We start from the raw sequence: 144,179 nt of genomic DNA, 5'->3' as shown, positions 1-144,179 counted from the left end.
TTTTATTCATGGCAGCACCATAAAATAACACACTGTTTTCTCCTCATGGAAATATTCGAATAATCAAAATTTTTCTGTAGGAAGTAGGAGTGTCTCAAATTTGCTGTTGTTTTTAAGTGAACCAGAACTTTTATCCAACTGTATTTTTGTGATTCTGTGCTAGGAAAATTTCCATTGACACAACTGATAAGCAAGTGTAAACAAGATGGGCAAGCAAGTAGTGTACAGTGGAAGGTTATGCTGATAGGAAATGCAGTGAGCAGAAACTTGAAAGAGTATTGTCTGTGCCAAACTTGTTAACACCTTGTTACTTTAAATTTGAGAGATATTAAAATATTTAAATGACTTGCTGTTAATACAATATATATAATAGATTTTTATGTGTAATGTAATTATTGTGATTCTTTCCTGTGAGCGTGATGACAGTATTGGCCTTCTAAAGGATTTTAACACCTAAATGGACTGGCACATTGGATTGTGTCGTGTTAGTGGTGGTGTGTTTATGAATCAACTTTGTTTAATGACTGTTGAATAATCTGCTAAAACTAATTGTTGAATTTTTGGTATCATCCTGAATAGTGTTGAAATTGTTGATTTGTCAGAAAAGGAAGCTGTGAAACTTTCAATTATTGTTTGTTGTTACTTTAAAATTAAATTTTAAAAGTACTGCTTTGTGTCAGTGGGTGGCATTATGCTTGTGACTTTGAAACATTGCCAAATATCATTCTTTATTGTTGACACAGTGCTTCATTCAGTTTTAAAGAAAACTACTTTGTGCTACTGAAGGTGAAGCAGTGCTGTTGAGATAACATATGTAACATCAAATTCTTATTTATTCCATGTGATAATATTTATAAGAGTGCGGGTACAGTGGATGTTTATATGTATAGAAAAGGCTGACATAACTTCAACGTTTTAAGACTTAAACACCTTTTAATTTGCTGGTATTAGTTTTATAATGCATTGGCAAAGCAATTTATTGCACAGAATCATGTTTTTTTGGGTTGGTTAAAAAGTGTACATATTGTTTTTTCCTATTCTTTCATGAGTTAATTTATTCACTTAAAGTGGAAACAATGAGAATAAAGGCCTGAAGACTGATACTCTTTGTCTTCCACACTTCCATCACAATTTCTTGTTGAATTTAATTCAATGCCTCTCTCCCTAAGCCCACTTAAGTAATCTGCAACTAATGTTTAGATGGTTATTAACACCGTTTTTCAATCATAAAATTTCATGACTGTTTACTTTAGGCAATTGAAGGAAAAAAAACAGAAGATGGCATTTTATTTGTTTTCTGCATTTGTTTCAGATGTTGTGCCCAAAAATGTTGCATAATGTCAGAGTAAATAATTATGCAACTAGTTGGTTGTGTTAAGTAAGCTGATTTGAGCACTGCTTGTGCATTTTCATTGTTTTTTTTTTTTTTCATCTAAGTTGAATATAAGATGTTATGGCAAACAGAGAAAGAGTTTTTCTTCAAACACCATTATGGCTTGCTAAACTACACTTTTCTCTTTAATGTGTAATGTAAGAAGTGGGCACATCAGTGTACAAATATTGCTTTCCACAAAACTTTGTCGCAAACATCTTGTATGATTTTCTGCTTTAAATTGCATGGGCAGTAGATCATTTGTGGGCATTGAAATATGTTATTCTTTTCTTCTGTATTCATTCATACACACACACATATATATATATGCATCCAATTTTCTATTCAGTAATTGCAGTCGGTTATATCATTTTAATAATATAAACATACATACATACATACATACATACATATATATATATATTTGTATAATTGAATAGTAACTGTGCTCTGAAATTCTAAATTTATGGCAGAAAAATCTGATTTGTATACTCTTTGTAGAGATCAGTGTTCAGTTTCTTTCTTGATGTATTTCTTGGGATGAGTAATAATGAAGAAGATCGATATGGGTAATTTTTTCCCATCTGTTGTTAAAGAACAGCAAATTTATAGCAATAATAAACTTTTTAAATGACGTTTCATGTAACAACTATTGCAGTTTCATAGAGATAATTTTTAAATACTGTTAGTTGCTAGAAATATATTGATAAACACTCATTCTAAAGTAATGTTTTCTTTTGTCTCGTATTCATCACATTTGTTTCTGAGACAAAGTAGAGAGAAATTTCCAAGCTGTTATTTTTCATCTGTGCTTAGTATAATAAATTATTTTTTAGAGCCATATATACATATAAATATATATATACAGATATATATTGATTTCTGTTTTTTCTTGTTGGCTTTGTACAGATGTACATATCAGGCTGATAGTTATTGAGTGGAAAAAATAATAAAAAAAGGTTACAACTAGTCACATTGTTGCTTGCTTATTTTTGAATAATCTTGCTTTAAAAAGTATAAAAAGATTGCTAATGATAAAGAATGACTATGTTAAATGTGTAAACCCCAGCAAAAAAATGTGGAGGGAAGGGAGTATTCCTCTCATGACTCAGCACCACCCAGGACTGGAGCAAATGAATCACATTCTCCACCAAGGTTTTGCCTACCTCTCATCGTGGCCTAAAATGAGGAATGTCTTACCCACTATCCTTCACACCCTTCCCACAGGGTATTCTGCCACCACTAAACATATGCAATAACCTTGCCCACCCCTGCTCCCAACCCCTTGCCTCGTGGCTCATATCCCTGTAGCAGACCTAGATGCAACTTCCTATGCCACAGTGCCATAGAACACTGCTTGAGGAGCCAAAACAGAATAGAGCACTCCACAGTTGAAGTGTGATATTCAGCAGTAATTAATTTTTGGCAGTACAGGAGTGTTGCAGGTGCGTAGGGTAGATCTAGGACTAAATAAATCTTGCAGATTGGTCCAACAGGATTTCAGTTAGATTACATCATGGTCAGATAGAAATTCGAGAAACAGATATTAGATTGTAATGCACACCCAGTAGCAGACATAGACTCGGAACACAATTTAGTGATGATGAAGAGTAGATTGTAATTTCAGTGAATCATATGAAAGAAGCAGTATGGAAGCAGATGGGATGCTGAAGTACTGAGGAATGATGAGAGACATTTGAAGTTCACAAAGCATGTGGATACTATGATAAGGAATACCACAGTAGACAGTTCAGTTGAAGACTAATGGGTATCTCTCAAAACAGCTCTGACAGATGTTGGAAAGACAAGCATAAGTGCTAGGAACATAACTGCAAAGAAACCTCGGGTAATGGAGGAAATACTTAAATCGATCAATGAAAGGAGGAACAACAATAGTGTTTGGGAAAGAACAGGAATGCAGCAATATAAATTACTTAGGAATGAAATAAATAGGAAGTGCAGGTAAGCCAAGGTGAAGTGGCCACAAGAAAAATGTGAAGAAATTGGAAAGGAAATGATTTTTGGAAGGACTGTCTAGGCATATAGAAAAGTCAAAACAACATACGGTGAAACTATCCCTTAAGTGGGTATGCTTATGTACAAAATGCACCAATCACAGATGACATTGTCTTGTACCAATCCATTATTATTTTACAGCTACAAGTTTGTACCTATCTCTTCATTATCACTTCAGCTAACGCAAAGATAAGTTGTGTTGTCATACATCCAAGTATATAGCAGTAACATAAAATAAACAATGAGATAACTGAGAAAAAATTTATGATCCATGCAAGAAAATGCCCTAGATTCCGAGCTAGCAGTACAGTCCCACAATGAGGCTGTTGTCTACAATATAATTAGTAATTGAATAAGCATTTGGCTGGGATCTGGTCCAACTGCACTGTTTAATGCTCCAAGTGGGTCGTGACTGTTGGACAGTACTTGTACGTGGCAGAAAAGTGATACAATGTTAGTTTATTTTATTATTGTTTAACTAAACAGTGATTTAACTCGTATAATGTAAATTTATTTCATCAGTGTTTAATTTAGAGTAAACGGTGATTTTGCTCGTACATGTTTACCTTGGTAACATAAAGACAGCTATTTACATGTGTGCTAAGAACACCACCTGACTGCCTGTATTATGAGAATTGGCGTGCCTGCTCAGGGGTTAAGAGTGCAGCAGAAATTCCATTGTAAAATGCAGAGGAGAGAGCAGATTGGTGGAATGAGTATGATAAAGGCCTCATATGAGGGGGAGGACTTGTCCGATTACATGGTAGAAGAAGAAATCAGAGTTGATGTGGAAGATATGAAGGGATCCAGTATTAGAGTTGAAATTGAAAAGAGCTTTCAAAGACTTAAGATAAAATAAGGCAGAAGGGATATATGAAGTCCATTCAGAAAATTCCAGAATTTCGTCCACAAATTTTTTACTACACTTACCTTTGTGAATAGTCTCGTTTGAAATACTCTCCTGCACAATTGATACACTGCTCCCAATGCTGTTTCTGCCTCCAGAAGCAGTCTCGGTATGCCTCTCACTGGATTGCACGAAGCGCTATCTGTGAATTTTCTTTTATCTCATCTATTGTTACAAATCTTCGTCATTTCAATGGGGTTTTCAACTTTGGAAATAAAAATAAGTCTACAGGGGCCAGGTCTGGAGAGTACGGAGAATAAGCCAGCACAGTGATTTTGTTTTTTGTGTGTTAATAACACATCAGCGGGGATGAATTTGCAGGTGTGTTACCGTGATGTGAGTGTTATGAACTGTCTCACTTAATTTCACACCGTTTTCTTCTCACATTTTCTCACAGGCATCCAACCGTGTCCTGACAATACCACTGATTAACAGTTTGTCCTTGTGGCACAAATTCATGATGAACTACTCCTTCAGAGTCAAAGATTACTATCAGCATGGCTTTGACATTTGACCTGAACTGATTAACTTTTTTCTGACCTTCTAGTACCTTTCCCGAACCATTGTGAAGATTGAACCTTGGTCTCAATATCGTAACCATAGACCCATATCTCATTACCAGTTATGATTCTCTCAGGGAACTTCTCATTGTCATTTGTGCAATCCAGGTTGCGAGGCTGGTATCTTTCTGGTCTCAACTGGTGAGCTGTGGGACAAACTTGTTGGCAACATGATGCATTCCAAGAAGCTGTATCAGGATTTCATGATATGATCCAACTGAAATGTTACATTCTTCTGCAATCTCTCTGGCAGTCTGTCTTCAATTGGCGCACACACAATTTTGTTGATGTTCCTGGACATGAGCACTGTCGGTAGATGTTGAAGAGCATCCTGAACGAGGGTCATCTTTAACTTCTGTCCAGCCAGTTTTTAACTGTGTGAAGCACAGGTAACACCGATTATGGCTTAAGCACTCATCACTGTAGGTTTCCTGCGTCATTTGGTGTGTCTGTGTAAAGGTTTTCATGAGTTTCAAGCACAATTTAATGCAGACATGTTGCTGCTCTAACTTTACCATCTCGAAATTTGCAAACTGTTCTACTCAGTACAGCACTGAACAATAACAGATACGCAACAATGGAACTTCCTGTTGTTACACATAAAACACAGGTTGGTGCAGGGATGCTAATTGCATTTCACTCCAACACACCATTGGCATGAAATTGTGAATGTTCCAGAATTTTTTGAACAGCCTCGTATAATGTTCCATCATAATTTCTAAGATCACTGGGGAAGTGGTACCCAAACTACTATTCAAGTTGATGTGTAGAATCTACACATTGATGACATACCACCAGACTTTCAGAAAAACATTGATACAATTCTGAAGGTAGCAAGAGCTGCTAAGTGCGAGAACTGTCACACAGTCAGTTTAACAGCTCATGCATACAACTTGCTGACAAGAATAGATGGCAATGTTTGGCTTTAGGAAAGGTAAACCCACTAGAGAGGCAGTCGTGACATTGTTTGCTATGGAAGCAAGACTGAAGAAAATTCACGACACAGTCATAGGATCTGTTGATCTAGAAAAATGGAAATGGAAAATGGTGCAAGATGTTCAAAATTTGGAGAAAAACAGGAGTAAGCACAAGGAAAGGTGGGTATTTTACAATATGTACAAGAACTAACAGGGAACAATAATATTGGATCACCAAGAACAAAATACTCAGATTAAAAATTATGTAAGACAGGGATGCAGTCTTTCACCCCTGCTGTTCAAACTCTACAGTGAAGATGCAATGCCGAGAATAAAAGAAATATTTAATAATGGGATTAAAATTTAGGGTGAAAGGATATCGATGATGAGATTTGCTGATGACACTGCTATCTTTAGTGGAAGTGATGAATTACAGGATCTGTTGAATGGGGTGAATGGTCTAGTGAGTAAAGAATATGGATTGTGAAACCAGAAAAAAAGTAATGAGAAGTAGTAGAAATGAGATATGCAAAAAACTTAACATTAAGCTTGTTTATCATGAAGTAGATGGAGTTAAGGAATTCTACCACCTTGGAGGCAAAATCACCTATTATGGACAGAACAAGGAGGGCGTAAAAGCAGACTATTGCAGGCAAAGAGGGCATTCCTGGCCAGGAGAAGTCTGCGAGTATCAAACATAGGTCTTAATTTCAGGAAGAAATTTCTGAGAATGTACGTTTGGAGCACAGTATTGTATGGTAGTGAATCATAGAAATTGAGGTAATTTGAACAGAAGAAAATTGAAGCATTGCAGATGTGCTGCAGAAGACTGTTGAATGTTAGTTGGATGATAAGGTAGGGAATTAGGAGGTTGTCTACAGAATTGGCAATGGAAGGAACATTTGGAAAACTTGATTGAGGAAGGACAGGGTAACAGGACATGTGTTTAGATATCAGAGAATAACTTCCAAGCTACTAGAGGGAGTTGTAGATAGCAAAAATTGTAAGGAGATGGAGATTGGTATAAATCCATCAAATGATTGACCGTATCAGTCAGAAGACTGATGACAGTATGTAGACATACAAGGGTAGGCTGAAAAGTAATGCACATTTGCTTTAGATTAAATTAGATTAGATTCAGTTTAAATTCCATAGACCCAATAAATGAGATGATTCTCATGGGTGTGGAACATGTCAGAAAGTGTAACAAAAAGCATAAAACATTTGAACATAATACTTCTACCCTGGTCATTTGTCTGGAGATAGTCAAAATAGGTTAGTACAATGCAGTAAACTGGAACAGCTAATATTTACAGAATTAACACACTGTCAGAATTAAACACAGTTATGCGCTATTAATAAATTTATCATATACAAAATACCTAATCTTGACTGCTGTGACCAAGTGCTGTCAAAACTTAAATCTAACAGATATTTTTACTTAAGCTGGCTTAACAGTCTCTGTTATGATATTCATCTATAGATTAGGAGGAGTTGCCTATCAAAAAGTCTTTCAAACTCTGTTTAAACCATACTTTATCTGAAACCAAGTTTTTAATGGTGCTGGCAATTTATTAAAATGTGTGTTCCTCAATATTGGACCCATTTTTGGGCCAAGGTAAGTGATTTTAGGTTTTTATATAGATTGTTCTTATTCCTAGTATTGATACTATGCATTGAGCTATTGGTTGGAAATAGAGATGTACAACTTGCAACAGATTTCATTAAGGAATAAATATAGTGAGAAGCAGTAGTTAGAATACAAATTTCCTTGAATAGGTTTCTACAAGATGTTCTTGAATTTACACCAAAAATGATATCACATGCTTTTGCACTCTAAAAACTGTTGCTCAGTTTGATGAGTTGCCCCAGAGTATTATCCCATATGACATAATAGAATAAAAGCAAGCAAAGTATGTAAGTTTTTTTATATTTATATCTCCTACATCTGACATTATTCTAACGGCAAATACAGATTTGTTTAGGCGCTTAAAAAATTCTGTGGTATTCTCTTCCCAACTGGATTTATTATTGAGTAGTAATCCCAGAAATTTAACATTGCCAACTTCTTTGATCTGCATGTCTTCACATGTTATACACATGCTGGAAGGAAATCTCTCACAGGTTCTGAACTGCATGTAGTGAGTCTACTCAAAGTTTAATGGCAGTGAATTAGTTTTAAACCACTTGCTGATTAATGTCAGTGAAAATTTGATTAGCAGCTATTTTTAAATCTGTACTTGACTTGCTACTTACTGCAATGTTTGTATTATCTGCTAACAAAAGAAACTTAGCATTGGCAATGTAACAGATGAGAGCTCAGTAATGTACACAAGAAAAATCAATGGAACCTTGAGGTTGTAGTACATGAACAAAAATTATTAGAAAGATAGCGTAAAAAGTACATCCAAGTAGAAACTCTTAAATTTCAAAATCATGTATTCATTTTTCAACATAGCCACCATTAAGACTAATACATTTCTCCCAATGTGTCACAAGTTTTTTTCATTCCGTGACATGACATTACCTTCATCACATCATCTCAGGCATAATGATTATCCTTGAGGTCTCTCATGGGTAGATGAAAAAAATAAAAATAACAAGGTGCAAGACTGGGGGAGCAGCTCAGACTTCAGATTCTGCTGAGCCTCTTCCATTGCATGCGAGGTGTGAGGATGAGCATTATCATGTTGCAATATTACGGTTCAATTAAAATGCTGATACATTCATCAGATATTCCAGTGTGGTTGGCGATACAGTATCAATGATTCACCGGTGATTTTGAATAAAATTGTTGATGAGCTTTTTATGTTTATCAGCTGTGGCAGGGCCTGGACATCCGTTGCAAGTTTCATCAACAATTATGGCTTTTCTAGGCTGAGATTCACCAAATTTTGCTACCTATTGATTTACACTAGACCTATAAATAGTATCTTCACCATAAAAAGCCTTTAAACAATTGGGAACCTCACTAGGAGTCACATTTCCAGTAGTTAAAAATTCAATAAAAGCGCATTGTTAACTCATGTTGACATAGCACTATAACATGTCTCCATATTTCCTCTATTCAAAATACAGTGACGAACACAATGTATTCAAACTGTGTACTCTTGACAACCATCACATTTCTCAAGGTCATTTCATTCATGCTTGCCGGCCGGTGTGCCGTGCGGTTTTAGGCGCTTCAGTCTGGAACAGCGTGACTGCTATGGTCGCAGGTTTGAATCCTGCTGGGGTATGGATGTGTATTATGTCCTTAGGTTAGTTAGGTTTAAGTAGTTCTAGGTCCTAGGGGACTGATGACCTCAGATGTTAAGTCCCATAGTGCTCAGAGCCATTTGACCCATTTTGAATCATTCGTGCTTAACAGGCATTGTACATTACTTTTCAACCTACCTTCATAGATTTGATGAGGCAGGAAACAGTCAGGTCGTCTTATATATTACTTCCAAGCAATGTGATACACCAGAAGAAACCTCTCCCCCATGCCTCATGCTCACACACAAAAATGAAGGAAGAAAGATCAGTCTCATTCCTCTAACTGGCTTGATGTGGCCCACCAGATTTTCCTCTCCTTTTGCTGATCTCTTCACTCACACTAGTTCTTACACTGACTCTTTATTTTAAGCATCCTCTCACATTACCGCATGTCTAATGCGTAGATTCTCTTCTTTAATTCATTCTGTGTCATTCTGAACAGTATTGATCCGTATTGTGCTCTGTGTATGGTGCTTTAGAATTATTCAGCCACAGCAGTTATCTGACACAATTGTGCCATATTATTGGAACCACCGGCTGGAGCTGAGAACACACACACACACACACACACACACACACACACACACACACACACACACACTTACACGATGGTTGACATCTACATCTACATCTACATCCATACTCCGCAAGCCACCTGGCGGTGTGTGGCTGAGGGTACCTTGAGTACCTCTATTGGTTTTCCCTTCTATTCCAGTCTCGTATTGTTCATGGAAAGAAGGATTGTCGGTACCCTCTGTGTGGGCTCTGATCTCTCTGAGTTTATCCTCATGGTCTCTTCGCGAGACATATGTAGGAGGGAGCAATATACTGCTTGACTCTTCGGTGAAGGTATGTTCTCGAAACTTCAACAAAAGCCCGTACCGAGCTACTGAGCGTCTCTCCTGCAGAGTCTTCCACTGGAGTTTATCTATCATCTCCGTAACGCTTTCACAATTACTAAATGATCCCGTAACGAAGCGTGCCGCTCTCCGTTGGATCTTCTCTATCTCTTCTATCAACCCTATCTGGTACGGATCCCACACTGCTGAGCAGTATTCAAGCAGTGGACAAACAAGTGTACTGTAACCTACATCCTTTGTTTTCGGATTGCATTTCTTTAGGATTCTTCCAATGAATCTCAGTCTGGCATCTGCTTGACCAACGATCAACTTTATATGATCACTCCATTTTAAATCACTCCTAATGAGTACTCCCAGATAATTTATGGAATTAACTGCTTCCAGTTGCTGACCTGCTATATTGTAGCTAAATGATAAGGGATCTATATTTCTATGGAGCTAACGGATCCACATAGAAGGTAGGAAAGAAAAAGAACTCACTGAAGATATGTAAAATGACCGGCAAAACATGTTTGATTTAAAAAGAAAAGAAAATTCTGTTGCAAAAGAAGGATAACAGTTAAGAATGAAGATGAACAAGTACCTTTAAGGTCAACGTCATTCCACCAAGGAGTAGGACTTCTTTTCCTTCAGAGATGAGCTTATACACTCCAGTGACAACTCTCTGAGCTAGATTCCACTAACTAATCAAACAATGCCTCAAAGAAAGCTGGTGAAACAGTGGCTTTGCAAGGCTAACCGGATGCTGTATGGTCAACTGATCATTTTTGAACATTATGATGGCCATCAGGAATGGACTAATGACATTATGACCTCAATCCACCATCCAGCTAGTTCATCCATTTGAAAGTTTTCAGGCAGCTTAGCGAGACCGTTACTCTGCAATCAGCACAGGTATGTGACTCTGCACAAATTCCATTGCTTTCAAACTTCTGAAAAATTCCTAACCTTTTTACTAATGAGGAACAAGTTGATGGATGAACGGATTTAAAAATGTTCAGCACTAAACATGAGGTATCAGTGCCCTTTCTCCAGATTGAGGTACTGGTGTTTGGACAGTCATTCTTATTAAAACAAAAAGCAAAGGCCATATAACTACAGCCACAATAGTAAAAAAATCCACATATATTTTCCAGTGTATCTGTTCATATCTTTGTCATATGTTAATAGTGTTAATAAAACAGTCACTGGTGTAAATATGTCTTGCTGATTGTGTAAATAATAGGACGAGCTAGCCACCCAAAAGCCCATTAAAATCTCTGTCCAGTAATATTGGACAATGTCCAGCACAAGGTGAGTGAGGACCACTTCATCCCTTCTTTGAGTTCGAAAGGAAGTGCACCACAGTCAAATACGTTGATGGAAAAAAAATCACAGCACCAAAAAATAAATGATGTAGAGTAATGAAGTTTCAAGTGGTTAACATTGCAAGACCAGAGATTAATGTAAGCATGAGATATGCTATTGCAAATGTGAAATGCAGGCACATTAATAACTGGTGTTGAGCTGTGCATGGCTTGTGTTCGTGCCATATCTCATTTTACATTTTGTTTTTACTGTACTACCACCTCGTTATGTTAATTTAAGTTACTGGTGTCACTGAGTTGCTGCCTCGCCTGCCTGTGAGCAGCACCAGCGGCGCTTATTGATATAAGCCCTGGCATATTATCTTTGCTGACTGCTATTACTTCCCAGTTGTCACATGTTAGGAGTTACTTCGGATCTGCCAGTGAGTTGGGAGGCACTAGCAGTGCAGTTCAAACCTGGCAGTGTTTGACTTAGGATGCGGCAGAAGCTCAGTCGGAGCGCAGCTGCATTGAGGTCCGGACAGCCATGACTCGCCTGATGGTTGCCGGTACATATCACTTGAGTACGAACCACCTCGGTTGGTCATTGGTCGGTTGTCTTGTCGGATGACGTCTATGTTTGCCGCTGATCCCTTGTTGGTTGCCTGCGTGTGCCGACTTGTGATTCGTCCTTGTTATTGCCCAGTTGCTGCCTTTAGTATTGTCTAGTCCTTCATGCAAGTGTTCATGAAACTGTGTGTAGCTTGTGATGTCAACTGTTCAGTTATTTTAGTGCTGTCTCTGTGCTGATGTGTGGGAGTCGGTCTGTTGGTGTGGATCAGCCAGGAAGTCTCCACGCAGCGCTGTGGGATGGGCCCATTGGCGGTCTCTATGCACAGATGGAGTGTGTGGGAGCTGTTCCGATTGCTACGAGGTTCGTGGCTCACCGACCCAAGATATCAAAATTGACTGGTGATTTAATTACCGAAGCCAGTCCGTTCACATCGTGCCGTTGGTTTTCATGGTTGGCTGTTGGGGGTATCCTCATGAGCAACAGTGAGTGTTCAACGTGGTGAAAGTTTGGCTACCATCCGGTGGAGTGTAACTGTATTTTGGTTATTTGAAGTCCAAGTCCACCAGCAGAATCTTCTGCCTTTTGGCCGTTAGCTTTCCAGTTACCTGCACTGGCCTCTGACGTAAAATTGAGGCAGTGTCCTTTCCTCACCGTGTTGTCGCTGTCCAACACGTGTGTGTAGTTTTGACAGCTTATGCATACTTGATTGTGGGCGGCTACGCCTTTTACATTTTGGCTTTGTAGTTCCTTGTGTACTGGTCTGGTGGGAAGCAAGTCGTCTTGTCGGTGGGTCCATTGACTGTCTCTTGGTTGGGTTGCCGGCAGATCAGATATAGTTGAACTGACTACCTGTCTCCCCTAAGCGAATGTTAATATTTCAAGTGCAGACCAAACCATGGAAGCTTCTGAGTGCTGTTGGCTGTACTGCCTTTTCTTATTGGTGTTTGATTGCGTATTTTAATGGCTCATAGCCAATGATTTGAATTTGAATGCTTTTAGTTTGGTTTTAAATAATGGGCCTTCAGCCATTTTAAAATTGAAAGTTCCTTACTTGTCAAGTCTTGCATTGTTTGAGCCTTCACTCTCATTTAAAATATTTTTTTCTGGATAAAGCTTTGGGCCTTCTGCCTTTTGAAAATTTATTGTAGTTTTAAATCATGGGCCCTCAGCCATTTTAAAAATTAAAGAGGTTGTGCCCTTAAGCCATAAGATTGTGTGACATATTCAGTCGATAGTTTAGCTTGGAAATTTGTACTGTAGTGTTTGGGCAACGTAATAAAGCTATATGTGTTCGAGTTTAACTGGCAGTCGCTCGTTTTTAATCCCCTTTCCACAATTCCATCTACCTGTCCTGTCCTGAGGGTTTAGCAGAGCATTTAAGGTGTAACTACCAGAATGTTGAATGCAGTATGTTGTACAGATGCTGGTTATCAGCTTGTGGGACGGAGTTCCAAGCCTGTTGCACTTGGTTGGTCAATACAGGGACAGTTATTGCCATTTGTGTACGATGCTGAAGTTTACATCCAGTGATGTCCCATATGTGCTCGACTGAAGACAGGTCTTGTAACTGAACAGGCCAAGGCAATATGTCTACACTCTGATAGAGCGTGTTGGATTATAACAGTGGTATGTAGGTGGGCGTTATCCTGTTGGAAAACACCCCCTCGAATGCTGTACATGAATGGCAACACAACAGGTTGAAACACCAGACTGATGCACAAATTTGCAGTCAGGGTACATGGGATAATCATGAGAGTGCTCCTGCAGTCATAGCTCCAATTGTAGGTTCAGGGTATCTAGCACACAAACAAGTCGGTTGCAGGCCCTCAGATGACCACCTCCTATCCAACGCATGGCTATCACTGGCACTGAGACAGGACCAGCTTTCTTCAGAAAATTCAGCAGACCTCCACTCTATCCTACAATGAGCTCTTGCTTGACACCACTGAAGCTGCAAATGATGGTGGTTAGGATTAGTGGAATGTGCACTACAGGGCAACTAGCTTGGAGCTGTCCTTGAAGTAACGGATTTGTAACAGTTCTGTGTGTCACTGAGGTGCCAACTGCTGCGCAAATTGCTGCTGCTGCAGGTGGTTAGAACCATATGCCGAACACTATGGTCTTCGTCTTGGTAGTGCCAGGTGACCATCTGGAGCCTGGTCTTCTCCCAACCGTACATTCTCATGACCACCACTGCCAGCAATCGTGTACAGTGGCTACATTCCTGCTAACTCTTTCTGCAGTATCACACAAGGAACATCCAGCTTCCTGTAGCCCTGTTACACAACTTCGTTCAAACTCAGTGAGGTGCTGATAAACGGCATCTTTGTCACCTTAAAGGTATTCTTGACTAACATCAACTGATCAGGTGCAATCTTGACCAACTAATGCTCACGACCATTGCAGCATGTAGTTAAAGCAAACCTGATTTTCATCCCAATAGTAGTGCTACTAGTGCCACCTTTGTGCAACTGGCATGAAATGTGAATAGACATTATCTTTCAGATGTAGAAACATGCCTACCAACTTTTGTTTATGTTACACAACTCCTTCTTTGTGCTGAATTTTTTTTTTTCATCAGCCACTGCTTGTTGTGGGCCATGTCGAACAACTTCCTTGCCCACCCCACCATCACGCTGTTGCCCATGATATGATAGCCTGTATGGACATTATGGAGGAATGTGGTGTTTTCCTGGCAGGCAGCTTCCTCATTCCTGTTGATTCCAAAGTTTCCATGTACCTAGCAGAAGGCCACCTCTTCCCTCTGGCTGTGCAAGAGGTGGATAGTGTCCTGGACCATCTAACTACCCTCTCTGCTGGGTACATATGCTGAACAGCCTGTAGAGTACTAAGAGAGACCGAGCAAACAAAAAACTTCCCTCCACCAATGAATCTTGTATGCTCCAGTGCCTTCTTGACTGTTCAAAGCTCTGCATAGTACATTGAGAACTAGCTTGGTACATGAGTTTCAACGATACAATGAGGTAAGATAACAGAGTACCTGACGTTGTTCCTGTGCCTAGATCCATCAGTAAAAGCCGGCTGGGATGGCCGAGTGGTTCTAGGCGCTACAGTCTGGAACCGCTTGACTGCTATGGTCGCAGGTTCGAATCCTGCCTCGGGCACGGATGTGTGTGTCGTCCTTAAGTTAGTTAGGTTTAAGTAGTTCTAAGTCTAGAGGACTTATGACCTCAGCAGTTAAGTCCCATAGTGCTCAGAGCCATTTGAACCACCAGTAAAAATTGCCACATGCTCACAATACTCTGATAAGAGGAAGTTATTAAGGAGAGGAAGAAGATATTGGTTGACATCAACCATTCTACAAAAGCCACATACACTACTTGACAATTGTTAAGGGGCAACTGAAACTTGCTAACAGCCAGTTGTTACGGAACAACTGACAATTGCTACAGAACACCCAACTGATGTTAGTAAAAGCAAACGCAGAGGACAGGACACACTAACTGCAACAAAACCTGCGCACAAACACTCTGTGTTCGACAGTTCATGCAGTATGTTTTTTGATGAGGGTATTTTGTGGAACCAATTAGTGTGGCATTCTTTGAGTAACGGCAACATGTCTGCAAGACAACATTGGAGTGCTTACAATTATGGAGGCTCAAAGCAGGCCAAAGAGTCACACAGTATCCACAGTAATGTGTGTGTCCAAAAGTGTCATTCCATGAATAAAATTGGATGCTGAAGGTGGAAATGTTATATGGAAGCCTGATGGTGGTCGTAAACAGACCACCACACAATAAGAGGATAGATATGTGGTCTTGCTGTTGAGAAGGATAGGAACAGAAATCTTTCTCCAAGATGAATTGCTGCAGACCATGCAACTACTACTGTTACACTTGTCTCCACTAGAACCATTTCACAACAATTACACCTGTTGAATGTATCCCACTTCAAACATGCCAACATCAAGAAATAGAATGTTGGTGTATAGAATGTGTTGCTTGGGGTCACCAACCGTGGTCCACTGTGATGTTCTCTGACAAATCCTGCTTCACTGTGGCAAGGGATTCTGGGCACCAGTTAGCATGGAAAGAGAGGGTAACATGTTACACACCACAGAATGTTAATGAATGGCACCAGTATGGCACAGCAATTATAGTTTAGGGAGACATTACACAGAATGGCCAAACACCACTGTGTATCTTTGCACTGATTACTGTTACAGCACAGAAAACATGATACACCACAAAGGAATTATACGAATAGGGGAGAAATCAGTAGATGTGATGTACATGTACAGGCAAGTAAATAATTAAAATTTCTGAAAAACTGGATGATTTATTCAAGAAAAAGAGCTCTACAAATTGAGCAGGTCAATAATGTGTTGATCCAACTTTAGCCCTTAACAAGCAGTTATTTTGCTTGGAATTAATTGATGGAGTTGCTGGATGCCCTCCTGGGACATATTGTGCCACATTCTGTCCATTTGGTGAACTGGTGACCTTTCTGGCCAAGGTAGGGTTTGGCAGACCTGAAGATGGGCAATAGAAACTCCCACTGTGTGTGGGCAGGCTTTATCTTGCTGAAGTATAAGCCCTGGATGGTTTGCCATAAAGGGCAACACAATGGGCATAGAATATCCTTGATGCACTGCCGTGCTGTAAGGATGCTGCAGATGACAACTAAAGGGCTCCTGCTATGACATAAAGTGACTCCCTAGACCGCCACTACTGGTCGTTGGGACGTATGGAAGGCAGCAGTAAGGTTAGAATCCCACCACTGTCTGTGTCATCTCCAGACGTGTCTTCACCCTGGAATCTCACTTACTGGGACAGAATAGTTTTTGGTTATGAATCCTGCTTTGAACTGAGCCCCAATGACCACAGAAGACATGTCTTAAGAGGCCCAAGACAGCAGTGGGATACCAACTGACTGTTGCCTGCCATACAGCCCAACAGCGGAGTGATGGTCCGTCATGTCAATTTCGAAGCAGGACCTGTTCGGTTGTCATCCACAGCACCCTTACAGCGTAGCATATGTTGACAATATTCTATGGCCCATTTTGTTGCCCTTCATGGCAAGCCATCCTGGGCTTACATTTCAGCAAGATAATGCATGCCTGCACACCGTGAGAATGTCTGTGGCTTGTTTATGTGCTTGTCAAACCATTTTTTGGCCAGCATGGTCACCACATATCTCCCAAATTGAAAACATTTGGAATGTTATGGGCAGGGCTCTCCAACTGGTTCAGGATTTTGATGATTTAACACACCAATTGGACAGAATTTGGCACAATATCCCTCAGGAGGGATTTGTCAGTCAATGCCAAACTGAATAACTGCTTGTATAAGGGCCAGAAGTGGACCAATGTGTTATTACCTTGCTCAATATGTGAAGCTCTTTCTCAGGAATAAATCGTCCGATTTTTCTGAAATTGTAATCATTTGTTTGTCTGTACATGTACATCACATCTAACAATATCCATCCCATCCAGATAAATCCTTTGTGTTTTGTAATTTTCTTTTTTTGTCTTAGAGTGTATCATTGAGACCTTGATACGTAAAGAAAATTGACACAACCCATGACAGGACAAGCATCTGTATCGAGGATTGCGAGATGTCACTATCCTTCTCATGACCATTTCTTGTGATGCCAAAAGCATGTTACTTCTCGTCTGATCATCAACTTGGTGGCACAGTTTGGCAGAAAGTAGATTTCATAAACCAACTGCATGCTGCAAAGTTACTGAGATCCGCACTAAGTAAAACTCTGTGGCATTTGGTGTGGACTTAATTTCAGTCCTTGCCCAGCAATTTAGCCAACTGCCATGCTGGAATCTCAAGAGGCCTGACTAGTAATTCAGCTAATAAAATCAAAATGTCTCATAAACCACTCATCATCACTCTCAGTGAGTTGACGTGCATAGCGAGCGCACGAGAGAGAGAGAGAGAGAGAGAGAGAGAGAGTGAGAGAGAGAGAGGGGGGGGGGGGGGGCTACTGTACATAAACAGTAAAGAGTATTGGGATTAACTGACATGGCTGTAGGTCAATGGGGGGACACCCTTCTAATTGCGTGTCCACATCTCGCTACGTAAAGTTTGCCTTATGAAGAAATTCAGATATTCAGATATAGGCTTTATTATTAACCAGAAAACTGTAAACATCATTACACATATTGAGGAGATTGTGTAATGTCCCACCGGTTAGTGAGTAGTTGAAAATGGTTTAAATGCCTGTGAATATCTTGCCTTCGGTGTCCCTCAACGACTGCATACATGAGCTAAATATGCTTGTTCAATAAATACAGGATACCATAATGGATTTCACTACAATGATGTAGGCCACAACTGAAGCAAAGTAAGTACTTAGATTTATTCACTTCAAAATCTGTATCTTATGAGCTCATGATCAATTTTCAGTGTAATAAGCCTTGTTGTTACTACTACAGCTAACTAATGGTAGCACATACTACACTGGCGATATTAAATAGCCCAGATGCAGTAATTTGATAGAAATGCATGTGTGAGGTCCATTGCATTGTTCAACACTAATACTCAACAAAGTACGAACATAAAGTAACATATCATTCTGGGTTTTGTGATATTAAATCAAACTGTTTAACACTCAGAAATAATCTATCACTGCACTGTTCTAATATGCTGTTTTAGACAATGTCCAATACATGAGTTACTCTATTGTAAATCCAAACCTGAATCATGCACCAAGAACTTATCTCAACTGTATGCACAGATCTGTCCTCTAGTGTGTTCAACACTCATCTGCCCTAACAATACTCGAGGCCGAGTATTTATACTCATCCTACAATGTACTACTGGTTATAATAATGCAAAACATAATTTATAATATGAAATAGTTTAACAACATTATCAAACACTCTTATAATATTCTTTACTTTGCTAGAACAAGTTTAAAACATTTTCTAAACACATAAAAATCACATTAAAATTGAAATTGTAGAAATAAGCATTCTAACAATGCTAAACAATCAATTATCTATATTTTGTTATTAGGATCACGTTTAATTCCTACCATTTACAGATGATAAGAACAAAATATATTATTCTTTTATCTAAACATTTTCCATACATTAATTTCCTGAATCTGATTTTGATTGTTTATGGTACAAAGTGTATTGTAACTACTATTGTTTGGTATTGCTATTATTTTTCTAAAAACTTGCTTCCTATTATCAAAAAGTAATTGAATTTAATTATAGCTGGAGATATAAGAGTATTGATCTAGTAATACATAATGCAGGGGTGGTAACCATAAGCCTGGACTGTTACAATTGGTTGCAAATATTTGTGTGACCCATCATAGAATATTACTTATCAAATTAGTGGGAGCCATATAAGGCAGGAGTAACAGGAAATATTGAATGTATACAAAGAAGGATGGTCATAGGGTTGTTTGAGTCATGGGAGAGCAACGAAGAAGTACTGGAAACATGAACAGGCAGACACTTGAAGACAGATGTCAACTAGCTTATGAATACCTTCATACAAAGCTCCAGGACCAGTATTAAGTAAGCAGGGATGGGGAAGACAAAGTTTCACTAATTACAGCATTTACACAGGCCTTTAAGCAATCATACTTCACACACTCCTTACAAAAATCCATACATATTATAAAAATGGATGTACATAATTATTTATATATGTATGAATATAATAGAGGGAAACATTCCACGTGGGAAAAATATATATAAAAACAAAGATGATGTGACTTACCAAACGAAAGAGCTGGCAGGTCGATAGACACACAAACAGACACAAACATACACACAAAATTCAAGCTTTCGCAACCAACCGTTGCTTCGTCAGGAAAGAGGGAAGGAGAGGGAAAGATGGAAGGATGTGGGTTTTAAGGGAGAGGGTAAGGAGTCATTCCAATCCCGGGAGTGGAAAGACTTACCTTAGGGGGAAAAAAGGACAGGTATACACACACACACACACACACACACACACACACACACACATATCCATCCGCACATACACAGACACAAGCAGACATTTGTAAAGGCAAAGAGTTTGGGCAGAGATGTCAGTCGAGGCGGAAATACAGAGGCAAAGATGATTTTGAAAGACAGGTGAAGTATGAGCGGCGGCAAATTGAAATTAGAAATTAGCGGAGATTGAGGCCTGGCGGATAACGAGAAGAGAGGATATACTGAAGGGCAAGTTCCAATCTCCGGAGTTCTGACAGGTTGGTGTTAGTGGGAAGTATCCAGATAACCAGGACGGTGTAACACTGTGCCAAGATGTGCTGGCCGTGCACCAAGGCATGTTTAGCCACAGGGTGATCCTCATTACCAACAAACACTGTCTGCCTGTGTCCATTCATGCGAATGGACAGTTTGTTGCTGGTCATTCCCACATAGAAAGCTTTCAAGTGTTTGTTGGTAATGAGGATCACCCTGTGGCTAAACATGCCTTGGTGCACGGCCAGCACATCTTGGCACAGTGTTACACCGTCTGGGTTATCTTGATACTTCCCACTAACACCAACCTGTCAGAACTCCAGAGATGGGAACTTGCCCTTCAGTATATCCTCTCTTCTCGTTATCCGCCAGGCCTCAATCTCCGCTAATTTCTGATTTCAATTTGCCGCCGCTCATACCTCACCTGTCTTTCAACATCATCTTTGCCTCTGTACTTCTGCCTCGACTGACATCTCTGTCCAAACTCTTTGCCTTTACAAATGTCTGCTTGTGTCTGTGTATGTGCAGATGGATATGTATGTGTGTGTGTGTGTGTGTGCGCGAGTGTATACCTGTCCTTTTTTCCCCCTAAGGTAAGTCTTTCCGCTCCCGGGATTGGAATGACTCCTTACCCTCTCCCCTAAAACCCACATCCTTCCGTCTTTCCCTCTCCTTCCCTCTTTCCTGATGAAGCAACGGTTGGTTGCGAAAGCTTGAATTTTGTGTGTATGTTTGTGTCTGTTTGTGTGTCTATCGACCTGCCAGCACTTTCGTTTGGTAAGTCACATCATCTTTGTTTTTAGATATATTTATATATGTGTGTTCTATGTCTCCTCCTAAACCACTGGACTGATTTCAGTCAAACTTGGTACATGTATCACTGTGAGGGTAAGAACCACCTACCCATTAAAAGTATGTAGTCGGGTAAAAAAGTAGCGTAGCCCGTGATGCACAAAAAGCCATGCTTTAGTCATCCAGTATTTGACAATGACAGCACTTAGTGACTTGGAACAAACTTTACACATAATTTCAGACCTTTACAAAATGTTCTTTTGCTGGTAACTCCCACAAAATGATGAAAGGAAAAACGTTTCTTGCTTACTACAGCTTTGCTGTTCATGCAGTAAACCCACTGCAAGAACATAACATTTAATTTATTACTTCTTTACTACTAATGGTATGAGTGACACATCTTGCAGACAGTATTCAACTACACCACTGAATGCACCAGTAAAATTGTGTAATTGTGCAACACATAGTTCAGGAGATACAATATAATAAACATTAAGCTGCATGAAAATGAAATTTCAGGGTGAAATTCACTAGAGATACAGTGAAATAAGTGCACAAATGTGTGTGAAATGCGTTAAATATGTGTGAAGTATGTTTGACATGTGCATATGTACACAAAGCTACGGGAAGAGTTTCAACTACCCCTGGAACAATTTCAACCAAATTTGTTACATATATAGGTTAAAACCTGAAAGTAAGCATGGTAACATGGACAGAGCAGGAGATGGGCATACAAAATAATCAGATTTGATTGAAAAGTGTACCACAACACAAAGTAATTGCAGGAATGGATATAGGCAGACTACATTGGACAACCGGATGGTGAAAAAACAAGAAAAAAGTGTGTCTTCCCAATTTGCAAGTGTGTGGAAACAGGCTAATTTGGAGAGATGGGTAGTAAAAAATACATTGTCAAACCTTCAATCAAAACTTCTTTTTTAGAGAAAAGAATGTAACTGTTTCTGCTAAACAAAAACTTGCAATTTATCACCAGAACATCAGTGGCCTAAGTAGTAAGATCAATGAGCTTTTAATTAATATACACGTGCCACAAGGTATAGATTATGCCCATGTTTTATGTTTTAGTGAGCACCATATTAATTCTGGTATAGAAAAACTTATAATGAACAATTATTACTTAGCAACATCATTTTGTAGAAAATGTAAAGAAAAACGAGGTGTTGCCATTTATGTTAAAAACGATATCACATGTAGAGTAATTAGTGTACAGAATTATTGTTTAGAATAACATTTGGAAGTGTGTGCCACAGAACTGTCCTTGAATAATTCCATATATCAACAGTCACAGTATACAGAGCACCTTCAGGGAAACTTAGTCTCTTTTTGAATAAGCTAGATGCTCTCCTAGTATACACATTCAAACACATAACAGATATGATAGTGCTTGGGGGCTTCAATGTTAACTTTCTAACAAATTATAGAGGCAGATCAGACCTAGAAAATCTGATGTACACATATAATCTGGTTTCTGTGGTTAGTTTACCTACTAGAATAACTTCGTGTACAAACACACTGATCGATAATACAGGGTGATTCAAAAAGAATACCACAACTTTAAAAATGTGTATTTAATGAAAGAAACATAATATAACCTTCTGTTATACATCATTACAAAGAGTATTTAAAAAGTTTTTTTTTCACTCAAAAACAAGTTCAGAGATGTTCAATATGGCCCCCTCCAGACACACGAGCAATATCAACCCGATACTCCAACTCGTTTCACACTCTCTGTAGCATATCAGGCGTAACAGTTTGGATAGCTGCTGTTATTTCTCGTTTCAAATCATCAATGGTGGCTGGGAGAGGTGGCCAAAACACCATATCCTTAACATACCCCCATAAGAAAAAATCGCAGGGGGTAAGATCAGGGCTTCTCGGAGGCCAGTGATGAAATGCTCTGTCACGGGCTGCCTGGCGGCCGATCCATCGCCTCGGGTAGTTGACGTTCAGGTAGTTACGGACAGATAAGTGCCAATGTGGTGGCACTCCATCCTGCTGAAATATGAATTGTTGTGCTTCTTGTTCGAGCTGAGGGAACAGCCAATTCTCTAACATCTCCAGATACTGTAGTCCATTTACAGTAGCACCTTCAAAGAAAAAGGGACCAAAAACTTTATTGGCTGAAATGGCGAACAAATGTACAACTAAATGAAACTTTATAGCTCCCTTAATTCGCCGACAGATAGTGCTTAGCTCTGCCTTTTGTCATTGCAGAGTTTTAAATTCCTAAAGTTGTGGTATTCTTTTTGAATCACCCTGTATATTTATAGAGCAGACCAAAATAGGTGATATGACTACCAGGCAAGTCATGAATGGTCTATCTGACCATGATGGAGAAAAACTCACTATAAACCACACAAGTATCTGTATGAATGATAGTGGCCACAGTTGGAAAACAATTATGACAGTTAATGAAGAAACTATCCAGATAATTAAATCATGCCTCAAAGCCACAGACTGGGCACCTATGTATGATTTATTTAGAAAATGCCAATTCCAAGTAAAATTTTTTCAGTAATGAAGAGGCACTGAGATTTGAAAGCACCTTCTCAAAAAGGACATACAAGATCCAAACCACAAAACATACTGAAAAGCTCTGGATAACCACTGGTATTAAGATTTCATGCGAAAGGAAATGAGAACTGTACACTGCCACAAAAAATTCAGACAACCACATTTAGCTAAATCACCGTAAAAAATACTGCAAAGTACTAAGCAAAATTATTCAGAAGTCAAAAAGTTTGTACCTGTGCTCCAAAATTAATGAATCTAGTAACAAAATCAAAACCATATGGGAATTAATCAAGAGCAAGATTGGTGCAAATTTCCCCAGTAGATCCCAAAACATCGTTCTCAATAATGAAGATAGACAGGTATAAAATCAAAATACTGAGGAAAAAATTTTCAATGAGCATTTTATAAGTGTTGCTGAGAGAGCAGGACACAATGGCTCCTTAGAAGAAGCATTAAAAATACTGAAAGGTCATTTCTCACACTCCATAGAGCAGACAGGTATAGCACCTGTAACAGTACAGGAAATAAGAAAAACCATGATTTCTTTAAAATCAAAAAATTCAACTGGTGTTGACAACATCTCTAGCAAATTGCTAAAAGCCTGCAGCAATGAGTTCAGTGAAGTCTTAGCTGATATATTCAATGCTTCTCTCAAATAATAAATCTTCCCTGAAAGGATGAAATATGCTATTGTAAAGCCCCTCTACAAAAGCGGCAATGCCTCAGATGTTACAAACTATTGGCCTATTTTCTCTTGACTACATTTTCTAAAAGATCTCGAAAAGCTAATATATGCCAGAATAGTCAGTCACCTACAAAAACATGCAATAATTAATAAAAACCAGTTTGGATTCAGAGAAGGTATCTCCACAACCGAAGCAATATTTTCATGTATGAGTAATGTTTTGGAATGCCTCAATAAAAAGACATTGCCACAAAATTCAAGCTTTCGCAACAAACTGTTGCCTCATCAGGAAAATGTCTGCTTGTGTCTGTGTATGTGCGGATGGATATGAGTGTGTGTGCGAGTGTATACCTGTCCTTTTTCCCCCCTAAGGTAAGTCTTTCCGCTCCCGGGATTGGAATGACTCCTTAGCCTCTCCCTTAAAACCCACATCCTTTCATCTTTCCCTCTCCTTCCCTCTTTACTGATGAGGCAACAGTTTGTTGCGAAAGCTTGAATTTTGTGTGTATGTTTGTGTTTATTTGTGTGTCTATCGACGTGCCAGCGCTTTCGTTTGGTAAGTCACATCATCTTTGTTTTTAGGTATATTTTTCCCATGTGGAACGTTTCCCTCTATTAATATATATATATACACACACACACACACAGAATTTCAAGCTTTCGCAACCAACGGTTGCTTTGTCAGGAAAGAGGGAAGGAGAGGGAAAGACGAAAGGATGTGGGTTTTAAGGGAGAGGGTAAGGAGTCATTCCAATCCCGGGAGCGGAAAGACTTACCTTAGGGGGAAAAAAGGACAGGTATTCACTCGCGCACACACACACATATATAGACACTTGGTGTAAAGTTTGGAAGGTAGGAGACGAGATACTGGCAGAAGTAAAGCTGTGAGTACTGGGCGTGAGTCGTGCTTCGGTAGCTCAAATGGTAGAGCAATTGCCCGCGAAAGGCAAAGGTCCCGAGTTCGAGTCTCGGTTGGGCACACAGTTTTAATCTGCCAGGAAGTTTCATATCAGTGCACACTCCGCTGCAGAGTGAAAATCTCATTCTGGAAACATCCCCCAGGCTGTGGCTAAGCCATGTCTCCGCAATATCCTTTCTTTCAGGAGTGCTAGTTCTGCAAGGTCCGCGGGAGAGCTTCTGTAAAGTTTGGAAGGTAGGAGACGAGATACTGGCAGAAGTAAAGCTGTGAGTACCGGGCGTGAGTCGTGCTTCGGTAGCTCAGATGGTAGAGCACTTGCCCGCGAAAGGCAAAGGTCCCGAGTTCGAGTCTCAGTCGGGCACACAGTTTTAATCTGCCAGGAAGTTTCATATCAGCGCACACTCTGCTGCAGAGTGAAAATCTCATTCTGGAAACATCCCCCAGGCTGTGGCTAAGCCATGTCTCTGCAATATCCTTTCTTTCAGGAGTGCTAGTTCTGCAAGGTCTGCAGGAGAGCTTCTGTAAAGTTTGGAAGGTAGGAGACGAGATACTGGCAGAAGTAAAGCTGTGAGTACCGGGCATGAGTCGTGCTTCGGTAGCTCAGATGGTAGAGCACTTGCCCGCGAAAGGCAAAGGTCCCGAGTTCGAGTCTCAGTCGGGCACACAGTTTTAATCTGCCAGGAAGTTTCATATCAGTGCACACTCCGCTGCAGAGTGAAAATCTCATTCCAGAAAATGGATTGATAGAAGTCTGGAATAAATACATACCCAGGCAACACTGGGTATTCAGATAGTAGGAAATAAAGAAACCCTAATATATGGTACAATGGGAAATACTCTTTGTTTTGCACTTCGCAGTGATTTACAGAGAGCAGATGTAGGCATAGCTTCTCAGGCACAAGAGAAAGTCTTGTTTTTAAAAAGAGATAAAAGATATTTCATGGAAATTAGTCATGTCTATGCATCAACCAGGTGACGTTTTAAAGTGGAGGTGGAGTCACAAGAACTGATAAGTGGCAGCAAATCACATTACAGTTGTACTGATGGGAAATTTTAAACCAAAAGTAGGATGGAAATTAAAGAACAGCTCTTATGTTGGTGAACTGAGGTTTGATAACAGAATTTATTTAGTTCTTATTGCTATGGAATTCTTGGCGGAATGTAAATAATGGAAGTACTAAAGGTAACAACTTACGATATAGCTGTGGTGTCGAGTTGCCAGTAAGCTCATAAACAAAATTTGGAACATTGTTGGGTTTTTTATTAATCTTTTCCCTTTGAGTACAACAGATTTGGAGCTTCTATTAGGGTTCATCTCAATATCCCATAAAACCCAGTCCCCCAAATCTGGTGTAAGCGCATTCTGCCACCTCCCTGTATGTTCGTCTGTCTGAGAGGGCGTGTGATCACAAAAAAAATCTTAAAAGGGCTTCAAATGTTATGTGATGTGGTTGGTGTCTGTGAGGGTACTGTCTTTCTATTGTTTCCATCTGCTTAACCACAGACAGACCCCATCTCGGCTCATTACTGACATGAATACCACACAGTTCTGCTGGTTACAATATGCTGCATCAATCTTACAGCGTGCAGCACACGAGAAACACGTTGCACACCATCAGAGGAACTGTCATTCAGTAATGGCAATGATGCGTGTCTAGACACATGTTCATAGGACCTTTTTTCCTCCATTTCCAGTTAGGAATTCATGCCTGCAGTTCGTCAGTTTTATTAAGGTTCACCCTGTATAAATATTATTACACAGACTGATTGTCTTGTGCTCACAACATAATTACTTTTGTTACACACATTAGTTAGACTACAAATTAGGTTGTATGCTATAAGAAATACAGAGTTTTTCGTTAACATGCTTAAATTATGTTTCAACCACAGCTCCACCACTACTTTAAATTTACTTTTGTGCAGTGCCCTTGTGTCGTATTGTATACTCTTGAAAAATATTTTATCAGCCCGTAAAAAATTATTTTTGACTTTAGTTAATTGAGGCAAGGAATGTCTATTCAGTCCCTGTTTCTATTTCTGGTTTCAGATGAGTGCACATCTGATCTACTTCCATACATATGAACATTCTGTTTAGTAAGTATTTTAGTGAGTATGTAGACACTAGGAACTGTACACATTTTACACTCAATAAAGTATTGCCTGCAAAAAGTTAATTACTGAAACTAAAATTGCACCTAATGGCTTTCTTTTGCCAGAGGAAAACTTCTTTTGTCTCAACAGAGTCTCACCAAAGAAATATACCATAATGTATGTATGTGGGAGTGGAAAAAGGTATAGTATGCATAAACATATGCTGTTTGCTCACGCATTATTTCTATTTGCTTAGGAGATATAAAACTCTTGCAAACTTAACTGCAGAGATCTTCTTTGTGGGTATTCCAGCATAATTTACTAGCCAGGTATGTACCCAATAATGTTACAGAATGTTTGAGTTCATTTTGTCCGTTATTAATATTTCTAAGGGGCAAGAGGATGTGTTTAGCTTTCTTGTTGCTTAATGTCAACATATTTCCATTGAAAAACCAGGCTGCCTTTTTTCTTTGTGGAGTTGTTAACTTGTTCAATATAGCATTCACATCATTATGTGATGTGATAAAAGTTGTGTCATCAGTGCACATCACAGTTTTATTATGTAATGAATTGGCACAGGCAAAAAAATTAGAAAGGTCCCAGCATAAATCATTGTGGGACTCCATATTTTTCTCTGAGAACAGTTATCCGTTTCATCAACAGCGCTCCCTAATTTGTCCTTCCAACGATTGCTGTTTTGATAACAATATGTCTCCCAGCAACATTTCACAGTACCCATATATTCCACTTCAGTATAATTATCACTCTGTATTTGTTTGTTTTCGTAAGAGATGCACCATTTCACAATGTTCGTTGTGAGATTGATTCCTTTTGCCTTTGTAACTCGTACTGCCTTACGCAGCACCTGTGGCGGCGAGGGAGGATTTGGTTATGCTTTGTAACATAGGTTTCTCATGCATAATAAAAATGGTTAATCTTTGGGACTTATTTGCATATTTCAGCTGCTACAATGGAACGATGTCGATTTTGAAGATTGAGTTTATCTATTATTTCCCGTTCATTTACAAGAAATGGCTCTACCAGTCCCACCTCTTAGAAGAGTTTCCTTCTTGTGTATCGTACAAATAAGTAGACACTTGTCGATGTCCTGAATTTACTGCAGATTTCCCTGTGAACGGTAGCTGGCTTATTGCAGTTTCTGACTCTTTGGGTACAATAGACGTAATAGAAATAAAAGCAGTGCACTCCAACATCTATGGAAAACTGTAACAATGCGCTCACGGGTCGATAAATTTTAGACTCAAGCGCACTTTATTTAGAAGTTCCCGATTGTATAAGAGAGGATATGTGAACGCGAGGCCTTGGGAAATCTGCTTTCTGTCGAATTAAAGAGATTCACCGCTCTCGTACTTTCATACAGAGAGCTTAACGACTCGGTGTAGGGAATTAGTAACTAGGGAATTACATATGCTTATCTGTATTCGCTTATCACACGAAAATGCGTTTCGGAACTGCTGAGAAGTTATAGGGAGAAATCTGCTATTAGGAACTCTATTATTAGATCTCTTGTTATTAGCAAAAACGAATACCAGTTGAGGATGCTATGCAGATTTACTCTTCCTGTAACTATCGCAGCTAGCGACCGAGTTTCAGCCGAAATAACGAGATGCGCAATAATGAAGAGGGCAATCACTAGCACTACAAGCTGATACACGGACTTTACCGAAACACTATATTACCCATGAAATTAAAAAAAAGTGATACAAATAATGTAACGTAATGATTAGGGGAGTTGTTGTTTTCAGTAAAATAATATTTCGGGACTAAAATCAACATTGTTGTGTGGCACAAGTTTATGAAGATCACGCGTTCCGTTTTTAATCCCCCGGCCTGCGCGACTACGCCTATTTGTGACGTCACCTGCATTCCATCGACGACCTAACTGGCCGCTAGAGGCTCTGCGCGTGTTAAATACTCAACATGGTGTTTGAATGTTGTATGGTGTGAATGTATACTGTCTCGTTTGTGAAGTACTAACATAAACTTGCAAATTTGGATGTGTCTAGACGAGGCAAGTTATTGTTGAATAGTGAGTTCCATAAAGGCGAGTACTTATTAAATTAGACTTGTCTGTGGTGGCGAAGTAGTAAACTGTCATTTCGAAGCAAAGTGTCGGTCTTAACAGCGATGTGAGAGCTAGAGTGAATGCCCTTTGACGCCCAGTGCACCAAGGTACCACCCCCGTTTCAATCTGTGGGGGTTATAATATTTGTTCGCTTAAACTTTTGAAATGAATGTGACATGGTGCTGTGAAATTCCAAAAATTCATCGACAGGCAATAGGCATTTCCTGATACACTCTTTTGAATCAACAGTGGTACGTTGTGAGAAAGCTTTTCCGAGTAGTGATTGAAGAATGTTTGCTAAGAAGAAAAAGAAACCGCAGATTTCCTCTCCAACAAACTTTGAACACCGTGTGCACACGGGATTCGACAAGAGGGAGGGGCGGTATGTGGGGCTTCCACTACAGTGGGCGAGCATCGTTGGAAACAATCAAATCCTGAAGAGTACAAACAGACCACTACCTCTGGTCGACCCTTCTGAAATAACACCAACGGAGATTTTGGACTTAAAAGTAAGTGAAATCTATTGTTTTGCAAAAATGAAGTGGATGCCTTTGCATTTTTAAAAATTGTAATGTTTTCTGTGGTGCTTAGGAATGGCTGTTTTGCACACCATCGTTTCTGTGTGGATATATTAGTCGTGATTTCTGAGTTGCAGTGACAAAGGAAAGTAGAAAGTATGATGTTGTTGCAGAAAATAAGAGGTTTCGTCTGTGTAAAACTTAAGCCCTTTATTTTTGTCAATTTTGCTTCAGCGTATTGCTGTATTTCATGTTTGCCTCTAAGAGACAAACCAGAAAATGAATAGTGCATACATGCTGCTTATATGAAACTTATATCCACAATAGAGTATGGTAGATGTAGGTGTATTGCCACCTTTCCTCCTGCTGTAACCTTGGTTGTAGTCATAGAGTGTTCTGTAGCTCAAAATTTCTCATTCTTTTCCAACTTCATGACGTTTGTGTAAGATATTGGTGATGTAAATCTCTGTGTTCAATGTCTTTGGCTGTGTATTACTTGTACTCATTGCAATTGGAAACCCTACAGTTGTTTACATCGTAGTGTGTACTACCCAAGGTTATGAAGAAGCACTTGCATATCAGTAGGGAAGGTACAAAAAGTACGCATAAATTTGAGAATTGTAGGTTTCATTGTGTTTTTAGGAAGAGTGTAATCATCATTTAAATAACTCTTCTATGTTGTCTGAAAATGCTACTCTGGGATTCAGAGATCTACACAGAAGCAGCACACGTGGTGCATCTCATTAAACCAGTTTCTGCTTGACCTCCTCCCCCCTTTCACCCCCCCCCCCCCCACACACACACACACACATACACATACACAAAAAGTATTTTCAACCACCATTACTTTTACTCCAAATACCATGTCATAAGCCACATGAGCAGTCAATAGACAATGTAGGGCCCATTTGTGTTCCATTATGGCAACTTTTGTGGCGTATACTTTTGAAATAATTTTCGGACCAGAACAGGCTTGTTTACATTTTTCTGAAAGTTTTGATACTTTGTTGTTAAAGCTTGTGTTGCCCAACAAGCATTCCCAACAATTTTGTCACTTGTACTATTTTTAGGCCTTAGGTGCATACCAAAGAATTAAATGTTTATGTTGATTGCTTCCAGATTGTCTGTCATGTATTTTATTTACATCTACATCCATACACTGCAAACCACTGTGAAGTGCATGACGGAGAGTATTTCCCATTGTACCATGTATTAGGGTTCTTCTCTTCACCCTTTATATATAGGACACACAAAGAATGACTGCTTAACTCCTTCATGAATTCTGTAATTAGTTTAATGTTGTCTTCGGAATATCTACTTACATATCTCTACCTCTACATAAAGGATTGTAGTATATTCTTAGATTCTTCACTTAATGTTGGTTCTCAAAACTTCATAAGTAGACTTCTGTGGAATAGTTGACATCTATCTTTAAGTGTCTGCCAGTTCACGTTTATCAGCATTTCTGTGATGCTCTCCTTTTGGTCAGATAAATGTGTTGATCACTTGTTTACACTTTTTTTTGTATTGTCCTACATTCGGTACCCCTTGGTAGTCCTATCTGATATTCATTCCACACTTTTAAACACTCTTTTTTCCGTAGTGTATTGCAAGCACATTTTCCATTATCGTACCAATGAACTGCCACCTGCTTAACATACACCTGAGCTTATGTGATCATTTTTCATGTTCCAACAAAATGGTACCTGTGTGTATTTGTATGAGTTCACTGAGTCCAGCTGTGACTCACAGATAGTGTATTTGTAGAATTGTTTGTTTATTTATGTTTTTGTGTGTATTTTACAGTTCTGAATATTGAAAGTGAGTTGCCAGTCTTTGCATAGCTTTGAAACCATACCACAGTGTGTCGGAATGTGTGTGTGTAACTTTTATAGGCAGTATGCCTACTTCATTATAGATAAGTTCATTAGTTGCATAAGTTATGAAGTTATTAATAATATTATCTGCCAGACCATTGTCAACAGCAAGGGTCCGAAAACTCTTCCCTAGTGCACACCTGAAGTTACTCCCACATCTGTCCATGAATCTCCATTTCTAGAAAGAATGAAATGAAACCAGATCTGACACTTGGATATGTACTCAATGTGACCAAAGTATCTCGACAACTATTGGTTTACATTAATATGGGGTGTGTCCACACATCACCTTTATGACAGATTCAACTCTTGTGAGGACATTTTCAGTGAAGTATCTAACGTCCGCAGAGAAATGGCAATCCATTCTTCCTCAAGAGCCAAAACTGTAGAAGGTAGTGATGTTGGATGCTGGGGTCTGGAGTGAAATAGACGTTCCAACTGGTCTCAAAGTTCAGTTTTGTATTGGGTTCAGATCAGGACCCGGGGCAGACCAGTGTATTTCTAGAATGTTATTGCCCATAAACCATTGCCTTACAGATGCTGTTTTATGACAGGGTGCATCGTCGTGCTGATGCCGTCAATCATCATCTCTGAGCTGTTCCTCCACTGTATGCAGTACACAATACTGTAAAATGTGAAACTTCCTGGCAGATTAAAACTGTGTGCTGGACTGAGACTCGGAACTCGGGACCTTTGCCTTGTTCGGGCAAGTGCTCTACCAACTGAGCTACCCAAACACGACTCACGCCCCGTCCTCAAAGCTTTACTTCTGCCAGTACCTCGTCCCCTACCTTGCAAGGTTCACAGGAGAGCTTCTGTAAAGTTTGGAAGGTAGGAGACAAGGTACTGGCAGAAGTAAAGCTGTGAGGACGGGGCGTGAGTCGTGCTTGGGTAGCGCAGTTTGTAGAGCACTTGGCCGCAAAAGGCAAAGGTCCCGAGTTCGAGTCTCGGTCTGGCACACAGTTTTAAACTGCCAGGAAGTTTCATATCAGCACACACCCTGCTGCAAAGTGAAAATCTCATATTGTAAAATTTGTTCATACAGTTCCACATTTAGCATTTCCTTAAGCGAAATAAGGCAATCACGCCCTAATTGCAAAATATGCCGCCATACTATAGCGCCAAAGGTAATGATCTTCATGCGTTCAACAAACCCAAACCCTTCCATTGAATTGCCACAGCATATAGCATGATTTACCTTTCCAAAACACTTATTTCAAGTCATCCACTGTCTGGCTGTCTGATGGCATCACTCTTTGCACCACTTAAAGCCTTGCTCAGATTTTTTTTTATATATATATATATATATATATATATATATATATATATATATATATATATATATATATATATATATATAATTTTTTTTTTTTTTTTTTTTTTTTTTTAAAAAGCAAGAACTCTGCAAACAGCTGCTTTTTGAACCAGTTTTATTAAGATGACTGTTTGTGCAGCTCTTGCTACAAAATGTATTAGCGCAGCTGTGGATGCCCCAACCACAGAGTTGTTTGTAGCTGCTTAGAAAAATGTGTGGCTTATGAGGAGCTACACGGCCATTGTACCTCATTCCTTTTTAACTCCTTACACACAGTCACTGTGTTTTTCAGATGGCTGGTAGCATTTTGAAGCTCACAAGTGATTTTTTCCATTATTTCATTGTATTTTTTTTAGAACCATCATCTTCAATGCTTGGTGGTCCCTGTTCATCAGTACGTGAGGTTTGCTTGCTCTTGGTTCAGCTGTGGTTGTTCCTCCACTTTCCACTTCAGTCACATCACTAACAGATGAATGGGCAGCGTTAGAAGGGTGGAAACGTCCCTGATGTATTTGTTACTCAGGTGACATCCAATGACTAGTTCACTTCCGAAATGACTAAGTTCTCCTGAATGACCCATTCTGCTGTTACCACTTGTCTACTAACAAGCCTCCTTGTACACTGGAGTGTCGTCATCTTGTGACCTGTAGTGAACAGTTCCACGTACATAGGTGTGTCCAGATATTTTCAAGCAGGTAGCGTATGTGTAATCTATAGGTATGAAGAAGGATTCATCCAAAAGTAACACACTCATTCTTTTATGTGTGTGCATGAAGGACTCGGCATGTCAACAGTTTGCTGACTTGTTACTTTTATTCCTATAATTCTATATGCGTGTTGTGTGCTGCATTAAATTTTGAATTCAACAGTCATATATTAAATAAACACTTTCTACACTGCTTGTTAACAGAAACTGTCTGAAGTGAAGTGTAAGCAAATTACAGTGTAAACTTCTTGTAATTTTTTATCAGTTGTTTAAATCTGCACATAATGTGTAAATGAGGCCAGAACATGACTATGTAAGCTTGTATGGGAAACTGTACTACCAGTAAAAAGTTTTGCAACTAAATACCTTAAAAAGCCAAATATCATATGTAATATTTTAGTGATTATACCTTACAGTAAACTAGAGTCTAGTGGGGTAGTTTGATACACAAGTCTTTGTTCTATCCAGAATAAATAACTGTTGTACCTACAGCTCTACAAGTGATTTGTGCCTATGCAAAGTATACTTATCAAGAGGAATGTTTGAAACAAGTCATTGGCTTTGACTGGTTCTGTAAAGTTAATGGATGCTTTCATGCCACCTTTTGGTGCATATATATACATTTCTGTTGTTTGTTGGTGAAGCCAAGAGAGGAGAGGGCGACAGATTGAACTTATCTTAATCCGAGGTATAGAAATCACATTGAACTTTCATCTGCATGCAAGTATCCATTCTATTTTTGGAGAAAAAAGAAATTGCACAACATGTACAAATAGACAACACTTATAATAACTTTGATGCTCAACAAACATCAAAACTGGGAAAACACTAAGATCCATAATTGCATCATTTGTTTCGTATGTCATTACATTACTTATTACATAGCTGTGAGAATGTATGTTATTATAAAAAATTCATGCACTCTGGAGTTTAGGAGTTTAGGAAACAGTGTGGTACTACACCGACAGACTGATGACATCATCAATGTGGCATAGATTAAATTCTCAAGAAATGATCACAGGGTGGCACCACTAACAATCCAAACCCATCAGTAAAACAAAAACCGAAAAACTAACAGGGCCTCAATGGTAATTGTGGGTTTGGGATGGGGATGTTCTTGTTAGCAGCACCTTCAAACATACTAAAAACTTAAAAACATCAGACTACAGTGACTGCTATGATTTTCATCAGGAATATATGGTAATAAAACTAAGGAATGCATTATGTACATTTAAAAGTTGGCTGTCATTAGCTTCAACAAATTACAACCAAGCCGGTAGCTTACAGGATAACCTATGATTTGGGCTACACTACAGTTCAGTCTGCCACGGCAACCTCATTTAAAAACAAGGGGCCAGTGGCACCATCACTGATAAAACAGAATGACATTTCAGCAATCTTCAATATACTCGCTGTCTCCACAACACTTAAACAGATGTAGTAAAAACTACAAAGTGAGCTGGAACACTGGTAAGACACTAGACTCATATTAAGGTGGATGGCAGTTCAAATCCCCGCCCAGCCATCCATATTTAAGGTTTGTTTAATTTCCTTAAATCACGTAATGTCAGTGCTGGAATGGTTCCTTTCTACATCTACATACATATATACATACTCCGCAAGCCACCGCACAGTACGTGGTGGAGGGTATTCTGTACCATTACTTATCAGATCCCTCGCTGTTCCACTCTCAGATAGACTATGGGAAAAATCAGTTTATATGCCTACATACAAGCTCTCATTTCTTGTATCTTACTTTCATGGGCCTTACATGAAATGAAAGTTAATGGGAGTAGAGTCGTTCTGCAGTCAGATTCAAATGCCAGCACTCTAAATAGTGTCCCTTGAAAAGAACGTCACCTTCCCTCCAGAAAGCATCCCCATAATATATTTTTGTTGTTTGACCTACTGATAGCAAATCTAGTAGCCCGCCTCCGAATTTCTTTGATGTCCTCCTTTAATGTGACCAGCTGCGGATCCCAAAAATTCAACCAGTACTCAAGAATAGGCCACGCTAATCTCCTATATGTGCTCCCCTTTATAGATGAACCCCATTTTCCTAAAGTCAACCATTCATCTTTCCTACTACACTCCTTACATGCTTGTTCCATTTGATAACACTTTGCAGCATTATGTCCAGATATTTAAACAGTGCGATTGTATCAAGCAGTACACTGATAATGTTTTGTTCAAACATTATGGTTTTTTTTTCCTTCTCGTCTGCATATAATTAGACTTTTCTACATTTAGAGCTAACTGCCATTCATCTCATCAACTATAAATTTTGCTAATTCATCTTACATCCTCCTATAGTCACTCAATGATGACACCTTCCTGTACACCACAGTATCTTCAACTAACTGCCACAGATTTCTTGCTACCCTTTCTGCCAGATCATCAATAATAGTATCACTATCAAGCTTCCATGAGACAGTCCTGATGATACCCTTGTCTCTGATGAACACTCGTCATTCAGGACAACATCCTGGGTCTTATTATGTAAGAAGTAACACTCACATGTCTAGGAACCTATTCCATATGCTCATACTTTTGTTAGCAGTTCGCAATGGGGTACTGTATCAAATGATTTTCGGAAATGTAGAAATGGAATCTGCCTCATCCATTGTCGTTGTTGTTGTTGTGGTCTTCAGTCCTGAGACTGGTTTGATGCAGCTCTCCATGCTATTCTATCCTGTGCAAGCTTGTTCATCTCCCAGTACCTACTGCAACCTGCATCCTTCTGAATCTGCTTAGTGTATTCATCTCTTGGTCTCCCTCTATGATTTTTACCCTTCACGTAGCCCTCCAATGCTAAATTTGTGATCACTTGATGCCTCAGAACATGTCAGACCAACTGATCCCTTCTTCTAGTCAAGTTGTGCCACAAACTCCTCTACTCTCCAATTCTGTTCAATACCTCCTCATTAGTTATGGGATCTACCCATCTAATCTTGAGCATTCTTCTGTAGCACCACATTTTGAAAGCTTCTATTCTCTTCTTGTCCAAACTATTTATCGTCCATGCTTCACTTTTATACATGGCTACACTCCATACAAACACTTTCAGAAACGACTTCCTGACGCATAATCTATACTCGATGTTAACAAATTTCTCTTCTTCAGAAACGCCTTCCTTGTCATCACCAGTCTACATTCTGTATCCTCTCTACTTCGACCATCATCAGTTATTTTACTCCCTAAATAGCAAAACTCCTTTACTACTTTAATTGTCTCATTTCCTAATCTAATTCCCCCAGCATCACCCGACTTAATTCGACTACATTTCATTATCCTTGTTTTTCTTTTATTGATGTTCATCTTATATCATCCTTTCAAGACACTGTCCATTCCGTTCAACTGCTCTTCCAAGTCCTTTGCTGTCTCTGACAGAATTACAATGTCGGCGGCGAACCTCAAAGATTTAATTTCTTCTCCATGGATTTTAATACTTACTCCAAATTTTTTTTCTTGTTTCCTTTATTGTTTGCTCAATATACAGATTGAATAACATCAGGGAGAGGCTACAACCCCGTCTCACTGCCTTCCCAACCACTGGTTTCTGCAAAAATTGTAAATAGCCTTTCGCTCCCTGTATTTTACCCATGCCACCTTCAGAATTTGAAAGGGAGTATTCCAGTCAACACTGTCAAAAGCTTTCTCTAAGTCTACAAATGCTAGAACTTAGGTTTGCCTTTCGTTAATCTATCTTCTAAGATAAGTCGTAGGGTCAGTATTGTCTCACGTGTTCAAATATTTCTATGGAATACAAACTGACCTTCCCTGAGGTCAGCTTCTACCAGTTTTTCCATTCGTCTGTAAAGAATTTGCATTAGTATTTTGCAGCCATAATGTATTAAACTGATAGTTCGGTAATTTTCATATCTGTCAACATCTGCTTTCTTTGGGATTGGAATTATTATGTTCTTCTTGAAGTCTGAGGATATTTCACCTGTCTCATACATCTTGCTCACCAGAAGGTAGAGTTTTGTCAGGGCTGGCTCTCTCAAGGCTGTCAGTAGTTCTAATGGAGTGTTGTCTACTCCCAGGGCCTTGTTTCGACTTAGGTCTTTCAGTGCTCTGTCAAACTCTTCACGCAGTATCATATCTCTCATTTCATCTTCATCTACATCCTCTTCCATTTCCATAATATTGTCCTCAAGTACATCGCCCTTGTATAGACCCTCTATATACTCTTTCCACCTTTCTGCTTTCCCTTCTTTGCTTACATCTGGGTTTCCATCTGAGCTCTTGATATTCATGCAAGTGGTTCTCTTTTCTCCAAAGGTCTCTTTAATTTTCCTGGAGGCAGTATCTGTCTTACCCCTAGTGAGATAAGCCTCTACATCCTTACATTTGTCCTCTAGTCATCCCTGCTTAGCCATTTTGCACTTCCTGTCGATCTTATTTTTGAGACATTTCTATTCCTTTTTGCCTGCTTCATTTACTGCATTTTTATATTTCCTCCTTTCATCAATTAAATTCAATATTTCTTCTGTTACCCAAGGATTTCTACTAGCCCTCATCTTTTTACCTACTTCATCCTCTGCTACCTTCATTACTTGATCCCTCAAAACTACCCATTCTTCTTCTACTGTATTTCTTTCCCACATCCCTTATGTTCTCCCTCAAACTCTGTTTAACCTCTGATTTTGTCAGTTTATCTCCTTAAATTCCCACCTTTTTGCAGTTTCTTCAGTTTTAATTTACAGTTCATAACCAATAGATTGTGGTCAGAGTCCACACCTGCCCCTGGAAATGTCTTACAATTTAAAACCTGGTTCCTAAATCTCTGTCTTACCATTATATAATCTATCTGAAACCTTCCCGTATCTTCAGGGTTCTTCCATGTATACAACCTTCTTTCACGATTCTTGAACCAAGTGTTAGCTATGATGAAGTTATGCTCTGTGCAAAATTCTACCAGGCATCTTCCTCTTCCATTTCTTATCCACAATCCATATTCACGTACTACATTTCCTTCTCTTCCTTTCCCCACTATCGAATTTCAGTCACCCACGACTATTAAATTTTCATCTCCCTTCACTATCTGAATAATTTCTTTTATCTCATCATACATTTCATCAATTTCTTCGTCATCTACAGAGCTAGTTGGCATATAAACTTGTACTACTGTTGTTGTAGACGTGGGCTTCGTGTCTATCTTTGTCACAATAGTGCGTTCACTATGCTGTTTGTGGTAGCTTACCCGCACTCGTATTTTTTTATTCATTATTAAACCTACTCCTGCATTACCCCTATTTGATTTTGTATTTGTAACCCTGTATTCACCTGAGAAAAAGTCTTATTCCTCCTGCCACTGAACTTCACTAAATCCCACTATATCTAACTTTAACCTATGCATTTCTCTTTTTAAATTTTCTAACCTACCTGCCCAATTAAGGGTTCTGACATTCCACACTTCGCTCTGTAGAATGCCAGTTTCCTTTCTCCTGATAACGACGTCCTCTTGAGTAGTCCCCACCCAGAGATCCGAATAGGGGACTATTGTACCTCTGGAATATTTTACCCAAGAGGACACCGTCATCATTTAACCATACAGTAAAGCTACATGCCCTCGGGAAAAATTACGGGCTTTCAGCCGTTCGCAGTACCATCACAGCGAGGCCGTTTTGGTTAGTGTTACAAGGCCAGATCAGTCAATCATTCAGATTGTTGCCCCTGCAACTACTGAAAACGCTGCTGCCCCTCTTCAGGAACCACACGTTTGTCTGGCCCCTCAACAGATACCCTTCGTTGTGGTTGCACCTACGGTACGGCTATCTGTATTGCTGAGGCATGCAAGCCTCCCCACCAACGGCAAGGTCCATGGTTCATGGGGGGGGGGGTTCTCATCCGTAGTTCACAGTAAATCATCTGAGGAAAAGGCGAGTTGAGTTTGTTAGGGTACAGCAAATTTCCTTCCTTATATCTCCCCAACCCGAGCTTGAGTTCCCCAGAGGACTTGTCACTCTTTGGCGGGTTCATGCTTGGCTACCACGGGACCCCAGCCTTTGCAGCATTTTTTTCCCTTCCATACTGCGTGTCTGTCCTCTTGCTATTCTTTCTCCCTTCCCTTGGGGAACATGTCTGTGGTGTTATTGAGAATGTTCTACATTGTTGGTCGCTGACGTAAGAACAGTCTCACCATTGTTTTTTGCTCCCTTTTCCTTTCTTTGTTTCCCTTCTCCTCTTGTTCCTCCGCTTCGACATTTGGGATTCCTCTTTTTTTCTTCTTCCCCCTGAGCACCCCTGAAGACTGATCCATGTGTCTAACACGTAACAGGTGTGAACAATCACCTAAGGCCAGTGCACATCCTTGTGCAGGGGGCTCCCAGTTGGAAGGAGCATGCCATCGGAGATGCTGGCAATCGCTGCGGATTTTCTCTCAACGAGTCAATCATCTTCGCAATCAATTTCTACAAAACGTAAACATAATTTGAAGATCCTTCCCACTGCACCACGGTTCCTCACGGTCTCGCATACTGAAGACGGTCAGTCCTTGCCCACGGTAAATCTGTTTATTGTTCGGAAAGGTGTTGATGCAATTGCCGGTCCTGTGAAATCCTGCTCTCATTCATGGAATGCCACTTTGCTTTTGGAGACTACTTCCGATTCTCGAGACCAACAACTGCTCAGTGCCTTGCTTCTCCATGGCTACCCTGTTCGTGTCGAGGCCAGTAGAACTTTTAATTCTTCCCGTGGTGTAATTTACGCTACGCTGCTCGACGGTCTAAGCGAGGCTGAAATCCAGTGTTACCTCTCTGATCAGGCTGTCATAGCCATCCATTGTGTAATGAAAAAGGTAGATTCCTCCTTAGTGCCCACCCGCACTCTTTTACTCACCTTTGATAGAGTGATGCTTCTGTTCAAGATAAGAGTGGGCTATGAAATTAATACAGTCCGGCTGTACATTCCGAAGTGGATACGCTGGTAGCAGTGTCGTCGTTTCGACCACACTAGAATGTCTTGTTGACATCCATCCAAGTGTGTAACCTGTGGTAGGGGTGCACACCTATAGTTCTGTTCTTGTTACCCCTCACTCCGTGAAGGACATGGCCACACAGAAACGGGACCTCCAATTCAGCTCTGAGGTTGTGAAACTGCCCAGTCTCAAGATAGCATCACCATCCCCCCACCAAGCCATCAAACTCTCGCGTCAAGGGGCGAAGCCACCAGCTACGCAACCAATAGGCCGGAAAGGACAGAAGGAGTACTCCTTTGAAGACATCCTCCATCCCTCCAGCCAAACACCACCCGAGTCTTCTTGTAACAAGAAGGTCTTAATGAAGCCCACCAAAGTCTTCTCCTTTGTCGACTCGAAGATTCTCTTCGTCGGTGTTGCCACATGATACCTTAGCCTGGCCTGCCTCTGTGTCACCAGTGCGCACCACCAACCGTTTTTCAGCATTGGACTTCACAGACCGACTGCACAAGCAGGCCAATGCTTCTGTGGACGCCACGGAGCAGGGTCCTCCTGCTTCTGTGCCCTGTAGTAGTGACTCTTCACAGGCTTCTCATTCGAAGGCCACTGAGGTGACACCCGTACATATCTCCAATGGAACGTTCATGGTTTTGGTCCCACAATGCGGATTTTTGGCTGCTTTTAGCATCACTGTGTCCCCTTGTACTCTTGACTTCAGGAAATGAAATTGTGCCCTCACGACCACTTTGAGCTTTCGCATTTCTTACCAGTTCGCTTTGATTTCCTCCCTGAGGTCGGCATTCCATCTCGTGTGGGCATCATGCTGTCCATAAGGGATGACATTCGTAGTCAACCCATTTCCCTGAATACCCATGTTCAAGCTATTGCAGTTTACCTTTTCCTTCCCCACCCGACTTTTACCCTCTGTACCATTTGTGTACCTCCATCATTCGATGTCACCAGGGCAGACTTCCTTCAGCTTATTGGGCAGCTACCTCCCCCATTTTTATTACTCGCATCATCCGCTTTGGGGTTTTTCCAGGACGTGTCAGAGAGGTGCCCTCTTGGCTGACTATTGGGGAAAATAGGACGATTGTTGAGGAAACACCAAGTATGAACTTTTGTCCACCAAATAAAACACGAGCATTATTGGGAAGTGTCAAAGACAATCTTGGTTTGAGGAAGGCTGGCATATACCAGATTCCGTGTCAGTGTGGGAAGACTTATGTTGGAGAGACAGTGCGTACCATCGAAGATCATTGCAGAGAACATCAGAGGCACACTCGACTTAGGTACCCCGACAAGTCGGTGGTCGCAGACCACTGTTTGTCCGAAAATCTCGAAATGGACTACCGACATACCAGGGTCCTGGCACAGACATCTAAATACTGGGACAGTGTCGTTAGAGAGGCTATCGAAACTTGTACCAGGGACGGACTCATCAACCGAGATTGCGGCTACGACCTCAGCAGGGCATGGGAACCAGCATTGAGTCTAATTAAAAAGATGCTCAGCAAAGGAAACGAACGGGCGACTAGGGCGTACAAGGCAGTTACACTGACGCCACAACAGACGCCGACACCAGCGTCTCACCGACCGCTGACGCGCGGGCGTGGACAGCAGAGAGAACGCCTTGCAAGGGAAGGGGATTTAAGATGGCCTCCCACCCTCAGGAGCTCAGTTCATCAGTGCACCTGACAATGGCAACATGTCTGATCACCGAAATATTTACTGTACGAGCAAGCACTTTCTGCTTAACACATACAACCGCAACTGGGCAGAGGACACATTTCCCGCATGCTGGCGTGAAACCACCGTCATACCCAAACCTAAGTTTTATAAGGACAAAAACCTTCCTTCTAGCTTCTGCCCATCTCTCTTACCAGCTGCATTTGCAAGGTGATGGAACATATGATTCATGCCCAGCTAGTATGGTGACTCGAGTCTCACAATTTACTGACAAATGCACAGTGTGGATTTCAAACGCGGCATTCTGCAGTTGACCATCTCGTTACTTTTTCCACCCGTGTCATGAATCTCAGACTGTGTTCGTGTTTTTCGATTTGGAGAAGGCCTAAGACACTTACTGCAGAACTGGTATCCTCTATACTCTTAAGACATGGGGCTTTCGTTGCTGCCTGCCCTGTTGCCTTCAGGAATTTTTCAAAGACAGAGTTTTCAAGGTGCGTGTGGGTTGTGACTTGTTGGACACCATTGTCCAGGGAAACGGTGTGCCTCAGGGTTCCGTCATTAGCATCATCCTCTTTGCTGTTGCCATTAACTCTATAATGGCCTGTCTCCCACCTGGCATCTCCGGCTCCCTTTTTGTTGATAATTTTGCCATCTATTGCAGTTCTTCACGGACCTTTCTCACTCAGCGGCGTCTTCAGTGATGTGTTGATTGTCTTTTTCTCTTGGAGCGTTGACAGTGGCTTTTGTTTTTCCATTTACAAAACTGTCTGTATGAATTTCTGGTGGCGCAAATGGTTTCTCCCACCATCTATAAATCTTGGGTGTGTTGCCCTTCCATTCGTTGAAACTATGAAATTCCTGGGGCTCATGCTCGATAGGAAACTCTCTTGGTCCTCCCATGTGTCTTACCTGGCAGACCACTGTACATCTGTACATGATTCTTCAATGTCTTACGTGTCCTCAATGGTACTTGCTGGGATGTTGATCTAACCACCCTTGCCGCGTTGGATTAGCTGAGCAGTCTAAGGCGCTGCAGTCATGGACTGTGCGGCTGGTCCCGGCAGAGGTTCGAGTCCTCCCTCGGGCATGGGTGTGTTTGTTTGTCCTTAGGATAATTTAGGTTTAATAGTGTGTAAGCTTAGGGACTGATGACCTTAGCAGTTAAGTCCCATAAGGTATCACACACATTTGACCATAACCACCCTCCTCTGTTTGTACCGGTCACTTGTCTGTTTGAAACTTGACTATGGGTACTTTTGTTTATGCATCTGCACATCCATCCCTCTTATGCCATCTCGACATTATCCACCATTGTGGCATCCGATTGGTCACTGGTGCCTTTTACACTAGCCCGGTTGAGAGTCTGTATATTTAACTGCTGGACTACCAGTGTTCTACCACCGTGACTTTCTCCTCAGCAGGTATGTATGCCGTTTGTCAGCCATGCATAGCCTCTCATCCTATGCCTCCTTCTTCGATGATTCCTTTGATCACCAGTATGGGGCATGTTCCTCTTCTCTGTTACCTCCTGGAGTCCACTTTCGGCACTTGCTACAGCGGCTGAACTTCACACTACCTGCAACTTTCTCGGTGGGTGTGAACCCTTCTCCACTGTGGCTTCGTGAAGCAGCCTGTGTTAACCTTGGCCTTCATTTGCTTCCTAAGGACACTACTCTAGCCTCGCTCAGTTGCCTTCAGTTTTACGACCTTTGCATGGAACTTTGCCATAGTGTCTTTGTATACACTGATGGCTCTCGGACTGACTGTGAGGTTGGATGTGCCTTCGTCATTGGCACATGTGTCTTTCGATATCAGCTTCCGGCACACTGCTCAGTATTTACAGCCAAGCTCTTCGACCTGTATCAGAATACGGAGTACATCCGGTGACACAGGCCTTTCAATGTGTCCTCTGCTCAGACTCCCATAGTGCAGTGGGTCCAGGAAAACCGTTACTTGCTCACTATTGGTGTAGCCAGTGTGATGTTTCTGTCGGTTCCTGGTCATGTTGGTCTGCCAGGAAATGAGGCTGCTGCCAAGCACCTCAGCCCTCTAGTTCCTATATTCCCTCCGATGATCTATGTGTTGCCGTTTGTCAGGAGGTGGTGTCCCTTTGGCATCACCTATGGTCCGCCCTTCATGGGTATGAGCTCTGGCTTATTAAGCCTCTTCCAGTGGCTTGAATGATCTTTTCTCGGCCTTCCCACTGGAAGGAGGTCATTTTAACTAGGCTGCATATTGGGCACTGCCTTTTTAGCCATTTTCATTTGATAAGTGGCACTATCTCACCACTTTGTACACATTGTGTCCAAGTTTTAACTGTCTGCTACTTTCTGACAGAATACCCATTTTTGAACCGTATATGTTCCTGCTTGGGTTTGCCATCTGAGTTATCGGCCATTTTAGCAAATGACGTGCAGGCTGTCGAACGCATTTTACGTTTTATCCGCTAAAGCAGTATGGTGAAGGCCATTTAAGTTTTAGTTTTGGACCTCCGTTTTTGTATGTTGTCATTTTTAGCCCTTTCTCCACATGCCTATTTGTAGCTGTCTTCTCTTATGTCAGCTGAGACCGACATATACTTGTTTTTTAAATCCTCTCTGCCTTCCTGTTCTATAGTTTTGATTGGGGCGCGTATGACTCCACTTGTTTTTTGCGCCCTAAAGCAAAACAAAACCAAACTGAGGTTGAGTTTCTTCTCTAATGACCTCATCATCAATGGGACAATTAACCTTTATTTTTCTTTTGTATATGTAAACATCTAATCACAAAATCTATATGACATAGTCTAAAACAAAATACATGAACAGGCAGCCATCTACAATTCAAATGCAGTGTTGAGCCGCAGAAACATGCTGAAATCGGATCACAGTTGTTCAAACAACTTATGGGTATGCAGCCGGGTCACATTTTCAACAACCATCAATATTTAAACAGGTGTACACCCTGTATTTTTTAAGGCACAAATGCAATGAGAGCACACTGTGCAAGGAAATCTTAAACCTAAGTATGCAGGGCATATGCTGAAAAAGAACATGCATACAGTGTAAACACTAATGCTACCACATAACCAAAGATTCACTTTGTAGGAAGTACCAGAAACTATTTATATGTGGTGACTTCAGTGTAAATTTTGTATATGATGGTGCAAGAAAAAGGATGTTGGTAGATCTCCTAAATTCATATGATCTGATTCATACGGTGTTTTTTCCAACTAGGGTGCAGGGGAGTGGTAGCACAGCCATAGACAATATTTTTATTCATTCTTTATTACTAGATGGGCATTCTGTTAGTAAAAGTGTGAATGGCCTTTCAGACCATGATGCACAAATTTTAACACTAAAAGGCTTTTGTACTCAAACCAAGGTCATATTTAATTACAGACCATGTAGGAAAGTTAATCCAACAGCAATACAGAGTTTTTTAAACCTTGTCAAGGAACAAGAGTGGCAGGATGTTTATAGTGCCAATAACATCGATGATAAATACAATTCTTTCCTTAACGCATTTCTCATGCTCTTTGAGAGTTGCTTTCCATTAGAACATTCTAAACGGGGTACTAGCAGTAATGGGCAGCCCGGGTGGCTGACTAGTGGGATAAGGATATCATGTAGAACAAAGTGGGAATTATATCAAAATGTTAGAAGTAGTCACAATCAAGCTACAGTAGCCCATTACAATCAGTATTGTAAGGTTCTTAAAAATGTTATCAGGAAGGCAAAGAGTATGTGGTATGCAAATAGAATAGCCAATTCACAGGATAAAATTAAAACCATATGGTCAGCAGCGCAAGGTCGACGATGTAAAGTCAGTTCGCAGTAAAAATATTTCTGTTACTTATAAATCAGATATATGTACAGTATTTAACAATCATTTTCTGAGCATTGCTGGTGAATTAAATAAAAATTTAGTTTCCACAGGAAATCACATAACTTTCTTGGCAAATGCCTTTTCGATATTGATGTCCGAAATACTCGTCTGTAATACATACAAGATGGAGATCGAGTCCATAATTAAATCACTGAAGACCAAGGACTCTCATGGTTATGATGGAGTGTCTAGCAGAATATTAAAGTATTGTACTGCACATGTTAGCCCTGTATTTAGCCATATTTGTAATTTTTCCAATTTTTCCTTTAGGAATGGTCAGTTTCCTGAGTGATTAGTACTCAGTAGTAAAGCCGTTTTATAAAAAGGGAGAAAGGGACAATGTAGATAATTTTAGACCTATTTCTGTGCCATTAGTGTTTGCAAAAGTTATTGAAAAGGCTATGTATGTAAGGATAGTTGATCATTTTGTATCACACGATTTGCTATCAGATGTACAGTTCGGCTTTAGAAGTCAGTTTAACATCTTTCCTCTGTGAGGTACTGGATGGGTTAAACAAAAGGTTTCAAATGCTTGGCATATTTTTTGATTTAACTAAGGCATTTGATTGTATTGATCACAAAATATTGCTCCAGAAGTTAGACCATTATGGAATATGGGGAGTAGCTCACAATTGGTTCACCTCTTACTTTAACAACAGGCAGCAAAAGGTCATTATTCACAGTGTTGATAATAGCTGTGATGTGAGGTCTGAGTGGGGTACTGTCAAGTGGGTGGGTGCCCCAGGGATCAGTGTTGGGGCCACTCCTGTTCCTTATTTATATAAATGATATGCCCTCTAGTATTACGGGTAACTTTAAAATATTTCTGTTTGCTGATGACCTTAGCTTGGTAGTAAAGGATGTTGGGTGCAACATTGGTTCGGTTTCAAATAGTGCAATACATGACCTCAGTTCATGGCTTGTAGAAAATAAACTAACGCTACATTACAGTAAGAGTCAGTTTTTACAGTTTCTAACACACAATTCAACAAAACCTGACATTTTAATTTCACAGAATGGGCATATGATTAGTGAAACTGAACAGTTCAAATTTCTAGGTGTTCAAATAGATAGTAAGCTGTCGTGGAAAGCCCATGTTCAGGATCTTGTTCAAAGACTTAATACTGCCATTTTTGCTATTTGAACGGTATCTGATGTGAGTGATCGTTCGACATGAAAATTAGTCTACTTTGCTTATTTTCATTTGCTATTGTCGTATGGTATTATATTTTGGGGTAACTCTTCCTATTCTAAAAGGATAGTTTTGGCTCATAAATGGGCGGTTCGGGCAATAAGCGTTGTTACTTCACAAACCTCTTGTCGACCTCTGTTCACGAGTCTGGGTATTTTGACATCCTTACTGTCATTTCTTGTTACCAATATTACTTTATTCCCAACAATAAGCAACTTTCACTTGGTTAATACTTGGCAGAAATCAAACCTGCATTTGGATTGGACTTTCTTAACTCTTGTGCAAAAAGGTGTGCAGTTTACGGCTGCATCCATTTTCAATAAGCTGCTACTCGAATTCAAAAATTTTAGCAGTAATCCACTCGCTTTCCAATCGAAACTGAAGAGTTTCTTCATGGACCACTCCTTTTATTCTGTCGAGGAGTTCCTTGAAAAATTAAGCTGATTTTTATTGTATTGCTGATAGCGTTTACTTAAACTTATGGACTGTCTTTTTTAAGTTCATGAACATTTATTTTTAACTGTTATTACGTTTATGTTGTTATTTCACACACTGACACGTTCCATGACCTTGGAGATTTGCTCCTCAATTTGGTCCTACAGAACTTGACAAGTAAATAAAATAAATAAAATGACCGTCAGAAGTTACCGACAGTGAATATTAATTACCAGTGAGTGAAGAAACGTTAACTCTGTTCTTCTATTGCTTGACAAGGGAGAGAGCAGGAGTCCATGCAGAATTTAAGCAAAAACCTCCATCCCTATTATAAGGTCATTTGCTAATTTAATATCCACTGTCTCTGTAATAACACAATCCCAATAACTGAAAGTGCATGCCAGAATATCCCTGTTATTAAATTCCGTATGATGACTGATGCCAGGGCAAAGTTCTGTAGTAGCAGATATGTTTGGCTGTTGTGTGTGACACATGTGGTCAATACACTGGTACCCCATAGTCCTCATGGTCCGACAGATGTGTGTCATTATATTGGGTGACTGTTCTTGGAATGTGCACTCTCAAATTGTTATTGGTAAACCACACTGTAATGTAAACACCTCTCCTGTAGGGTCTGCCACTTGAGTTGACTCAGTACATCTGTGACGCTTTCACACTCCCTGAATGAAACTATAATGAAACATGCTGCTATTCCTTGTGTATTCTGTATTTTCTCATCAGTCCTATCTGGTACAGATCCCAAACTGATGAGCAATATGAAGTATTCGTTGGACAAGGATTTTGTAAGCTTCCTCCATGTGGATGAATGATACATTCTGAGGAATCTTCTATGAGTGTCAATCTGGCATCCGACTTACTTGTGATTAGTGTTATGTTGTCATGCCACTCTAAATTGGTCTGTACCTATATTCCTTGTTATTTAATGAATGAAACTCCTTGCAGTGATTGTTCCGTGATCTTGCAACCTTACGGTAATGGGTCTTTCTACATGTTTATGTGCAATATGTTGCATTTGTTTATGTAGAGGGTCAACTTCCATTGAACCAGTTGAAGGGTATTTGTATTTAGGGCAGTCGAAGATGCTGACGGGATAGGCAATAAGATATTACAAAAAGAGTTAAAAATAGTGTAGTTTATTTTTGATACAGTAAATAAGATTTGCAGAAGTACAGGGAAGTGTACATTCAGTGTGTGTTAACAGGTTTTGCTTTTGACAGTGACATGAGGACTTTCAATGCAAAAATAATTCAAAAATTAAATGCTGCTCAATGAGCAGTGATATATATGTTTAGGAAATTAATAGAAGATACTGCAAAATGGGTCATGGAACAGACTGGAGTGGAAGGTGCACGTATGACTGTAATGAAAATGAAATTTAGATAGGCTGGACATGTAACAAGGCAAGTGGAAGGTGAATGGACCAAGGAAGTAGACTATCTGGTTAAAAGTGTCCAGACACCCCTCCGTATTACGTCAGTGCATAAGATCGTAGCATTTTTGTTTTGCATGTTGGTATTCCAATCGCTTTGAGTTTATTTATCAATTGTCATTTTTTATTTGTAGTTCACTTTTGCTGTTTGAGTTTAGATATTGTAATTTTTGCCATTTGGAGATAGGGAGTGGAGGTGTGAATGCTAGAAAATGGAATGCCAAATGTATTTCTGATGTATTCTCGCATTTGAGTTCAGCAAAGGAGTGACAGTAGCAGAGGTAACCAGAAATATTTGCACTGTTTATGAGGATAATGTCATTGGACAGAGCATGGCAAGAAAATGGTTTTCTTGTTTAAAGGAGGATTGTTTTAATGTTAGATACTCGACATTCAGGAAGACCTTTGGAGTTTGATGAAGATTGTTTAAATGCATGAATCCACAATGATTCACGTCAGTGTACTTGATAACAGGCAGATGTTATGAACTGTGATCATTCCACCACTGTCTGACATTTACAAACAGTGGCAAAGGTTCAGAAATCAGAAGTGATGCTACTGCATGTTAACGCGCGCTTGCATTCTGCTAGATGGACAAAAAACACTATACTTGGATTTGGAAGTCATTCCACACCCACCCTAATCACCTGATCTTGCACCCTTGTAGATTTTCACCTCTTCTCCTGTCTGTTAAACAACTTTCAAGGAACTTCCTTTCCAGATGAAAATGCACTTCCAATATGGCTTGACGAATTCTTTGCCTAAAACCACGATTTCTAGTCACGAAGTGTAAAAGTTATCCCAGCTTTGCCAAACTGTTGTGAATAGTGAAGGGAAATACATTATTGACGACTAAAGTCTGTGTTATTTGTATCTGTTGTGTTTATTAAACTTACGGAAAAATGCTGCGAACTTACGCACTGACCTAGTATTACGGTATTAACTGCTAGATGTCAAGAGAATAGACCTGCCAATATTAGAAGGAAGTGAGGAGTCTGATGTTGTCCGTAGAGAATTGGTAACAGCAGAGTGGGTCAGTCAGGAGAACTCGGTGACCACAACTGGGGATTAGTCATTGGATCTGCTTGAATAGCAAATCCACCAGGGATATTTCAACCCTTCTGAAATCAAGTTGACAGTTTTCTGGCATAGATGTAGATTAAATGATAATTAATTGAAACCCTCAGCTGCCGACAGGTGTTGGTGACATACCTTGATGGGAACAGCTGAAAATGTGTGCCCCGACCGGGACTCGAACCTGGGATCTCCTGCTTACATAGCAGATGCTCTGTCCATCTGAGCCACCGAGGACACAGATGAGTAGCGTGACTGCAGGGACTTACCCCTTGTACACTTCCCGTTAACCCCACATTCACAACTGTCCACAATCTACATACGTAATGTTCCTAATAGATACTTTGCCCATCCACTCATTACTCACCCCCACTAAGGTGATGATTCCGTAAGAGTTTGGGCAACCAGTGCGCATTGCACAGATGAAGGTCAATGGCTGGGTAGTATCGCTTGTCCACTTTTGGCAAGATCAATGTGTAGTATTTTGGTATGGATAAGGGAAAGGGTACAATTTATTTAATTTCTATAATAATGGGTGAGATCATTGACCACTTTAATTTTTTAACATTGGCACTACCTTTCACCCAGACTGGCATGGATTCAGATTCATTTATTTTACGATGATTCCTAGTCCTGAGAACCAACGGCATCGTCGACAAGTAATACGATTTACCCATATCTCTACTGTAGATCTCTGCGATGTGAAATGTCTGATAAGTGATAACGTCACGGGTGTTAAAATTTTCTAGCCCTGCAACTTTATTGACTTTAAGCCCATGAATGAGGGCTATGGTTACCCACCCATTACCTTGCTGCATGTTATCGTTGTTGCTAAGGGTAAAGTTAAGAACTCCACCACAGAACACTGATGGACCATGCAGGATGATTTGTGCACCTACATTGTTCTGGGTATTAATAGAAATATTGTCTATTGCTTTATACACTGTGAGACGAGTACGCCTTCTCCTCCTATAATATGGTGGCATCTTCTGTGTTAAATGGCTACCCGGCAATTGACCTTCGTCTGTGTGAATGCGCACAGGTTGCCCGAACTCTTATGGGAATCATCACCTTAGTGGGTTCGAGTAATGATTGGATGGGCAAAGTATCTATTAGGAATATTATGTATATAATAGAGGGAAACATTCCACGTGGGAAAAATATATCTAAAAACAAAGATGATGTGACTTACCAAATGAAAGCGCTGGCACGTCGATAGACACACAAACAAACACAAACATAAACACAAAATTCTAGCTTTCGCAACCAACGGTTGCTTCGTCAGGAAAGAGGGAAGGAGAGGGAAAGACGAAAGGATGTGGGTTTTAAGGGAGAGGGTAAGGAGTCATTCCAAACCCGGGAGCGGAAAGACTTACCTTAGGGGGAAAAAAGGACGGACACACACACGCACACACACACACACATATATATATATATATATATATATATATATATATATATATACACACACACACACACACACACACACACACACAGACACAAGCAGACATATTCGAAGGCCAAGATCAATATTATGTATGTAGATTGTGGACAGTTGGGAATGTGGGTTTCACGGGAAGCGTGCAAAGGATAAGTCCCTGCAGTTGCTCTATTCATCTGTGTTCTCGATGGCTCAGACGGATAGAGTGTCTGCCATGTAAGCAGGAGATCTCGGGTCCGAGTCCCGGTCGGGGCACACATTTTCAGCTGTCCCCATCAAGGTATGTCAACAACACCTGTCCGCAGCTGAGGATTTCAATTAATTATCATTTACTCTAGAGAAGCTGCTTGGTCATCAATGGTATCTGTTCTTTCGAGAACAGTTACTATCTTCATATATAGATGTAGATGTCATTGTGAAGTGTAACTCTGAAGAAACAGTCACAGATAAACCGAGACCAGGTAGACCTCATATGACGACGGACAGGGACCATCGAGAATTGGCGAAGGCGGTTGTAAGAAATCACATGAAACCAATAGAATGAATCACTTGTGAATTCCAAAGTGCTACCAGCAGTCCAGCTAGCACAATGACTGTGCTTAGGAAGATCAAAGGAATGAGGTACAACAATTGAATAGTTCCTCATAAACCACATCTCTCTATAGTCAGTGCCATTCAGTGCTTGAAGTAGCGTAAAGAGCAGTGCCAGTGCACAGTGGATGACTGGGAATGAGAAATCTGTAGTAATGACTCATATTATAGCCTGTGGGAATCTGATGGAAGGGTTTGGGTTTGGTGAATGCCTGGAGAATGTTATCTACTTCCATGTGTAGTGTCAGTAGTGAACTAGGGGGGAGGTGGTGTTACAGTGTGAGGCTGTTGTTTGTAGTTAGGCTGTGATCTCCTTATAGCACTTAAGGAAATGCTAAACTCTTAAACATTATGAACACTTTTTTGACATTGTGTACTGTATACAGTAGAGGAATAGTTTGGTGACGATGATTGTATCACCGTGACAATGCACCTTATCATAAAGTGGCATCTATGAGGCAATAGTTTGTGGACAGTAACATTCCTGAAGTGCGTTGGTGTGCCCTGAGTCCCAACCTGAATGATTTAGAACATCACCCTTGCAGTGTCCGGCATCACTACCTTCTCCAGTTTCAGCTCTTTAGGAAGAATGGGCTGGAATTCCTCTGCAGATGCAGTGGTTAGCACACTGGACTTGGATTTGGGAAAACTATGGTTCAAACACACACACAGCCATCCCGAGTTGGTTTTTCCGTGATTTCCCTGAATCACTTAAGACAAATGCTGGGATGGTTCCTTCGAAAGGGCACAACCGCTTTCCTTCACCATCCTTCTCTAATCCAAATTTGTACTTCCTCTATAATGACCTCATTGTCAATGGGACGTTAAGCACTTATCTCCTCCTCCTCCTCCTCCTCCTCCTCCTCCTCCTCCGACATTTGGATATCTCATTCAGGGTAGCTCCAGAAGATTTCAAGCTGTCATAAAGGTGAAATGGTGGACACACTCCATATTAATGTACACTGGTAGGAGTCTGGATACTTTTGATCTGGTACTGTATTTGTTCAATCCCAAGACATAAAAAACAGGTATTATGACCTAAAGATAACATAAAATATGCGGATGTGATATATATTTGTATAGCTTAGGTTAGGTTAAGCTGGAAATGTATGGAAAAATCTAGATTCCTTCATTCAGTGGTAGTGGTAGTGGTAGTGGTAGTTGTTGTGGTTGTGGTTGTGATGATTAAAGGATAAGAAGAAACAATCACCACCAAAATTGTCTACCGAAGTTAAATGTTACATAGAAACAAAGAGAAAAATATTACCTGTGGTGGTATTTACATCTCAGATCTAGTGCCTCAGGGAGGGTGTTCGCTTTTAACTTCCAGGATTTGATATCTGCCATATGATGTCCAAGATGTATTTCACATCTGAGCACCAGTGGAAGGGGATTGGCATGTTATCAGTATGCATTTTACTCACTGCTGTCATGGATAAAAAAATTGATTGATCAGACTGCTTAGGACAGGAGTGGGCAACAGGCAGCTTGTGGGCAAAATTTGGCCCATGATCAGTTTCAGTCAGACCTGCGGAAGAAATTCATGGGAGAGCGAGATGCTTGCATTGTACTCTGCCTGTGACATATTTCTGGATACTGGTGATTCAGACTTTAACACTTTTTCAAATGAACGAAGAATTGATGGCTTAATTTGTTTAGTATTACAGAAACAGCCCATGTCCATGTGGTCAGTCATTAAGAGTATTTTTGCACTTACATTTAATACATGCTTACTAATAGTGTTTGTGGATATTAACACACTAAATTTTAAAAAGCTCCAATGACCTGCCCATGGCTGAAAATTGCTAACTTACTCCAAATTGCTTGTTGAATGGGACTGCCTGATACAGTGCCATATTTTGTTTTTCTGTTCTTTCTCCTGTTAACAACAGTAAATAATTGTAATCCATTGCGAACATATTAGAATGCGGAAACTGTTGAAACTGAAGGTGATTTGTGTTGAATTAGTTTCAAGCAGTAGCTTGTATAAGCATTTATTTTTCCATGATGACATTTCAGGATGCTTGGCACCCTATCTTCGAATGTTTACATTTATTTACTTGTTGTGAACATTGTTTCTTTACTAACAGCATTCCAGAATTTTGCAATGGAAGTTTTATAGACAGTTGTTGTAAATTGTCAAAAGGAAAAAAATAATGTTTACAACACTAAATAAATGTAAACATCTGAAGAAGAGGGTTACATGAGTGTACTCTCAAAAATACGAGTTTCGAGGCATAATTTGCAAGCATGTTTTGATGGGAAAGAAGTACCATTCATATCAGTGTGTTACTCAACGAACATTAATGTCACAGGCACTATAGTTTTGAATTTTTGTGCTAGGAGTGCTCCTGTTGTGTCATGTGATGAGCTGGTTCATGAGCTTAAGGAAGCATATGAATCAGGCCCTAGAAGGCCTCTGATTTGATTTGCTTTGCTTTGGCCATGCAGGAGAGGGGGTGAATTGTTTGCATTTTCTGTAGTCAGAGTGCATTGTCAGTGGAATACCAACACTGCAAGGAATAATCACTATAGAGCTACAGAGTGCTATATGGTTAGATGCTCTAGATGAATGCCAACTGAGACATTTTGTGGTGGTTGGGTGATGTGCCGTTGTATAACACCCCGTGACTTAGGTGAATCAGTGATTACAGTACTTGTACGTATGTAGTGGTACAGCCCATTCCTTGAATGAGAGGTATCACTTCCTTAAATACATATGTCAAAATGTCAAAGAAAATATGTTTGTGACTGGCAGTAGTCAATAAGTGGTGAGCACACCACTGTTGGGAGCTGTTTTAAATCGTAGGTGCTGATACCAGTGCTAACGTTCCAGTGACAGTACAAAAGTGGGTAGCAGTCAGAAGATCCTATCTGCTGAGGTGGAGACTGGAGTTCCATGGAGCGGGTGGTGCAGAAGAAAGAGCCCCCATGAAATCTAAGAACGCGAAGTGTCAAAGATGATAAATGTACTGTAATTCTTAATTATCAACTTGAATATCAGAACTGTTATGTACTTAGTACAGAGAGGCAGTATATGAATTAGTAGCTGTCCTCATTTATCACATATTGAGTTGTAATTTTGAAGATAATATAAGAAGATGAATTGATTCTCACTTTTTATATATGTAGTGGAGTGAATGAGAACAAGAAGTTAATTTTCAGCAGTTTTATCTGCAGCCTGTATTCATGTGAAAACTCACAATCTGTTAGGCCTCAAACAACTGCTAGAAAAGGAGAAAAAGTACTTATTTTAAGTGACACTCATGGCAAAAACTGTGGGACTATACTACAGTTCAAATTAGGTAAAAAATTCAGACAAATTAACTGATAACTTCTCTGATAACGATACGTGAATTGTTATTGGTGGCACAAATGATACTGAAAAATCTGTGGAAGAATTTTGGAAGAACATGATAGATTCCTTGGAATATATATGTAAACTGACGCACAAAACGAATGTAAAAATTCATCCAATACCGCTTAGACATGACGCACAGGGTCTAAATGAAAAAATCACATCTGTAAATCGCATTATGTTAGAAAAAAATCAACACTGCCACAGGTGTATGTAGGAAGAGATTATCTGTGAATTTCGAGATCGAATGCCTGAAAAGAAATGAATATACAACTCATGGTTTGCATCTAAACAAACAAGGAAAGATTCACATTTGTAATAGGCTTGCTTCTTTCGTACACATGGTGAAAACTTGAAAAACCAAGTACCAGTATAGGGAAAAATCATATGCAAACGGACAATCAGATAAACAGTGCCAGTTTTGAAGTGAAAGTGCCACCCATGAAAAAACAGACAGTTATGGACCAATATATGACAAAAAATAAGCTCAAAGAAAGTCACAACAACACACTTACTAGGTTAAATTTCAAGCCATCAAATGCAGCAGCAAGGCAGTTATTAATGGACAGATGGGTGATAAAGGACAAAAGAAGTGGAAATCGGGAACATTTCAACAGGAGAAAGGCTGGAACCAACATATAGCGAACCAGCAAGCCATATGTCAAACACCATGAATGCCAGCCCTGAAAAACATTAGGATTTTTCCCCCACTAAGTACACCAGCTCAAATTGTGAGATAAGTGGTCCAGGGAGAAGTGATTTACTCCCTATACCTAATTTTAAATTACTCCATCAAAATGTTCAATCACTCTCGAATAAACTAAATGAAATAGAAATAATGTTAAATGACCTAAGTGATATTTCTGTACTACACTTTACAGAACACTGGCTCAAACAAGATATGTTAGAGCAAACATACATTCCTCAGTTCGAACTTGCAGGCATGTATTGTAGGAAATTATCAAGTCATGGGGGTACCTGTGTATATGTTAGAGAAAATATTGAATTCAGTAGTGTAACTATTTAACACTATAAACTGTCCTGTGAAAAAGATATAGAACACTCTATAGCTGAATTACCAAGGCAAAATACAGTTATTGTTTGTGTACACAGGCCACCAGATGGAGGCAGAAAAGTGTTTTACAATCCTACGGAGGAACTCTCAGAAGAAATTCACCCTCGGGGAGAGGGAGGGAGGGGGGGGGGGGGGGGGGGGAGCTTTAATAGTGATTTCTAGAAATTCGATAAATTCAGAGATGACATTATAAATCTACTACAATCGTTCAACATCAGTGGAACTGTAACTGAACCGACTTGAGAAACACCAACCTCTGCATTTATCATTGATCAGATCTTTATAATTACGTGCAAATATACCTAACAACAAACAAGCTGTAAACACAGGTTTTAGTGATCACAATGCTTAAGTCCTTGCAATGAATATTTCAGGGTACTCAATTCCCAGTATAATACAACACACAATAAGGAATCTCAGTTAAAAAAAAATTTTTTTGTTCTCTCCTAAAGGGTGTAAGTTTGAAATATGTATATGACTTGTAATAATACCAATAAGAAATATGATATGGCTACATTCAAACTTTTTTTTGAAATAACTCTTCCCAAGAAATTCGGAAAGTGGATTACAAAAGGGATAAGGATATCATGTCAAAATAAAAGGAAATTGTAAGATTAATCCGAGCATAATAATAATCCTGACTTTATTACATATTTCAAAAGATACATAAGAATACTAACAAGAGTTATTTCAAAAGCAAAAAAAACTAGAAAATGACAAAATATTGTGTAATTTCAAGAATAAAACTAAAGCAACCTGGCAAATTATAAGGAAAAAAATGGGCACCAGGCCAGTTAATCACAGTAATGTAGAACTGATTATGAATAAAAATAAACTAACTGACCCCAAACATGTGGCTAGTGCCTTCAGCAATTATTTCTCTCATATAGCATGCCATGACAAACAGCCAGCCAGTCACTCAGATCAAAAAATTCATTCAAACACATTATTAATGTATCCAGCAACACCTGAGGAACTGTAAGAATCCTAAAAGAATTACCTAATAAATTTCACTGGGTGTTGATGAGATACCAGATGCTATTATCAAAGCTAACACAACATTTATTGTGGAACCACTAACAGACATAGTAAATTCGTCCTTTGAGAGTGGTGTGTTTCCAAATAATCCAGAAACTGCAAAAGTAACACCTTTGCATAAGAAGGGTGCAAAAAGTGATATTACTAATTATAGGCCAGTTTCAGTATTGTCAGGATTCAGCAAAATTATGGACAAATGTTCCTTAAAAGATTAAGTCTTCTTAAATAAAGAGAGGCTGATAAGTGACTCCCAACATGGGTTCAGAGCTGGAAAGTCAACTCAGACAGCAAATTGTGCCTTCTTAAATAAAATATTAAAAGCAGTGGATGATAAGCACCATGTATCTGGGATATTTCTGAATGCAAGTAAAGCCTTTGATGTTATTGATCATGACATTCTCTTGCGTAAATTAAGTAATTATGGAATTAGAGGCCAGTCTGAAAGGTGGCTCCAGTCATACCTCAGTAATCATCAGCAGATCACAGAAATAAAACACAAAGATAATGAAACAAAAAAGTGGGAGGTGCACCTAAACAATTTAAATAAGAGACTGAATTCACTAGCAAATGCTGTTAGGATCCCCACTCAGAATACAAACTGCTCATCAGTACTGACAATATACCATTGTAGTATACAGTCGCTACGTACGTACGGAATAAATTTTTGGGGGGAATTCCACAAACTCTACAAAAACATTTAAAATACAGAAAAAGGTTATCAGGGCGATAAAAAAAACTAAAGGCAAGGAATCCTGTAGACTCCCATTTAAAACTCTCAAAATATTGCCTCTGCCTTGCTTGTATGTATATGAAATACTAATTTTCACAAAGGGGAGCATTTAAAAAAAGGAAAATCTCTTCAGACACAACTATGATATACACATGTATGAAACTAGCAGAAGTTGAACCTACGTATGAACATAGTAAATACAAACTTATGCAAAAAGAGGAGTGTATCATACTGGAGCTACCTTATGCAACCATTTGCCTTGTTACCTAAAATGCATACAAACATTAAATGCATTTAAAATAAAGTTAAAACAGTTCTTGCGTGACCATTGCTTCTATTCTTTGTCTGAATTTATGGAACATCATAATTTGTAAACCTCATTTGCCAAATTTTACTAATTGTCAATTTATAATATAGTTTATGTTGTGCTTGTCATGTTCATCGCACTTAATAACTGCTATTTTCACATATAGAAGCAATGTACTACACCAAACTACATTATTATATGCATTTTGTTTATATCATCAATGTAGTCAAAATGACTACTGTATGGTAAATTAACTAGGTTTACCACTATCCTATATCACATGTACCAACTGTGTACTAAAATGATTCTTGGACAAATAAAGAAGAATAAACAAGGTGAAGTCCGAGCCAGGTTGGAGAAAGAAGGCATACGGATTCAGGGCACTGGACCCTGATTAATAATACTTAATGGGAACCAGATATTCAGTAAGCAGCATTTATTGTATAAGAAGGAGTGTTTAGGTGGCATTTTATTGTTTTGTGCTTGTGGTAAAGTATAACAAACCATCACATAGTCCAAGCCAATCTGAAACACTTCATGTACCTAAACAGTTCAGTGAACCATGCTTCGTGTGGGGGCCTGAAGCAAAAGATGGGACCATTTCCGATAAGAACGCTTACCCTCTACTGCTTTATGTTGGTGATATTTCACTTTCCTGTAGCCAATCTGAAGCTAGTTTGATACCCAACAATAGGCAAAAGAACAGGCATGGAATTTTTAGTATGAAAATGTGAAGTTTTGTTGTTGTTCACAGTTATCTGTACTTCTTGATTTATGTAGTGATTACTTTGGAACATGAGGTTGTGTAGCTAAAGTCCACAGATGATGTATGAGGCTCTTATGCTGCATGCTGCTGTTTTTGTTGCTTGTAAGTGTTCAGATGATAGTGTACGGCAGCCAGTGAGAATTGCTGAATGGCATGATTTCTTTTGGGAGAAGATGTGATGTGATTACATTGGTTTTCGATATGGAGAATGAGGAGAAAAGTAGATGTGCTGAGGGGCAGTCCTGCAGAGTAGCCCGAGGTACAGGTTAGGTTGGAATGTGTGAATTAATTTGGTTGAGTTGGCAAAGCCAACTAATGTGGCTGGGGGGGGGGGGGGGGGGGGGAAACAAAACTATACATGCTGACAGATTGACCAGTAATGTAGCGCTTGGCCAAGGTCAGTTTGGAATGTGACAGTTTGCTTGTAAATTGGCGAAAGCAATGAATCTGAGCACAAAAATAAGATTGTCATAATATATCTACATATAAGGTAGCTCAAGATACATGTTCATCATATAACCTACTTCTATGTCTTATTTATGAGTTTGCTGAAAATAGTGACAGTGTACGTAATAGAACAAACTACCAGGTACATTTCCAGAATGAGATTTTCACTCTGCAGCAGAGTTTACACTGATATGAAACTTCCTGGCAGATTAAAACTGTGTGCTGGACTGAGACTCGAAATCGGGACCTTTGCTTTTCGCGGGCAACTGCTCTACTGACTGAGCTACCCAAGCACATTTCATGACCTGTCCTCACAGCTTCAATTCTGCCAGTACCTCTTCTCCTACCTTCTAAACTTCACAGAAGCTCTTCTACGAACCTTGCAGAACTAGCACTCCTGGAAGAAAGGATATTGCGGATACATGGCTTAGCCACAGCCTGGGGGATGTTTCCAGAATGAGATTTTCACTCTTCAGCGGAGTGTGTGCTGATATGAAACTTCCTGACAGATTAAAACTGTGTGCCGGACCAAGACTCAAACTCGGGAGGTCCCGAGCTCGAGTCTCGGTCCGGCACACAGTTTTAATCTGCCAGGAAATTTCATACCAGGTACATTTATTTGTACAACTTTGGAAATTATGAGCGAGCGTGTTGATTACCTGCTGACAACTGATTTATGATTCATCGTGTTCACTTTTCATCATTCATCACGCAAACAGTGAACAACTGCAGCATCCAACGGAATAGCTGGGTGTACTGTAAGTCCACTTTTATTGATTGTAGAAATTGCAGCAGGTTTTACAGTTATGCCCAAGGCTTTGAGAATTACTGGGCTACTGGACCTCTGAAGGTATTGGGACAGGAAAAGTTAGCGGATACTGCCATTACCAAAGCACTGTGTTTGAACCACTGACCAGTTGATAGTCTCTCTCTCTCTCTCTCTCTCTCTCTCTCTCTCTCTCTCTCTCTCTCTCTGAGGAAGAGCATTGTGCAAAAGCTTAGCAGTTATTTCTGATTTCTGTCTTGTTTATATGGCTGTCAATTGCTCAGAGCTTCATCTATTTGATGAGTGCTTACCTTTTGTCTCTTTCAAATTTTTGGTTAAGTTGATTTTGTGTTTGTATTACACAGTGTTATTCAAACTTTCGCTGATAGCATGTGGTGAGTGCACACAGCTCTGAAGTCAGGAACAGGAATAGTATCATAAGCTTAGTGTCAGATCAGTGGAGGAATGCTCCGAGGAACTTCATTCTGTAACAGAAGTTTAGGCAAAAACAGGGTTTCTAGTATAGGTCAGACATCAAGCTCAATGCGAAGGTACATAGTATCTATGGATTGTTACTAGGGGTGTTGCATATGACATCTGGTTGTTTATGCCTGTGAGTCGATCACAACCAACTGCATCTCACAGCCTGGCAAAGGGGCTATATTAGTATATGAGAGGTTAGCTTATGTTATCACTACAAAAGTAGCCATGCTTTAAAAGCTCCATGGCAACTGATGAAGGTTCCAAAATGTTCCTTTCTAAATGTAAGGTTTGTTAATGGTGTTGCTGGGACATGAGACATTGCTATCATATCATCGCTACAAAACACATCTGCCTACCATTCTCTCATTGGTTGCTTAAATTGAGCTATTGCTTATTGCTACCAATAAATTAACTGCTCATCCCTCTGATCTTTTGCTATATAACTTGTTTTTTGCCAGTTGTCTTAAAATTTGTTTTTCCAAAAATTATCTGATGTCCAACTCGCACCTCTCCCTCTACCTGTCGTGCATTCCCAGACGGAACAGCTCACAGATTGTGCCAGCATTGTGAGCCTGTGAAGCAAATGAATACTGTCTGCATCCAGACTGATGATTATTCATTGATACTAATGTTTTAAAAATTGGCTCAACATTATTGAAATTGGAATGTTGCTTATTGAGGACACCTAGGCTCTTCCATTAGGTCCAATTTTCCTGCTTCACAGGAGGGATAGGTATTGGTGTGTCTGGAAAAAAAAATGTCGGACCTAATACATTGCAACCATTGCTGGGAAAACAAATTGTTACACGAATTTCTATCTGTCATTTTAATATTGTGTGTGTGGTTGATATTTAGCATAGTGTACCACCTGCATAATAGAAGTATTTTAAGGATGCTTACATAAAGCTGCTGTTTTTTAACACTAAGCTATTTTAGTTGAAAGCCCAAGGAATTTCAGTGGGCATGTAACATTCCATGTTGTCAGTATTTGTTAAAATTCATTATTTTGTGTGTTACTCCCAGTGATTTAAACAGTAAAAAATTCTTTGTCCTGTTGCACAAATAACTTTTTTTTCAGTAAAAACTATTTTACAAAAGCATATTTTGAAATTTTTCGCCATATGTCTCCAACATTATTAGTTGTTGCTATGAATAAAATAAGTGCTCATCCATTTGGTAATTTGCCATGTAACTTGTTTCTTTGCTAATTGCTTTAAAATTTATCTCTCTGATAATTACCTGTTACTCAACTCCTTTCGATTTGCCCTCTGACTTTCACCAATTGTTGCTAGTTGCTTGCTTATAGTGACTTGCCTCACTTCTTACTTTAATGGTCTTATTTGTATTGGTATTTAAAAATTGAAGTCAGCTAATTATGTTCGCTTTCATTCTTCAGACAATCGTTCGTGGTGATCCTCGGCTGAGTGGCATTCCGAAAACTTCGAATGTCGCCCGATCGAACTCGTTGCGATCGTCGAGCCCGCCGCGGCCGTCGAGGCGCGGGGAGTACCGCCAGGCTGCTGCTGGTGTGCCGCCACCAGTGCCAGAGGGGGAAGTGATGCCTCCACTGCCCCATCAGCAGCAGCTTTACAGTGGGGGCGGGCCGACGGCTGGACCTCCTGGCCCTGGTGGGTCTGTGAAGCACCAGCCCTATGTAAGACATACTTAACTACCTGCATGTGTAGACTCTTTGATTTGGCCAGTCTCATATCAGCACAAAGAAATGATGCCACATTTACACCATGGAATAACCTTATTATGACCACAAGTTATTATTTAGAACAGTTGCTGTTTGCAGCTCGCCGACAGCTGGAAGTGTGTCAGTCAGGTACTGATAGGTCTATTGTAAGATTTGGTTCCATCTCCTCGTATAAAACACATATATGTAAATTGAAGGTGGGGAGGGGAAGAAAGGAAAGGAAAGGGAAGGGAAGGGATCACTGCTGTCAGCTGCATTGGGACATCACATGGCGTCGGCAGCTACAAGTGAAAATGTGCACCGGACTGCGGTTCGAACCCGGGATATCCTGTTTACTAGGCAGGTGCCATAACCACTGTGCTCCCTGGGACACAGTGTTATCGCAACTGCATGGACTATCTCAGCTCACCTCACGACCGATCCATATTCTCATCGACCGCCACCTATCCGCACCCCTTTTCCATTTCCTCCATATTGGCTCTTCCGAGATGCCTGTAGGAGGTTGGACATATTTGTGCATTCGCACTGAAGAAGGTGGATTCATTGCCCAGCTAGGCCTTTTGAATTATATAATAACATACCTATTCTTGGTCTTTTTGTCCAAACATGTTTCAGAAAGTCTGAGCCATCATCAATGCATCATTATTTATATCTTGATTCCCAGATAACATTTAGACCTAAACATTTTGTTGTGTGTGTTGTGATTTTTGTTTTTCTCCTTAATTACTGATCATTATTATATTGTAGAGGTTTCATTAAATGATGTAATAATTATGAATAATAGCCAGCAGCACTATTATGTAAATTGTTTATATTTTATATCATACACGATGAGCCCATTTCAGCATATTGTCATCATTACGTGCTCTGTAAATACATAAGTAAGCAATGGTCTTAATGTAGTGGTCTTGTAACTATGATCTGCAAAGCTATAATACATCATCAGGTGTTTTTACCCTACATGTGACATTGTCGCTGTCCTGCGCTGTCTTTTTTAGAATTATTACTTTCTCTTAGGTGTACACAGGAGATGTATATCAGATTTTACTTGGTTTCCATATATGCTACTTTTCTGACAGCTTGGATGACTGTGGTTCAGTGATATTACATTTTTTCTTAAGTAGTTGCCATTATAAATAAGTGATGTGTGAAATTCAGTTGTTTTTTTATTATTTTTATAGGTTTGGTTCTAATTATGTTTTTGCATAGAGTTTGTTTCAGTTTTATTTGAGATTTTTATTCTACATTTTTAATTTTTCGTGTAATAATTTTGTTATTGATTTATCTTGGTGTTATGTCTCTGTTTTTACACTCGTCATGTTGTTATCACTATTACCACAGATATGTATTATTTAGCGTCTCTGATATATTACTTTACCCCTTTTCTTGACTTATGGTGTGAACAAAGTTCTCTATGTACTTTTCGTGCTTTAGGTCAGTTTCTTCATTCAGTAAATTTGTCAGGTTGCTGTATGCATGTGAATATATACCTGTTTCCTTGAGAATGTTCACGAATGTTCCCTTGTGCGTAATATGGAGGATTTCATAGTGCTTCGTTTACAGGTTTTATGTCATGTTTTTCTGTTTGTAAATGTTGAAAAAAAGTGGATGGATTGTTTTCACTGACTCTGGTGTGCTCTTTATATCTAATTTTGAAGTTTCTACCATTTTGCCCTATGTAGAATTTGTGGCATGTGCCACACGAAATTTTGTAAATGCCGGGGTCGTTCTGTATGGGAATTTTTGTGCTGCCTTTGTGAATTTTGTGTTTGAGGCTTCTTTTTTATTTTCCAACTACATGTAGGCCATTGTTCAGGTGTCTCGGGATTCAAACTCAGACATTTCTGTACAAATACTCCATCATGAGATTAGTTGTTGACAGTGTTGACCCATTCAATAAGAAACATTTGTTCAGTGATCACTAAATGGAAAAGTGACGGGCACTTGGAGAACACTACTTTAAGAATTGTAGAGGAAGGTGTGCACTACAGAGCAGGTTTTGTTTTCAGTCAGCTTCCAACACAGCGGGGCAAAAAATAAAAAAAAATTGAGTGATATTCAAATGCAGCTTGAAACATTCCCTTGTGACATACTCCTTCTATGCTGCACAGAGTTCCTCAAAATAACGGAGAATTTTTCCCTGTAATGTGGTATTTATTGATGTACTCTCTTTTGTCTTGTTTTATTAAGCCTTTGTTTATAAATTTTCTAATCAGCATTCTGTTCATTGTTTACTGATTCATTCCATTATGGGTTAGCCTTAAGTCACATGGTTCCACAGAACCTGGCAAATAAGTAAATAAATAAATAAGGGAAAAATAAAAAACCGAGGTCGACACAAAATTGTTTAAGCCTAATTTTCTAAACGGGATTGTGATCACAAAATGTTTTGTACATTGCTTAGAGAAAGTTGTGAGACTTAAAAAACCATAAACTTTTGAAAAAATAGTTTTAATGAAGCAAAAGAAGACATTTATGTAATCTACATACAATAGCTTCAATAGTTAATAGGGCCTCCTTAGCCTTGTTCCACTCCTTGATCCTCTTTGACAGGGGCAGCCAAGAATTCAGCTCGTGAGCCGTGTGCTCACATGCTGTAACTCTCAGCCTGTCTGCACACTTCCTCCACTGCCATGCAAAACACTGAGAGTTGGGAGAAGGGGAAGAGGGGGAAACTGCGAACACGCCATATGTAGATCGCAGTGTAATTGCAGTACATACGACTTGGTTTCGTATTCCTCAATGACATTGGTCAGAAACAAAACACATTTTCACCGAGCGAGGTGGCGCAGTGGTTCGACACTGGACTCGCATTCGGGAGGACGACGGTTCAATCCCTCGTCTGGCCATCCTGATTTAGGTTTTCCGTGATTTCCCTACATCGCTCCAGGCAAATGCCGGGATGGTTCCTTTGAAAGGGCACGGCTGATTTCCATCCCCGTCCTTCCCTAATCCAATGAGATCGATGACCTCGCTGTCTGGTCTCCTTCCCCAAAAACAACCCAACAACAACTCCAAAACACATTTTCAGTACAATGGAAATGTACAGAAAACAAATCTACTCACCAAGTGACAGCAGGGAAACACACACAAAAGGATTTAACTTTCACAAGCTTTCGGAGTCAGTGTCTCCTTCTTCTGGTGGAAGAGTTGAAGGAAAAAGAAGAGGGGTGAAGGAAAAGGACTGGAGAGGTTTAGGGAAAGGGGTACAGTTTTGAAAAATTGCCCAGAACCCCGGGTCGGGGGGAGACCTAAGAGATGGGATGAGAGGGGAAGACTGAAGCAAAGTAGTTTACTTATCTCTTGCGACTTTCTCTTTCTGTCTGACCAGTTTTAAAAAATTTCACAAAAATTTCATCTCCTTTCATGACTTTACTTATTAGTTTTTTTTCCTAATTTCTAATCTTTTTTTGTATCATATAGACAACTCTTCCTCTCTTATGGTGAGATGTTCTCACCTACTAATTGCCTCTTGTTAACCATTGTCTATTCTCATGGTTTTTGTGTGAATTTTTGTGTTTTTTTTTGTTTCCAAATTTTTTTCTAGCTTTTCTTCCATTTTTCTATCATTTTCCATCCTGTGCCTCTCATTTTTACCATTACCACCATTTCTATCTCTCCAAATCGTTCTCTCTTGCCATGATGAATCCCATCACATATTACAGCCTTTCTTTTCGAAAACATGCTTTTGCACTAGCAAAATTAAGGTCTCACATTCTGTTTCTTGAAACCTGCTTTTCCCTTGGAGCTACTCCCAAAGGCCAGTCTTTCCTTCTTATCCCGTCTAGTAAGTCTTTCCTAATCAGGGGTTCTGGGTGACTTTTCGAAACTGTACCCCTTTCCCTAAACCTCACCGGTCCTTTTCCTTCACCCTTCACCCTTCTCCCTTCCCCTTCAACTCTTCTGCCAGAAGAAGGAACCAACTTAAATCCTTGTGTGTGTGTGTGTGTGTGTGTGTGTGTGTGTGTGTGTGTTCGTGCTGCCTTTTGGTGAGCAGATTTCTTTATCTGTCCATTTCCATTATATTAACAAAAACAAATTTTCAATATTATTTAATTATTTAAGGCATGCTGAAGACGTAATATAATTTTTATCCGGTACAAACTGTCAGCATACGGACACACACAGACAATTTCACAGGTTTTCGCACTCGGGTTGCCTTGTAATCATGACTTGTTTAGCTTCATAATCAGAAAACATCTTTTACACAAGTTGATTGAAATATTGTAGCACTTTTGCGACCTCATTATGGAGACGTGGAAACTACCCGAGGAAAACAATGTAGTTGTCCTGGACAGCTTTAACGTAATAGGATTTGTCTTTAAAATGGGAATTATATTGCAGATGAATCACCTACATCGGCACATGCACAGGGACATTTTCAACTGAAATGGCAATGGTATTGAAAACATATGTAAGACTGGCAGTTTCCTCAAAATGTTTAGAAAAGTATCCTTGTAACTCTTTCAAGGCCACAATGAACTCTTCAAAATCGGTGTTTTCTCTAGCACCACTGAGCTTAGGGAATTGAGCTGTGTCAGAAGTTGTTCCTTCATACAATGTGATTTTCTTTTTAAATGCATCCCCATCAAACTGGAAATAAGTTGTTTCTCACCTTGCTGTGTCTACTGTGGCAGTGTGCAGTAAAGTCCACTTAAAATGCGAAATAAGTGATCCATTCCAGATGCTGAAATTTTGGGCCCTGCACTATTTTTTCTTCATAAATTCAACATTAATGAGCTTTAATTTTAAAAAAAAGTAAAGGGTCCTTCCAGGCATGCCCCTAGACTTAACCAACATACTTTGCAGTAGTATATAAAATCTCCATACTCTTTGATCATTTCCATCAAAAACTGTTGGAACTGACAGTTTCCGTGCCTGTAAAGTTTGCGCAAAATGCTTCTTGATGTACAGGACAATGAATCTCATCTGTTGAGCATTGTGATTATTTGCTCATGTATTGTCAATTACATCTTTTTTTTTTTGTATTGTAATGTCGTTCCATGGCAAATTGGCAGTGCCCATTAATTATCTAATTGCTTAATAGATGTCAGTAATTCTCATCCCTGTCTTCTGCGTTCCCATTCATTTTTAATGGCTCGTGGCACTATATCAGTAGAGTGCAAACAGCCACGGGACCTGTGAGCTTCCTACATACCATGAACAAATAGCTAAGTGTAAACGGCACTGACATCGCGATTCTTCTGAACTGAAGAGCATTATGCCAACCAAAAATGCAACACTGCAATACTAAAAGAAATGAAAGAAATGTTGCACTGTACCAGGTACTTCCATGGAGGACCAAGCAAAACCAAGACAGACTGAGCCTCGGCCTACACGCTGCCTGCATATGTGGCTCCGTGCAGTTTGGCCCACTTGTGGCCCGCAGTGCGCTTTAGCATGGAGCTGTGTTCTTCTAAATTTGCACCAAAATATAAACTCCTTAGGTTTTTGTGTGGCTGGATGTGGAGCTATCATGTTCCAAATGTATTCAGTAGGGTTTGGGCAGGGCCCATTGCTGGCCATTGAAGGAGCTTAACACCCTGCTTAGAAAACCAGTCCTTAGTGTAACCAGAGGAGTGACTTGAGACATTGTCTTGCTGGTAGATAAAGTTTTCCCTAAGCAATTTTTTAGCCAGTGGTGGCATGACTTCCAACATTGTCAGCAGTATTTGATAGTGTGTGTAGTCTCCTGAACAAAAGAAAGGTGCCCCATACTCTCAGATCTGATGGAAGTCTAGATCATCACAGACTCACCATTGGTCTGAACTGCCAGAGTGGTACAAGCAGGCAGAAATTTTTCAGTTTTTGTTCATTGGACACTGATTCTTTGCCTAACAAGTAGTTCAAAGCGGCTTTCATGTGAGAAGATACCATGCTCCCGAGACTTCTTTAACCACCACATCAAGCTTTAGACTAAATTTTGTATCTTTGTTTCCTCAGATCATTTAGAAAGTGTCCACAACTGTTTGCCGAAGCCTTGCAGAACAGAAATATTGAGATTTTTGTCTTCTATATTCAAAACAGGAAATAAATCATTACAACTTTGTGAAATGGAAAGTTGCTACTCACCATATAAGGAGATGCTGAGCCACAGATAGGCACAACAAAAAGACTGTCACAAATACAGTTTTCAGCCAGTAAGGCCTTTGCCAGAATAGATGGTGTGTGTGTGTGTGTGTGTGTGTGTGTGTGTGTGTGGGCACACACACACACACACACACACACACACACACACATATACACACATATATATATGACCGCAGTCTCAGGCAACTGAGGCCACACTCAGTGTGCAGTTTGGCAGTACCCATCAATTATCTAACTGCTTAATAGGTATTAATAATCCTCATCCCTGCCTTCTGCATTTCACACTCAGTGTGGCCACAGTTGCTCGAGACTGCAGTCGTGTGTGTGAGTTGCGTTTGCTTGAGGATGTATGTCTGTGTGCTGTTTATTTTGGCAAAGGCCGTGCTGGCTGAAAGCTATATTTGTGACAGTCTTTCTGTTGTGCCTATCTGCGACTCAGCATCTCCAACTTTCCTTTTCACAAAATTGTTACGTTCCATCCTGGATTTTCCATTGTTTAATCATTATAACTTGGCATTTTAAGTTGTTATGACCCTCATTTAAAATCTTCTGATTCAGATGATGAAGGGTTTTGCATGGCCTGCCTCTTCGCAGAGCTTAATTGCCATTGCTGGCTTCCTTAAAAGGTCTCACTGCATTACTAACACGTGTTTTAGCCACATTAGGTTTACATGCAGTAATTAGTACATGTTACTGCATTTTCATGTACTAATAATTAGCCATATGGTATCTTCAGACACAGGTAATTACCACATTTTCACAGAATTTAGTTACACAAAGCAGCAAAAAATGTAGTGAGGTTATAACAAATGGTCTGAAAGAACAACAGTTTCCCCACAAGAAAGCACACGCACTGGATCCGTCACAAATGAGATGTGGAGAAAACAACTGCACAGTCAGAATAGGTCCCAAAGCTGCCAATCAGAGTTTATTGCAGAATGAAACTGCCTGATTTTTCCACACAACTTACTGGAGGAAAAAAGTTTGTTAGAGAGGTGATCAGATGACTAGAAATTTTTTCACACATTGTGTTGTTATTTTTGTGGTTGCTATACTCTAATAAAATGGCAATAAAAATTTCATAGCTGTAGGACTGCCTGTTTACAAGAAAGTACACATTTTATGGGAAAAACAGTCCATCTCCAAACATATTAGAGCTAGTACAGTGAAATTTTACCTTAAAACTCGTAGTTAAGATGTCTAATAACATAATTTAAAACATTGACTAAAATGCTGTCACTTCATGGATGAAAACAGATTCGACTAAATTTAGACCTCTCCCTAAACTTTTTGTGAGCACTATATTTTTCAGTTATTGAATAAAATAATGACAAACCTCTGAAGGCATGAATGTGCTGAAAAATTTATGGGCAGGAACATAAATGGAACCCCTTCTTGTAATAATGTCAGCAAGCACATACACTTTTAGAGCACCACAGAACCAAACCTAAAACGATGCTGTCTGGAGTGCTTGCCGCATCTGTGTTAGGGATTCCAGTTGCAGGATTCAGAAATCAACATGTGCTCCTACATATGGTCAATTAGGGTAAGACCTGGGACTTTGGAGGCCAATAAAATACTTTGCATACATACCACTTAAAGACACTTGTCCCATGTTGTAGTTCTCGTCTTCAACACAGAGGTGGGTGTGGTGCAGGTCTTCACCCACCTCTCCTGCCAGCTAACCTCTTCACGTTAGCATAAATGTCACATCCACAACATCGACAATCTGCCCCACATACTCACGAGTGGCTCCGCCCCTGCGATTACATGCGAGTCGTCCCTTCAGCTATCGTTTTCAGTGACGACTTCTGTCGTAAGTACGTTATCTGATCAAAAGTATCTGGAGACCCTTCCGTAATGTGAAATTGACTGCGAGATGTCACGAGAAGCAGACCACCAGTATAAAAGTGAGTGGGGAGTGCCGTGTTGTCAGTAGAGAAGCAGTAACCACAGAATGGGTCAGCCGGGACAGCTCGGTGACTTCAAACATGAACTAGTCATTGGATGTCACCTGGGTAAGAAACCCTTCTAGAGCTGCCCAAGTTGACTGTTGGTGATGTGATCAGCTAAGTTTTGGAAAGGATGAAAGAATCTAGTCAGCTAGTTGTGTGAACCAGGTTTATTAGAACCATTGATCTAGGTTCCTTCTTCAGGAGGAGGTGTAATACTTGTGAAACATTTTGTGTTGAAAATGTATGTTAAAATAAAGCTATTTGGCTCTTATCAAGAAAAAATTAATCTCAAAAACAATAAAATAACAGGCCATGGCCATCAATAACAACAGTGTGAACCTCAAAAATAATATTTGTCAACTTATTAACGTGGTAGGCCTTGTATATTCAGTCAACAAGTTTTATCTGTGAAGTTCACACGGATGTTATTTGATTGCCACGACCTGCTGTTTTATTGTTTTTTGAGATAAATTTTTACTTAACGAGAGCCAAATGGCTTTATTTTAACATAACTTTTCAACACAAGATGTAAGAAGCATTACATTTCCTTCTGAAGAACATAATTTTTATGATTAGTTAATCGTGGGTTAAGGATTCTAATAAAGCTGTGTCAGGCAACTGGTTGGGAGACTATTACTTTACAGTTGCTGTTTAAAGACACGTTCAAGATTTTAACTACCTAAACTGAGGCCAGGCATACTTCACACACTGACATACAGTACTATCGAGCATTGTGATGTGCGATTGTAAAAAATCCCATGAAATTGGTGGAAGGAATCGCTTGTGAGTTTGAGTGTTAACAGCAGTCCGGGCAACACAGTGATTGGGCAAAAGCAGTTACAAAGAGTGGGAGACAGTGTTCAAGCAGCTCCTCATAAGCCAAACATTATCACTGCAGTCAGTGCTAAGCGGCACATGAGGGGATATAAAGAACAATGCCACTGGACAGTGGATGACTGGAAATGAGTGATTCGGAGAATCACGGTACACCCTATGGCAATTCAGCGGAGGGATTTAAGTTCGTCAAACTTCTGGAGAATGTTACTTGCCATCTTGTGTAGTGACAACAGTGAAGTACGGAGGAGGTGGTGTTACAGTGTGGTGTTTTTCTTTCTGTGGTTGAGGTATAGTCCTGTTATTACTTTTAGGAAAATGCTAATAACTGAAGGACGTGAAGTTGTTTTACAGTGTAGTGTACTGTGTATGGTAGAGGAAGGGTTAGGATACGCTAATTGTTTGTGTCACCATGACACTATCACCTGTCACAAAGCAGCATCTGTGAGGAAATGGTTTGTGGACAGTACATCCATGAATAGCTTGCCCGGAGTCCCAATCTGAACCCGATGGAACACACTCGAGATTGGTCAGAACATCGATGTTGTTCCGTACCCCAGCATCCGGCATCACTACTGGTATTGATAGTTGTGATGGAATCAGTTTTTGCCCCACACCTAGTGCTTCACATTTCTCATTCTTTACTTATCACTTATTAAACTAGTATGTGGCCAACTTCAAACACACATGTCAAGTGCAAAGTTTCAGTGGTCTGGGTATACCTTCTCTGGTTTTGGCTCTTGGTGGAGAGTGGGCTGCCATTCCTCCACAGACATTCGGACACCTAAATTGCTTCAGGCAAATGCCGGGACAGTTTCTTTGGTCCCCACCCCCAAATCAACCAACTGACATTCAGACACTTCATTGAAAATATCCACAGCAGAGTTCAAGCTGTTATAAAAGTGAAGTATGGACACTTCCTAAATTAATTTCCAATAATGGGTGTCCAGAGACTACTTTCCACCAGATAGTTTATGTATCTAACTGTTAAATCTGGTTTCATTTTTCTCTTTCTAGACACTTTCTTGTCGACTCATAGTATTGCTCACACCGTATTTCAAAGACTTTTAATTGTTTCATTTCTGTTTTCTCTGTCCTCAATGTGTCCAAAACATACACTATGTGATCAAAAGTATCCAGACACCTGGCTGAAAATGACTTACAAGTTTGTGGCGCCCTCCATAGGTAATGCTGGAATTCAGTATGGTGATGGCCCACCCTTAGCCTTGATGACATCTTCCACTCTCTCAGGCATATGTTCAGTCAGGTGCTGGAAGGTTTCTTGGGGAATGGCAGCCCATTCTTCACAGGGTGCTGCACTGAGGAGAGGTATCGATGTCAGTCAGTGAGGCCTGGCACAAAGACAGCGTTCCAAAAGATCCCAAAGATGTTCTGTAGGATTCAGGTCAGGACTCTGTGCAGGCCAGTCCATTACGGGGATGTTATTGTCATGTAACTACTCTGCCACAGGCAGTGCATTATGAACAGGTGCTCGATCTTGTTGAAAGACGCAATTGCCATCCCCAAATTGCTCTTCAACAGTGGAAAGCAAGAAGGTGCTTAAAACATCAACGTAGGCCTGTGCAGTGATAGTGCCATGCAAAACAACAAGGGGTGCAAGCCTTCTCCATGAAAAACACGACCACACTGTAACACTATTGCCTCCGAATTTCACTGTTGGCACTACTCACGCTGGTAGATGACATTCACCGGGCATTCGCCATAGGATCGCCATCTTATGTACCGTGATTTGTCACTCCACAAAATGTTTTTCCACTGTTCAATCGTCCAATGTTTACGCTCCTTACACCAAGCAAGGTGTCATTTAGCACTTACTGGTGTGATGTGTGTGTTATGAGCAGCTGCTCGACCATGAAATGAAAGTTTTCTCACCTCCTACCTAACTGTTATATTACTTGCAGTGGATCCTGATGCAGTTTGGAATTCCTGTGTGATGGTCTGGATACAAGTCTGCCTATTACGCATTATGACCGTCTTCAACTGTCAGCGGTCTCTGTCAGTCGACATACGAGGTCGGCCTGTACGCTTTTGTGCTGTACGTGTCCCTTCGCATTTCCACTTCACTATCACATTGGACCTAGGGATATTTAGGAGAGTTAAAATCTTGTGCACAGACATATGACACAAATGACATCCAATCACCTGACCACATTCGAAGTCCGTGAGTTCTGCGGAGCATCCCATTCTGCTTTCTCACAATGTCTAATGATTACTGAGGTCGCTGATATGGAATACCTGAAAGTAGGTGGCAGCACAAGGTGCCTAATGTGCCTAATATGAAGAACATATGTTTTTGGGGGTGTCCAGATACTTTTGATCACATACTGTAGCTTTTCATGAATCTTTTTCCGTTAGCAAGCTTTATATTATTGGACTTTTCGAGCTTATTAAACACGTATTTTTATTGGATCCCCTTATACCTTTTGAAATCTATGTTACTGTCTTTCTTGCATTTTCCCATTATCTATTCTACAACTCTACAGCCAAGAACGCAAAATTTTTCCATCTCTTCAAGAGTCTCTTGTCCCTTAGCCATCTAGCAGCCCCACATCTTGCATTCACCATTATATTATTTTATACGTGGTGTCGCCACCATTTCTTCAAGCACCTGATTCAGTTGGTGCTACCTTTCTGCAAATACAGCTGTGACATCAGTGGCTGTATCATACTCATTTCCGTTCTGACAAAAAGTTTCCATGTAGCAACTGTCATTGCCTTCCCTCTTTGTCTCTTTGTACAGACCCCCCTGCTAGTCTGAGGGTTAGAATAGGCCCGAGTTATTCCTGCCTGTTGTAATAGGCGACTAAAAGGAGTCTCACATGTTTCGGCCATTATGTGATGGTCCCCTGTAGGGTTCGACCTCCATTTTTCAAAATTTTCCCGAAGAGTGAGCCAATTGGGGAAGGGCCCCTTACATGGTACATCATGTCCATTGTGCCTTGAGATCTTTAGCCCACTTTCTCGTTGTCGCATTGCAGTCCTGTCCATTCTCCATCTCTTGGGCGAGCACACCTTCCTGGGTGCGTTTTCTACCATGCACTATGCAGTCTGCCGACGATGACCATGGACTTCTTTGCATCTGATATCCAGCACGGTAGCCAGTCTGTTGTGGTGGGGCCGCCATATACCCTGTTGGTTGTAACCCCCTGACAACACAGGGATTGCTCTGCTGATGCCTGTGCTGTTAACTCCCCACGTATGCCAAGGAGTAGATGCCTGTCATCTTGGAGCATCGGGACTCCCGGCAGTGGCCATCCTGCCAGGTGGCTTTTGTTGCGGCTGGATGGTGCCTGTGGGGAGGGTTCCCTGGTCGGAGTGGGTGGCATCAGGGCAGATGACACGCCATGAAGCATTGTATGTCATCTGTTGCTGGTGGTCCACCACCAGCAGTCCCTAAGTGAGCAAAGTCTAACTTTAATGTTAAGAAATATGACCCCAAGTCGTTCCCCTCCATGGCCACACCATGGGAGGAATGCCAGGCTAAGGATGGCAGTGAAGCTTATTCTCCCTGGTACCTCGTATGTATGAGAATTGATGGGGAATCTTTCATGTCCATGAAGCCTCAGTTTTTTTTGGAGCATTTGGAGGACAAGTTTGGGGAGGTGGAGGGCTTGTCCAAAATGCGCTCTGGGTCAGTTTTGATAAAAACAAGATCTTCTGCCCAGTCACAGTCACAGTCTCTTGTGGCAAGTTGGGGGATGTTTCTGTTACCATCACACCTCATAAGAGCTTAAATATGGTCCAGGGTATTATATTCCACAGGGACTTTCTTTTGCAGTCTGATGACAAGCTGTGCACCAGTTTAGAGCGGCGAGGTGTACATTTAATCCGACGCGCACATTGGGGTCCGAGGGATAACCAGGTTGCCACTGGTACCTTCATCTTGGCCTTCGAGGGTGACACATTGACTGAGAAGGTCAAGGTGATGGTCTACTGCTGTGACGTCAAGCCATATATTCCTCCTCCAATGCTGTGCCGTAAGTGCTGGAAGTTTGGCCATTTGTCTTCCCACTGTACTTTCAGTCCCACCTGTTGAGATTGTGGACGTCCATCACATCCCAGTACTGTGTGTGCCCTGTATCAACTGCAAAGAGCAGCATTCACCTTGCTCGCCAGACTGCAGGACTTTACAGAAAGAGAGGAAAATCATGGAATATAAGACCCTGGACCGACTGACCTACACTGAGGCTTAGAGGAAATTTGAGATCCTACATCCTGTGGCTATGACCACCTCATACGCTGCCGCTACGAGAACAGTTGTCGCCCCATCGATTCCTCGAATTCCTGCCGCCTCTCAGAACCGGGAGATTACACCTGCTGCCTTGATGTTGGGGGCACTTCCCTCCCTGTTGCTCCCGCACCACCTACTTTGGGAGTAACACCCCCCCAACCACCGGAGATTTCAGTCCCCACTTCTGAGCCAGAGAAGCGTAATCAGAGTGTATACAACCTGGGAGATCCAGGAAAAACCTGGCAATTTTTTCATCTGGGAGAAAACCAGGAATTTTTTAGAATTCCAGGAATTTTTTGTTGTTTTAGTTTTCTGTTAAATTTTTGTAATTTTGACTGGTAAGAACCGATACTCTAACAAAGGATATTACCTATCAAAGGATACCACTGCAGAATAATACTTCAACAATAAAACATAAACGAGAGAAAAAATGAAAATAACTTAAGTTGCAAAGGAAATGTGCCATACAGAATGACGACACACAGTGCTCATTCAAGCATGTGCCAACAGCAAAATGTGTCAAAGGCTTTAGGAGGATAATGTAATGCTCCATAACAACAAATTGCCTCCACTGAGCGTGAAGTCACAACTGTTTACGTTAGATTCGTTTTAGTAGTTACAAGTGGGCTCATGCGCAGTTGAGTCGCATTTGAGTAGTATATTTTCCCACTTCTTGCTACAGAAATGTGACTGTTGACTGTGCAAGCAGTCGCAGCAAGAAGCTAGATGCTACCGAGAAAAGGGGGGCGCCAAATTCATATTCTTCAGGAAAAAATACTTGTTTCACAAATTGATTTTTCATATGATTTTGAAGCGCATCCTTGTTGGTTTTTGAACATTTTTGAACACATTTTAAGTTGATTTCTGAATGAATCGTAAGTTAATTTTTGAATGCGTGCATAGTGTACGTGATGTCTCTGTCAGGAGAATCCTCCTTGCATCTAGAAATAAACTTTCCGCAGACAATAGGGGATGGGGCTATAAGAGCTGAGCGGGTTAAAGCTGAACGGATGAATGCCAATCGCTGTCTGATTATGTGGTTGATTGGGTTGGCAAATGATTAGTGTTGTTCTAATTACTAGCGAAATCCATAGATTCAGACTACCAGAATGGAAATAAATGACTAACAGGAATAACAGGTGAGAAAGATTATGTATTATCTTCTCGGTGTATCCAAGAAAATGAAATTTTGATAGAAAATTTTTGGCCAGATCGCTACACTAGTAAGAACCAGTTGTACAGTCCCCGGCTAGCAGTCACTTAAGTTGTATTCTGGAAGTAACGCAGAAAACATATTGTACGAACATAACAATGCCTGACTGGAGATTAATCGCGGGGTAACTAATCATGTGATTCTGCAGGGTTAGTGAAGTTAATCGGCAAACAAATTTTGACAATGGCAGGAATAACTACAGAATTGGTGATGACATGATTGTTTGTTAGAACGAGGAAGGAGGAAAAACGGGGACATCACACAAATTGTGGAAGAATAAGAAGATTCCAAATTTATATAAAAATTTTGTAATACTACTTTTCGATCTCATGCTTGAGAAACTGGTGCGTATGAATGAAATGTGCCAAAACAGTCTGCAGACAGTGACAAAATAGGCGTGATCAGATCGAGAAACCACACCAGTATTGGGTATTATTTGTATTAACAGCTTTTTTAGTATTAGATAAACGACATTTCGATTTTTCATGTAGCAAAACATTCGATGAACTTTTATAAGGTAATAGATTCTTACACAGAAAGGAAAGCACGCCGTGTAAAGCTGTAGCAAGATAAGAGAGACAAAATGCTAGGAGCTAAGGATTGAAGAAATGTGTACTTTCTTGCTTGTCTCTTGTCTTTATTGGTTTTATGTATCCTGTATTTAATTTTATGTTACACAAAACAACAAGTTATTAGCTGATATGGTTTAAAGAGTGCAAATTTTCTGAAGTTTTCTTGTTCTGCCGATTACAAATAATCCCATTCGCTATTAATTGCGAGATTTTTTTTAAAAAGAGGTGGCGAGCTGTCATACCGGCCAACTGGGAGCATGAGAGGCACCACAGGACATTTCAATTTCCACTGTCCTGAATATAGTTTGATGGCATCCATTACAAAATATACACGTTTCAATTCCACAGAGCGAAATACAGTGACGTGCGGTAGGAGAATGCTGTATGAAGAGGCTTGGCACTGCACTTCGGCACACTTAAGACCAAATACATGTCTTACTTTTCCTCAAACATATATGTTGCAGACTTTTCAGAAAGATGTGCGCTACAAGATGAACATATTTTTGAAAATTCGATTTTTTTTTTGTATTGACCCGGTTAGCAAATATCATAGATCCAGGGCTGATGCGCAGAGCGGTCTGAGTTATAGTGGGTAGTCTCCACATGACCCGTGTTTACATTTAGTGATTTTGCTGTTTCCCCTTCGTTTACTCTCATGTCAAATGAAAACAAAACGGATATCTGTGCCAGGAACTATCAAGTGAATTAGTTACATTGACATAATTACGGAAGGCTAAAATATGTTATTAGTTTCAAATTTTATTTTATTTCCGCCTTTCTGATAGTCAAGCATTAATCACCTTGCAGAACAATGAAGTTATTTTTGTCTGTTTGCTAAAGAAATTTGACTTTTATTAACCTTTTCCAAAGAGGCAGTCCATGTATTTGGAACGAAAGGTTTAATTCCACAGTACTGGCTAGTTTCAACTGTTCGCTGCATTTCAAGTGCAAGTTTTCATCTTCTAGCACGTATGGCATTATGCCATAATAAAGAACCAAACATGATATAATAAAGTACTGGTGCTCCAAGAAAATTTACATCCCAAAAACCACACTGAAAAGCTTAATATCAGGTGAGGTCTACTTCATTGGGAATCTAGACATACGAATGTGCACTTTAAATATGCACTTTAAATATGCACATTTTAGTATGCTTCACGAAATTCCGATGCTCTTGGAGTATCCTCTATTGTTTTGTTTCTTTTATGACATAATGTATGATCTTTCAATGTTTTACATGTACATACATATGTGCTTCCTCCGTCATGATAGCTGCGCAAGTGCGGTGTCGTCTGTTATCTGCGGTCTCTGGCAACTGCTGAAACGAACCTGTTTCTAACAGGTCGCGGGAAAATATTGCGAATGGTGGTTTGAAAAGCGATGCTTTCAAAGTAAATATTCTTTCACGCAAGTTGAACTATGTGCGATAATGTACCATGATTCTTAAATCACAGAGCGTTTGACTCTCATTTAAAAATCAACTCTTTGATGATGAGCCATTTAGAAGAATTTCGAATCCTGAAGATCAGACATTTATGTTGTTATTAAAAATTTTACTGGCACATTTGTATGATATGTCTTAAAGTGTAACATGCACAAAAAAGATCAACATTATATGCGAAAGCTTAGCTTCTCTTGCAGCTTATTGACCTTAGAGATCAATATTATATGTGAAAGCTTTGCTTTCCTTGTAGCAACACTATGTATATTAATTTAAACTATTAACTTTCTCTGTTTGTGTGTTCGTGGTACTGAACAGTGATGTTGCTGTTGGCTGACTACATCACGTGACCTATGCTCTGAATATCCACTGTCATTGGCCGGCGAGATCACGTTACATAAGCTATGACTGGCTTACAAAAGTGCTTCGCAGTCTCGATTTCAATGATTCGGAAAGTAACATGCGGTGTTTGGTGGATTTCCAATGTATACTTTCGTAATACGAAAATACGAAGTGTACGTGTTGCTGCACTTCAAAGATATTTCCAAAATGTGTCTTTTTTCCCTGCGTTTCGTTTTCTAAAGTGCTGGGAAATTCACCGCCCCCGTATAAAACCGTAACCAGTCAAAGGATTGGTAAGTTTTGCAGTTCCGAGGGAAAGTATATCATCGCTTAACACGGAAAAAGTGTGTTTTCATCCGGGAGAAAGTATATTTTTAACTGGGAAAAGTCCGGGAATTTGTTTTCCTTGTCCGCGTATACACCCTGGTAAGGCTTCTTCGGCTCCTCTCGCTAGGAAGTGGTCCCATGTGTCACTCCCTTCCCAGGTTTCTGCTATTGGGAAAGATGACACTTGCTAGCAGCTGGAGAGCCCAAAAGCAGCTGGTCATAGTTTAATAATTTTTGTGGGATCTGAAATTTAAAAACCTCTCTCTCACTGACCTGATTTAGCTTCACTGATCAGGATAGTAAAAAACATGCGTATATTAAGGAAATTTTCATTCACAAAGCAGGCTTATCACATTCACACAGTTCAATACTGTTCTATCCTGATTAAATTGAGCTTAACTTAAATTCCATAAGACAGTGAAGCAATTTTGAAGTCTCGGTGCAACGAAAATTGTCAGTTGATCTCCTGAACACATTTGTAATAATTATTAACTTTCGGTGATCACATGGGGAAGACCGGAGATCTGCTGGTAAGACCGTGTCAGCCCATTTATTGAAAGTAATAAACTGGATATCTTGGGCATACAAAATGGCAGGTTCATCCAGTGTAACTCAGACATTCCCCACTGATCCCGTGCAACACAGCGTAGTAAGCAGACACTGTCAATAATAATCAGTTAAATAATACGCGAACACATTTACTTTAGTTTAGTTCATGTATTAAATTCCTTCTCATACAGAATCTCATTAAGATGGCGACTAGTTCAACAATACATTCATATACATCTTCATTCTTTTACGGCTAATCGGCAAGATCTGAATCATTCTTTTCATAAGAGAAAAGATAGCAGAGAAGCTATTCCATGGAGTAAATGCACGCTCCAAGGAATAATAGGGCTTGAAACTACTTTGCATTGATAATCATTGTATATTAAAGTTTAGGAATCGGTAAGATAAGAAGAGATATTTCGAGATATGTACTGAGTTATATAATTTATAAAAATTTCTGAAAATATCGCGGAGAGACTGCTGCAAAAGACATTACAATAGGGCTCCGTGCTCATCTTCAGTCCCGGAGACTGATTCAGTGAAGTCCTCCCAGCCAGGAAAACCCAAGGAACAGCATGAGAAATAAAAAAAGAAGACCCCTAAGAACAAGGGACTTGCGATGGCACCCACACAACCACTACCAACAAGCTCTGCATCTGAGGATGGGGTGGAGATTCTGGCGTCAGCTGAAGACCTGGATGTCGCCAGACCCTCAGACACAATGGATATAGACTGCCCAGGCAAAAAGTCGATGGCAGCAGGTGACCCTGAGGCATAAACTGCCTCATTGAATGTTCCATACCTTCCCAGTCTCATGATGATGTCATCGTCCAGTGGAATTGCGGCGGTTTTTCCCACCTCCTGGCTGAGTTACAGCAACTGTTAAGCTTTACGCCTGCTTTCTGCATTGCCCTCCAGGAAACCTGATTCCCGGCAATGCGGACCCCTGCCCGCCACAGCTACAAGGGATATTACAGAAACTGTAACGACTATAATCTAGTGTGAGGTGTAGTTTGCATTTATATCCTAAACTCGGTCTGTAGTGAACATGTGCCCCTTCAAACACTCTTGAAGCTGTGGCTGTCAGAATATAGATGACACAGGGAATAACAGTCTGTAATGTATATCTTCCTCCAGATAGTGCAATACCACTGAACGTATTAGCTGCACTGATTGATCAACTCCCTAAACCTTTCCTACGTTTGGGAGATTTTAACGTCCATAACCCCTTTGGGGTGATGCCATGCTTACTGGCCGAGGCAAAGATGTCTGAGTTTGACCTCTGCCTCTTAAATACTGGGGCTGCCACACATTTCAGTGTGGCTCGAGGTAGTTACTCGTCCATTGATTTGTCAATTTGCAGCCCAGGACTTCTCCCATCTGTCCACTGGCGAGCACATGACGACCTGTGTGGAGTGACCACTTCTCTCTCTTTCTGTCACTGTCTTGACGTCAGGCTCACGGACGCCTGCCCAGATGGGCTTTAAACAAGGCGGACTGGGAAACTTTTACCTCTGATGTCACAGTTGACTCTCCCCCACATGGTAAAATCGATGTGATGGTTGAGTAGGTGAATACCACAATCGTTTCTGTGGCAGTAAATGTGATCCGTCGCTCTTTAGGGTGCCCCTGGTGCAAGACAGTCCCTTTGTGGTTGCCAGAAGTTGCTGAGGCAATTACAGAGAGTCGGCGAGCTCTACAGCGTTTTTGATCTACGCAAGGTGTATGACGTGACCTGGCAACATCATATCCTTGCCACATTATACGGGTGGGGTCTATGAGGGCCACTCCAGATTTTTATCCAGAATTTCCTGTCGCTCCGTACTTTCCGTTTCCAAGTTGATGCCTCTCGTAGTTCCCCCAATATCCTGGAGAATGGGGTCCGGCAGGGATCTGTACTGAGTGTATAACTATTTTTAGTAGCCATTAACAGTCTAGCAGCAGCTGTAGGGCCGTCCGTCTCACCTTCTCTGTATGCAGATGACTTCTGCATTTCGTACTGCTCCACCAGTACTGGTGTTGCTGAGTGGTGCCTACAGGGACCCATCCACAAGGTGCAGTCATGGGCTCTCGCCCACGGCTTCCAGTTTTCGGCCGCTAAGTTGTGTCGTGCACTTTTGGCATCATACCGTTCATCTGGAACCAGGACTTTACCTTCATGACAGTCCACTCACTGTAGTGGGGGCATATCGACTCTTAGGACTGGTTTTCGACGCCCGATTGACTTGGCTACCTCACCTTTGTCAGCTTAAGCGGAAGTGCTGGCAGCACCTCAATGCCCTCCGCTGCCTGAGCAACACCAACGGGGGTGCAGATCACTCAAAAATATTCTGCAGCAGTTCTACAGAGCCCTTGTTCAATCACATATTCAGTCACACATTCGTGGTTCTCCTGAGCATCCAAATTACCGTCACCTTTTTCCACCCGTGGCAGTTCATCTCCCGCATCGGCGGCCCAGGTCAGGGCTAACGATTGCAGTTCGTGTGTGATCCCTTCTGTCTGAACTGGAGTCCTTCCCTTTACCACCTCCCATCCAGGTCCGTCTGCATACACCTCCATGGTGTATACCTAGGCCGCAGATTTGTCTGGACATTTTGCATGAACCTAAGGACTCGATTACTCCTGCCGCTCTCCACCGTCACTTCTTCTCGATTCTTGACCTGTTCCGGGGCTCTGAAGTGGTTTACACTGACAGTTCCATGGCTGATGGTCATGTTGGCTTTGCCAATGTCCACAGAGGCCATTTTGAACAACATTCCTTGCCTGATGGCTGCAGTGTATTCACTGCAGAGCAGGTGACCATCTCTTGTGCGCTTCAGTATGTCCTTTCACGCTCCAGGGAATCGTTTCTTCTGTGTGCTGACTCCTTGAGCAGCCTACAAGCTATTGACCAGTGCTACCCTCGCCATCCATTGGTAGCATCTGCCCAGGAGTCCATTAATGCCATCGACTGGTCCCGTTGTTCAGAGGTGTTTGTTTAGACCCCAGGACACGTCGGCATCCCACGCAATGAACTTCCCGACAGGCTGGCCAAACAGGCTATGCAGAAACCGCTTCAGGAGATGGACATCTCTGAACCTGACGTGCGTTCTGACTTACAACATAAGGTTTTTTGGCTTTGGAAGACAGAATGACATAACAGTACACACAACAAACTGCGTGTCATTAAGGAGACTACGAATGTGTGGAAGTCTTCCATGGGAGGCCTCTGGTAGGGATTCAGTTGTCCTCTCCCAGCTCCGCATTGGCAACGCTTGGGTGACCCACGGTTACCTCCTGCGCTGTGAAGACCCACCTGAGTGTCGGTGTGGCGCTTGGTTGACAGTGGCCCATATTCTGGTGCACTGTCCCAGTTTGACTACCTAGCAACAAAATCGTGGGTTACTGGACTCATTGCTGCGTATTTTATCTGACAACGTCTCATCGGCTGATTTAGTTTTACATTTTATTCGTGAGGGTGGGTTTTATCATTTGATCTAAGTTTTAGCGCACGTCCTTTGTCCCTCTGTGTTCTCCACCCTAGTGCTTCTAGGGTGGATGTTTTAATGTGTTGCAGAGTGACTGGCTTCTCCTTTTTTATTCTCACGGTCAGTTAGCCATGGTAATCTGCGTTGTTGTTTTAATCTCTTCATCCCGTTTCTTGTGTTTCTGTGGTCAGCTTGTCCCCTTTTGTCCATTTACATGTTTGTTGCCCTTCATCCTTCTTGTGATTTTTCCTTTCATTCTGTTTTGAGTTGTCAGTCTCATTCGTTTTATTCTATACTTGAGGAATTGTTTTATTCGGTACAAGGGACTGATGACCTTGTAGTTTGGTCCCTTTCCCTCTCTTTTAATCCAGCCACCAACCAATCTTTGTACAGTTTAAATATCAGGGGTGCCAATAAGCAATCCTGCCTTACATCTTCCCTGATTTTTGCCTCTGTATCATTTCATCAACCTAGATGATATATAGTGACCTAACAATGGGCATTTTATTCCATACCACATTACGAGTAGGCTTCTCCAACTCCGTTGCTGCTGCTGTGGCTTTCAGTCGGAAGACTGTGCAACCCTTCACAGTACTCTTATCTTGTGCAAGCAGGGTTCTGGAAAACCCAGTTCTTAAAAATAAAAAACCCCAGGTGGGAAAATTGGGTTTTTATGGGCTATTGTGTCTTTTTTTAAATTTTTTGTGTTGACAATTTAATAATTCCATTTAAATGCCTATGATTAATTTATTCGAAACACTGACCCATTGTTGCAACTACGTTCTTAGTGTTTCTTTTCTTGCCTGCCTGCCTGCACTGCATCCATTGAGACAATCTTCACCACCTACGAGCTTGTGTGGTCAAAATTAAAAAATAATTTAGGATAGAAAAGACTTCAGAAATTAGTGGAGCTCTATAATGCATGTTTCCAGTGCTTCCAAAAAATTGTTCTACATTGAGTTAAATTTTTTTATAGAACTGTAAATGTTGTTTAGCTCTATATCTTGTATTGCTAGGGAAATTAAAACACTATATTAATAAAAGATTTCTTGTTGCAGTAAATAGTTGCCTTCATTAAATGTAATGGCTCTGTTTAATTTGTATAATGTATAATGTAACATTTTGTATGTTAATGAAATTTTCATAATTAAATATGGTTAAGTTTTATTGTTTTTTTAAAAAAAAACATGCAGGGTGGTCCTTTTTTATATACTAGGTATGTCCACAAAGTAAGTTCCATTTGGTTATATAAAACAAACATGTACAGATACAGAAAAAATATTTGTTGTACAAAAATCTACAACTGTTAAAACTACTTTTCTACAGAGCTTCTGAAATTTTGTAGGCACTTGTCATAGCGTGGCAGAAGTTTTTGTGTGCCTTCTTCCTAGAAGGTTGCCGCCTGTGTATTCAACCATGTGGTAACATGTTCTTTCAGCTCGTCGTCATCGTTGAAGTGTTGACCACCAAGGACAGATTTTAGGTGTAAGAAGAGATGAAAGTCGCTAGGACTTGCTGTGCTTAATCTTCTCTTCAATTGTGTGAACCACTTCATCAGTAACCACAGACGGGCATCCACTTTGTTCTTCATCGTGCACTTGATCACATTGTTCATTGGACAGTCTGACCCATCTTCTAACCATTGAATCACTCATAGCATTTTGTCTGTAAACCTCACAGATTTGCCGGTGAATTTCCTTTGGTTTAACTTTCTTTGCATTTAGAAAACGAATCACAGATCTGATTTCACATGCGGCGGCATTTTCAATTACAGCTGACGCTATAAAGAAGCACTACAAATCAGACGTCAGCAGCAGAGATCTGAAAATGGTGTACATGTCTTCTCCTTGAGTCAGAGTAACTGCCGTGCATGCTCAGAACTGCGATCGTAGTGCTGCTGTGGATAAAAATAGAAATGGAACTTACTTTGTGGATGACCCTCGTATGTATGAAATTACAACCACCCTACATGAAAGTCTCTTCCTTTGCAGATAAGTATTGCAACGTCTACTTGAACATGCTTACTGTATTTGCCCTTTGGTCTCCCTCTACACCTTCTCTGCCTCCCACTTCCCAACATTACCGAGTTGATGATTCCATGATGCCTCAGGTTTTGTCTTATCAACCGATTGCTTCTTATAGGCAAGTTGTATCATAAATTTCTTTTTTTTCCCTCAGTTTGATTCAGCACCTCCTCATTACTTGCATGATGTACCATATAATCTGCAGCATTTTTCTTTAGCACCGAGTGTCTAATTCCTTTAGTATCGTCTAATTTAATTCCAACATCATTCTATTATCTATGTTGTACTTCTGTCGATGTTCACCTTAAAATCTCTTTTCAAGGCACTGTTCATTGTGTTCAACTGCTCTTTCAGATCCTTTGCTGTCTCTGACGGAATTACAGTATCATAGGTAGACCTCAAAGTTTTTGTTTCTTCTCCCTGAACTTTACTTTCCTTCCAAATTCCTCCTTGGTTTTTACACGTCTATAAAGGCACTTTACATTTTCTTGCTTTTCTTAAAAAATCTAATGTAATTTGCTCAGTTACATAAATTTCAGCTACAAGATGGTTCAATTCTAGTCGCACACTGTGACAGAAGCCCACAAGATTTCCATTGATATTTAATCAGTAAGTTGGCATTTGTTCTTTCTGAGTTCATGCAAAGCTATTTTGAAATTCAGAAAAGCATATAGCATTGTCACCTAAGATTGTCTTACACCAGAACCTCATTTCTCCTTGGCGATTATAAAGTTTGATAAAGTATTGTTTGTATCTTGTCATTTTATTTTCTCTTCCAGTACCCAATTATCTCTTTCATATCTAATCATTATGCCCTTTATTCTGTGCTCACTACCATGATTGTTTTGTTTATTGATTTGAGTGTAATATCTACATAACCACCTACGTCGCATCTCTTTTGTGACATCTGTTGTCCCATCTTTTTCTTTAACTTTTCTACTTTGTGCTGATTTCATTTGTGAGCAACCAGCTGTATGTTGTTGCTGTTCAGTTAAATTTTTTTCATTTCCATACTAAGTACAGTACTAATTAATTATTGTTTGTGAAAACAGCTTACCATGCGTAAAGATTCTGTCCTCACCTGGAATGAAATTTGCTGTATATGTGTGCAAATGGTCTCCAGGACTTGATTAACAGTACAGATATGTTAATAGTGCCTTGCACATGGAAGAGTCTAGAGATCCTAAGAAAACATTCTGTAGACCATAACATTGCTCTCACTATCTTGATATTCATCCAACAGTGGTTGCAGTGTCTTTATCCTTATATGTTTCTTGCAAGAAACATCAGTGTCAGCCTATGCAGAAAATATTACTTTTTGGAGAAGCCTACTAGATGTAGTCGTCACCATTAAAGCTTGCTGTTGTCATCTTCAGTTGGAAGAATAATGTGGGTCTGCACACTAGTCTGTCTTATGCAAGTTTTTCATCTCTACATAACTACTGCAGCCTACATCCACGTGAACCTACTTACTGTATTTGAGCCTTGGCATCCTTCTACAGTTTTTACACCTAGCATCGAATTAACTATTCCTTGGTGCATCACAGTGTGTTCTGTCAGCCTATTCCTTCTTTTAATCAAACTGTACCATAATGCTCTTTCCTTCTCAGTTTTATTTCATATATTTTCGTCACTTGTCTGATCTTCCCCTCTAATCTGTGGAATTCTTCTGTAGCACCACATTTTCAAAGCTTCTGTTCTCTTCTTGTCTGTGCTGTGTATTGTTCATGTTTCACTTCCATCTATGGCTACGCTCTGAATAAATACTTTTAGAAAACGTTAACATACTTGCTTTTTCCAGAAAAGATCTTGTCACCATTGCAAGTCTTCATTTTATATCTTCTTTAGACCTGTCATCATCAGTTATTCTGCTTCCCAAACGGTAACCCCCAGCTTCTACTGTTAATGTCTCATTTCCTAATCTAATTTCTTGCCTGAGCTAATTTGACTACACTACACTACCTTTTTACTTTTGTTGCTGCTCATCTTATAACCTCTTCTCAAGATACTGTTCTTGTTCAGCTGATTTTTCAAGCCCATTGCATTTGGTGTTGAGAGAGTACTAGGCTTTACTGAAATTAGGAGCTAGGTGTCCCTGGTACACTGTGGTTTAACATTAGAAAATAACTTTCTTTGCAGACTGTATTAAAAAGTGTACTACAAAAAGTTTATCACACACCCTGACAATTGTTCTGAGAAGAATTCCATATATCTATTGTGCAAGGTGACATTTATCCGAAATGATTGGATTTATCTTGCTGCAACTTAAGAGTAATTCTTTTTGTGCTAATAATTTTACTGTTCAGTTAGGAGCACCTCTGCTATACCACCAGTGAGCATGTTACCACATTCTAGTGTTTATTTCAGTTGACTCTTGCTTAAATTTCTGTTTTCTGCTGCAGATATCATTTTCCATGTAGAAATATCCTGTGGAAATGGTTTTTTAACATATTTAAGTTCACTCAACACATAATGTTATATTTCATTTTTTATTCATGATGCCACATATGTGAGAACTTATTCCGTTTGCTCAGACCTTTGTTACAAGTTTGCATTGTGGTTCTGTGTCAATTTAGGAATATGTCACCTGCTCTTGCCCTTCATCTGCGGTGTGCGAGATAATGTACGGAGAAAAAGCGAGCTGAGTATCTCATGAACGATGCTTTCTAAATCCGTGTCGGTTTATGCATATAAGCTTTTGTTCCGTGAGGAAATTTATTATATTCGAACTTATAGCATGTTCAAGAACTCGCTGACTTTTGTGATTTTGGCTTGGAGCTTGCTGTACCCGTACACATGATTTTTGAAATCTCCCCATTGCATGCAAATGTTGCACGATGGTGGAATGGTCACATTTAATCACATTTACCAGTTCTCGACTAAGTGATTGGATCATTGTGGATTAATGCATTTAAATAATCTTCATCGAGCCCCAAAGCTCTTCCTGAATATGAATAGTCACTAGTCCAAATGATTTTCCTTCCATTTTCTTGTCATGCTGTGTCCCATGACATTTTTCCCATATACAGCACAAATTTTTCTGCCTTTCTCTGCTGCTGTCACCCCTCTACCGAAATAGAACCAAAGAATATATTGCAAATGTTCAGATTTCTCCGCTTGGCACTCAATTTTCTAGCACACACAGCTCTACTCACTACCTCCAAATGACAAAATGACAATATGTAAACTCAAATAGTGTCAGTGAGTGACAAATAGTAAATGACAGCCGATAATAAACCCATAGCAACCGAAATACCAACATGCAAAACAGAAACGCTGTGAACTTTTGCACCAACTATTAAATGGTTTCATTACCCCATGCTACCATGTTTCCAGCCTGACAGTGAACACTTTCCCTTTTATGGCAGCTGAAGCAGTCCTCGCCAGAAGGTGGAGACTGGCTGAATGCCAGCAGCCGCACTGCTGAGGCCGGTGGCGACTACCGCGGCACCCCAGCTTCGGCGTACCAGCAGAACCTGGCGAACGGCAACCTACCTCCTGCTGCCACCTCCCCCACCGTGGGACCCGTGACGGGGGCGTACCGCCCGCCTGTGTCGCAGTCGCCTGCCACACCGGGCCCGCAGCAGCCCCAGTGGCATCAGCAGGCGCCCCACCAGCACCCGCCCCACACCCACAACATAAACACCAAGGTGGGTGGTGCTCTCTCGTCTCGTACTGTGCTGCTACTAGCTAGTCACTGGTATACCTGTACAGCTGAATGTGCAGTGCGCTAGGTTTTAGAATGGAGGAGATGAGCCTGAATCTGTGTACTGGCCAGCCTGAGTGTTTTTTAGTGCTTTTCCATGCTCACTTGGTCAAATGATCATCTGTTCTCCAAGCTCTGCCTTGGAAAATTTTAATGCACAAATAGTTAAAATATGATTACACACAGTACAAAGTTTACACAGTTCACAGACAGATGGTGACATTACTACTTTCCTCTCTTAGGTTAACTGGTGACTGTAGTGACAGAAAGTTAAAATAAAATAATAAAAGGAGATTAATGCTGTGTGTGTGGGGTGGGGGGATGTGCCCATGTTTTGGAGAGAGAGAGAGAGAGAGAGAGAGAGAGAGAGAGAGAAAGGGAGGGAGTGAGTGAGTGAGACTTTAATGTTGAGGGTTGCGTATATTAGAAATCAAGATGCTGCTGTTATGTCAGTGCTGTATCACCTTCCTTTCTGCCTGCCATAGTTCAGCGAGTGTGATGAGTCTGACACCCGAACCTCCAGATGATGTCAGACATTCAGATCAGTACCAAATGTTGTGTGTTGATAAGAGTATCAACCAAAACACTGATTTAGTTTTTGCTTTGTGCTGTCGTTCAGTAGAAGATAGGTAAACGGTAACTAAAAGTAACACCAGAACTATGGAGTATAGGGAAACCATATCTGTGAGTACTGAATATGAAGATCTGTGGTAGGTGAGTTGGTAGAGTGTCGGATTGCTGTGCTAAAGGTCCTGAGTTTGAAACCCACTGACGGTGATATTTTTTTGCAGATTATGTGTGAAATTATTCTATGGGAGAACATTTTTCCTCCATGTAAAAGGATGTTTTAGAGTTTGTAGCAATGTTCTTTCGGCAGCCTGCTTTTGCTTCATTTGTTGAAAATAGTAAAACCTACAGCGTACATTTGTGTAAATAACACCACACCTGTCTATACAAATTTACTTACTCAAGCCATAGAACTTCTTATCTCACTCAAACCACACACCACCACCTTTTACCTTCTTCCTAAGATCCACAAACCCAATCTCCTGGCTGTCCAGTGGTTGCTGGCCTCAGAGAACCCAACAAATGTATATCTGCCTTAGTTGATAAACACCTGCGACCCGTAGTACCCTCCTACACTAAAGATACCAACCATTTCCTAGAGTGTCTGAAACCTGTGCCCATCCCACTCCCACCTTACTTATCACCATTGATGTCATCTCCCTGTATACCAACATCCCCCATGTACATGGTCTCTATGCTGCTGAACATTTCCTCAGTCAATGTCCACCTGATTCCAAGCCTATGACATCCTTCTTGCTCACCTTAGTCAACTTTATACTTACCAACAATTACTTCACCTTTGAGGGGCAGACATACAAACAGATCAGGGGTATGGGCATGGGAACTAGGATGGCTCCTTCCTGTGCCAACCTTTTCATGGGTCACTTGGAGGGCGCTTTCCTGGGATCCGTAAGCCTTCAGCCCCTAGTTCGGTTCAGACACATTAATGGCATCTTTGCCGTATGGACTCATGGTGAGACGGACCTGTTAAAATTCCTCGAATCTCTAAATACTTTCTCCCATTTAAACTTCACATGCTCCTGTTCCAAATCCCATGCCACTTTCCTAGATGTTGATCTCGTCCTCACTGAAGGCCAGCTACACACTTCCATCCACATCAGACCTACTAACAAACACCAGTACTTACAAGACTTGAGCACTTGCCTGCGAAAGGCAAATGTCCCGAGTTCGAGTCTTGGTCCGGCACACAGTTTTAATCTGACAGGATGTTTCGTATCAGCGCACGCTCTGCTGTAAAGTGAAAATTTCATTCTAGAAACAGTACTTACATTTTGACAGTTGTCATCCTTTCCATGTCAGACGTTCCCTCTCATACAGCCTTGGCATTTGAGGCAAACATATTTGTTCGGATGCAGGCTCTTTACAGCAAGACACCATCACTCTCGCTTCCGTCTTCACTAGCTGTAATTATTCCAACAGCCTAATTCAAAAGCAGATTACCCAGGCCATCACATCCAATGCTGGTACTGCTGATTCCTCCAAAAAACAACTTCAGAGCACACCACTTGTCGCCCAGTATTATCCTGGTCTGGATGTACCAATCAGCTACTTCAACAAGGCTTTGAAATGAGATCATCTCTGTCTGATATTTTGCCCACCACACCTAGAATAGCTTTTCGTCGCAATCTCCACAACATCCTTGTCAGACCCAATGCTCCTTCTGCACCCATCTGCCTAACCTGTGGCTCCTACTGCTGTGACTGTCCCCCGTGCAAGACTTGCCCTCTCGAAACGACACGTCATAAATCAGCTGTTATGCAAAAACTGTTCAGCCTTTTACATCAGGATGACTATCAGTCAGGATTAATGGGGATAGGCAGAGGGTGTTTACAGGCAACACACAATATCGTGTTGCAGAGCATGCTGTACAACATGACAGCCATGACCTTGGTGCCAGTTCCACTAAACGCTCCATCTTGATTCTTCCCCCAGACACCAGTTTCTCAGAACTCCGCAGGTGGGAACTAGCACTACAACAGGTCCTTGGTTCTCGCCATCCACCTGGCCTTAATTTATGTTAATTCCTTCCATATCAGCATTTACTCACAGTAACTACTTTTTTCTTCACTCCATTTTAGTTCCCTACATCTTTGATTTTCTGATTCATCTATTTTTTGCTGTCCCCATCTCCAACCTTTTGTTAGGTACAATGCATTTAGCTTTTCACTCTTATTAACTCATGCACGATGTTTTAGCAGTAATCTCGCATATTACCTCGTCTTCCACCTTCAAGCTATCAGGTTTTCAAATCTCATCCGGTACAGTGCCCAACAATCAGTCGTTCCTTCTCATCACGTCCGATAAGTCTCTCCTGACCCAGGGTTGTGGGTGACTTTTCTAAACTGTACCCCTTTCCCTAAATGTCTTCAGTCCTTTTCCTTCACCCCTCTTCCTACCCCTTCAACTCTTCTGCCAGAAGGAGCCACTGGCTTTGAAAGCTTAGTTAAATCCTTTTGTGTGTGTGTGTGTGTGTGTGTGTGTGTGTGTGTGTGTGTGTGTGTGTGTGTGTGTGTTTCCCTGCCGCCGCCTGGTAAGCAGATTTTTTATCTATCTGTTTATATTATATTATCAATAATTGATTATTTTTCTAAGTGCTAAATAGTAAGATGACCTAAATCTGCTGTCAGGAAATATATGTATCACAACAAAAAATGAATAGTTAAATAGTTATCTAACAGTGAAAAATTCAAGATGGAATAAGAGTAATATGAAAATCTCAAACAGTGAAAAGTCCATGTCGGAATTTATTATGAAAAGGACAAGTTGCTTCTCACCATGATAGCTATGGCATGGGGTTGGGACTGGTAGTGGCATAGGGATGGAATAAGTTGTTGTGGAGGTTGAGTGTGTGGTAGAACACTGTTCTTGAATACGATGTACCTCATTCCTGGGCATTATAATAGATAATAAAAGCCCTGAGGAAAGAAGTGGTTTAGTTGTTTCAGTCCAGGGTGGTATTTTTTAAACCACACACACACACACACACACACACACACACACACACACACACACACACACACACGCACACAAGTGTGCTTGGGTGTGTACACACACTCAGTCACGGTTGTCTTCAGGAACTAAGGACCGACCGACAGTGTCTGAGGTTAGCTGTGGTAGTGAGTGCTGGGTGCTCAGAAATGATATGGGGTGGGAAAAGATGCTAGTGCTGCCTGTAGGAACATGGGACAGAATAGGGCTGCTAAATGCTGCTGCAAGAGGCTATGCTGAGGGAGGGGCGAAGGGGAGAGAAGAAAAGTATAGAAGGAGAAAGGGCTGTCACTGAAGTGGAGGTTTTACAGTACTATGACCAGACCTGGGTTAATGAAGAGCTTTTGACTAAAACAGTCTCATTGAAACGGAGAGAATGGGGTACACACATCTGGGCCTGCATATCAATAGAAGGGGGAAGGACAGATTAGCAGGGGCTAATGAAGACTGTACTGTGTCACCACCTCTTGCGACATGTGCTTTGACTGGTCTGGCTCATCTACGGGTGCCAACCCGAAGTTGCAGATCTTGAGGACACAACTGCTGTTGACAAGTAGATTCCCCGGTTTTATATTGTGGTGCAAGATGCTTGCAGAATGCAGGTATTTCAGACCTCTGAAGACCTGGTAGAGGAAGACTCCGATGTGGTCAGCAGACAGGTACTGGGGAGATACTACTATTTTGTGTAGTTCACTCTACAGGAGTTCTGTGATCACATAGATTTCCTGGAAGAAGTCAAGATGCGGCTGCTGGAGAATGTCCAACATGGGCAGCACGTTCTCGTGCTTGAAGACGCAGAGAATTTTGAGCTCCCAGAAGACGCACTTGGACGAGATGAGCGACTGGAAGACGTTGGGCAACTTCTTGAGCGCGACGCGTTGCCCGTCCCTCGAGTCCGTCACCACCTAAACTACTCCGAAAGCTCCATAACCGATTTGTCTATCCGGTAGCATGTCCTGTGTGTGGGAATGTGCAGGCGTTGCTGGCATTTGGTGAGAATGTTGTGGGTGGTAATAAGGCTGGTCAGCTGCTAATATGTCTTATTGGTCTCCTCCCCCGCCAGGCATGAGCGGTATCGACACAGACATGGACACACTGGAGTATCTGCTAGGTGCAAATACAGCCATGAAGTTGTTATCGAACATGGGACAGAAATATCCATTCTGAGGATGGTCTTCTGTCAGTTGTCTTCGTATGTCAATGAAATCCTTTAATCGCTCGAATAACTCCAGAATTAAATTCTTGAACAAATTTTTCTGTTCTTGATGTTACCAACTGGCGGAGAAAGAGAGAGAAGATTTTCAATATCACAGCCACATCTGAATAATATGCTGAGTCCTCAATGTCGTCTCCTTAAGTACAAAGACCTATGATTCCATGTAAATGACACAAATCGTGTTGCAGCAGGTTCTTTGTTGGAGGGCACTTGCACATAAAAGAAAATACTAGTGGATACTGCAGTCAGAGAGATACAGTTTTTAGTGTAGAATCAGGTTACAGACAGACAGTATCAAAAGAAAGTGGTGCTGAACAGGACCGTAATATATGTAACAGTTTCCAGAAGAATAAAATTGCTTTGTTTCTCCATAACATTAGTGGGTTGGAAAACAACATACAGGAGCTTCTTGTATGTGTAAAAGATGTGGAAAAATCTGAAGTGATAGATGTTCTCTATCTCTCTGAACATTATGTAATCAGAGGGGTGAAGTTAAACATCAGTGATGATATAGACCAGCATCATTTTTGTGTAAAGTTAACATGGAGAAAGGACATATGTGAAAGTTGGACACAAATTCAGAAATTTTGAAGCAAGTAGTTTGTGTGTCAATCAGAACCTAGAAGCAAGTGCTTGTGAGCTCGTACTGCAGAATACTTCTGTGGAAATTGTAAGTTTGCAGAGCCCCTCTAGAGAGAAATACAGGTGCGTTATTGAGTTACCTGTCAGACAAGAAACATTTACGAATTTGAGATTTCAGTTTAAATTTTGAAAGAAACAGACAGTAAAAATGAGCTGTAATCATTATTCGTGTGTTTCAATCTCAGTTCATTAGTCAGTTTTCCTACTAGTGTGGAGCCAGATAGTAGGATACTGAAGGGATAACATTTTTATTGACAGTGCTCAGGCTGGAACAATTAACCCTTTCACTGCACATTTACTCTCAGTGGCTCCTGCCCTGTGCGCGATATTTTCACCCGGTGCGTATATATATGACTGTAGCAGTCTTCCGTTATTATTGAGATAAAAATGAGACGCAAAATCCAGTATTGTCGGTGTAAATCTTTCCTTTTTTTAAATCTTTGTTCAGAAAGCCTTATTTTGTTCAAAAAAGGTACTTTATTAGGAGAGAGAGAAAAAAAAAAAATACAAAACATATTACATTAGTAATACTTCAAACATAAAGGCACATTACATTTTACACAAATGTATCTTGTGTCACTTCGTTTATCATGTTTTGCACATACAATACACCTTCTCTGGGCGGCCTTCTTCTTTGAAGTTCCTGGGATTAGCGAGATAAAGTGGCGCTCGGTTAGGCGTAAGGGATTGTCACCATCAGCCGATCTTCTTCCATGACATCCCTCTGTTTGCAATTGGTGGTGAATCTCTAGGATCTCCTTGATAAGTTTCTGTTGAAAATCAGATACTGAAAGATTTCGTCCCGTTTGAGTTTTATATAATGCATGCGCATTGAGCAGAGACAGATCCACCAAATGAAAAAATACTTTTTTATACCACTTTACAGTTTTTCGTACACATTCTACTGAACTTGGCATCATGTCGCTCCTGTCGATGGCCCCCATATTTTCAGTGTAGCTTACGATGCAAGCTGGTTTTGTTTCTGGTCATTCGTGGTTCTGTCAATTTTGTCAGTCACTGTAATTTCGGTTGTATGAAGAGTTGAAAGCATCCTCACTTCCTGCTTGTCCTGCCACTTCAGAGCAAGAAGTTTATCTGTTGACATAAACTCGATCTCACCTTTTCTAAGTTTTTTTGATAAAGCACGCATGCCTTTGCGGTTTGTTCTCACAGTTCCACTGACATTAAGTCACTCTGCCATGCAAATAACAAAATAACGTTCGGCTAGTGTACCAATTGTCAACATATAATGTGTGACCTTTACCAAGGTAACGTTCAAGCAAAGTGAGAACAATGCTCCCAGGTATTCCATCATTTACACCGAAGTCAGTTTCTTTTTTTATGTCTGTTGCTGCACCCACATAAATAATAAAGTCGAGAATATAACCAGTTTCCCAATCACATAACACAAAAAAATTTACACCAGATCTGAGGCATTTGGAGGGAATGTACTGCTTGAAGAAGACACGACCTTTGAAGAGAACTAAACTTTCGTCAATGCACAAATTTTTAAAAGGATAGAAAGCACCTGGAAATACTTTTCTTAAGTGATCAACAATTCGGTGTATTTTCCAGATTTTGTCATCTCCAGGGTCCTTACTGTTATCAGCAAAATGTAACATTCTAAGTAACAGAAGTTATCTATCTCTCGGCATGATTTGCGCAAACATTGGAGTAGACAGTAACTGATCATTGATCCAAAAACTGTTTATTTCATTTTTTCTCACTTGAGCCATCAGAAAATTTACAGCAAGGAAACAGTAAACTTTGTCACTGTTTGTGTTTTTCCAACGTCGCAGTCTTGATTTTTCACTGGCATCATTGCAAAGGTGTTCATAATATAAATTACATTGCTCAGCTATGTAGCTCACAATTTCTTGGCTAAAAAAAAAAAACTTGGAAGCAGTCGTGTACAATACATAAATCATATAAATTGATGATTTTGCGATCGGAACCACTGCTATCGAAATTATACACTTTATGGTCCAAATCAGAGTCTTTCCATCTAAAATCAACTGTTTTGTGTCTCTTCGGAGATTTTTCAGGCATATGCTCAGGCTCCTCTTCGGAATCAGAGAAAGAATCGACGATAACATCAAAATCTGGATTTGCATTTACTGGTTCAACGTTTGTTGGTTCACAAATATTTCTTATATTTGTGGTGACAGATTTATGTGCCAGCTTGTCGTCGTCATTATCTGTCCACCCATAATCAGCTGGATTGGGCATGATGATGTCCTCATCGTCACTTTGGTTTAGAATATTCAGCAGCTCATCGTCTGTAAACGGACGGTAACATCGCTTCATTTTATTCGTTGACGCGGAAACGGCTGATCACAAACTAGGTACTATAGCGATATGAATGAACTCAGCAGAAAGAGTATTCAGCATTCAATAGTTGTTCAGGTATTTCCTAGTATTCCAACAATTAAACTGCATACTTGCACAACAGTTACCTCCGACTCGCTGGCCCGATTGTCGGCATTATACGTAACTGTACGACTGTAGCAGGGAACCGTTATAAGTAATTCTTATAGCAAATAGTATATATACGTCTGGAGCACTGAAACGATTAGCGTATATTTACGTCTGGAGCAGTGAAAGGGTTAATGTGTACCCAGTTGTTAATGTACTACCTGATCATCGTGCACCATTAATGGATATAAACAATATAACACCTGACAGCCCTGAGGCAGGTTCATACCAAAAGCAGTGAGGCTTATTAATGAAAACAGGATATAGTGTTTTCAGAATAAGTTGAAAGAGATAGTAGGGGATTATGTATGTGTAGAAACAGATGCCAGGGTCAAATTCAGTTCATTCCACAGTAAATTTGTGTCATTATTTGAAAGCCTCTGTCCTAAAGAGATATCCAGAAAATCCGTATAAAAGTAAGCCACGGTTACTAAGAGAATTAAAATCTTGCGTAAGAGGAAAAAGGAATGGTATATAAAGGCTAGAATAAGGTAAGACCCAAGTTTCTTGTATACTACAAAAATTCAGTTTCACAACCTTTGCAAGGATCTTCACAATAATACCTTTGTATACACTAATGGCTCTTGGACTGACTGTGGGGTCGGGTGTGCCTTCATCATTGGCACCCGTGTCTTTCTGTATCGACTTCCAGCATACTGCTCAGTATTTACAGCCGAGCTCTTCACCTCGTATCAGGCCACTGAGAACATCTGGCGACACAGCCTTTCAATTATGTCCTCTGCTCAGAGTCACTCAGCGCCCTTCAAAGTCTATGTACGCTGTACACCGCCCATCCCTTAATGCAGCGGGTCCAGGAACACTGTCACTTGCTCATTCTTGGTGGACCCAGTGTGATGTTTGTATGGGTTCCTGGTCATGTCGGTCTGCCAGGAAATGAAGCTGCTGATGCTGCTGCCAAGACTGCAGTCCTCATACCTCAGCCCGCGAGTACCTATATTCCCTCCGATGATCTCTGTGTTGCTGTTTGTCAGCAGGTGGCATGCCAATGGCCCTCCCTTCACGGGAATAAGCTCTGTCTCTCCCAGCAGCTTGGACGGTCTCCTCTCGGCCCTCCCGCCGAGAGGAGGTCATTTTAACTAGGCTGCCTATTGGGCACTGCCTTTCTAGCCATAATCATTTGATAAGTGGTGCCACCCCACCTCTTTGTACACATTGTGCCCAGGTTTTAACGGTCCACCACTTCGTATGGAATGCCCATTTATTAACTGTCTATATTCCAGCTTGGGTTTGCCGTCTGATTTATCAGCCATTTTAGCAAATGACACATGGGCTGTCGACCGCGTTTTACTTTTTATCCACCAAAGCAATATGGCAAAGGCCATTTAATTTTTAGTTTTGCACCTCAGTTTCCGTATGGTGTATTTTTTAGCCCTTTCTCCATGTACCAGTTTTTAGCTGTCTTCTATTATGTCAATTGGAATTGTTGTATAGTCGTTTTTTAACTCCTCTCTGTCTTTGTGTTCTGTAGTTTTGACCTCGTGCTTATGTGCCCAGTTGTTTTTTGCTCCCTAAAGCAAAACATAAACCAAAAAAATTCAACCAGACTATGAACTATTGTTTGTGCAGTGCTACTTATAGACGGGTTCCATTCCCAATGCCCAAATGCCCTTTGATTTTTCTTTGTTTTTCAGAGCCTGCACTGATATGCTTTGTAATGCAAATTCTCTTAATGTCTTCCAGGTCTGGTGAATGTGATGGCTAGTGAGATCTTAAGAAATTGAGTGCTCGACCCCAAGCCTTATTTAAATGGAAACCTCTGTTCCTATTTATTAGGTTTTCTGACTTTTTTTATTTTGATAGAGAAAGAGGTTGAGACTGAGACTGGGACTGGGGACGAGAATCCAGTAGTCGAGTATCTACCTTATGCTGGCCCATTATCTGGTAAGATTGGTAGACTCCTACAGAAACGTGGGATCCAGCATATTTCTGGCCCTTCAACTAAGATTAAAAGTCTCCTGTGTAAGGGCATATCACCTCCAGTAGGTCTGTGGTTAGTAAACCAATGTTGTCCAAACCAAAGTTTCAGTTGAGAACAGATGTACTTATCCTACTCCGTGCCCCGTGGGTTTTAATAATGTAAAACATGGCAGAGGTTTGTATAATTTGCTTTACTGACATCACAGTGTTGCCATTCAGAGTTTTCTTTTTTTCTTTTGTTGACTTCACAGATGACTGAAAGCTTTCTGTTTTACAGGTCAGCCACTTGCCCCCCACGGACGGACGAACGTCGCACCACGCCGCTACCCCTAATGTCGGCGAGGCACAGCCGCACGCGGTGGCGGATCGTGACAGGAATCACAACCACAACCACGGCCACGTGCGGCCTGCGGTCGGGGGCAGCAGGGACCACTCGCCGCTCGGCCCGTCGCCCCAGCAGCAGCACCCGCCTCCGCCCCACCAGCCGCCCCCGCAGCAGCACTTACCGCCGGCACAGGCGCAGCTCCCGCCCACTGCTGCCACACCGCAGCCGTCGTCTGGTGTCGCCCCCCAGGCTGCTGCTGCCGGCAGTGGGGGAGGAGCTAAACCGCCACAGCACGAGCAACAGAGGCTCACCCACGAGCAGGTAATTTCGGTGAAGTGATACGACCTGTGTGTATTTGTGTCGCATGTGCTTCTAAACCCTCGTCTGGTAGGTCCCGTGTTTGTGGAAGTCCCGTGTAAGAGACTTGTTCTGTGCACCCACTCCTTAGGTCCTACTCCAGTCCTGTTACAGGCATACCGTGTCTCACCTGAGATTGGGGCTGCCTGCGAAAAGAGTCGTGTCGTATACTAGCTATGTTGTAACTTTGGTATAGTCCTTCGTGTGGGTACAACCACCAAAAAATGGACTACCGGTGCCTGACTGTGGCTGAGTGCAGAATTGACTAGCCAGGGGTGGAACATGCTCCTGAGTGTAATGTACTCGACTTTTATGTCTGCTTGGTAACCTGTGCTTCCTGTATCCCCCCTCCCATAGCAGTTTCTCTGAGTTACACATATTGGAATTGTCCTAACACATCCTTCTATACCATTACCCTCATAGCCTGAGACTATGCTGATTTCTGTTCACACACACCTCCAACCCTGTGTAGATACAGGAACCTTTGGTATAACAGTTGTAAATTGTCATAGCTGTGTTGGGAAACCAGAGCTCCAAGTGCTAATAGAAAGCACTGATCCTCAAATCATTATAGCCACTGAAAGCTCGCTAAAGCTGGATATAAGCTCAGCCGAAATCTAACGGTGTTCCGAAAGGATAGGCTAAACACGGTTGGCGGTGGCATGTTCGTTGCTGTCAGAAGTAGTTTATCTTGTCACAAAGTTGAAGTAGATACTTCCTGTGAATTAATATGGGTAGAGGTCATTGTTGGCAACCAGAAAAAAATAATAATTTGATCCTTTTACCGACCTCCCAATTCAGATGATACAGTTGTTGAAAGTTTCAAAGAAAACTTGAGTTTGATTTCAAATATGTGCCCGACCCATACGATAATAATTGGTGGTGACTTTGATTTACCCCTGATATGTTGGTGAAAATACAGTTTAATTCTGGAGGTACGCATAAAATATAATCTGAAATTGTGCTAAACGCATTCTCTAAATATTATTTCTAGCAGTTCACGCGGATAGTAAACGGTTGTGAAAACACACTTGACCTCTTTAGCAACAAATAATCCTGAGTTAATAACAAGCACAAAACCGATTCAGGGATTAGTGAACACAGAGTTGTCGTAGCGAGAATGAATATTGTAATCCCCAAATCCTCAAAAAAAAAAAAAAGTGAAAAAATATACTTATTCAAAAAAGCAGATAAAAATTCACTTGATTCCTTCCTAAGACACAGTCTCCACTGATTCCAAATTAATAAAATAAATGCAGACCAGATGTCGCTTAAATTCAAAGAAATAGTATTGGCAGCAATTGAGAGATTTACACCAAATAAATTAATGAACGACGGAGCTGATCCTCATTGGCACACAAAAAGGGTTAGAACACTGTTGCAGAAACAATGAAACAAACAACGAAACAAACATGCCAAATTTAAACAGACGCAAAATCCCCAAGATTGGTAATCTTTTACAGAAGCTTTAAATTTAGCATGGACTTCAATGCAAGAGGCCTATAACAGTTTCCACAACGAAACTTTGTCTCGAAACCTGGCAGAAAATACAAAGAAATTCTGGTTGTATGTGAAGTATGTTAGTGGCAAGAAACAATCAATGCCTTCTCTGCTCGATAGCAATGGAGATACTATCAAAGACAGTGCTGCCAAAGCAGAGTTACTAAACACAGCATTCTGAAATGCCTTCGCAGAAGAAGATGAAGTAAATATTCCAGAATTCGAATCGAGAACAGCTGCCAACATGAGGAACATAGAAGAAAATATCCTCGGAGTAGTGAAGCAACTTAAATCACTTAATAAAAGCAAGTCTTCAGGTCCAGACTGTATACCAATTAGGATCCTTTAGGAATACGCTGATGCAGTAGCTCCATACTTAACAATCATATACACCCATTTGCTCGATGAAAGATCCGTACCCAAAGACCGGAAAGTTGCACAGGTCACACCAATATTCAAGAAATGTAGTAGGAGTAATCCACTAAATTTCAGGCCCATATCGTTAATGTCGATATGCAGCAGGATTTTAGAACATATATTGTGTTCAAACATTTCGAATTACCTTGAAGAAAATGGTCTATTGACACACAGTCAATATGATTTAGAGAATATCGTTCCTGTGAATCACAACTAGCTCTTTATTAACATGAAGTGTTGAGTGCTATTGACAAGGGATTTCAGATCGATTCCGTATTTCTGGATTTCCGGAAGGCTTTTGACACTGTACCACACAAGCTGCTCCTAGTGAAATTGCGTGCTTATGGAATATCATCTTAGTTATGTGACTGGATTTGTGATTTGCTGTCAGAGGGGTCACAGTTCATAGTAATTGACGGAAAGTCATCGAGTAAAACAGAAGTGATTTCTGGCATTCCCCAAGGTAGTGTTATAGGCCCTTTGCTGTTCCTTATCTATATAAATGATTTTGGAGACAATCTGAGCAGCCATCTTGCAGGTGATGCTGTCATTTTTCGACTAATAAAGTCATCAGAAGATCAAAACAAACTGCAAAACGATATAGAAAAGACAGCTGAATGATGTGAATAGTGGCAGTTGACCCTAAATAACGAAAAGTGTAAGGTCATCCACATGAGTGCTAAAAGGAACACGTTAAACTTCGGTTACATGATAAATCAGTCTAATCTAAAAGCTGGAAATTCAACTAAATACCTAGGTATTACAATTATGAACAGCTTAAATTGGAAGGAACACACAGAAAATGTTATGGGGAAGGCTAGCCAAAGACTTTTATTGGTAGGACATTTAAAAAATGTAGCAGACCTACTGAGGAGACTACTTACACTATGCTTGTCTGTCATCTTTTAGAATACTGCTGCATGGTGTGGGACCCTTACCAGATAGGACTGATGGAGTACATCGAAAAAGTTCAAAGAAAGGCAGCATGTTTTGTATTGTCGCGAAATATGGGAGAGAGTGTCACGGAAATGATACAGGATTTGGGCTGGAAATCATTAAAAGAAAGGCATTTTTCGTTGGCGACAGAATCGTCTCACACAATCCAGTCACCAACTTTCTCCTCTGAATGCGAAAATATTTTGTTGACACCAACCTACATAGGGTGGAATGATCACCACGATAAAATAAGGAAATCAGAGCTTGTACGGAAAGATATAGGTGTTTATTCTTTCCGTGCACTATACGAGATTGGAATAATAGAGAATTGTGAAGGTGGTTCGATGAACCCTCTGCCAGGCACTTGAATGTAATTTGCAGAGTATCCATGTAGAGGTAGATGTAGATGCCCCCACCCCATCACTCCATTAATTTACTCTCTCTGGGTGACATTTCATAGATAACTGCAGTCTCAGTGACTGTGTGGATAAGATTCCATCCTCTTAACTGATTTTACATTTGATGAAAACTTATAGTTCTGTGGATAAAACTTCAATTTATTGAATGCACCTCCAAAGTTGTTGTTACACTCCAAGTCTGTCCACCTTCAGTTATTGGTGGGGATATAAATTCTGAATGTGTGTAACAATCATTATTACCATTGAGGTGGTGCCATGGTTAAAGCACTGGACCTTTCTTCTGGAGCAGTGGAGCTCAGATCCCTATCTAGTCATTTTGCTATAGACTTTTAGTGGTATCACTAACTTGATGTCAGGCCGTTACCTTTGAAAAGGATACTGAGGTTTTCTTTCATTATCTTTGTTCTATCTGAATTTGTGCTTCATCTTTAATGCCCTCAGTATTCAATGTTAACCGTATTTTTCTGTGGAAAGTCCCGTTCTATTCCTTGTACCACCTGAGATTGTTTTCAGGTAGAGAGGTGTGGAGCATGGCCTACTGAGCCTCTTGAGACCAGATGAGGAGCTGCAAAAGTAGCAGCATTTCCAGGATTCATCTACTGGCAATAAATGCTGGAGGGTTTGGTGACATGCTGATCACCTGTTCCACTATTGAAGATTGCTCCTTGTACTGCCTTTTAGGCAGCAGTTGTCCACTTGTAATAGGCCTAACACCTAGTCCCTGAGTAGTGTTCATGTTTACCTTAAGTTTCACGTTTTTATGTTATTAAACCTTTTGGATCATTTCCTTTCTTCATTATATCTTAATTTTTATATGGGCAGCGTATTTAATTGCTATCCAATATTGTGTCTAATATCTGATTCAAGAAAAATGTTGAAGTTTGTAAATGATGCAATGTTCTTGCCTTTGCCTGTACCAATTTTATTTATAATAATTGAGCTGTTGACATAATCATTATTTGAAATCTAACCAAAAATGGTATAAACCACTCTCCACGTCATGTACCTATAATTGCAAAGGAAAGAGAGTTATCTTTTTTCGCAGGTGTGGGTGCAAATTTGTATCACCATGATTTTTAAAATTATTATTATTTTTAATACTGTTTTACTATTTATTGATTGCTATTCAGCATAATTTAGTGTATAAAAGCTAATGTCAGGTGTTACTCTCATTTTGTCACAGTTCAGAGCTGCTCTTCAAATGGTGGTGAGCCCTGGTGACCCACGTGAAAACCTGGAGCAGTTCACCAAAATTGGTGAAGGCTCTACAGGAACTGTGTGCATTGCTGTGGAGAAGTCTACAGGCCGCCAGGTTGCTGTCAAAAAGATGGATCTCCGGAAACAGCAGCGGCGGGAACTTCTATTCAATGAGGCAAGTTTTTGTGTATTTTTTTTGTTGGATGGTATTGATATTTGTCATCATCATCATCATTAGCTGCAGCAGCAGCAGCAGCAGCAGCAATTGAATAAAGGCCTGCTCCGTGCATTGCATTCCTCAGCCATACACAGCCATGTTACTCCTGCATGCCCCCTACCCAACTTCCATCATTTCATTGCTTTGGTCTTATCTTCTGCAATCCAGCGAAAAGATTCCTTGATCCATTGACCATCTACTCGGCTGGCTAGTACATTTGAGTTGTATTTGAGAAGAAGACAATTTAAATTTCCTTCAGGCCATCCAGATTTGTTTTTTTCATTGATTTCCCTAAATTGCTTAAATCAGCTGGTGGAATGCTTCATTTAAAAAGAACACAGCCAACGTCCTTTCTCATCTGAACTTGTGTTTCAAAGCCTTTAATGACCATGTGATCAGAGGGACATTAAATCCTAACCTTCCTTTCTTCCTACTTTGATGTAAATTTTGGAGCAGTTACAACTATGAGGTCTTTTCAAAGAAATTCCAGAACTTTGTCCACAACATTTTTCTACACTTGCCTTTTATGTATTGTGCATGGTCTCCTTCAAAATACTCTCCTCCACTATTGATACACTGCTCCCAATGCCGTTTCCACTTCTGGAAACAGTCTTGGTACGCTTCTTGCTGGATTGCATGAAGTGCTATCTACAAATTTTCTTTTACCTCGTTTGTTGTGGCAAATCTTTGTCCTTTCAATGGGATTTTCAACTTTGGAAACAAAAAAAATGGGAGGGTGGGGGGGCAGGTCTGGAGAGTACAGAGAATGAGACAGTGCAGTGATTTCATTTTTTGTGCAAGAGACATGCACCAACAGGGATGAATGCATGGGTGAGTTATTGTGATGCAAGAGCCATGAATTGCTTTGACACATTTCAGGCCCTTTCCTTCTCACATTTTCTCACAGGCATCGCAACATGTCCTAATAACAGTTTGTCCCTGTGACACGAATTCATGATGAACTGATCCTTCAAAGTTAAAGAAAATTATCAGCTTTGATATTTGACCTTGGTCTCAACATCGTAACCATAGACACACGTCTCATCACCAGTTATGATTCTCTTAAGGAACATCTCATTCTCATTTGTGATATCCAAAAGCTCTTCACAGATTGCGAGGCAAAGATCTTTCTGGTCTTGACTCATGAGGTGTGGGACAAACTTGGCGACAAGACTATGCATTCCAAGATGCGGTGTCACAATTTCATGACATGATCCAACTGAATTCTTTTGAAATGTCTCGGACAGTCTGTCTTCGATTGGCACTCACAATTTCAGTGACATTCCTGACACGAGCGTTGTAAGTAGACATCGAAGGGACGAGTGTCATCTTTAACTTCCGCCTAGCCATTTTTAAATCATGTGAACCATTTGTAACACTGAGTACAGCTAAAAAACTCATCACTCAAGGCTTCCTGCATCATTTGATGTATCTCTGTAAAGGTTTTCTCGAGTTTCATACAAAATTTAATTCAGATGCGTTGCTCGTCTAACTCTGCCACTTTGAAATTTGCAGACTGTGTGACACAATGTTCTACTTGATACAGCACTGAACAATAAGTAATAACAGACCTGCAAAGATGAAAGATCCATTAGTTACATATTAAACACAGGCTTCTGCAGCGATGCCATTCACATTTTGTTCCAACATACCATTGGCACAAGATTATGAATGTTCCAGAATTTTTTGAATAGACCTAACATTCCTTCCATTGTAGTTTTTACCCTCTGGTCCATTTATTTGTTTTCTTGCCATTACTATTAATTTGTGTCACGGATCTCTCAATTTACAATACAGTTATTGCAATATTGAGACAGAAATTGCTGTAGTCTCATGCTTCTTATATTGGTTTATTATTTTTTACAACATGAATCAGTGAAATGGGAGACTTGATTTGATCTGATTTTGTCAGGGAAGCAAAAACAACATAGGTCAAGCCCATTGCTGCCCGCACTGAAACAGAGTTTATTGTGCAGTATCGTTCCCTGTGCCTCTAGTAAAGCCAGCCAATGCCTCTGAACAGTGCAAGGAGATCCTTCACCAGTGCTTTGCTATATACAATTTCTTCAGGTCTGATTGATTTGAATATTTTGTCTTTTAATCTCCAATGCCTTGCATTCAAAGACCAAATGTGATGTGGTTTCATCGCCCACACCACTCATCCTACTTTTATCTCCTACTATTATCTCCATTGTATGTAGGTATTTTTCAAAATTCCACAACTTAAGCAAATGTAATTTCTCTCGAACCGCTTTGCACACCCGAATGACTTTATGACACCAAATGTTCTATCTATCTTAACGGCCGGATACTGGTTGGTGAATTCAGCGATTGGATCATTATCTCGCGAAGCCATCTCGGTGATAAATTCGGTAACAGGTTTAAAAGTTTCGCGATCGATGGACATCTCGAAGGGTACTAATCGGGGCTCTGAATACCACGTGGTTTTATATATGCTTTCTTGTTATTCTTCCTCTTGTTTCCTACAGCACCTTTTGAATAACAACAACCTCGGCTTGTATCTTCCCCTCAGTGGCACTAATTCTATTCTCTATCCGGTTTTGGTTAAGTGCAAGAAGTTTCTGAGTGTTCTTTAATTCCCTTACAACTTTAGCGAATCTCGCCTCAAGATTCTTAAATTTGATATCAGTGTACATGGATGCATTCTGTCTTTGCACACCTAACCTCTGTCATTTCAATAGTCCAACCACGAGTTTCAGTTCTCTCCTGTTCAATCCCAGGGTTGAGAGACTTCTCCTAGAACATGGCTTCGGCATCAATACCTTGCCATATTTTTGCTTTTGGATCTTAGCCCAATATTCTACATGCTTTCTCATTGTCCAGTCTCTTATTTTGATCATTGCCTTGGTGATTATCAGGACAGGTTCCGGTCCAATAAATGGTGTCATTGCCCCTATCCTGTCCAACCTATCGGCTTGCTCATTACCACTAATCTCTGAGTGACTAGGGATCCACAATAGGTTTACCCTATTGCTTTCTCCTAGCTCCACAAGGACTTTGTGGCATTCTGCCACAATCTTTGATCTTGTTGCAGAGGCTGCCAGTGTTTTCAGGGCTGCTTGGCTGTCTGAATAAATGAAAATTCTACAACCTCTGTAGCACCTCCACAAATTCTCCTCCACACACACCCTGATAGCAGATATTTCTGCTTGAAACACAGTGGCCATCTTCCCTCGAGAGATTGCACTCTTCAGCCTTGGCTGCACTCCGTATACCCCGGTCCCAACATTTTGGTCTGTTTTCAAACTGTCAGTGAACTGGACTATGTCCCCAGTATGGTGTCAAAATTTGTTCTCCCAGAGCTCTCTACTTCCAGTTACTACATTGAAAGGCTTGTTGAAGCAGCTGGGAGTTATTGTATAGTCAGCTGGCATTTCCCCAACCATACCTATGTCTACCTCACTCTGTATTTTAGTGTAAGATCCTGGATACCCCAGTGAGTTACAGTTTTTAGATACATTTTTAAATGCTCTCAGGTTTTTGACTTACCTATCATAGACAGTTTCATTTTCAAATTTGCTGTGGCATTACTGCATGCAAGAATTGTCACTCTTTCTTTGCTACGTTTGTTTAGCCTGGCACTGCCTATTCGGCCTTTGATGCTAATGTTTTTTCCGGTAACATTTTGTAATTGAGACCAGCCTCATTGCAATTAAAAATTTGATCGCCTGTTAAGTTTTCCTTGTCAAATACCTTGTGAAGTTCATTCCTAAACAATTGAACAGCTTCAAAATTTGCTGAAAGCTTTTCACCACAGACATTAAGTTGCCGAACTCCGTATCTTTTCTTCCATCTATCGAGCCAGCCTACACTAGCTGTGAAATCAGGTTCACCTTCGTTTAGTTCGTTACGAAACTTTAAGGCTTTTTCCGGCAAAATAGGTCCCAACATGGGTACACCTTTATCTCTGTGTTGAGTAAACGATAGGAACAAAGCTTCACTTACTTTTTCATAATCACATTTTTTTTTTGGTTTTCTGATCTTCCAAAACAGCCGAGGTTGCTTGCAGAGAACACCACTTCTCAATTTCATTGCAGTTCCTTTTCCAGTCTCCAACTGTTGTTTTCCCGACGTTATAATCTTGCGCCACTTTTAATAAAGTTTCACCATTGTCTATTCTTTTTAAAGCTAAAGTTTTTCTTCCATTGAAACGACCACCTTTTTCCATTTTGAAGCCATCACCACAAATTTTTACAATAAACAAAGTGCAACACGTCCACTGCACTACAGATCTAAGTTAGCACGAAGATCGGATAATCGAGACTTTACTGTACACATCCTTTATCCTTCTTTTTTGTTGTTAGTTGTAGGCTCAGAGTCAATTTTGAAATGAAACTTGTTTTACTGATCTCGAGGATGCTCGGCTTCATTTTGTTAAATAATATGATCACTGGTGGATCTGTTGTTGAAGAGATGTATTTTAAGTCATTTCACTTCACAATGCAAATTACACTCAACCACCATGCTAACACAACACACACAACTTATACTCCACCCTCGCACTTCAAACGTATACTACGAACTGCCCAAAGACAAAGATTTACCTCTAACAAGAAAATACTAATATGTATCGATCTATTTGTGCAAAATCATCTTTGAAACATGCATTTCAAAAATAAAGTACAAATAATTGTTCATCACTGTTTATCTTTTTAAGAAGTCCATAATAATCATCGTAATTACATTAAACGTTTATATATGTTGAGGTTTATACATTCTCATGTAGCTATATGGTAGTGGATTTCTGTGCCTTGAAACTTCAACTTGGGAATGGGTCACTTCATATGATGCAAGATTGGTTAGTACATTTATCTCACCATAACCAGTTTTATTACAGATGCAGTAGTACAACTACTGCCAGGACCAACCAGTTCATAGTCAGTTTTATTTACAACACTCAAATCATTTGAATACTATTTGTCATATTAAAACTGTTATTTATTAGGTAACCTGTAAGACATTACCAGGGGCAGATGTGGACTCTGACCACAACTTATTGGTTATGAACTGCAGATTGAAACTGAAGAAACTGCAAAAAGGAAGGAATTTAAGGAGATGGGACCTGAATAAACTGAAAGAACCAGAGGTTGCTGAGAGTTTCAGAGAGAGCATTAGGGAATGATTGACAGGAACAGGGGAGAGAAATACGGTAGAAGAAGAATGGGTAGCTATGAGAGACGAAATAGTGAAGGCAGCAGACGATCAAGTAAGGATCAAGTAGGTAAAAAGATGAGGGCTAGTAGAAATCTTTGGGTAACAGAAGAGATATTGAATTTAATTGATGAAAGGAGAAAATATAAAAATGCAGTAAATGAAGCAGGCAAAAAGGAATACAAACATCTCAAAAATGAAATCGATAGTAAGTGCAAAATGGCAAAGCAGGGATGGCTAGAGGACAAATCTAAGGATTTAGAGGCATAAATCACTAGGGGTAAGATAGGTACTGCCTACAGGATTAGAGAGACCTTTAGAGAAGAGAGATTCACTTGTATGAATATCAAGAGCTCAGATGGAAAACGAGTTCTAGGCAAAGAAGGGAAGGCAGAAAGGTGGGAGGAGTATATAGAGGGTCTACACAAGGGTGATGTACTTGAGGGAAATATTATGGATATGAAAGAGGACATAGATGAAGATGAAATGGGAGATATGATACTGCGTGAAGAATTTGACAGGGCACTGAAAGACTGAAGTCGAAACAAGGCCCTGGGAGTAGACAACATTCCATTAGAACTACTGATAGCATTGGGAGAGCCAGCCCTGACAAAACTCTACCATCTAGTGAGCAAGATGTATGAGACAGGTGAAATAGTCTGACTTCAAGAAGAATATAATAATTCCAATCCCAATAAAAGCACATGTTGAAAGGTATGAAAATTACCGAACTGCCAGGTTAATAAGTCAGGGCTGCAAAATACAAACATGAATTCTTTACAGACAAATGGAAAAACTAGTGAAGGCCAACCTTAGGGAAGATCAGTTCAGATTATGTAGAAATGTTGGAACACGTGAGGCAATACTGAATCTACGACTTATTTTAGAAGATAGATTAAGGAAAGGCAAACCAATGTCTCTAACATTTGTAGACTTAGAGAAAGCTTTTGACAGTGTTGGCTGGAATACTCTCTTTCAAATTCTGAAGGGGGTAGGGATGAAATACAGGGAGCGAAAGGCTATTTACAATTTGTACAGAAACCAGAAGGCAGTTATAAGACTCGAGGGGCATGAAAGGCAAGCAGTGGTTGGGAAGGGAGTGAGACAAGGTTGTAGCCCATCTGCGATGTTATTCAATCTGTATATTGAGCAAGCAGCAAAGGAAAAAAAAGAAAAATTGTGGAGTAGGAATTAAAATCTGTGGAGAAGAAATAAAAACTTTGTGGTTCGCCGACGACATTGTAATCCTGTCAGAGGCAGCAAAGGACCTGGAAGAGCAGTTGAATGGAATGTGGAATGGACAGTGCCGTGAAAGGAGGACATAAGAGGAACATCAACAAAAGCAAAATGAGGATAATGGAATGTAGTCTAATTAAATCAGGTGATACTAAGGAAATTAGTTTAGTAAATGACACACTTAAAGTAGTAGATGAGTTTTGCGATTTGGGAAGAAAAATAACTGGTGATGGTCGAAGTAGAGAGGATATAAAATGTAGACTGGCAATGGCAAGGAAAGTATTTCTGAAGAAGAGAAATTTGTTAGCATCGAGTATAGATTTAAATGTCACAAAGTCTTTTCTGAAAGTATTTGTATAGAGTGTAGCTGTGTCTGGATGCAAAACAAAAAGTTTAGACAAGAACAGAATAGAAGCTTTCGAAATGTGGTGCTACAGAAGAATGCTGAAGATTAGATGGGTAGATCACATAACTAATGAGGATGTACTGAATAGAATTGGAGAGAAGAGGAATTTGTGGCTCAACTTGACTTGAAGAAGGGATCGGTATGTAGGACATATTCTGAGGCATCAGGGGTCACCAATTTAGTATTGGAGGGCAGTGTGGAGGGTAAAAATAGTAGAGGGAGACCAAGAGATGAATACACTAAGCAGATTCAGAAGGTTGTAGGTGGCAGTAGGTACACCACAACAGTAGGTAGACCACAACAACAACAGATAACTGTGATGTAAGAAAGGTACTGTATGTGTGAAGCCCTGGTCCAGTGTGAAAGAGGTCTTAATGGCCCTTATCAAGTCAGGTTTAATAAATAAATAAGATAAGACTCCAAACAAACTGAAGAGCCATTTCTGACATGTTTGGTCTGAACTAGAATACAAACAGATCTTGTCCCAACATGGCAATGTGTGTCTTGCACAAGTCTCAGAACCCAGGGACAAATCACCAAATTGGGTTGGACACTATCGCGTCATCCACATAGGATAGACCTGGTGTCCTCAGACTTCCATCTGTTTGGGCCATGTAAGTATTCTCTTCAAGGGATGTTTATTGAACGTGATGAGAGCAATAATAAGAGCAGTGAAAACATGCTACAAGCACACGATGAGACCTCTCACCAACAGGAAATAAACACTCATACACAATGCTGGGGCAAAAGGCCATAAAATGAGAAAGACTGTGTACATTAAAAAAAAAAAAAAAAAAAGGGTGGTACATGTTGAAGGAATGTTGATGTGAAAATGTCACCAAACTGTAACCCTCGAGAATTAATGTGTTCTGAAAATTAAACTGTGGGTCATTATTTATGGAGCAACCATCTTTCCATTTGTGTGACTGAATTAGTGTTGACCTTCCAAACAGTTCAAAACAGTGTTGTGACAGAATTTACATTTCTAGCTGGCCTTTTGAAGTAAAGCATTACTCCTCTGTCACAGGTGGTGATAATGCGTGACTACCACCACCCGAACATCGTGGAGATGTACGACAGCTTCCTGGTGCAGGACGAGCTGTGGGTGGTGATGGAGTTCCTGGAGGGGGGCGCCCTGACGGACATCGTGACGCACGAGCGCATGGACGAGCAGCAGATCGCGACGGTGTGCCGGCAGTGCCTGCGCGCTCTCTCCTACCTGCACTCACAGGGTGTCATCCACCGTGACATCAAGTCTGACTCCATTCTGCTGGCTGCTGATGGGAGGGTGAGTGGGATCTGCATTGTAAACACCTGGGTGATTGTACCTAATGTTCTCCACCTGGTGCTGGAGACATCATCAGAGAACATAAGGGCTCAGATAGTAGCTTCTCAGACAAACTCAGTCAGTTGAACTGTTTATACATTTACACACAATGATAGGGCTGTGACATCTTCAGACCACTTTCTAAGATTGCCAATTTATGCCAACATGTGTAGCTTGTAGCATAGAAGAGTTGGCACTACTTTTTATTTAGCACTAACGACCACTAATTGTGCTACTTAAGTCCATTTTTTAAACTTGGTTTTTGTATTTTTGAATTTTTATTGTTGGTATTATCATCATCATAGCATGGTAATTAAAGAGGATGGAAGACAGATTGACTAAAGTGCACTTATGGTGTATCAGACTCTTCCACTATGTGCTTCTGTTGGCAGTTCGTTTTTGTTGGTCACAGCCAGTCGGGAAATTAATATACAGTAGCTGATGAGAATTGCAGAATCTAATGATTTCTTTTGGCACAACATATGAATTGACTTTTTTACAATATGGAGGCCAGAATGTAAAGTAGATGTGTTAACAAACTGACCTGTAGCGTAGCCCGAGCCATACGTTACATTGCAATATGACAGTTTTGTTTTGAGGAGGTGAAATCAATGAACTTCATAATGAAAAAACAATTGTCGTTGTAGATTGACATGGAGTGCAGCCTGAGATATACTTTCATCATTGCAGTAATCTACTTGTACACCATATTTCCAATCTTGCCAAAAAATTTGATAATGTGGTTTAATTCTAACCTGATGTAACTAAATACCCATATTTATGAACTGTACAGAATTACTAACTAGCATTTTCATTGGCTACTGACAACTGACTCATGACTTGTCATGGTCACTTCCCATCATTCATTGCGCCAACGGTTACCAACAGTAGAATGCAATGGAAAAACCATGGTACACTTTAAGTGCCCTTGTATTGCTTATCTTCACACGAAGTACTCTCCAGTGTTTTCTGTCATAATGCTAGCCATGATAAAACTGTTCCAGCTGATGTGCAAAATGTATGATATGGGCGAAATACCTTCATGTGTAAAAAAAAAGAGAATGAAATAAATTCCAAAGAAGGCAGTTACTGATTGGTGTTAATACTACCAAATTACCAGTTTAATAAGTAATTGTGCTAATTATTTACAGAATAATGGAGAATGTGGTAGAAGCTGACCTAGGGGAAGATCTGATTGGGTACTGGAGAAGTGTAATAACACATCAAACAGTACTGATCCAGTAACTCATCACAGAAGACAGTTTGAAGAAATGCAGACTTAAATTTGTTGATTTCATGAAAGCTTTTTAACAATGTTAACTGGAATGCACTCATTGAAATTCTGAGGGTAGCAGGGATAAAATACAGGCAGTGACTTTTTATTTACAACTTGTACAGAAACTAGAGATGGGCAAACTCATTCATCTTTGATGGTTGATTTTTTTGGGATCCACTGACTTTTACTTCCTTTTTTTCCTAATAACCACAATATAGTACTGCATAACTGTATCAAAGTTTAATATATTTTGGTATTTCCAGTAATTAAAAATACATTATTCTTATTAAAAATTGTAATTCAGTATTTGTCTGTTAATATTTACATTTGTTATTGTATATGAAATTGAAATAAAAGCCTAGTGCTTACAAGGGAAACTTCCAGTTACATAGGAATGCAGTAAGGTCCCCATGCCACTCTGTTGGTAGCTCCATGCAACACCTTTCGCCAATCCCATTCACTTGGTCCAGTATACACAAAGATCATTAATTGAACACAAAATTAATTTTTGGGCATTTCTGTCAGCATCAACAGATGAAGAAATGTATAGTCTTAGAAACTGGGAATCAGAGTTGTAGATAGGCAGCACCTATGTTTATTACTATAAACAGAAGTCCAAAAATATACTCAGCTTGAATTCTCAATGTTGGTGTTGGCTCAGCTCGTTGCTTCTTTAAAAAAAAGTTGGATTATTATTCTTCTGAGGCCTTGGTCTTGATGTGTTTCAGAATAGAACACTAACCTGTAGATGATGATACGTCATATGAATTCCTGAAATCAGCTCTTATAACTGATAATAGACTTTGTACATTACATAAAAATGTACCTGTATAAAACTGTAGACTTTTGAATTAAACCTTAATGTAAGATCAACCTTTCGTATATTGCATCATAATCAGTTGCAGAACAATTCTTGAATATAAACATATTTCCTCATAGCCTAGTTTCAACTAATACATATTACATAGTAAAACAGTGAGGCAAGTTCCTGACTTGTGTCCCAACGTCTGATCTCTTCTGTCACCTCACACAGACCTTTTCAGAGTCGTTATTTCACAGTTAGTCAAGATACACTGTGTGATCAAAAGTGTCCAGACAGCCACAAAACACACGTTTTTCATATTAGGTGCATTGTTCTGCCACCTACTGCCATGTACCCCTTATCAGCAACCTTAGTAGTCATTAGATATCGTGAGAGAGCAGAATGAGGTGCTCCACGGAACTGACAGAATTCGAACATGGTCAGGTGATCGGGTGTCACTTGTGTCATACATCTGTATGCGAGATTTCCACACTCCTAAACATCCATAGGTCCACTGTTTCCGATGTGATAGTGAAATGGGAACGTGAAGGGACACATACAGCACAAAAGTGCACAGGCCGACCTCGTCTGTTGACTGACAGAGACCGCAACCAGTTGAAGAGGTTTGTAATGTGTAATAGACGGACATCTATCCAGACAATCACATAGGAATTCCAAACTGCATCACGATCCACTGCAAGTACTACGACAGTTAGGTGGGAGGTGAGAAAACTTATAAGCCAAACATCACGCCGGTAAACGCCAAATGACGCCTCACTTGGTGTAAGGAGTGTAAACGTTGGTAGATTGAACAGTGGGAAAACATTGTGTGGAGTGACGAATCACTGTTCACAATGTGGTGATCTGATAGCAGGGTGTGGATATGGCGAATGCGTGGTGAATGTCATCTAAAATTTGGAAGTGGTGGTGTTATGGTGTGGTTGTGTTTTTCATGAAGGGCCTTGCACCCCTTGTTGTTTTGCATGACACTATCACAGCACAGGCCTACATTGATGTGTTAAGCACCTTCTTGCTTGCCACTGTTGAAGAGCAATTCTTTGATGGCGATTGTATCTTTGAACACGATGGAGCACCTGTTCATAATGCACAGCCTGTGGTGGAATGGTTACATGACAATAACATCCCTGTAATGGACTGACCTGCACAGAGTCCAGACCTGAATCCTATAGACACCTTTGGGATGTTTTGGAACGCCGACTTAGTGTCAGGCCTCACCGACCAACATCAGTACCTCTCCTCAGTGCAGCACTGTGTGATGAATGGGCTGCCATTCCCAAAGAAATCTTCCAGCACCTGATTGATCGCATGCCTGCGAGAGTGGGAGCTATGGGCCAACACCATATTGAATTCGAGTAATACCGATGGAGAGCTCCTCTAACTTTTAAGTCATTTTCAGCAGGTGTCCGGATACTTTTGACACATAGGGTGTTACATTTCAACAGCACAAAGAGCTTGTTAGATAACATTCCAGCAAATCTATGATAATTTTTATGTGGAAATGTTATTTGATATGCAAAGATATTTTATGGAGAATAAATGATTTCATAATCTTAAATATAATTTCTGTAACAGATTTTTAGAAATTTGTATATTGCCAAAAGCAAGATTATTTGCCAGCAACTAGTAAAAGACACAAGATTCTACATCTACATCTACATCTATACTCCGCGAGCCACCTTACGGTGCGTGGCGGAGGGTACTTATTGTACCACTATCTGATCCCCCCTTCCCTGTTCCATTCACGAATTGTGCGTGGGAAGAACGACTGCTTGTAAGTCTCCGTATTTGCTCTAATTTCTCGGATCTTTTCGTTGTGATCATTACGCGAGATATATGTGGGCGGTAGTAATATGTTGCCCATCTCTTCCCGGAATGTGCTCTCTCGTAATTTCGATAATAAACCTCTCCGTATTGCGTAACGCCTTTCTTGAAGTGTCCGCCACTGGAGCTTGTTCAGCATCTCCGTAACGCTCTCGCGCTGACTAAATGTCCCCATGACGAATCGCGCTGCTTTTCGCTGGATCATGTCTATCTCTTCTATTAATCCAACCTGGTAAGGGTCCCATACTGATGAGCAATACTCAAGAATCGGACGAACAAGCGTTTTGTAAGCTACTTCTTTCGTCGATGAGTCACATTTTCTTAGAATTCTTCCTATGAATCTCAACCTGGCGCCTGCTTTTCCCACTATTTGTTTTATGTGATCATTCCGCTTCAGATCGCTCCAGGTAGTAACTCCTAAGTATTTTACGGTCGTTACCGCTTCCAATGATTTACCACCTATGGCATAATCGTACTGGAATGGATTTCTGCCCCTATGTATGCGCATTATATTACATTTATCTACGTTTAGGGAAAGCTGCCAGCTGTCGCACCATGCATTAATCCTCTGCAGGTCCTCCTGGAGTACGTACGAGTCTTCTGATGTTGCTACTTTCTTGATTTTATAGGCTAATTGACATTTTCAGAGATAAATGAAATGTCAAATAAAGATGACAGACAGCATAATAATCCTGAAAGCTCCCTTTTAGAACATAAGGTAGACGAATTTCAAAGAAACAATGTCAGAGTAAGAATAGTATTGAATGGCTCATTTTGACACAGAACAGGCTTCACAAATGTATAGATTCATTTCTACTTGTTGTGCTAGGAGGATTTCTGATATCAAACTCCATCCGCGGTATATTGCTTGTGCAGTATCGCAGACAAATAATAAAAAAAATAAAAGAAATATTTGAAGATACACAGAGGACATCATCTACATATAAATAACAATTTTTATTGGGCTACCCTTGTCATATTACTTAGTATTAAAATTATTAGAAAATTAACTGTATACATGCTTGCCCATTTATAGACCTAAGCAAGACCTTCGACTGTGTTGAGCACATGCCACTACTAGAGAAACTAGAATTCTACGGCATCAAAGAAAACAGTCTCAGACTATTAAAAGCTTATCTCAACAACCGTAGACAGGTAGTTTGTGTTGGTAAGGAAATGTCAAACAGAGAAAATGTTAAAGTAGGTGTGCCTCAGGGATCTGTAGTGGGGCCCTTCCTGTTTCTGATAATGATCAATGACCTCCCCTCGTTTATTAGATCCACCACTGTATTGTATGCAGATGATACGACTTTTCTCCATAGCAGTAACAGTCTTAATGAACTTAAAACCTGTGCTGAAAATACACTCACCCATGCAGCATATTGGTTCAGAGCAAATAGTTTCCTGCTAAATGAAAATAAAACTCAGCAGATAATCTTCACTCTAAGAGACAAGCCACTATCTGATGACCCTAGTCCTGTTAAATTCCTAGGAGTTTATTTAGACGAAAAGTTATCCTGGGGCCAACATGTAAACTATATTAGTAGTAAACTATCTAGAGTAATTTATTTATTAAGACAACTCAGAAATTGTGTACCTGAAACATACATCAGATCATCTTATTTTGCATTTTTCCAGAGTATAATATCCTATGGCATTATCTTGTGGGGTAACTGTAGTCATATACATGACATCCTATTATTGCAGAAGAAAGCCATTAGGATAATTACAAATTCTTCACATAAGGCTCACTGCAAACCCTTATTTACTAAACAAAAAATTATGACTGTAATAAACCTCTATATATACAATGTCTTAATCTTTACGAAGAAGAACCTACAAGATGTGAAACGTAGAGAAAATGTACATTGTTACAACACAAGAAGCATCAAACACATATACACGCCTTACCACAGACTATCAAAATCAATAAATAGCTATGAAGTCACAGGGCACAAGCTATTTAATAAGCTGCCACATGCCATACAGGATCTTCCTGAACATACATTCAAAGAAAGACTGCATGAATGGTTTATTGCCCACCCGTTCTATGATATCAATGAATTCTTCAACTGTAAAATGCAGTAATCCAACAGATGACCCACTGTACATTTATTGTAATATAAGCTAAAATATTTCAGTAGTCAATACCTTATCACACTGTATTATAAATTGTAGCTTCATTTGACGTTGTCAATTGCTGTAATGGCCTAAAGACAATAAAATCTTTATTATTATTATTATTAATGGTGGTATAGAAAATTTGCACCTCTAATGCTTACGGGAACATTTTCTAATTTAATTCAGCTGAATTCTGTACCCTCACAATTTTGAAGCCCTGTAATTTACACAGAGTGTCTTTTGCTCTCACTACACTGCAAGCTTGCATCATTGTTCCACACTTTTCCAATGAACTTGCTGCTTTTCTGAGTCTAGAGCACACTAAGCAGTGTTTCTGTTTTCCGTTCCTTCCTGGGAAGAAAATGATTTGCAATCAGTTGTGAGAAGAATTGGGATCATGGTTTGTCATTGCCGTTTGCCACCTTATCTCCATGTATGATTGTCATAAGCTAGGAAGTTGATAGGGATTTTCTTGTTACTTCATTGTGTAATATGCAGGAGTGTACAATCATCATTAGAATTAAGTGAAAAGTCTTCCTCAGAATTTGTACCATGGAAAGCTCTCGCCTTAACTCAGTCTTTTGCGTTTGTCGAGGAGGATATCTGGAGGAATAATGCCACTGCCTACCCATAGATTTCTGACGGTCATGCTCCTCTCCTGATTCTGTCACAAAAAGTCATGTATTTGAAAATAAGACAACTCTGAATATATGTACTGAAAGCACTTTTAATTGAACCTCAATAAAAACAGAGTATTTAGTTCCAGATGTTCGTAACCTGCACTCTCTGAAATTAATTCATTAACACAATTCTCAGAGTTGTTGTTAACAACGTCTTCTGAAAAATCAGTGTCGCTATGCTCAGAATCACAAGATAACTTGAGCAATTTTGTCATTGCTCAGTCCGCATCTCGCCATGCAGTGAAGCGCTTACAACTGGAACTTGCTGCTGCAAAGAGCCACACTTCTTCAGCATGCCCACACCGTCTAGCAACAAATACTTGAACTATATTCTCTATTGAGATTCCTAGTTGCACGGGGAACATTAGAATGTCCACAGGAAAGAAGGGGAGCAGAACATTTAGGAAGTGCACCTGCAAAATTTTTGACTGGTTGTCCTTTAGGCAGGCCAACCTCATATATATATTTTACAGGTGCTGCCTGAAAAAGTACATACTGTCTGCCTGTGTGCTGTCTTGTGTATATCACTAGCCAGCTAAACATAACTTTTTGTTCTCTATGGATTGCTGGTTCCAAATTTACAAAGTCATCTCCAGACATCTCACATATGTGTTTCTGTTGAAAGCACTTGCTGTATAATTTTACAGGTGTATTTCCTTAGTATGGAAAGAAATTAACAGATTGAAATCAGTGTTGTTACCAAACTCAGGGAGAGCGCAGATTACACAAGATGATCATTTCAAATCTCTTGTTTTCAGCATATTTCACCAGTGTATAATAGAGTAAAAGTTTGGCGCATATATTAGTATGTAGCTCAATATCCAGAGAACATTTCTCTGTAGCCTTTTAGTAGATAAATGCCCATGTTTCAACAAAGAATTTGATGAGGACAGTGTTATGATTTGGACAGTGAAATCATATATTCAGGTTGAAATGAAAATTGTAATAACTGCAAATGATGTTGATATAGTACCAGACAAATAATGTAAACTTTTCATTCTACTTCTTTAGTGAAAAAGTTATGTTTCATTATAAATTTGAAGCATTTGTTATTTAAAAAACTAATTATTTTAAAATTATATATTGTACGATACCTATGAGTCACAATTTACATTTCGTAACAGCCTCTTGCAAAGAAAATGATTGATGATTGTCAGTGTTGCCTATAATTTTCATGTTGTTGAAACAGGTGTGTGATACCATTTAATGCTCTCTTTGCCACTGACTGCAGAACTTGACTGATCATCCATTAAGGTGTAATCGTGGGATAATCCATTGCAGCAATATGCAACTTCGAGATAAAGTTAACAACAGTCACACTTATATACTTTGGAGATACCACTGGAGTTCATAAACATGATACCAACTTTATGAGAAGGGAATAAAGCCAAAAAATAAATGTTACAGGGTTGCAGTTAGAACTTTTGTTTTGCCGTATAAATGGAACAATTTGACAGCTGTGAAAAACTGCGTAAATTGAATGGTGACATCAAATTTTGTGAGAAGTGAGACATGTTATTTAGCACATGTGTACTTTTTTCAGGTAAAGCTGTCAGACTTTGGTTTCTGTGCCCAAGTTTCACAAGAACTTCCAAAGCGAAAATCACTTGTTGGAACACCGTATTGGATGTCACCAGAAGTTATCTCTAGGCTTCCATATGGGCCAGAAGTTGACATATGGTCACTTGGTAAGTTATTTTGCTGTTATAGTATTCCTTCCGGTTTTAATTGTTGTTTGCAACTCATCTGCTTATTTGCACTACACACACTGGCAAACCAGCTTTGTCAGAATGAGCATTGAAAGAGAAAGCAGTTCTGTTCCCAGTACAATTTGCTGATCACAGTAGTTCAGAAACACTGTTTGTGATTGTCGGTGGTGGTATCTGTAGCCTTAAGTTACAAGTATGAGGATGAAAAGTCGTAGCGGAATGTAAATAATGGAAGGAGAACAGATAAAAACTCTAAGTAGTTGACCTATTGAGGAGTTGATAGTCACATAAACAAAGCTGAAAATGTTGCTAACTTTCCAGGTAATGTTGTAGAAAAATTTACTGTTAAAGTAACTTTGAGGGTGGGACTGATTTAAGTGGTAGAGACCAGCCAACCATACTCTTTCTGGTTGCAGTGTTGCCAGTTTCAAAGATACAAGCAGAACATTGTAAAGTATGGCTAGCTGTATGCCAACAACTCTGCCTCCCCCCTCCCGTCCATGGCTTTGGAGTCCGTCGCTCACAAAATTATTTTATTTGAGTTATGAATCATACAAAAACCTCGCATGTGTGTATGTTTCTGTTTCTGTTTTAAACAATGGAAACTCCAGGTTGGAAAAGGTACTCATTATAAATATACATGTTGAGTTGTAGACAGGCCCAATGAAAAGGCAGTTACACGTTTAGCTTTTGGCCAATGCCTTCTTCAGAAAAGAAAAGACACACACATTCATAACTCTCAGACACGTGACCGTCATCTGTGGCAGCTCGAACTGGACTGCAACTGTGACATTGAATGAAAGCAGCAATCTGTACATGGTGGGGAAGAGAGAGCAGGTTATGGATGGGAGAGAGAAGAGCACTGTCCAGCGTAGGCTTGCAGGAACTGGATGGAGGTATGGCAAACCTACCAGGCACAGCAAATGGGTGCTGTGGGACAGGGAGGTGAGGACAGGTGGGAATGGGAAATGGAAAAGGAATGGAGCTGGGATGGATAGAAATGGGTGGGTGTGTTGGCAGAGGGTGGCACGCATGCACCTATGCGCCATCACACACACACACACACACACACACACACACACACGGCTGTGGGGCGGAGAAAAAGATTGGTGGTTGAGGGGTGGATCCAGATGACCTGGTTTGTGAAGCAACCATTTAAATCAAGCTTGTTATATTCAGCTTCATGTTGTACCACAGTATGGTCTGCTGTGCTCTTGGCCACAATTTGTTGGTGACCATTCATCCCGGCAGGGTAGCTCGTCAGAAGGTGGCCCATCCGTGAAATCAGCCATGTCATATACCAGCTCTGCTGCAATCATCACACGGCTTTTTATATTGTTACAACTATCTGCCAGCTGCCCACCAGGATGAACGGGGCCACCACCAAACTGTGACCCAGAGCAAAATAGACCCCTATGTGGCACAACATGCAGCTGATTTGAATGGGTGCTTTACGACCCATGCCATTTGGATCCTCCCGTCCACCATCAACTTTTCTGAACTGTGTTGGTGGGAGTTACTATTACAACACATTCTCTGCTCCTGAAATCCCAGCCTCAACCTAAAGTAACATTTGTCCCCGCAGCCTCCACCAGACAGTTTCTGCTGTCCCCCTTATCCTATCATCTCTTCCCTACTCACATCCCTTGACTTGTTCGTGTGCTGCCTTCTACCAATGAACCCACTTCCTTTTTCACCCCCCCCCCCCCCCCCCCCCCTCCCCCCATTCCCTCACCCCATCTACCGCCACTCTACCTCTGTGCCTCACAGCCTCCCTTTGCTGCACGTGACAGTTTTGTCATGCCTCTATCCAGTTCCTGCAGGCTAAAGCAGACAGTGCTCTTCTCTTCCCCCACCTGTGCCCTACATCCCTTTCCCTTCTCTACCTTGTCGAGATTGGTGCTTTCATTCAATGTGTTAGTTGCTCCAGTCCTACTGCCAGAGGTGGTGGTCATGTATGTGTGAGATATGCTTGCTCGCGTGTCTGTCTTTTCTGTTTTGAAGATGGCTTTGGCCAAAAGCTAAATGTGTAACAGTCTTTTCATTGTTCCTGCCTGCAACCCAATGTGTCATCTTTATGGTGAATAGAAATCTATTCTTTTCCTTATATTAACAATATTATGAGAAGCAAAGCTGCTACTGACCGTATAGTGGAGATGCTGAGTCGCAGGTAGGCACAACAAAAAGACTCTCAGAATGATATCTTTCAACCATTAAGACGTTCATCAACAATACACACACACACACACACACACACACACACACACACACACACAACTGCAGTCTCAGGCAGTATGGTTTCAGTTGCCTAAGACTGCAGTTGCATGTGTGAGTTGTGTTTGCATGAGTGTGTGTGTGTATGTGTGTCTATTGTTGACGAAAGCCTTAACGGCCGAAAGCTATAATTGTGAGAGTCTTTTTGTTGTGCCTATCTGTGACTCGGCATATCCGCTATATGGTGAGTAGCAACTTTCCTTCTCATAATATTGTTATATTACAGTCTGGATTTTCCATTGTTTGACTTTTCATTGTATTGTTGTTTCTGTTTTGGCTAGCTTTGATAAATGACACTGTCTGAAAACTTAACAATGTTTTCAGTCCTTTTTATTACCCATCAACCACTCAAGACCTCAAATCTGCCATAAATTGCTGCCTATTCCACTTTACAGGGTGGGCAAGCCTCCATTCTTCACATTCTGGAATGGGGTGTGGGCATCCAATACTTTGTCGCCTTGCTTGGGGCTTCACAGTCCTTCAACCACTTTCTGTAGACTCTGATGATAGTAGCATGTGATCAGCCAACCAGTTTCACCATTTTTGAGATGCGTATTCCTTGGCAATGAGCCATAAAAGTCTTCACTCCTTTCATTGTGAGTATGACAGTAATGTTTGTACTCTTTGCCGACAAAGGTTGTGCACTTTCTGGTGTACCTATTGCCATGAAGTTGCTCTGAAAAGGCGTGTTATGGACTGCTCCGCTCTCTTTGATTGCCTTCATACTTACAGGATTTGAAGGTCAGTGCCTGCTGCCCAGACATCAATTCCCTAAAGTGGTATTAGCAAAAAAAAAAAAAAAAAAAAGCACACCTTTGAAAATAAAAGATTTTTGATCTCTGTTAACTACGAAACATTTTGAGTTTATTAACATAGTTGCCGATAGTTGAATGTGTAGCGTAAAAGTCTAGTAATTGCTAAATTGTCAGTTAAAACCTCAGTGGTAACTGCATTTTTCTTTATGATTCTTTAAATTCTGTGTTTATTAATAAATGAAAATGGTAATTAAAAAGTATTGAATCATAATTGTTTTTATAAAAATAATGTCTGTCGTTTTTTAATTATAAATCATGTGAAATATCCAAATTTGATTGACGTGCAAAATGCCTTGTTGAGAAATGAAAAAGTTATGAATTTATAACACAGTTGCTGACCTCAAAGGACTGCATACATCATATCAGTAAGACCGTTCAATCTCTACAAATATGAAAATATTATATCTTCTATTTGGTGTTTCCCATTTTTGTACCAAATTTTGATACTCACATTTCTTGTGATTAATAATAAAAATATATCATTTTTATTAAAAAAATTATGATCCAATATTTGTTTGTCAGTATGTCTATTTGTTAATAAATATGGAATTGAAATAAAAGTAAAAAATAAAGTTACTGCCAGCAAGACATGAACTGCCGACTTCACACTTTTTTAATTTTATCTTTGTACTCAGGTACTGATAACTATGTTATTTAACTCAAGTGTTTTGTAGTTAAAACTGGTCAGAAATCTCTAAAGGCAATTTCCTGTGTGGGAAGTTATCTCAAATAACTCAATATCTGTGGCTTCTAGCGAAAATGTTTCCCTGTGCAAAATTAAGCTAAATTAAACTTCCTACAAAAAAGGCCCCACCCATTTTTTCTCCAGGATTAGTAGTTTCCATGTTGCAGGGGATTGGAAGACTCACAGGTTATTAAAAATATTGCTTTAGTGGTACAAAATTCATGTTTACCTTTAAATGAAGTTGGTTGAAAATGAACATTAAATGTGTGTACCATATCCAAGGGCAGTAGAGCTGTGTTAATGAGTAAGCAGAGGCATTGAGAGCCGTAAGGGGTAAGGCACACAGTCATTGAATTTGAGATTGTAGAATGTATGCATGCTGCTTACGTCTCTAGATCTTATGGTGAACCAGTTTTATACGCCCACATTGTTTTTATGAACCTTCACAGAAACTGTCTCACCCACTTCTCAGACATTCATTTCCATATGGGCATGTAGCAATTTTTTGCTCTGCAATGTGCAGTTGTTATTTAGGGTTGTAAAGATAATTTCGTTTTGACATTTGTGTGTAGTAGTAGTAGTAGTAGTAGTAGTAGTAGTAGCAGTAGCACTTCGTAATCAGAGGTATACCAGCAGTTTCACTCAAAACTCAAGCCACAGAATGTGCTTAATGAAAATGATTACAACAAGAACCACAAAGTGTTGGAAATGGTCATAATTGTGAATTTGGTGCATTTAGTATTTGTTATTGATGTTCTGATTCTAGTTTCACATTAATTAAAAACTTCATGACTGTCAAAAGACACTATTGTCCCTAGCCTATGCATGGAAATTTTGTGAGTTAACGTTAATAATAAATATTATCTTAAATATTAATTAATATTATGTAATGTAAAGTGGGTAAACAATATTTTTGTAGGAATTATAGGATACTGGTATTTAGTCAAAAACCAGATCAGACCTATGAGACTGATGGTTTGTCCACTAATTTGATTTTCACAAACATCTATTTTTCTCAAAACTTTGTGTCTTTACTTTGGGTCCTTATGTTTCTCAGTGCCTCAATTGTGTAACAGTGTGAAAAAGGGGGGGGGGATGCATGGGGTTGTAATGTAATTAAATGTCGGAGATAAACTTTATCTCATGCGAAAAGTACGTTGCCCACAGTAGAGAGTTAAGGTAACTTCATTATGTTGCCATACAATGTGTTTAATTTATTTATTTATGAATATTTTCTTTTATGATAAATAATGGATTTGTTTGAGATGATAAATGTTGTATATTTATATGTATTTATTTATGTGTCTTTGAAGTGTATTAATATCAGAAGACCAAAGAATCTGGAATGCAGGAATGTCTGCAACTTCCGGGCACATGTTGGCTTGCACGCCACTTCTTTGTCGGTATTGGAGGGAGATGGACGTGTTTAAGTGACCAGTACAGTATAATGCATTTTTAGGGTATCAATGTTCGAAGTGAAAATATTGTAGTTACTAAACAAAGAGTACGAATAAATATTATTTTAGCCGAAAGTAATTCGAATCCGGTAGTGTTTATTTCAAACAAGAAGAAAACCCAGGCCATGCTTGTTAGAGTAATGTTTTGCAGACAAAACCCCTAGACAAACGAGATCTGCAGTGTGTAATCTTTCAGCAGCAACTAATAAATAAGCCTTGCTGAAATTGTGCTGGAACTACTCGTATTATTATCAATTACAAACACGTGGTGCGAATGTGGTCTTACCACAATATACCGCGTAAGATTCCACATCATTCAGTTATCAAGAAACGAGATAGGTAACAACCAGTACAGGGTACAAGTGGTGTGAGGGAAGTTGGGTCACTGGATTGTGTTTGTGCACCTGCCTCCTTCGTAGGTCTGCAAACTGAAATTAGATCTCCCCTCTGCCAATGTAGAACAGTGTGCACAGTTTTAGGTATATTCTGTTCACATGCATTTCTTGTGTCAGTGTTATAAGTAACTGGTATCTGCATTTCATGTAGTGTTAATCCAATTTGTGGAAAATAAACATTCCCCAGACATATAGGCACTGTGCTGTCACTGATTTGTAACACACGCTGCAGAACATTAGTGAAACTTTGTGAAACACCTTGTAGTGTGGGGGTAGATGGAGTGGGGGATCATATGCTCGATCTTCAGTTTGCAGACCGATGTCGGAGGGAACTGCATGAACACAATCCTGGTCCTACGTTCTACATCTACATCTATGTCTACATAGATAATCCACAAAGCACTATACAATGTGTGATGGAGGGTATCCTGTACCACTACTTCTCATTTTCTTTCCTGTACCTTATCTTCATGGTCCCTATGTGCATTGTATGTGGGCGGTGGTAGAATCGTTCGGCAGCAGCTTCAAATGGCGTTTCTCTAAATTTTCTCAATAATTTTTCTGGAAAAGAATATTGCCTACTCTCCAGGGATTCCCTTATGAGTTCCCAAAGCCTCTTAGTAAAACTTGCGTGTTGTTTGAACCTACTGATAACAAATCTACCAGCCCCCCTCTGAATTGCTTCGATGTCTTCCTTCAGTCTCACCCGTTACGGATCCCAAACACACAAGCAGTACTCGAGAATAGGTCGCACCAGTGTCCTATATGCAGTCTCCTGGTGAACCACTCTCTCCTAAAATTCTCCCAATAAAACCAAGTCGACAATTTTCCTCCCCTACCACAGTTCTCGCAGTTCCACCTCATATTGCTTTGAAGGTATTTAAATTATTTGATTGTGTTAAGCAGGACACTAGTAATACTGTATCCAAACATTACAGGTTTGATCTTCCTACTCGCCCACATTAACTTACACTTTTCCACATTTAGGGTTACCTGCCATTCCTCACACTAACTGGAAATTTTATTTAAGTCGTCTTGTATCAGTCACTCAAATTTGACACCTTACGGTACACCACGGCATCATCAGCAAACAATTGCAGATTGCTGTACATCCTGTCAGCCATATCGTTTATGTATATAGCAAAAAACAGCTGTCCTGTCACACTTCCCTGAGGCACTCTCGATGATACCCTTGTCTCTGATGAACATTCGCCGTCGAGGACAACGTATTGGATTCAATTATTTAAGAATTCTTTGAGTCACTCACATATCTGTGAACTTATTCCATATGTTCTTACCTTCATTAACAGCCTGCAATGGGGCACAGTATCAAATGCTTTCTGGAAATCTAGAAGTAGGGAATCAGCTTGTTGCCCATCATCCATAGTGATCAGTATATAGTGAGAAAAGGGCAAGCTGAGTTTCGCATGACCGATGCTTTCTGAAACCGTGCTGATTCGTGCACGTAAGCTTCTCTGTCTCAAGAAAGTTTGTTACATTTGAAGTGACAATATGTTCAAGGATTCTGCAGCAAACAGAACTTAGAAATATTGGTCTGTAATTTTGTGGGTCCATTCTTTTACCTCTCTTATAGACTGGAGGTATCTGCGCTTTTTTCCAGTCGCTTGGGACTTTGTGCTGTGTGAGAGATTCACAATAAATGGAAGCTAAGTAAGGGGCCAATGCTAGAGAGTACTCTGTGTAAAATTGAACTAGGATTCCATCTGGACCTGATGATTTATTTACTATCAAGTCTTTCAGTTGTTTCTTTGCGCCACGTATACTTATTACTATGTCGTCTATATGAAAGTTTGTTCCTCATACTTGTACATGACACGTCCCCTCCTTCATCCTGTTACACCTCCATGGCACAATTTATCCCTTAATACAGCTCTATTGCACTTAGATGTGGTGCACATATTTAATACTTGTTTTTAACCAACTTCATTTAAAGATAAACATTAATTTTATATTGTTGAAAACAATATTTTTAATAATCTGAGATTTTTCATCCCCCCCCCCCCCTCTTTCTTTTTTTCCCCTCACATTTTTTGTAGGAAAATTTACATAGTTTAATTTTCTACTGGAAAACATTTTTGCTAGAAACTGTGGATTTCAAGTTATGTGAGAAAAACATAAAAACAGTTATCTCTAAATATCCTTCCCCTCCACCCACCCTACACCCTGTGCAGAAATTTGTAACTACACATATTTTTTGACCAATCAGCCTTTTTTTGGTCTACATTGACTGGGTACACCTAATACATTGTGAGATGGCTTAGCAGTTATGAGACTGCACTTACAGTACGTAGTAGCAATTTGCAGTTATCCATCCGGTTACCCTGGTTTAATGTTTCCTTGGTTTCCCTAAATCATTTCAGGCAAAACAGGATTCTAACAGATTAAACAAATATTGGGAATAAAACTTGTTTCAGTATTTAAATCTTAGCCTGTTGTTGTCCTAGGTATTATGGTGATAGAGATGGTTGATGGTGAACCTCCTTTCTTCAATGAACCACCACTGCAAGCAATGCGCCGAATAAGGGATATGCCTCCTCCAAAACTGAAGAACACTCACAAGGTAAGTTTGTTGGTGTATTCTAGCTTTTTACCTAGGCATATTTTTAGTTTTCCCCTTTAACAATGGAGATATTTTAACTGATACTGTGACTGTAAGTTTAGTGACCAGCCAGTCATGATCCTTGGTGACATTCTTCTTCTTCTTCAAATACACTAATTATTTGCAGTGCCCAGCATCACAGATTCAGCAGTTTCAAATAGGATATTCATGGTTATCAGCTAAAATGGCTTCACATCGTGGCGGGGGGGGGGGGGGGGGGGGGGGGGGATGGTCATCTCTGGTTCACATAGGTGGTGGTTTAGCAAGCAGCCATTACGTATCTGACGTGTACCCTTGTCTTTGATGTCTCCATGATGTTATCTTTCAACAATATACTGCACGATTGCATGTTGACCTAGCTTGATACACAGGGCATCCTTCTGTTGTGCTGGCTGGGATGTTGTACAGACATCTAACCCATTGGAAACATCTGGTCACAGGTTGCTGAGATCCTGGCATGCATCACTTGTCAGCAGCTAGTACCGAAGCCAAGAAATCTGCTGTAGAGTTGAAGCAGCATGAAATGACATACCCACGTCATCTGAGCTCAGTTCAGCTTGGTGCTCAGCTGGATGAGAGTCATTGACACAATCAAAGTGACAACTCTGTGTATACTGAACTTCACATCTTGTGTACCCTCAAATAATCTGCTAATTTAATTTTATATTTTGATGTTTCTCTCAAAATTGATTTTGGTGCTTCTTGCAGCATTTGTAAATTTATACGCATCGGTCTTGTAGGAAATTCGAAGAAAAACCACATATCTGAAACTGTTTTGTAATTATATTATTGTGTTTTTGTATTCGTAAAAATATTAGCTCTCCAGTACTATTGACACATTCTTCTCATAAATATGCAGGTCTGGTTGACAATTCTTAATAGAGCACAGGATTAATTAATTGCACTTGTAGAATCAAACTTTATAATTATTTATGTCATTAAATAGATAAAAAATGTACTCACCAAGTGGCGGCAGAACACATGCATAAAAGATGGTTGTAATTGTCAAGCTTTCAGAGCCAGTGGCTCCTCCTTCAGGCAGAAGGGTTGAAGGGGAAGGAAGAGGGGTGAAGGAAAAGGACTGGAGAGGTCTAGGAAAAGCGGTAGATTTTGGGAAAGTCACCCAGAACTCCAGGTCAGGGGGACTTACTGTATGGGATGAGAAGGAAAGACTGATTGTTGGACAACTGTCTTTTATGTGAGTGTTCTGCTGCCACTTAGTGATTAGCTTTTTTTATCTATCCAATTAAATAATTTTATATAAAAACAAAGATGAGGTGACTTACCGAACGAAAGCGCTGGAAGGTCGATAGACACACAAACAAACACAAACATACACACAAAATTAAAGCTTTCGCAACAAACTGTTGCCTCATCAGGAAAGAGGGAAGGAGAGGGGAAGACGAAAGGAAGTGGGTTTTAAGGGAGAGGGTAAGGAGTCATTCCAATCCTGGGAGCGGAAAGACTTACCTTAGGGGGAAAAAAGGACAGGTATACACTCGCACACACGCACATATCCATCCACACATACAGACACAAGCAGACATGGTCTTTAAATATGTCTGCTTGTGTCTGTATGTGTGGATGGATATGTGTGTGTGTGCGAGTGTATACCTGTCCTTTTTTCCCCCTAAGGTAAGTCTTTCCGCTCCCGGGATTGGAATGACTCCTTACCCTCTCCCTTAAAACCCACTTCCTTTCGTCTTCCCCTCTCCTTCCCTCTTTCCTGATGAGGCAACAGTTTGTTGCGAAAGCTTGAATTTTGTGTGTATGTTTGTGTTTGTTTGTGTGTCTATCGACCTGCCAACGCTTTCGTTCGGTAAGTCACCTCATCTTTGTTTTTATATATAATTTTTCCCACGTGGAATGTTTCCTTCTATTATATTGATACAATTAAATAATTTATATAAAAAACAAAGATGCTGCAACTTACCAAATGAGAAAGTGCTGGTATGTTGATAGACACAATAAAAAACGCACAAACACGCACACAAATATTCAAGCTTTCACAACCCAAGGTTGCTTCATCAGGAAAGAGGGAAGGGGAGGGAAAGATGAAAGGATGTGGGTTTTAAGGGAGAGGGTAAGGAGTCATTCCAATCCCAGGAGCGGAAAGACTTACCTTAGGGGGAAAAAAGGACAGGTATGCACTTGCGCGCGCACACACACACACATACATCCATCTGCACATATACAGACACAGGCAGACATGTGTAAATGCAAAGAGGTTGGGCAGAGATGTCAGTCGAGGCGGAAGTACAGAGGCAAAGATGTTGAATGACAGGTAAGGTATGAAGGGCGGCAACTTGAAATTAGCGGAGGTTGAGGCCTGGTGGGTAACGGGAAGAGAGAATATATTGAAGGGCACGTTCCCATCTCTGGAATTCTGATAGGTTGGTGTCAGTGGGAAGTATCCAGATAACCCGGACGGTGTAACACTGTGCCAAGATGTGCTGACTGTGCACCAAGGCATGTTTAGCCACAGGGTGACCTCATTACCAACAAACACTGTCTGCCTGTGTCTGTTCATACGAATGGGCAGTTTGTTGCTGGTCATTCCCACATAGAAGGCTTCACAGTGTAGGCATGTCAGTTGGTAAATCACGTGGGTGCTTTCACACGGGGCTCTGCCTTTGATCGTGTATACTTTCTGGGTTACAGACTGGAGTAGGTGGTGGTGGGAGGGTGCATGGGACAGGTTTTACACTGGATAGGAGCCAGAGGGTAGGGAAGGTGGTTTGGGGATTTCATAGGGATGAACCAAGAGGTTACGAAGGTTAGGTGGACAGCGGAAAGACACTCTTGGCGGAGTGGGATGGATTTCATGAAGGATGGATCTCATTTCAGGGCAGGATTTGAGGAAGTCGTATCTTTGCTGGAGAGCCACATTCAGAGTCTGATCCAGTCCCGGAAAGTATGCTGTCACAAGTGGGGCACTTTTGGGGTTCTTCTGTGGGAGGTTCTGGATTTGAGGGGATGAGGAAGTGGCTCTAGGTATTTGCTTCTGTACCAGGTCGGGAGGGTAGTTGCGGGATGCGAAAGCTGTTTTCAGGTTATTGGTGTAATGGTTCAGGGATTCAGGACTGGAGCAGATTCGTTTGCCACTAAGACCTAAGCTGTAGTTGTTTGTAGTTATTTAGTCAGAGATGACTATTGTTCATTGACAATACACTCTCAATTTGGAGATATCTGAGAATAATATTTTCTGTCAGTGTATGTAACATTTGCATTTGTGTGGTATTTCATTAATTTCAAACACACGGACCTGGAATATTTTGTGTTCTTGAAATAAAATACACAGAAATCCCACATATTTTTCTCTAATGAACTCTTCATATCAATGATTTTGTTGCGAGATACGTTGCTAATTTCCTCACTGGCTGCATACATGCAAATATTCACAGCGTGAAACGACCACATCTGCCATCAACTGATTCATAATGGATACTAAACTTTTCATTGTATCAATCACAGGCTCAATTACGAAGCATCATTTCATTTATTTTTAATTATAGTAATGAAGCACTGAGAGGTTCTCGGCAAAGCAGATCCCATCTTCTTGCAGCCATTGGCTAAAATGTGGTGGTGGCCTGCACTGCAAAGCACCTTGTTCAGAGAGAAGTATGATGCTGTATTGTCAAGAAACTCCATGTGAAACAGAAAACAAACAAAATTGTGTGACTATCTGGAAATAAATCTAACATAAACACATTGAAAAATGCTGCTCAGGCACATTAGATATCATTGTTACTGCCAGTATGTGTAAAACTACAGTTTTTTCCCTACTGTAAGTACAGGCACAATATTCGTTATTTGCTGTTCCATTTGGTTTTCCAGTTTTGATTGCCAGCAGTATTCTAACGTACATTGAATGAATGCCTTTTTTTCTTGTGAGCTGTTTGTAGAGATTGTCAGTTTTGTTCTCTCGAACTACTTCTACAACTTCATTGTAATTACTTCAGAACCCAGAATTACTACACCACTTTTACTTTTCTGTTACTAACTTGTGACATGAGAGTTGACTTAACAAATCATATGTTCTCTCATCGTTACTCATTACATTAACCACATTACATGACTACATTCATCATTCAGTATACTGAATAATAGTACTCTGTCAAAACTTCATTTTCTGTCTTTTACAACATTCTACTGCTAATATAACAGTGGTTTGGAAGGCTGTGCATCTGCAGGGATAAATAGCAATCTGCGGAATAATCTTTATCCCTCCGAGCAGGTATTTCCTCTCACAGAGTCACTGCAATCACCTTCTCTTGATGGAGGCATGTGTCATCCCATGATAAAGCTCACCATGTGCAAAAATAAAAGTGAAAGCAATTCACAATATCTGTACCTTTATATTTGGTATGTTATTTTACGTTTCTTTTTTGTATCCTTTATATATATGAGGTCTGTTCAAAAAATTCCAGAACTTTGTCCTCAAAAGTGTTCTACGCTTACCTTTTATTTATTGTGCATGGTCTCCTTCAAAATACTCACCTCCACAATTGATACACCACTCCCAACGATGTTTCCACTTCTGCAAGCAGTCTTGGTATGCCTCTTGCTGGAAACCTGCAAAGCGCCATCTGCGAATTTTCTTTTATCTCGTCTGTCGTTGCAAATCTTCGTCCTTTCAACAGGGTTTTCAATCTTGGAAATAAAATAAGTCTGCTGGAACCAGGTCTGGAGACTATGGAGGATGAGGCAGCACAGTGATTTCGATTTTTGTGCAAGAGTCACATACCAACAGGGGTGAATGTGCGGATATGTTATTTTGATGCAAGAGCCATGAATTGTGTCAACATGTTTCAGGTCATTTCCTTCTCACATTTTCATGCACGTGTTGCAACACATCCCGAAAGTACTATCAATTAACAGTTTGTCCCTGTGGCATGAATCCTTAAAAGAAAAAGAAACTATCAGGATGGCTTTGACATTTGATCTCACCTGATTAGCTTTATTTAGGTCTTGGAGAACCTCTCCCAACTAGATTAAACCTTGGCATCAACATCATAACTGTAGAAACACGTCCCATCACCAGTTATTATTCTCTTAAGGAACATCTTGTTTTTATTTTTGTGTAATCCAAAACCTCTTCACAGATGGCAAGGCGAAGGCCTTTCTAGTATTGACTCATGAGCCGTGAGATGAATTTGGCAGCAACGTAGCAACATGATGTATTCCAAGATTCTGTGTCAGGATTCATGACATGATCCAACTGAAATGTTACATTCTTCTGCAATGTCTTAGACAGTCAGTCTCTGATTGGCACGCACAATTTCATTAATGTTCCTGACATGATCATTGTTGGAAGATGTTGAAGGGAGTCCTGAACGGGGGTAATTGTAGACACAAGTGAGCCATGTGAAATGTTCATAACCCTGAGTGTGGCTACATCACTGTGGGCTTCCTGCATCATTTGATGTGTCTCTGTAAAGGTTTTCTTGAGTTTCAACCAAAATTTAATGTGGATGCATTGCTTCTCTAACTCTGCCAACTCGAAATTTGCAAACTGTGTGACACATCATTCTACTCAGTACAGAACTGAACAATAACTAACAGACACACAGCAATGAAAATTCCGACAGTTACATATTAAACGCAACTGTGTACAGGGATGCCAATAACATTTCACTCCAACACAGCATTGGTGTGGAATTACAAATGTTCCGGAATTTTTTGAATAGACCTCTTTTGTAAATAGAATCGCTTGCTGCACTGCTGTCTGTTGGTTTGGGTTAATGTCAGGAACTACTGTAGGGATTTTCATGCAGATTGGCTGAACTATGTTGAGTTAGACATCTGATGCTGTGAAAACAATGCCATTGCCATCCAACAGTGAATGGCAGAAACACTTGGAAACACCGCTCTGTGTAACTGCACAAAAACTGCACCAGTGGAAAAATAGCAGCATTGCTCATAAACATTGATGGATTTGTGAGCTTCATAAGGAACTAATAGATATGGGCATGATCTTCTTTCCTTAAAAATAGGGAATGATATTGTGTTCAGAAATTCCTTGCAGATGACAACAGAAGACTTTGAAAGGGAATTGCAATTCGCTCTCATAATTCACTGCACGTTATTTGAATAATCTGCAGTGAGTTGCTTTAACTTCAGAGTTCAACAGCACAGCGGATGACTCAATTTTTGGTTTTCTGCAAATCAAACCAAGATGCAGATGCAGTTCTTTCTGTGGCAGGGCAAGAGGATCTACAACAAAGAGTATGTGACAAAGAGTTGTGGCAATGAGTCAGAATAATGGGTCAGTGCAGAATGAGATTTACTAGAGGAGTGCTGTCACTAGTTATGTATCTACATCAGGCATGTAGTTTTCTCTTTCACATGCACTGTTTACATCATTTCAGTTATATGAAAGTGGTGGTATTCAGTTACCCAACATCACTCTATGAATTTTGAGCCTAACTCTATGCAGTGGTCCATAAACAAAATTACCGTTACACCAGACAAGCCATCGGGCTATAGACACTTAATGCTACTCCTGCGAAGCCAAGACAAATAGATAGTTTTATTATACACGGTTTGTTCAAAAAATTCCGGAACATTCATAATTTTGTGTCAATGGCGTGTCGAAGCGAAATGCGGTTGGCATCCCTGCACATGCCTCTGTTTAACGTGTAATTGCCGGAAGTTCCATTGTTGTATGTCTGTTAGTTATTGTTCAGTGCAGTATTGAGTAGAACATTGTGTCACACAGACTGCGAATTTCTAGATGGCAGAGTTAGGGTAGCAGTGCGTCTGCATTAAATTTTGCGATAAACTTGAGAAAACTGTTACAGACACACACCAAATGATGCAGATGATGATGGTGAGTGCTTAAGCCATATTCAATGGTACGAATGATTCACACAATTTAAAAATCGTCTTGTGGAAGTTAAAGATGACCTTCATTCAGGATGCCATTCGACATCTACCAACTGTTTTTGTTAGGAATGTCAATGAAATTTTATGTGCCAGTCAAAGATTGACTGTCCGAGAGATTACAGACGAATGTAGCATTTCAGTTGGATCGTGTCATGAAATCCTGACACAGCATCTTGGAATGCATCATGTTGCTGCCAAGTTTGTCTCACAGCTCATGAGTCAAGACCAGAAAAACCCTTGCCTTGCTATCTGTGAAGAGCTTTTGTATCATGCAAAGGAGAACAAGAGTTCCTTAAGAGAATTATAACTGGTCTTGAGACATGGTTCTGTGGTTTTGATGTTAAGACAAAGATTCAGACTTCACAATGGGTCAGGAAAGATTCTCCAACACTAAAAAAAGCTTGTCAGGTCAGGTCAAATGTCAAAGCCATACTGATACTTTTCTTTGACTTTGAAGGATAAATTCATTATGAATTCCCGTCAGTGGAACAAACTGTTAATAGATGGTACTACTCGACACGTGTTGCGAAGCTGCAAGAGAATGTGAGAAGGAAATGGCCTGAGATGTGTTAACATAATTCATGGCTCTTGCATCACAATACCGCACCTGCGCATTCATCCCTGCTGGTTGCGACTCTTGCACAAAAAATGAAATCACTGTTCTACCTCATCCTCCACACTCTCCACACCTGGTCCCAGCAGACTTTTTCTTGTTTCCAAAGTTGAAAACCCCATTGAAAGGATGAGATAAAAGAAAATTCGCAGACAGCACTTTGTACGATCCAGCAAGAGGCGTCAGGAGTTGGAAATGGTGGTGAAAGTGGTGTATCAATCGTGGAGGAAAGTATTTTGAAGGAGACCATGTACAATAAGTAAAAGGTAAGCAGAGAAAAGTTTTGTAAACAAAGTTCTGCAATTTTCTGAACAGACCTCGTATAAACTAGCTGTAATTGGCATGTGTTGCATTGCGATAGAAAGAAAAAAAGTGTTTTGTTTTATAATCTGTTTATTGAAGTGCTTTTGAACACTCAATATTTTTGATTTTTCTGTCTGGTGCCTACATGAATAAGTCAGATGTTTCCCAATGTAAGAGCAAGCCACGAACAGTTCTCCATGTGCGAAGCATGGACTTTTCAAATTTAGGTCACTTCTTGTAGTGATTGTCCCTGCGCTATGTTGGTGGCGGCAAATGTGAGTCGCACTGGAAACTGCAAGCATTTGAACTCAAATGGCATATCTGTTGAAATCATTGGGGTGTGTGGTAATAGTACATCTTCTCCTTTAAAAATTCCTTTTAAGATTGTAGCTTCGATAATATTATTCGTTATCTTTTTCACTGCAAGCCTGGTACCGTTGCAGAGCTCTGGTGGACTGATATTTCTGAGCAGAATGAGAGGCACGCCAATTTTAAATATCAACAAGTGCGGCGGCATGCCTGAAAAATTCAAGAATTCAGTCAGATTATTTATAACTCACCTTGATTCATTACAGAATGCAAAGTTGTGTCAAAATTTTAAATCAGTAAGTCAAGAATTTTCCAAGATTTGCTTTTAAGAACAACTGAATAGAAAACGTAAGTGTTCGTAATGGCAAATCTTGGGAAAGTTCTGACTGATTGATTTGAAATCTTGACACAGCGTTGCATTGGAATACACCCATGGTTTAATATACTTTAAAAAATATACATGCATGTGAAACATATTGTGAATAACTTCAGTAGTAAAGAAGTAATAAAACAAAATGTTATATCTGGCGCAGCAGTTTCTCACGCACCTTAATGTTTATGATGTCATATCACCTGAACCATATGTTGTACAATGACATAAATTTGCCAGCACTCTTAGTGACATATGTGAATACCATATGCAAAACATGTTGCAAATAAAGTTAGCCATTACAAAGTAATACATTAAAACATCATGCCTGTTGTAGTAGTTTTACGGAAAATACAGCAAAAATGTTGTAAGCGATAACCTTTACTTTTCATCATTTTGTGTGTGGGGAGGGACGTCAGTGAGAAAATTTTTTGTAAAGATTTCAAATTACAAATTATGTCAATTTTTTTTGCCAGTCACTAAGTACTGTCATTCGCAAATAGTGGATACATAAATCTGGATATTTTTGTGTGCTGACATCACATTCTCTATGATACCATATCTCCTGAACTATTTGTAATACTTTTTTTGGGGGGGGGGGGGGGGGTGGTCATATGGAGAACAAATCACCAAAGTTCTGTCGCAGTCAGATGAATGGTTTAGGAATGCATTGAGGATAAACATTCAAAGAAACATTGATTTTTATTTAAATTGGTAACTATTGGTTGCGAGTATTATTCATTAGCCAGATGATGTAGGGATACGCATCACTCATCTTGTGTGGCCTGTATTGCTGCACTACCACTAGTGAAAAAAGAATAAGGGAATTTTCGTCCTGTACTCGTGCACCATTATTGCAGGTATCACCGAGGCTGCAGGGATTCTTGGAGAGGATGCTTGTCCGAGATCCTGCGCAGAGGGCGACAGCGGCGGAGCTGTTGCAGCACCCTTTCCTGAGGCAGGCAGGCTCCCCGGCACTCCTGGTGCCGCTCATGAGAGGCTCACGCCACAGCAGCTGCTAGTCGCAGAAGCCGACCTCCCGCAGTAACCCGAGTAGTGTATGTTACACAGTCAAGTGCCTGTTTGTGCCATTCCAGTGCACATCTACCTAATTCTACCACAAAATGATCACAAAGTGATCCTTTTTAACACGGGTCTGGTTGAACACAAAGTGGGTAACTATATTCGTGGATTTGGCAGCTTGTGCGTTTATGTCTTCATCGTCATTTTGAAGAACTTATTGATACTGTGGTGAGATCTGCCTGTGTATAGTTTTAGTCTCCATATGTTGCTGTTAAGGGTATTGAGCTTGTATTTACCTCAGCCAATGCTTATTGCCCAGTAAATGTGGAATTATGTGGGCAAAATTTCTAGATACAGATGTTGCAAATGTACTTATTGTGTACTGTAGCACCCGGAATTTTATATAATATTTTTATTAGTGAGTAGCAGTAAATGAGACTTTTTGAGAAGTACATAGGATACTGCATTAGTAACAGCAAGAATCTACCTTTATGTATGTAGGTGTTATTAAAGCTTTCCAAAGATTGGATTGAAGGATGGAAATAAAAATGTATTTCTGTTTGATGGTATCTAATGCAAGTTCTTGAATGTATTTACAAGAAAATAGTTAAGTTTATCTCTCTTCAAGAACATTCAGCATTAAGCAGTAACAGTGATATCGAACTTCCCAAGGGACTAAAACTGTGTGCCACCCAGGACTCCAACTGTAGTTTTGCATTTTGCAGACTTCAATAGAAGAATTCCTGTGAAAGCCAATGATCTGGGTGAAAAGATCTGGTCCAGCACACACTTTTATTCTCTCGGGAAGTTTCATTGTAGCATACACTCAAGTGTGGAGTGAAACATGTATGCTGGACTGGAAATATATGTTCATTAGGTGAAAAATCCATGTGGAAATTTTCATATGTTCATCATCTTTGCTTGATCGAAAGGTTTATTTATCAAGTTGTGTGCAGCAAATAGGAAACAATGCTCTAAGGCAGCTGTGACAGAGTTCTTTTAATTACTAGAAGCTCATTCACAATGATTTGTGTGTGGTACAGTAAATTCTTCCCATTTAGTAATTAATTGATTGAAATTTGTTGCAACTCATCTATCTTTGTATAGTTGTACAGTCTTTAAGGTGTATGGTAAACAAAATGTGTATTTCCTAATGAAAGGATAAAATGAAGTATCTCAGTGGCCTTTGCATACAATGAGTTAAGATGATATTTTTGTAGCAGTTAAGCACTGCCATGGCAGTGGGAAACCTTCCTTATGTTCCAATAGAATGGTGTAGGGAAGTCACAGAAAGTGCAAAATGAGAGAGACTGGGGGTTAGATGTCAGTCATTCATATAAATGTATTGTTGTCTTCATGTTGCAGCATGTCAGTTGATTGGTTATTTGAATTTAGCTTACCTGGGCTGTTCTCATTGCATCTGGATGGTGTTGTATTTGCTGACAGGCACATAAGGAAGACTAAAGCTTTCAGACAAATACATACATAGACATACATACCCCTGTGCACACTGCGTCACCCCCCCCTCCTCACACACACACACACACACACACACACACACACACGTGTACAGCTGATAAAATGATTGGGAGGAGGAGGAGGGCATGTGGGGGAAGGGTGGCAGATGGCTGGGAGGGTAACAGCAGGCATATGGCATAGGAATGTGGGAAGGAGAAGCAACAGGTGCCTGCACCCACACCCTCTTTCCCAAAGCCTCATCTTCCTCTGTCCTGTCACCCCCCCCCCCCCCCCCCCCCCCCCAACCTCCTCCTCCCGGAAATCCTTTTCCCCTGTATCATCATGCAGTGCACAAACTCAACAGTTCCAAATCCTGTGTGTTGCTTTCCTATCCTGTGCACCTGCTGCCCCTCTCTCCCACATTACTATCTTGCACAACTGCTATCACCCTTCAAGCCATCAGTCACTCTTGACAATCCTTCTTCCTGCTACCTGCCACTTTTCTCACCTCACCCATGCCATTCGTCAACAATCAGCACCCCTTACCACAGTCTGTCTGCTGAACTTGGCATTGTGTATTTGGCTGGTACAGTGTAGCCATACAGGTGTGTGTGTGTGTGTGTGTGTGTGTGTGTGTGTGTGTGTGTGTGTGTGTGAGAGAGAGAGAGAGAGAGAGAGAGAGAGAGAGAGAGAGAGAGCGCTAAGTTGTTTATATTCTGCCATAACTTTCCATACCTCATTGGTGTCATATTTTGCTAGGCTTGGAGCTAATACCTGTTTAATTTTAAAATTAAATTTACTTGTTGTTGAATTCTTCAGACACTGATTCATTTAGGTTTGGCCTTGATAAATTATATTATCTCAGACATTGTGTATATTAAGAAGAGTTAATTTTTGTCATATTTAACAGAAGTCATTTGGCGATCTTGATTATGTATTTGAAGCATTTTCTTTGGCAGCAAAATTTGACAGTGTACTTGATCCTGTTATTATGTTAATGACAGTTGTGTTGTTGCTGTTGCATTGTGATTACGATTTCAATAGATTACATTTAGTCTTTCCCTGCCTTTTATTCTATGAAAGTTTCTCTAATACAGTGTACCTGCACACAATCTCAGAGCTGCAATTACATGTCCACTTGTGTATTCCCATAACATTTTATTCCCTTTCTCTGTGATTTGATGCATTTGTACAGAACTATCTTGTTTTAGTTACAAGAACCTTACCTGGATTTTGAATCGTCAGTTTTTGTACAAGCATCTTCTGAGAGGGTAAGATTTTGTGGGAGAGTGTTACTAAAAGATGAGCATGTTATGTTCTAAAAATGGAAAAAAGATCAGTTTGTTCCCATGTTCCATTATCCATGTGCTGTGATGATTCACCTCATATTCAGCAAATTTCAGGCATGTGCACCTCCTGCCTGTATCCAAAAACAGCAGTCATGAATCTTCCTGTGATGGATTCCCTCTTCATCCACTGTGACAAAACTAAGCTTTTCTGGATGACTGGCTACACTTTTGATGCATCCTTTAACAAGTGGTTGTTTGGACAAAAACAAATTTTATTTACAAAAGTAATGAAATATATTTGTAAATGAAGGTGGTGTTATGAGATATTTGCTAAGATATTGTGCTGTTATCTCGTATTAATGTTTCTGAGGGAGAATGGTTTAGTTGTTGTTTTTGTCTTCAACACACATATATCCAGTTATTTTATATGAATAATCATTTTAGATACATGTTAAAATGTAGAGCAGGCAACAGGAGAGTGGTGAGATTTTATGGTTAAATATCCCTCTTTGGAGTATGTAGACATGCTGTATTTGCTTTCTGTGTCACATAAAGTGGAAATATCAACTAACTCTCAAAAGGTAATATGACTGTTTTTCTTCAAATTGTTCAAATTTCTCAGATTTTATTGGCTAAATGTTTCGTAAAAGATAATATGCCCATTAACTTGTTCATGCAATCCCTTCTGAATTGCATTTCCCATAGATAATAATGGTATAGACATTTCTACAATAGTGGATTCAAGTCAGTTTTTAATTGAATATCCACATGTTTGCACTCATCAGTAATACTGTATGTGATGTGAAGAGTCATATATATATATATATATATATATATATAAGTGCTGGCAGGTCGACAGACACACAAACATACACACAAAATTCAAGCTTTCGCAACAAACTGTTGCCTCATCAGGAAAGAGGGAAGGAGAGGGAAAGACGAAAGGAAGTGGGTTTTAAGGGAGAGGGTAAGGAGTCATTCCAATCCCGGGAGCGGAAAGACTTACCTTAGGGGGAAAAAAGGACGGGTATACACTCGCACACACACACACACACATCCATCCACACATATACAGACAGAAGCAGACATATTTAAAGACAAAGAGTTTGGGCAGAGATGTCGACACATATATATATATATATATATATATATATATATATATATATATATAAAAAAAGAAAGATGATGAAACTTACCAAACAAAAGCGCTGGCAGGTCGATAGACACACAAACAAACACAAACATACACACAAAATTCTAGCTTTCGCAACCAATGGTTGCCTCGTCAGGAAAGAGGGAAGGAGAAGGAAAGACAAAAGGATATGGGTTTTAAGGGAGAGGGTAAGGAGTCATTCCAATCCCGGGAGCGGAAAGACTTACCTTAGGGGGAAAAAAGGACCTGTCCTTTTTTCCCCCTAAGGTAAGTCTTTCCGCTCCCGGGATTGGAATGACTCCTTACCCTCTCCCTTAAAACCCATATCCTTTTGTCTTTCCTTCTCCTTCTCCTTCTCCTTCCCTCTTTCCTGACGAGGCAACCATTGGTTGCGAAAGCTAGAATTTTGTGTGTATGTTTGTGTTTGTTTGTGTGTCTATCGACCTGCCAGCGCTTTTGTTTGGTAAGTTTGCCCATCTTTCTTTTTAGATATATTTTTCCCACGTGGAATGTTTCCCTCTATTATATATATATATATATATATATATATATATATATATATATATATATATATATATATATGAAGGAAAATAATTTTGCTAGTCTTAATTCTGTTTAATTTATTTATAAAAAGGGATCATTGAATGTCTTTTTACAGAACAGCTGTCTGCATGTTTTATGCAGCATGGATTTTAGAATGGCATGATTGGTTTAACATTTTTAGTAACAGAAAGGTTTGAGTATAAATATTACAAGCTCAGAATGCCCAGTTTAAGATGATTCATCATTCCATAGTTTTAATGTCTTTGGAAAAGGGGGAAGATATTATTATTGAAATAAAATATTTTTGGTTTTGCCTATAATTGTTACATTTGGCAAGGTTTCCATGTGGATTTGTTCCACTCTACAAAGTAGAAGTGTTGTTTCTGGTCTCCTCAATTTATTTGCTCTAGAATTTTTGTTCTGGTGCAAAGTTCATTAGATACTATAGGAAAGTTCTTGTAGAATGTAAACACTTTTGGATTGAATGAGACCACTCACTGGAAAGCAGAAGCTAGTGTAAAATACACACAGAAAACACAGTTCTGGCCTGTGTGTGTGTGTGTGTGTGTGTGTGTGTGTGTACTCTAGCTCATCAAAGAATAACGCCAGAAGCAGCAAGTTTTCTTTCTTTTGTGTG

At 40.1% G+C, this 144,179-nt stretch overlaps 1 protein-coding gene across 1 annotated transcript; it reads left to right on the top strand.

The window, feature by feature from the left end:
• The first annotated feature begins 28,900 nt into the window (after window positions 1–28,900).
• On the top strand, window positions 28,901–140,827 carry LOC124551279 (serine/threonine-protein kinase PAK mbt). The gene is made up of 9 exons (XM_047126281.1): window positions 28,901–29,549; window positions 62,487–62,744; window positions 89,224–89,505; window positions 99,686–100,054; window positions 104,546–104,734; window positions 112,618–112,878; window positions 121,182–121,326; window positions 129,439–129,554; window positions 138,937–140,827. Exons 1-9 carry the CDS (start codon window positions 29,331–29,333, stop codon window positions 139,096–139,098), a joined length of 2,001 nt encoding a protein of 666 aa, XP_046982237.1. The 5' UTR covers window positions 28,901–29,330; the 3' UTR covers window positions 139,099–140,827.
• The last annotated feature ends 3,352 nt before the right edge of the window (window positions 140,828–144,179 follow it).

Source organism: Schistocerca americana, chromosome 9, assembly GCF_021461395.2.
Source record: "Schistocerca americana isolate TAMUIC-IGC-003095 chromosome 9, iqSchAmer2.1, whole genome shotgun sequence".
NCBI lineage: Eukaryota > Metazoa > Arthropoda > Insecta > Orthoptera > Acrididae > Schistocerca > Schistocerca americana.
The sequence above is the reverse complement of the archived record's forward strand: the minus strand, read 5'-3'. Positions and strand labels throughout refer to the sequence as shown.

Coding starts and splice junctions, on each gene's coding strand:
- LOC124551279 (XM_047126281.1), top strand. CDS start 29,331: ATGTTTGCTAAGAAGAAAAAGAAACCGCAGATTTCCTCTCCAACAAAC. Junction 89,506..99,685: donor CCCACAACATAAACACCAAG/GTGGGTGGTGCT, acceptor TCTGTTTTACAG/GTCAGCCACTTGCCCCCCAC. Junction 104,735..112,617: donor GGGAACTTCTATTCAATGAG/GCAAGTTTTTGT, acceptor CCTCTGTCACAG/GTGGTGATAATGCGTGACTA.